Genomic DNA, 144,179 nt, shown 5'->3' on the forward strand with positions numbered 1-144,179 from the left:
GTGTGTGTGTGTGTGTGTGTGTGTGTGTGTGTGTGCCAGTCCAGGGGCTTGAACTCAGGGCCTGGGTGCTGCCCTTGAACTCTTGTGCCCAAGGAGAGCACTCTACCACTTTGAGCCATGCTACATTTCCAGCTTTTTGTGTGTGTGTAGTTAATTGGAGATAGAAGTCTTACAAGCTTTCCTTCCTGAGCTGGTTTCCTTCGAACTGTTGTTCTCAAATCTCAGCCTCTGGAGTAGCTAAGATGACAGGCGTGAACCATTGGCACCCAGTAATTGCTTCTATTTTTAAAAATGAAAGTTTTATTTTTCAGATGAGATTTAGTCTCACAGCAAAAGTCAGCAGAAGGAATTCTAATTTACATTTTTCCCTCTGCCATCAGACATGCTCCTCCCAATGGCTAGCTCCCCCTCCACAAAATAGCACATTTGTTCCAATTGATAAACCTACATTAACTACATTAACCCATCACATTTACCCAGATCTTTAGTTTACATAGGGTGAACTCGATATTACACATTATATAGGTTTGGGCAAATACATAATGACAGGCACTTACCACTGTGCTATCATTTAGAGCAGTTTCTCTGCCCTGTGCTCTGCCTGTTTGCTTTTTTTTTTAATTTATTTTTTACTCCCTTCCCTCAATCTCAGTCTCTGGCAAACCAGATTTATGCAGCTATGTCTAAAGCTTCTGTAATTGCACTTGGGCAGAATGTTGAACTGACAGGTTTACAACCGCTTTGTGTACCAAGGGCCATCTCTGGATTGTATGGTAAAAGCTTTAGTTTCTGAAGAACCATCAAGATGCCTTCCAAAACAATGATTTCAGCTAGCTGTGAGTATATCCTATCATTCTCTATTGACCACCCAGCCCGTCTCACCCCACACACAAATGCAGCAGGAAAGCTCACAGAGGGTTGGCGTTTTTGCAAGAACGACTGTTCTTCTTTTAGAATAGCAGATCTGGACACCAAAGGCCAGTTGGGTTCCAAGTTCCAACTTGCTCTAAGTGACAACGTCCATCCTTAGTCATTGGGACACACAAAATTTCCTCCATGTTTGATGCAAACCTCACCTGGCAGAGGCACACTTCCCTGGTTAGGAGCCAGGAGGATAAAAAAAGCACAGAGTTACTCTCCTACACAGTGGCCTTCTGGAATCCTGTAGGGATGAAGTGGATGAGACAGTTTTGCTGGCCAGAACTCCTGAGATGGGAGATGTGATTTCCCAGACTGTTACCCATAGGAAGATTTGCTGAGCTCTGCACTTCGAGTCTGGGCATTTTCTGATGTTGCTGGCTTGTCTTCCATTCTGAAAATACTCCTTAGATGGTCATCTATGGTATTCTGTAAAAGTGACTCAGAAGATAACTTGCATGTTGAACTATGAGATTATTTCTCTCCATCTCTCAAGTCAAATAACCTTGATTTTTTTTCATAGTTTTCTTTCTTAAGCTTCATTGAAAAAAAATAATGCATTAGGTAGGTTTACAATGTGTAGGTAAATAAAGGGAAAACAAACACACACACACACACACACACAGGCACACACACATATATATCTATATCTCTATACCCATACACTATATATGTGTTTGCATGTGGTTCAATATTAGTCTTTTACTACTTAAATGATTTGTATCAGTCAAAATACTTGGTCCCACATACTTATTAATTAAAGCTGACATTTTTCCAATAAAATCCATTTGATTATCATAGAATCGTGTTTCTTTGAACCACTGTATAAAAATATGCCAGCTCCGTAGGAAAGATGAATGAACACTCGAAGCAATTCTTTTGTCTTGTCACTTCAGTGACAGGAAACAGAGCCTGAATGGATGCATACAATGCGCAGTATTTCCTTTGTTTTCAAGTGAGAAGCCATTAGCAGTTATTTCAGGATTACTGTATTTGTGACACTTGCAAATTGATTTATGGTATTCACCAAGCAGGTGATTGCACAAAAAGCCTTTTAATTTGCTTTGCTTTTATCCTTCCTCGGTTTCATGGTATTGAGTGATCCCAATCTTATTTCAGGCTTATGGAAATTGCTGGACCTTCTCTCCCCCCTACCACCTGATTTCAGATAAGGTGATAATTGAGCCTAGCCTGACAATTGTATAAAAAGGAGCTTCATAAAGTGACACGGGGTCAGAGGGAAGGGAAGGTGACATCTAATTCCCAGGGCTTTGTATGAGAAGTCTTGCTTGATGTAGCTCAGTGGTTCTTAAGCCCATTTAGTGTGCAGCGAGTAGAAATTTAAACAATTCCAATTTATAATGCTGGCTCAGGCAATTACACAAATCCAGTTATTTTTAACACTTATTATTTGGACGCCAGTGTCATAATACATCCTTTCCCACTGGCTATAATAAAACCTGTTGGTGCATTTCAAGCATTCTCGGTAGAGAAATGATGTTTAATGAATTGGCATGCACAAAGTTAGTTCCAGGCTCATGGTGGATGGGGCAGTTTCATTGTGTTTCGTGTTTCATGAGGCCCTATGGTGTTCATTCTCTCTCTGTCTCTCTACCTCCCTCCCTTTTCTCTCTCTCCCTCCCACTTTCCCTTCCTCCCTCTTTTTTCTTCTTCCCCTTTTCTCTCTTACTCTCTTCTTTTCCCTCTCTTCCTGTCTTCCTCCCTTCCTCCCTCTTTTTTCTTCCTCTTTTCTGTTTCTTACTCTCTTCTTTTATTTTCCTTCCTCTCTCCCTCCTTCCTTCCCTTCCTACCTCTTCCTCCTTCCCTTTCCCTCCTTTCCTATCTCTCTCTGTATGAATTCCATGTCATCTATAAAAATGGCATAGGAAATGTCACTGATGTTTCTTGTATATAGGCTTCTATAGGAGTGAATAGCTTTATAAACAGTGATCATAAGAATTTCTCTGTTTTATTTTTGACTCATGGTGCCACATTTTGTCTTTAGCAATCTGACTTGATCATAACCCTAAATAACTATTAAGAGAAAATGACAAGGACTTGGAAAATATCCTTCAGGTTAAATATGCTGACCACTACTCTGCCTTTGCTAGTTGCCTTTGGTCACTTCACCAACATGCTCAGATTTTATTCCCTAAAGGATGAAACAGAAGCTCTTCATTTGATATTCCAAAGTGCAAATTTGAATAACTTTATTTTCAGAAAGATAAACAGAAATATTTAATATTCATTAGGGACATTAGTGAGCCTAAGTGTCAAAGGTTTGAATAATTTTCTTTTCTGAGAGAAAAATAAAAGTGTTTACAACGCATTAGAAACATTAGAGAGACTGAATGCTAAAGGTCCTCAGTAAACATGACACCATTTTATTAGGTGAGAAGAAATAAAAACAAGGACAGTTAAGGAATGGTTATTATTCAAACTCCTTCGCCAATAGCCAGAGTTGACTGAACTAATATTGTTTTGTGATATGATGGTTGAGCGAGGTTCCCAGAGAAAGAGAAAGACTAGAAATGACCAGACATCTTGAGACCTAGACTGAGAACTCACTCTGTTAGTTGAAGTCTTGCCAGATGCTGGAGGTAGGAACCTGAATTCTCATGGGAAGCCCTGACCTCTGACCCAGCAGATGTATGAACATAGAAAGAAAGAACGAAGAAGGCTTTTGCAACCCATATACCCACTCTGCTGTCGTTTTCTGTGTTTTAGAACATTGTCAGTACTTTGTTATTTCACTGATAAGTGCTTTGAGAATATGTTTTTTTTTAATTACTGGGATTTTGTAACTTCATATACAACCCATGCAAGTTAACCATTCTCTTTGAATCGGAATTCTATGATTAGAGACTAAATGCATCATTCCTAGGGATTCAATGATCATCAGGATCTCTAGTATTAGAAATTTCACTGTGCTGCAGGATGCCGGTGGTGGCTCATGACCATAATCCTACCTACACAAGGTGTAGATCTGTGGATCAATGTTTGAAGCCAGCCCCGGCAGGAAAGTCTGTGAGACTCCTAACTTCCAAATAACCACCAAAAAACTGGAAGATGACCTGTGACTCAATTTGTAAGGTGCCAGCCTTAAGCCCAAAAGCTCAGGGACAGCAAGCCCACCCTGAGTTCAATCCCCAGTACCAGCACACACAGGCACACCCAGAAGAAATTCTACCATGCTAATCATCCATGACTTCGCTGAACCCTCATCAATATCCTAGAGTAGTAGCTCAACTACTCCATTCATTGGTGGGAGTGAGGGGGGGAGGGTTGAATTAGGCTGCCCCAGGTTGTATGCCATACATCTCTCTTGCCCTTGCCCTTGATGTTGGAGGCCAGCTGGAATTGACAAGGCTTAGCCAACTCTCTTTTCCCTTTCATCAGGCTCAAGATGCACATAAGCTAAGAGAATGCATTGTCTGTATTTTCCAGTACCAAATACTTTTGAACAAATAAGAGGGAAACAAAGATGTAGCTCAATGGAAAATGGAAGGGTACTTAAACAAGGCCCTGGGTTTTATCTTCAGCAACACATACACCACACACACACATCAGTTACCTTACTGAAGGTCACACTGTAACAAGGACATTGTGGTGTTTTCCAATCTTTTGTCTGGAAAGAATCAGTTTTGTTACCTTCTTGTTGCAGAAGAAGCAGTCCTGTGAAGTTATTGTGCTTGTTTAGGTTAAGCTAACGTCTCAAAACTCCTGTCTTCTAAATTCTTATTTCACTAATTGTACTGAAGAAATCTATTTAAAAAATATCAATTTTCTATTTAGTTATGTTTTATGTTTCCTCCTTCTAAGATGAGATTTAAAATAGTAGGAAAATTTTAGCCAATTTATCCATATTCATGCAAATTCATTGATTTCCTTTGGATCTGAGTTGATGTGATTAAAATAAGCTATGAGACATTGGATTTATGTGACTGCCCAGGTCTCAAATTATTCAGTATATTTTGTCCTTGGCCTATGTGTCAGCTCCATCCTGAGTTCCAATAATTGCTTTTATCTTTGAAGTCTGGCATGAGGCATTAAACACGTATTCTTTCGAGAAAGATAAATTGGAATATAATTTCATTGCTGTCTTACTGTTGCAAAACAGAATTGCTCAACAGTGTGCCCTTTATGCTTCTGACAATGGAATTAAGGCTGATTTTCCTTTCCAATCTGAGCGCTATTTTTGGCTTCTGTCACTACTTAATGGAGTCTTGCTAGTAGGGGCTCTCATTTTTAACTTGGAATAGTTTTAGTGCTACAGTTAATAAGCATACAAATTTCTGATAAATTGAGGCTAATCCAGGCAAGAGATGAGGTCAGATATACAATGCACCATTATCTATATTCTAGAAATGGAGATGTCACTAATGTGTGTTAGGTCTCTGAATATTTAAGATGAGGATTCTGAGTGGCATGCTTACGTGGAATAATTTCTTAGGTTAATGTTATGTGCTTAATACTATTAAAATTCCAAAGTTGGAACACTCAAACCCTGAACAATTAGAGTCCATGAAATGTTGTACTGTAGCAATTAGAGACCATTGAACTTGCTAGCCTAAATCAGGAGAGTAATTAAAATTAAGCTGATTAACTGGCTGTCCATATTTCCGGGAGGGGGTGATGTATTAGATATGAATCCAGGAATATTGTCTCCTAACGATATCCTGGGTTTGAAGCCATATATGTGGAGGATAATGCCTTAGAAATATTCCTTAGGATCATGAGAGAATATTAAATGATAGATACGTTTAAAAGTGGTATGTAACTATAAACAATGAATTTGGTGATTATTTTCAAATTGTTTCAGAAGAAAGAAAACAAAGAAAAGGACTTTTTTTTTTCAGTCCTGGGGCTTGAACTTGGGGCAGAGGCACTGTCTCTGAGTTTTTGGATTTTTTTTTTCTCAAGGCTTTCCCTCTACCACTTGAGACACAGCTCCATTTCCAGCTTTTTTGTGAGTAATTGGAGATAAGAATCTCACAGACTTTTCTGCCCAGGCTGGCTTCAAACCTTGATCCTCAGATCTCAGCCTCCTGAGTAGCTAGGCATGAGCCATTGGTGCCTGGCTAGAAACGGACAATATAAAAGGCATGGCATATATATATTTTGTCAAAATACAACAGGGCTCAGTGTCTCTCAGATTTGTATAAATGCGTAGAACTCAGGTGCTACGGTTTAGGGAGTGTCTCTTTGGTATAATAAAAAAGCAGTGTTTTCTGTATTTCTTATATTGATTAGATTAGATAACTTCATGAGTACAGAAGGGTCATTTAGATAGGACTGCACTAGAAATATTTAAAATTACTGACATAAATTGTGTGTTAGGAAATACTTGGAACAAGTCAAGTAAGTTTTCTTAATTCCCATTTTGCAGGTGGGACAATTGAGATCAAATAAAGTAGATTGTAAATCAATAAATGGGATTGCTGTCACTCAAAATTCCCCAAAGCACTATTATCCTTACTTATACAGACATAGAAAAGAAATGGGTCTATTACTGATTGAATTATATATTTGAGGTGAAATGGAAAAGCTTGAATACCTGGAATTAAATAAAAATGTAGCAACTTCTGTCTTTGTTATTTCTTCTTTTCAAAAGTTTACAGCATATATATATATATATATATATATATATCGATATGTTATATATATATATAGATCGATATATATATATATATATATATATATACTTAAAATGATATTTTGGAACAAATTACTGTATAACCTGCTTTTTTTCTGTGTTGTCCTGGGATGTGGGCTCAGGGCCTTCTGTTCCTGATCTTTTAGTTATGTTTATTATTTTATATAGGATCTTGTTTTCTTGTCTGGGGCCAGCATTAGATGGTGATACTCCCACCTAAATCCTCCTGCAAAGCTGGGCTGGCATGTATACCACATGTAGCTCAGCACCCAGCTTGTTTTGTTGAGATGAGATCTTGTTAACTTTGGACTGAGTTTGGGAGTCAGACCTCTGACTCCCAAGAAGCTAGGATTACAGGTTTGAGTCACTGTACCTGGCTTGGACTATCAATTTTGAGAATATCTAGGAGACTCTTGTGGTGTAACTCAGTGGTATAATGCTTGACTGAAATGCAAGAAGACCTATATTTGATTGTTAGCATCACACACACACACACACACACACACACACACACACACACACACACACACTAAACAGTGGATGGAGCAAGGCACAGGAAGTCCTTGAGACTCTTATCTCCAAACAACCAGAAAACCAGAAGTGGACCTGTGGCTCAAAGTGGTTGAGAGCTAGCCTTGAGCACAAAAGCTCAGGGACAACCCCCAGGTCCTGAGTTCAATCCCTATGACCCACAAATAAACACCAACACCAATACCAAAACCAATATTTAGATGTTTATTATCACAATGTTTCAGAAAAACGATTAGAGCAAGTCAAGGAAAATGGGAATTTCAATCCTGATTGTATTTCTATGAAAGTTGTTATGTATTAACGTTTGCTTAAATAGGAGACAAATGATGTTATGATGTTATTCTTGAAACCAAACTGATATTTGTACATTTCACTTAAAATAACTGTCCTTTGCCTAATTGTTCTTTATTTTTTCTCTTTTTCTCAAAGAAAACATCTTGCTAGAATTATTCAGCTATTCTTGTGAGATCTTTGAACTCTAAAGCTATTATACCAGCCTATTCTAAGATGTTTCTTTATGAGCCTTACTAATGACTCATAATGTAAATGTTAAAAATGGATGGACAAAGCTCCTTAGCTAAATGAAGTCATTTTCCTAGCCATTGACACTCATTATAGTGTGCAGAATGCTTTTAAAATGCAGCTTCCTCTGATCTGCAAACATAATGCACTAGAATGGTTTAAGATTTATCACGAGTCTGTCTCTTACCATTTGGAACTATAAAGATTTAGTGAGCCAAAAACCTTTTAACTTTTTGGAACTATTTGAGAATAGGTTTACTAAAATTAATAAGAGAGACATCAATTTAATTTCTGCAATATGACTATTTTAAAGTTTATAAATGAATAAAGTGTTTTTTCTGTGTTTTTATTTCTCACTTTGCAGGTTATCCACATTTTCTTCTTAGAAGAAGAAAAGCGAGTCATTGAGATCTTAAATCTCTCTGCCTTGTCTCCTTCTTGAAGAACAATGGAGGTGATTTCATGTGGAAGAGGAGTATTCCTTTCTGTAATTTTCTTCCTGTTAAAATTCACCACAGCAGTTGAAATACCACTATCAGGTAAAAGGAGAGCATTCAGTGTCTGTACTGGAATTTTATATTGCCTCTTTAAGTAGAAAGTTTGTGGATTGAGAATGTAACTTTTCTGTAATATTTCCATAGATTATTTTTCCCCAGAAATGTGTCATGAGAATTCTTGTCTGCATTTTAGGGACTGTTTGGTTGCAGTAATTATGTTGCAGCTCATGCTTTTTGCTTCATATGAAAACACTTGGCCTGTAACAAGAAATAGATCTAACAGATCCAGTGATCTTTCTCATTCCATATGTCTAAGATGGTCTGCAGTATTATAAACAGCTTTTTTTTTTATACATGTGGGTTGACTTATAATATGGAGAATTTTGAGTTAGTGTTCTGAAGTAGTCATACAGACTGAATAGGAATCAAACACAATGACCTTGATGGTATGTGTTTATCTTTAATTTTTGTTTTTTAATTGTTATTATAAAGGTATTATTACATAGAGGAGTTATGATTACCTAAGTCAGACAGTGAGGACACTTCTTTTTGGACAATGTCACTCCTTCCCTTGTGCTCTCCCAATATTTTCCTTCTGTCCCCACCCACAAGTTCTATCGTTCATTTTCAACGTAGTATCTAATGAGTTTCACTGCTGCATTTGTTCACCCTCTGTCTCTCCATGTGTTTTGAAACCATTGTTGAGGTTCACTTTCAATTTCTTGTTATGGCGATTTTATATTCCGTAGTATATCTACAAGCTTAGATCCCATAACCCAGGTAAGAAATCTCATTTCTACTTTTCTTAACAGATGGGTAGGCCTTTCTGACAGTATTCTTAGGTCTTAAGGAATCCAATTTCCCTGGCCTATGGATATTTGGATGTAAAGCTCTCTTTACTTACAGCCAGCATAGCATATACTCAAGTTCATTACTCTGCGTTTGAAGTGTAGAAATTTATGCTGAGGCAGAGGAGCCTTCCTTACCTCTAGTGAATTCTCTTGTAGGAATGTTCAGTGTCAGGTGGAGGGCAGCCAAGATGCCTGCACCAGGATCACCGCTGTCACATCACATCCCTAAAAATACATGCATGTTCTCCATCTTTCCTCACTAATTCATCACTGCTGGAAGATGTGAAATTTGCTGTTAATCCATGACACTTATATTTATTCTGGTTGTCTCAGATCCTTATGGACTTTCACGCTGTGATGTCCTCAGACAACAATTCTTATAAAATATTAATGGCATATTTTCTGAATATTACCCATTTATTTGGGTCCTCTAGAGTACTCACTCATGAATGCAGCAAAGGCAAGTATCTGAGCAGAATGTCAATGAGTCTGTTACCTCTGTAATGGGCTTAATTATAGTGGAAGGGATTTATAATATAGGCTATATATTCATACAAACACCCAAAGGTTATTAGCTCCATTCCCTGAGTAATTAGTTATTGTTGAGTCGTTACAACCTTAGCAAATTTAAGGAAGAATAACATTGTAATAAACAAGTTGTTCCCGAGTTATTAGCTGTTATCTAAGGGCCTCTTGTCATTGCGCCTTCTCTCTCACCATTCATAAATGTGATAGAATTTAAATAACACGAGTTTGCCAGCAATTCAAGATCCACCTCCGTTTCAAAACAGGAATCATCAGAAACAACGTAAATGTCAGTGACATGGGTGTACTTGCATATGAGTAAAATGCTTATAAATATCCAATGAAGAAAAATTGAGTCTGATTTAATGTTCTCAAACCAGTAACACTCAGATTATTTACCTCTTTCTCCACCCTTGAGCAAAAGCATTCTAATATTGAGATCAGGTGGAAATAAACCTAAAATAATTCTGCTGTCTCCAAGGAGAATGATAATCTATATTCCATAATTGTATCCTTGCTTCAGCCCAATACTATTTCTTCTTAGAAGTACAACTGACAGACATATTATAGTTGTTCTGATGGGCAAAATACTTCAGATGAGATATTTTCCCCAAAAGGAACCAAGTGAGTTTGTCACTTTAAGATAAACAACTGACAATATTGTTAGTGGTGAAATTTAAGTGTTCAAGCAAAGAGTACAACTATGGAAAAGGAGTATTCTCCACTGTGAGTTTGCCAGCTTTCTAACACTAAGGACTTTTCTGATTCGATCTGTAGTAATACGAAGCAAAATGAAAGTCTGATCTTCTCTTACCAGATAAATTAGTATTTGGACGGGTGCTGGTGGCTCATGCCTATAATCCCAGCTACCCAGAAGGCTGAGAGCTGAAGATGAAGATTCAAAGCCAGCCAGGAGAGAGAAAGTCCATGAGACTCTTATCTCCAATTAACCACCACAAAGCCAGAAGTAGAGTTGTGGCTCAAGTGGTAGAACTCTATTAACCATGAGCAAAAAAGCTCGGGGACAGCACCAAGTTCTGTAGTACTTGAGATGTCTCTGAAACATGTTTATCCTTTTACAGAATCATTTAGATGAGCTCATGAATAAATATGTTTAATTTCTAATATAGTAAATGTTGTTAGTTATTATACATGTGTTATCTTAGAATTCTTAAGAGGCAAACTTTCAAAATGGGGCCAACGTCATGGAGTTCAGGTCCTATTTGTAGCTCTACAATGGACAGTCACTCAATTAAATCAGCCCCTCTGCCTGTTTGCATTGTTCAGAATAGACTTGTCAAAGTCAGTTTCTGCTGCTCCATAGTGTACATTTCCTAAACATTCAACTCTGTGAACGTCTTAGAGGTTCTAAGAACTTTGTCAAATAAGGAATGTCTCAAATTGGAAACTACGGAGCCTACCGCAATATTTATGTCAATTTTTTTCTGCTTCCTGCTTCAAAATGTAATTCAAGTTTGACTCTTAAAATTCAAGCATGCTATTTGTCTGTTTTTAGTCAATTGTAGTCCATTTGCTTTGCAAGCTCATTGGTGAGATGGATAGTCTAGCTGCTTTCAAAACAAAAAGCAAAAACTTTTCCTTAAAATTAGGTTTGCCTTCAGAGTTACTTAACTTGCCAAACACCATTTTTTTTGTAACATGAGGGGGATATTTGAGTGTGAAGAATCACTTATTTAAAAGTAGCTATAATTTACATGACAATGATTATTTTTGTGTTACACCTTATTAAAAATAAGCAACTCTTAATAGATAAATGGTAAAAAGAGATAAAATAATGGGGCATCAATGGGAAATGACAACTATAGTATAACTTTATGGAAAGACTTTCATTAGCAAAAGCAATAAATGGAAATCAAAATAAAAAGAATTATCTCTTGGTAATCTCTTGCCAGACTTGGGGCTTGAACTCAGGGCCTGGGCACTGTCCCTGAGCTTGTTAGCTCAAGGCTGGTGCTGTACCACTTGAGCCACAACTCCACGTATGACTTTTAGAAGTTAATTGGAGGTAAGATTCTCATGGACTTTGATGCTGGGGTTAGTTTCTCACTGGGATCTTTAGATCTCAGCTCTCTCAGGAGTTTGGGTTATATGCCTAAGCCACTGGTGTCTGGCATGAAAAGTGATTTTTAAAACTCATTCTTGCCTGCTAGTGTCTGGTGGTGTCAAGGTTATGGGCAGCCACTGTGTTCATACACTGGTTGTGGTAAATATCCCTTGGTTAAAATATCTTTGCAACTGGGCTGGAAAGGTGACTCAGTGGTAGAGTGCTTACCTTGCATGCATGAGACCTGGGTTTGATTCCTCAGCATCACATAAGCAGAGAAATCCAGTAGTGGAGCTGTGGCTCAAGTGGTAGAATGCTAGCCTTGAGCTAAAGAGCTGAGGGACAGAACCCAGGCCCAGAGTTCAGGCCCCATGACCACCACCAACAAATATATATATATATATATGTATATGTATATATACATATATATATATTTGCAGCTATCCAAAGTCATTGTATTCATGTCCATCAGTGGAAATTTACTGTAAGGTGATAATTCAATAGAAGAGAAACCCATATGTTCAAAGAGATCAGTTGAAATACATGTCACCTGGAAAGACAGATATGGCAAACAAGGTCCAACAACAAGATAATTGTCTAACAAATGACAGCGTACTGATGGGAAGAAACAATGTACAAAGCAGTTCGTTAGTTGTAATGTCTCCATGTAAGCATGCAGAAATATACAATGAACTTTTGAAATGATGCGACTAAGTAAAAAGGTCATCACACCATTAAAGTCTGAATAGACGCAGCATGAACATTTTTCTCCTGCTTTAAAAACTATTTGTAATTATGGAATGAAGTAAAAAATGAATGCCTATGGCAACATGATCTAATGACCATACCTTCATTCAAAGTAAATATATTTTTCAAAGAGGAAGTCAGATATGTTATATAATTTTCACTCTAGTATCACCTTTTTATTACCAACATAGAAAGCACAGTTAACCTGTGCCTCTCATAACCCAAGTAACCTTGTCCACTTTTGGAGAAACTTATTGTTTAAGTATGCATTTTAAAATTTAGTTCAACAGGTTCCAACAATCACAAAACAGTCAAGAGAACAAGTCGCCTTTCCCTTTGACGAGTATTTTCAAATTGAATGTGAAGCTAAAGGAAATCCAGAACCAACGTGAGTGTTCTTCAAACTACTAAATACTCTAACCATATGCTATCATTGATAGTATTTAAAAATCTGAAAAAAAAACTTGTTGGACTCTAAATCTACATTTGATTAAAGCTCCAGGTTACCAAGTGAAAGAGAGCTTTGTGTGTAAAATTAACATTGAGTTATTTAACCTATGTTGCATAAGGTTTTCTGTACCTATAGAATGGATATTTCATACTGGTGTCGGCATTGAACTACATGTTTTTCTGGAATGCAATTCTGTAATATTTACCAACAACCATAAAAATGTATTCCAATATTAGTCTACTGAATTGAAATGGATAAGTTAATAAAATAGCAAACAGAATAGAAAATGATGCAGTCAAAAGGATTTTATTTAGTACCAATTTAAAACTGGAAAAATATTGACAAATTATATATTTGGTACATATTTGGTATATATTTCAAATGCTTGACAAGGTTGTTTAAAAATAGCAGTGCTTTGTGATTTTGATTTGCATGAGTGCATTAGACCACACACACACACACACACACACACACACACACACACAGAGAATATTATATATTTACCTTTATTCCAGCCTCAAGATAAAATCAGAAATAATCCTGCCATGCGTTTCTAAGAAAAAATAAATAATTTTCAAAGTTATTCTAGGCTCACACCTAGAACCCTAGCTACTTAAGAGGCTGAGATCTGAGGCTAGCAGTTAGAAGCCATCCTGGGCAGAAAAGTCTATAATATAAGACTCTTATATCCAAATGTCAACACCAACCTCCCCCTCTACCCCCCAGCCACTGGCAAATAGCAGAAATAGAGCTGTGGCTCAAATGGTAAAGCACTGGCCTTGAGCAAAAAAGTTCAGGGCCCACCCAGGCCAGGCCAGGAAGGACAAAAAAGAGAGAAAGAGAGAATGACAGAACCAGAGAAAGAATGAAAGAAAGAAAAAAAAGAAAGAGAAAGAAAGAAAGAGAGAGAGGTAGGGAGGGAGGGAGAAAGAAAGGGAGGGGAAGGAGGGAGAAAGAAAGAAAGAGAGGAAGGAGGGAGATAAAGAAACAAAGAAAGAAAGAGAGAAAGAAAGAAAGAAAGAGAGAAAGAGAGAAATGGAGGAAGGAAGGAGGGAAGGAAGGAAGGAAGGAAGGGAGGGAGGGAGGGAGGGAGGGAGGGAGGGAGGGAGAGAAGAAAGAGGAAGGAAGGATGGAAGGAAGGAAAGAAACAAAACATACCTTCAAATATATTCTTATTTACAACCTTATTCAAAGTTTTATTCTTACTGATTTTTTTACAGTTTGGAAGATTCTTCAGAGATCTTTTCTAATAATATTAAACATTCTATTGTGTACATTTCTTAAAATAAATTATTTTGGTTTGCCATTTTGTACATTTGTCAGTATTTCTGTGGTTAAAAATAATGTTCTTTTTGTGGGATGAATTTGCTTTTTTTCTTGCAGGTTTAGATGGACTAAAGATGACAAGCCTTTCCATCTTTCTGATCCCCGGATAATTGTGTCTAACGGCTCAGGCACATTCAAGATCCCAAATGAAGGACACGTATCTCACTTTCAAGGCAAATACCGCTGCTTTGCTTCTAACACCCTAGGAGTTGCCATGTCAGAGGAAATCGATTTTATAGTCCCAAGTAAGTATTAGAATGGAGATGTTGTTTTACAATTCTTTTAGAAAATACTAAACTAGTCTCTGAATTTTAAACAAAATGTCTATAAATTAAATCAGCCTTTATATTTATTTTATTTTATTTTTAAGGACAATTCTAGGTCTTGGAACTTAAAATTTGGACATCCTTTGAAAATGGCATGTTTTGGAAGTAGAGATCTGGCATAAGTGATAGAATGCCAGCCTTGAAAGAAAAGGCAAAGCAAAAGCTTAAAGCCCTGAATTCTAGCCCCAGTACTAGCCAAAGAAAGGAAAGAGAGAAAATGAAGAAAGAATGAGGAAGAGGAGGAGGAGGAGGAGGAGGAGAAGGAGGAGGAGGAAGAAGAAGGAAGGAACAGAGGAAAGAAGGAAGGGAGGGAGGAAAGGAGAGAGGTAGGAAGAAAGACAGCATATATCCAGCTTTCTACTTCATATTGTATTTTTAAAAGAATTTTAAATGGGCCCGGCGCCGATGGCTCACGCCTGTAATCCTAGCTACTCAGGAGGCTGAGATCTGAGGATCGCGGTTCAAAGCCAGCCCAGGCAGGAAAGTCCATGAAACTCTTATCTCCAATAAACCACTAGAAAACCAGAAGTGGCACTGTAGCTCAAGTGGTAGAGTGCTTGCCTTGAGCTGAAGAGCTGAGGGACAGTGCTCAGGCCCAGAGTTCAAGCCCCACAACCAAAAAAAAAAAGAATTTTAAATGGATAAAAGACCTCACTCTGAATGAGAAAATACCTTTTATTTTTTAAATTAGAAGATTGAAACATTGATTATGATAATGAGTGCATTTATGACCCCAGGGAAATGTCTAAACTCATACTGAACAGGAACTCATTAGCAATTTATTTGACTATATTTTATTTTTGATTATTTGCCAAAATGTTTTATAAAGAAAATAAAAGGTAAGATACATCTCAGAAATCATCGATAAAGCCAATTATTAAAATCTCACATATTTATCAATATATTTGGAAGTGATAAAAAAGCTTTAAAATGACAAAGTAGCAAAATATATAAACTTTAACCTTAAACTGGAATGGTCAATAAGAATGTACAAATGTGTTTAGCATCATTAGTAATCAGAAATAGACCAATGGTAACCCAAATAAGAAAAGCGTTTGTTCTTATGTAATGGGGAGTTATTGTACCTGAGAATAGCAGATTCAGAGGAAATATGAAGATACCCTAGCTCCGAGCTAGCACTGATGGTTTATTTTACTTATTTTATTTTACTTTATTTTACCTTAACTTCCTTAAAGACAAGCTTAGGTGTGATCCATTTGCTCTGATGTTCTTTAGCCTACACACGTTAAGATTATTTGCTCATGGTAGACAGGCATACATATTTTGGTTTATTCATGAAGAAAATACCATTAGCTTTGAAAAAGATATTGAACCATAAAAAACAAATCTTGGCGAAATACCACACCATGTAATAAAATATTGGTTAGGATTATAATTTTAGATGGTAAATGTTTAGTGAAACAAGCATGCTCAATGGAATATTCAGGAGAATAATTACCTTTAATGCAAGAAGGAGGGACCAAGGTCAGCTCCAGACAGAAGGGTTGTAAGACAGTCACCCTATAACCGGTGGGTGATGTGTTGAAAGGGTTTTAGTTGGAGGATGTCTTTGAATCTTTTAAATTTCTTTTATAAATGGCTTTTGCATAGACTCAAAATTATTAAGAACACTACATAATGATTCATCTAAAGTAGATATTCTGACTTAATGAGATATTGTACCAATGTCAGTGAGAAGTAGCAGGTGCACTTGGAGACTCATACTGGGGTTCTAAACTTGAAATGATATTCAGAACAAACTGTCTGTGGCTTTTAAATCAGACAGTATTGTCCTGACAATTATGGGTGAGTCTGTATAGTTCTGCAGTCAGGTCTCTCTATCCAAGGGTTATGAATAAGGGGATCGCTCCTTAGATGGAAAATGTTTGAAAATAAAGATGGCATGCTGTTGTGAGATGTACACAGTACAACAGCTAGTCACATGGCTTTATTTGAATTGTATTAGCTGCTACAAGCAGTCTTGAGATAACTTAAAGTCTATAGGAGAACATGCCAAGTTATAGGTAAATATTATATCTGTTTTGATAAGGAACTTGAGCATTGCAGTTTTTGCATTCCCTAGGAGGGGTGGGAGTGGTCCTAAACACATTCCTGTGGATACTTGAGGACAATTGTCTGTGTGTATGTATGTATCTATAGAAAGATGATAAATGGGATACATGATAAAGACAGACAGACAGACAAGTAGATAGATAGATAGATAGATAGATAGATAGATAGATAGATAGATAGATAGATAGATAGATAGATAGATAGAGAGAGAGAGAGATAGAGAGAGAGAGAGAGAGAGATAGGTAGTAGAAATAAGTTGAGATTTGAACTATGAAAGAAAGCAATTTTAAGTATCTAGTGTGGTAGAAATATTAGGGTGATCTCTAACATGGATGCTGGTTGTTGCTATTGGGACACAAAGAAAAAGGTAGCTAAATTTATTGCAGAGCCCCCAAAAGTATGTTTTTTAATTAAAAAAACAAATTTTTGAAAAATAATATTTTTTTCTCTTTTCTTTCATTACATATCCAGACTAGATGAAAAGATGAGCAACATAAAGATAATTCTGGGCAGACTATGACAGTACTGAAGTTAAGAGCTGAGCTATGTAGTGGGTGATTGCTTTGTTTAGTTCTGCTGCAGTAGAGAAGAGTGACCTCAGTTAGGTTTCTTATGCATTGTTTTCAGTCTCTCCTGAAATTACTCCATCACCTGAGAGCTTCCCATTACCCCATGTGTGTTGAATAGGATCACCAGCCCAAGCCTCAGGAGTTGGCAAATCTGACTCTTATCTAAAGCTTCCTAAAACCCTTAACAATTGTTTCTTCCCTTCAAAGAATTGATTCTCCTTTCCCACTGTCAGAAATGTATCGTTCTTGTTTTAGACTTTTTGTTACTCAGCCCTGACTGGGTTATTATTTTCTATAAGCTGAAACTTTTACACACCATGTTTAGTTTTCTTTTTCAACAATATTGCCATTGAATTAGCTAGGGGGAAAGCGAGTGTGTATCGGGGGATACCCTCTACCCTAGGCTAGGGTCCATGGACTTTCTGCCTCCTTACATTGTCTTTTGTTGATGTTTGCTATCTAAGGATTCATGTGATGTACAACCCTTTTCATGCCCGAGTTTTACTTAGAGTGTTTTTGAGATCTGTCCACACTCTTACACCTATCAGCCTGCCCTTTCTTTTTGTGCCTTAGTACTTTGCCTTTATGTGGATACACTATTTTTTAAAATTCATCCTTAAGTCAATGACAGTGTGAAATATTTTTTTTTTATTTTGTCAGTTATGGGGCTTGAACTCTGAGCCTGGGTGCTGGTCCTCAGCTCTTCAGTTCAAGGCTAGTGCTCTATCACTTGACCCACAGTGCCACTTCCAGTTTTCTCAGTGGCTTATTGAAGATAAGAGTCTCAAGGCCTTTCCTGCCTGGGCTGGCTTTGAACAATGATCCTCAGAACTCAGCCTCCTGAGTAGCTAGGATTTCAGGCACTAGCCACCAGGCCCGGCTAGTTAGAAACATTTCTACCTTGGGAGTTTATTAAAAATAATACTGTTGTATATTGTTGGTAGTTTATGAAGCATTTAATGGTATGCTGTTGTGATTGTCATAGATATTAATTAAGACCCTTGAAATGAGAAAGATTTTGTGGTGTTATATCTCTCCTCCTCTGCATTGTCTATTGAAGGGTGAGTCCCTATGGGCACACCCATAATCCTCTCTACACAGGACCTAAGGATCCAGATTCCAAGCCTGCCCAGCAAGGCCCTGAAACACTTATCTCCAACTAATCTCAAAACAGCCCGAAGTGAAGCTATGGCTCAAGTGATAGAGTGGTAGCTTTGAGCAAAAAAAGCTTTGGACCACTCAGGCCCTAAGCTCAAGCATAGAACCAGCACACACACACATACACATACATGTGCGTGCACGCGTACACACACACACACACACACCATATGATCAGTAGTTGATTTATTGCACAAAGCTATGACTAAAAGAATAAATGATTTCTAAATAGTACTGAAATAAGTGGTAAGCTTGGGGATGTGTATGTGATATTTTAAGGAAAACCACTTGGGATTATGAATGTGACAAGTCTCTACTTTCTTCTACTTCCAAATTCCTCAGGACACTTTTCTTGAAATAAATCCTAGCTTGTTCCCATTCTGATTTGAGAGGCTAGGGCAGGAAAGGGAACAGGGCTTTATGACTAAGTTCTTCTACTGAAGAAGATCTGTGTCCGGCTCGGCGTACAACTGTGCATTTCAAAGGTTTCATCAAGGCTGAGGATTTTGCACTCAATAGAGTATGGAGATGGCTGAAAGGAAATGGGCTGATTTGTATCTCTTTCCTTAGCACAAATTCATTACAGGCTCAAGGACTGAGAGGCAGTGTTATTTCTCTGTAGTCCTAAGTGGATTAATAGGGAACTCTACAGGAAATGGGAATCAATTAATTCTCTGTACAGTAGGAAGCTGGAGTTATGGGGTAATACAACATGTGAGCATTCTTGATAATGATAGAAGGCTGAAAGCAATTTGCCAAGCACATTCAAGTGAAATGTGAGGCACTCAAAAGCTCACCAGGCCAGCCTTATAAACAGAGCAACAAGTCATAGTAGATAAAGCTCTCTGACACCGGAAGCTTAGTCCAATCATGCAGTGTGTGTGTGTGTGTGTGTGTGTGTGTGTGTGTGTGTGTGTCGGGAGGGAACTTAACTTAATTAACATATACCATTTATACTTGAAGCACAGTGTTTCCTTCCATCTGCCCTCTATCTCGTAAATATATCCCACGTATTTGCATTAAATTCCAAAATAAATTGTTGAGATATAAATTACAGGGAAAATTGGGGGCAGCAGAAGAATGAAATTATCTCATTGTGTGTGTGTGCGTGCATGTGTGTGCGGGTGTACGCACTCATGCGCACGTGCGTGAGCCCATGCACTCACATATGCATGCACACATCTGAAGGCTAGGTCTGAGGCTTGAACTCAGGGCCCCAGCACTATCAGTTCCATTTCTGCCGTCCCCCCACATTTACAAAAGTTCATTGGAGATAAGAGTCTCCTGAACTTTCCTGCTCAGGCTGCCTTTGAACCTCGATCACAGCCTACTGAATGGTTAGGATTACAGGCATGAAGAGCCACCAGTGTCTGGACTTATCTCATTTAGTTTTTTAAACATGTGATGCTTTTATATTAAGCAAACTTGAAGTATTTGAATGGTAGTAGCCAGTACAGATTGAGTACTTTGTAAGTTTCAGCCACCATTTTCATTGGTTCACTGGAAATACTGTATTTAAACTTGGCTACAAACCAATGAGATAGGTAGACATCATTACACTTCCATGGTATGGATGAGTATCCTATCACATTATCTAACAAGTCCAAGTTCAAGTAGTAAGAAACGAAACCAGGATTCAGTCCCCAGTGGCTGAATCTAGATTTCATGTGAATAACACGAAGCTGAATGGTACTGCCTGTAATTGGTTATCCTCTAAATAGGCAGAGAAATGCTTGAAGTTGAGTAGCAGAATCAAAAAGGTATGGGAATATTGATTTTGTTCCGTTAGTGCTAGAGAAAGGTAATCTATGTGCTTCATAACTTCCTAGTGGTTAAAGCACAAGTTATGTTTATACTGGAGTGGTGAATTTCCTGAATGCTATTTAATTATATTAACCTGATGCCATTTCATTACTGATTTTCACAGTTTGAGTTTTATGATTCACTACCATTAGAAAGATTCTGACCCCGGGGAAGCTTTTGAGAATCTTAAGAAATATAGAGGATTCTACAATGTCAATTTATTTATTTATTTTTATCAGTCGTGGGGCCTGAACTCTGGGCCTGGGCACTGTCCCTCAGCTCTTCAGCTCAAGGCTAGCACACTGCTACTTGAGCCACAACGCCATTTTTCTGCTTTAGTTTTTCTGCCTATGTGGCGCTGAGGAATTGAACCCAGGGCCTCATGCATGCGAGGCAAGTGCTCTACCACTGAGCATCCTCCTAGCCCATTTTTTTTTTTTAAAGGAACAGGGAGAGATGAGGAGAGTAATGAAAGGGGTGACATTGATTAAGAGACATTGGACTCACACACTGACATGGTAGATGGCACCCCTTGTATAACTACTTAAAGATAACAAAATATAATAAAAATATTAAAAGGACACATGGAAAGGTAAGGAAATTATTTACAATATACATACCCAGGGGGGTTCAATGTGAGATTGAACTCAGACTACCCCACAGTATAGTTTCTAGGTAGAGTTTTGTTGTTGTTGTTGTTGTTGATAGAAGTCTTCATCATGAAGATGTCAACTTTGCTGAATGTTAGACTGGAAGAAGAGAGGTTTTGAACATTGACCGCCCCTGAGGAGATCCAGGGGACTTTGTATTTGCAGCTTCACTGGGTCTAGCACCCTCTGCTGATAAAACATGTTGTGCAGCTAAGGCCTCCAGGAAAAATTTTTCACACTAGATTCTAACTGGGGGTTGGAGATGGAGTTTTCAAGAAGCGAAGCATAAATACATAGTTTTGGAATGTGAATAGTAGACACGAAGGAGAATAGGAGGACAGGGAAGTTGGTGTTGTGCTTGATTTGCTGGTGCAAATAGAATGGCAATGAGCTCACATAGAAAAAAAAGGAGTGGACTTCAATTAGATTGGGTTGTAATGGAACCACTGAACATTCTTAGAGTTTCGGTGGGTAGAAAGGAATATGTCAGTAAATTCTGATCCTTTTGAAGAGAGTGACCCAGGGTCAAGTTCATTCTTGTTAAAAATATAGTTCAGTGATTGTTTATCCTTGTGCCAGTAGTCAGGCTTGAACTCCAGGCCTCTACTCTAACTTGGCTTTTCCTCTGTAGACTGGAGCTAGTCTAATATTTAGGCCTATGTTGACATTTTGCTGGTTAATTGGAGATAAAGGTCTCAGGGACTTTGGCCTTGAACCTTGTTTTTCAGAGTTCAGCCTCATGAGTAGCTAGGATTATAATTGTGGGCTACTGGTGCCCAAGTAATTGTTTCTTTGTGATGTTTGATTGTCTTTTAGAAATATGTTGGTAAGCCAATGGTATATAGTTGCCTCACATGGACACAAATCATCATTTATTATTAAAAACCACTACATCTGTCCACACTAAATAAGGCTGATGTTTATCATAAAAAAGAGTTAGTAAAATAATCTGGTTAGAATTTTTTTTAGATAACATCTTTTCTTTATTTCAGTTGAAATTGACTGCATACCTGCTATGCTGTTATAGTAATTAAAATTAGCGGTTATCTGGAAATGTTAAAAATTTGTTTCTAGAATAGAAGCAGACTAAGGCATTCCAAAGTCAAGAGAATAAGACCTAAATAATTGTGACAAATTAATTTATTGTATAATATTAATTATAATTATAATGTAAAATTAATATCTTGTATAATATTAATCTTAGATTAATAAATATATAAATGCCCTTACCTATTTCCTGATCTTAATTACATCTTTAGCTAACTATTCCAAAGATTTATAGCATGTGTTACAGACTTATAGAATTCCTTTTCTTTTATTATGCCTCAGAAACCTGTTGAATTACATATTTATATATTCATAGCTAGAATTTTATGATGTACATTTAATTAATGTTGGGGTAATAGTGCTTCACTGGCATTGTTATCTCTGTGAATCATTAGATTATTTTTTTCTTCAAGTTCTGAGAGAACAGTTCTCAAATTAAGTTTTGATATATCTTATTAGTTATGTCTTTTAGCTACAGCAATATATATTGGTTATCTCTTTCATATCTAGCTATAGATATTATCCAGTGAGCTGTGAGTTCACATTAAATACTGTAGAGTTTGCATACTATAGAGTGGAAATGCAGAGCCATTCCATTCTCTTTTCTGTTTCCTTCCTCTGTTTCTTTTATCCTTTGTTTCTTTTATCACCCAGCCACTATGTTGTCTTTACTAGTATGTTCTGGGTTTCATTTACAACAACTTTACATGTGATTTGAATTTGGATGTCTGAGCACATAATATGTGTGATATATGTGTGGGGGGGGGGGGGGATGGCACTAGGGCTTGAACTCAAAACCTTGGAGCTTCCCCTCAGTGCTGACATTCTACTACTTGAGCCACAACTCCACTCCTGGTGTTTTGGTAATTAATTGGAGGTAAAAATCTCATGGACTTTTCTGCCCAAGATGGCTTCAAATCAATCCTAATATCTCCGCCACCCGAGTAGCAGGTGTAGGTCATCCGTATCCAGCTGTATTTCTTTATGAGTTACTACATCTTATTTTATACCACCTCTTTTCTGGAAAATGACTTAGGTAACATTTCTCTCAATCCAAACATGGGTTTTACAAAATAGCTCACATGGTATTTTATCATGGTATTTGTCATGTGGTGAACAAACTAAACGTATGTTTCTGACTTTTCATAGAAACCATATGTTACAGAAAAGGTATGATTCAGGGAAGATTGCCATTTTGAGCATGTTTTCAGATTTCCAGAGGAAATCTGATAGAAACCAGTGGACCAGGAGGGAATCCACAGAGAGCCAGTCATGCGCGGCATGCGTACAGATAAGCCTGCCTTCCCGAACTGCTGAGAGGCTGCAGCCACCACATGGCTTCCTGCGCTTTGGAGCTTTGAAAGGTCCTTGAATTTAGACAAAAAGCAATTTATAGTAACCAGCTGGTGTGTCTGTAGAAGAAATGTCAGCAAATTCCCTCAACTACTGTAAGAATGGGGTGGAGGATGAGGGGCTTAGGAACACATAAGAAATGCACAAAGAGGCTCAGAAGAAATTGTGCTGTAAAGGAGCAGACCTTTAGACTTCCAAGAATAAAATGGTAGTGTATCATGAGCCTCAGGTTCAGAATATAATGGAATACTGAAATGGAATACTGGCTAATAAATCCAATCAGATCAGGATGCTTATAAATATCTTTTTTTATAAGCTCATGACTCTCAGTACTAGCCTACAGAGTTTGAAAATGAAAATAACCCCCTCAACAAAAATGTTAAACAGCCATATACTGTTCAGGCTGAATGAAGTTTTTATATCCTCATAAATATAAATACTTCTGTAAGAATATTAATCACTGGTGTCGGAGTTCTAATTCTGTGTTGCTCTTTTATAGCCTTGGCTCATGTATGAGAAGCAAACAGATTTAAATATTGGAGAATTTTCTTTCATATACCAATTCCATTTCATCTAAAATTATATTTATGCTGCTGGTTCTCTTTGCAATTTACAGTAGTCATGTTTGGCTTTTCACTGGACACGTATCAATTTTCTCAATGTAGGGGTTTGAATTTTTTATTTAGCGTAGTTAATTCTCTGAACAGATATCTGCCAATCACATTTAAGACCTTTGCAGTGAACAGCAGATAGGGCATATAAAACTCAACGGTATTTGGGGAACAGATGATTATTTTTCTCTTTGAAAACTAAAATAAGCAAATCCTGTGACTTACACCTCGGCCTGGAAAAAAAAATATGCACAAGTGTATTTTTGTCTTATTGATGTCACACCGCAACAATCTTTTTTGGTCTACGATTGAAGCATTTTAAAATTATATAAGCATGCACATCCGTTTCTTAAAAGTGTTTTAACCTCTGCGGGGGGAGGGGGGGATGAATGAGCCGAGCCATGGCCCATGGTGTTGAATTTCTTTAAAAATATTCCATTATTTTTAAAAGCATATTCGTGACTGGTAATACCATAGAAGGTGCTGTGGCATTACGTGCTCACTTGAAATGATGTCTTAAAAATTATCTTCGCACCAGGTGTTCCGAAATTCCCCAAAGAAAAAATCGATCCCTTGGAAGTGGAAGAAGGTGACCCCATTGTCCTTCGCTGCAATCCGCCCAAAGGCTTACCCCCGCTGCACGTTTACTGGATGAATATTGGTAAGGAATGCCGCACCCCATTGACAAGAGTGCAGATTAATTGCATGTAGAGTAAAAGAAGGATGCCAAATGTAAATTTTTCTCATAAGCGTATTCCTGCAGACTCAAACAGGTTACTTCAAAACAGACAAATTCAAAAGTCTGCCCTGGGTCCTAAGTATAAACTAAAGTGCAAATGGGGAAACATTTAGACAAACCACTAAAGCTATCTCTTGATCTTATTACATTTGAAAAGGTAAGAATCGGTCTGCGAAGACTGGACTTTCTATATTCCAATTAATTGCCTTTTGGGATATAGGTCATGTTTGAATTGAGACTGGCTTGTGTTTGGGTTGCTAACTTAGTATTTCTGTTGTAAGTATATTCTACCTGCCAAATGAACAGATGCACAAACAAATTAGTGTTAACCTTTGTGCTGGATTTTCCAAGAAGCTTTCCCGACATAAATTCCAGGGTTTCGCCCTCTCCTTCTCCCTTTCCTTCTCCTTCTCCCCTTTCCCCCCTCCTCTCCCTCCTCTTTCCCTCCCTCCCTCCCTCCCTTCCTCCCTTCCTGCCTTCCTGCCTGCCTGCCTGCCTGCCTGCCTGCCTTCCTGCCTTCCTGCCTTCCTTTTTTGGTGCAGGTACTGTACTAGAGATTGAATTCAGTGCTTGGACCTGAGCACTGTCCCTTAGCTTTTTCACTCAAAGCTGCCATCCTAACACTTGAGGTACAATCCACTTCTGGCTTTGGAGATAAGTCTCTCAGACTTTTCTGTCTGGACTGGCTTCCAACTGTGAACCTCATATTTCAGACTGCTAAGTAGTTAGGGTTACAGTGTGAGCCAGTAGTGTCTGGCACAAATCCCAGTTTTCTGTAAAGCCCTCTTCTAGCATTGCTTTAGCTCCCTAGATATTTTCTCACTATGTCCCACATAGGAAAGCTATGTATATATATATATATATATATTTTTTTTTTCAAAATAAAGCAAATGAAGCTGCTTTTGGCTGAAGCCAAAATTGCAAACTCCAATCACTCTAGCATCTCTCGGGTTGCACTGGGACAGCATTGTATATATCCCCTTTCAGTAGCACTGTTTCAAAGAAATAGCATACCCCCATCCCTCCAAAAATAAAAGAATATTCAATCATTATCCGACTTGACTGGTTTTCCTATAGGTCAGTGCAGACTTGGAGCAGAAGTAAAGATCTAAAAAGACACACAATGTCCAAGTGCTCGACCGTCAGTGGCAGCTTTGCTCATGAGTTCCTAGTTCCTTGTCTTTATTTATTTACTTAATTTTTATTGTTTATTATAAAGGTGATGTAGAGAGGGTTTACAATTGCATAGGTCAGGTAGAATACATTTTGTTTGGACAATGTCACCCCTTCCCTTGCTCCTTCTCAGTTTTCCCCTCCTATCCCCACCTAGGAGCTGTGTAGTTCATTTCTTATTTTAAAATACTTGCCTATTCATTACTCTTTTAGCATTACCAAATTTGAGAGGAATAGGAGAAGAGAAGAAAAAAATCAAATAAGGTGAAATAACCTAAAGGGATTAAAAATGAATGAATGGAAAAAAATATCTTGTAGGGGACAAAGGCCCCTCACAATCACTCGATATTTCCTTCCAGAATTAGAACACATTGAGCAAGATGAACGAGTCTACATGAGCCAAGATGGGGATCTGTACTTCGCCAATGTGGAAGAAAAAGACAGTCGGAATGACTATTGTTGCTTTGCTGCATTTCCAAGATTGAGGACGATCGTACAAAAGATGCCAATGAAATTAACAGTGAACAGTTGTAAGTCCAAATCATGTATCAATCTGTCTTGCATGCTGAATGCAAATGTGTGTGTGTGTGTGTGTGTGTGTGTAATTTCATCCTGGCAGGAGCCATTTAGATCAGGGTTGGTATTTTCTGTGATTATTTCATTCAACTCCAGAGACTTCATCCAGATGAACAGAACATCTGCATGTGCAGATCAACCGTAGCTCTTTTTCTGCAGCCGGGGAGGGTGGGGGGGGGGGGGGGAATCTCAATTCACAGTACAAGTGTCTTTCATTTGATATATGCAGGATCTAGTCAGTTTTCCCTGGGTGAAACACACAATGAAATTCCTGGATTTTCTAAAGCAAGATGACAGCATTGATTCACTGCGACCTTGCATAACGTGGCAGGCCGGAGATGGGAGACCAAACAGTAGAGTCGAAAATAAGAGAATCAGGATTAACATTTTTAGCAAGCGTTTTTTTTTTTTTTCTTTGTCCTTCCTAAATTGGCAAAGTTATTCCAACTGATTCTGTTTCCTATTTGTTTCTGGGTTCCCAAATGGGAAAGAGTAATTAGTGGGAGGAGGAACATAAGACTCAAAAGGAAGAGATAATCCACAATCATTTTACAGGCTGAATACTTGGCTTTGGAATTGTGGAGAGCTGGCATGACCATTTTATTGTCTGATGTGGTCTGTATTTCGTGGGTTTTTTTCATTATTGTATGTAGAATCATACTGCCATGCCTTCACCTGAATCCTTTCCACCTGTACTCATCCATGGGAATTCCAGAATTAGCTCTTCATAATTTCTTCTGTGCTAAACCATATTCCCATAACCATGTGAGAGGGGAACCATGTTCTACCCCATTCTGTAATTTCCTGCAAAGACATGACTGTTCATTTTTTATTAATAGCAGCATGTACCATTATGTTTGTGTTGTTTTTCTTCCATTTGTTTTTTATTTCAGTAAAGCATGCTAATGAGTCAAGTTCATCCACAGAAATTAATTCCAAGGGTAAGTTAAGCAGTGCAAAGAATTAGTATTAATTTTTACCTTAATACTTATTCAGAGATCACACCTCAAAATATGAATGTTTCCTTTGTTACCTTTATGAATTTATTACAATGCTAGCATTCCTAATTAAAAAAAGCTGATTACCATGGAGTTTTTTATTGTCGTCTTAAGTGCATGCAAAAAAACCTGAATTTTACATATTCATAACTATAAAAATATAAAATAGTTAAATATTATTATAATATACTAATACATTATGTTAAATATAAAATTATTAAATTATATTTATAACTATATAGATATAATGACATTTAATTAGAATTATGTAGCACATTATTTTGTATCACTATATTATTATAATTCTATAATATCACATAATTTATTAAGATGCATAGATACAGATGTAGGAATTTAAAATAATTTTACTTTCATTTTTGATCATTTCTTTTTTAAAAAATATTATCTTTATGTAATTGTTCCAAGGAGTTTCAATTAAACATTTCCATTCATTAGTACGATACATCTTGATCAATGTCACCTCTTTGCTTGTTCTCTGCCAATCTCTTTCAAACCCTATCCCGTCAATTTACCTGGTCCCATTTTCACACATGTACATTGAATAATATGACCATGTTATCTTGGGTTTTCTAATGCATCTTTTGTACTACATTAGATGGATAGCTTCATATGAAGCAAATAAAAAGAAATACTTAAGGGTCAAGAGAAGTAGGAAAACACTGAATTTAAGAAAATTAAATGAATATCTTTCTCACAAGACTTGTTAGAATAGCTAATAGACCATGATGCATTGCGATTCTCTGGAGAAGACTAGAGTTTTGCGGTGTTTTTTCAGTTTGCTTGTCTGTGAGACCTTTCTTGTTTCATTTATTTTAACCATAGAACACCTGTTAGAGTTAGTGCTTTAGGTAAGAGGTCTATGTAATATGAATTATGTAACAGGCTATTTTCTGTAGTGAGGGCAATCTTGTCATGTGGACCTACAACTTCAATTTTTTGATGCATGGGTGACATCAGGAGAAATAAATCAGAGCTATCCTTTTTGGCTATCCTCAGCCTTAAGTTACCTCATGTTTCCCAGACATCATTTTCTCTGGGGTCAACGCCTCAGGCTTATACACTTTCTTTACAGCATCCAATAAAAACCACTGTGTGTAGTCAATGGCCAACAGTGATTTCTCGCTGTGTCAATACTTGTAAAAAGCACATAGAAAAGCAAACACTGTTTCCAGCCCCTGACAGTTCCTTCTTCTGATAGTACAGAATGACAACTATTTATTTCCATTCCATAGAAAGTCAAATTGCATTGGTATCGGATAAGAACAGAAGCAATGCATGCTTAGCATTTGGAAATAAAATAAAAATTAGCAGTGGATATTGCAGTCTTCTCATCTGTAAAAATTATGTTTTTTTTTAAAAAAAGGAGAAAAAATAGATTAGGTCCATTTGCAGTTAGTAAGAATGTTTACTAGCTATTTCCTAATACGGGTTTTATGTTTGATAGTTCCTGAGGCTGTGAGTCGTTTCCGGAGGACACTGATTTCTTCAGTCAGAGTTTCTCCATTATAAACCCAGGAAACTGTGTTTTTTTTTTTTTACTAGGAACCTTAGCAAACACATAGGCACATTAAATAAAAGGAAGACAAATGGCCACCACACCTGACAAAGCCTGATAAACGTGTAGCATATAAAATTCACAGATTCCTAGCTTAAGTGTTTCATCAAGAAGTTACTTACCTTCAATCTATTCACCATGATAACCTTTATGAAATAATTAGTTAACAAATCTGAGGCACAACTCATGCTTCACGGAAAGACAGAAGAGCAGTCTAAATCGAAATGCATACAGATGTATGTCTATGCCCACATGGACATACATGTTTGGAGACAGATGCAGCATACAGAATTTCCACTACCCCTGTTTGGAAAAGGCCCAACCTTTCCATTCCTCTCCATAGCCAATTCAATCAAGCAGAGGAAGCCCAGACTGCTGCTGCCTCCTCCTGAGAGAGGCGACTCATCTTCTATGACCATCCTCAAAGGAGACACGCTGTTGCTGGAGTGCTTCGCGGAGGGCCTGTGAGTAGCCAGACCCCTGCTTGCTCATGGCTTTGTATCCTGGTTTTCGAATGGGCCACGTTCACATCTTCAAATGTCTTTCTTTTTCTAAGTGACAAGTCCTTCCAGAGGAAGACACTTGTACGGAGACATCAGGACAGGACTAAAATGGACTTCTAATTCACTGCCTCTGTCTCTGGGATAGGGTGGGATCTCCTTAATGGAGTCAGTCGTGGAAGTCAATGCTGGCCTTGGAGTACGAGTGTGTTGATAGACCACCCAGCTTTTCCCTTTTCTCCCCATATCTTGTGCTACTTCTACTTGCTATAGGACCAGCTCTGCTCCTTTCTCATTTACCTCATGTTTCACCCTGTTGTCTTCATACACAAGAGAGTTTCACATCAAAACCTGCTTAACTGAACCGCCCTCACAGTGTACTTTCCCAGTGCCTACATGAAATCACCAACAGCCCTCTCTCAGTCATCTTTCTCCTTCTCTCTTTTCCTTTTCTCTCTCTTTTCTGGCCACTGCTACTCTCCCCAGTGCTGGAGTTTGAACTTAGACCCCAGGCTTGCTAAACAGGCACCCTGCCACTTAAGCTACATGTCAGGCCCCTATCTGCTTGGGTTATTTTCAAAGTTCATCTCACTTTAGGCTCAGCCAGTCTAGACTGTAATCCTCCTACTCATGTTTCCCCAAGTCAGTGGGATAACACGCAGGCACAACCCATCTCCCCAGAAAAGCCATTATTTGAAATGGATTCTGGAGAATTCCCTTTTGCTTATGCTGGCCCTGAATCATGATCTCCCAGTATCCACCTCCTAAGCAGCCAGGATTATAGGCTTGAGTCACCAGGCTTGGTTGTCATTTGGTCATTTCTTGACATTGTTGTATTTATTGGGAGACTACTGTAAGCCTATGTAAACTGATGCTGTCTTATTTCATAATTTGGTCATTTTGTCATCTGCTTTTTACCATTACCCCTCTGAACTAACAATCCTTCCATACCATCCAAGACACCATGGAGACTGACATGAAAAAGAGAATTCCATATCCCTAGCAATCAAGTTTATCCATTTGAGCCATAATCAACTTATAAGCTCATGGGCATTTGGGTGTCTGTTTGTATATTTATTTGTCAGTTGTGGGGCTTGAACTCAGGCTCTGGGCCCTGTCCCTGAGTTCTTTTTTGCTTAACACTAGTGCTCTACCACTTTGAACCACTCTATCACTTGCAGTTTTCTGGTGGTTAATTGGAGATTACAGTCTCATGGACTTTCCTGCCCCAGAGTTGGCTTTGAATTGTGATCCTCAGATTTCAGCCTCCTGCGTAGCCTGGATCACATATGAGCCATCAACATCGAGCTGGGAGTCTCTTTAATAGAAAAGTGTTTAAAAAATAAATGTACAAATTCATTCTGAATGACTAGGTTTGAATGACATGATGAAGGAAAGGGATGAATTTCAGTGGTTTGGAAACTCCTGCACTTGGCCAAATTTCCTTTCCACCCAGCAAAATGTATTCAAGTTGTTTGCTTCCCTTCCATTACCATTGCTTCCCTTCCATTACCAATACATGGTGACGAAATATTTGGATGTGGAGCGGTATGGCCTCTGCTGAGGAAATTGGGTTCCTGTTTTATTGTAGTAGAGCTAAGCCTTCGTGTTCCACCTGACGCGTGATGGAGACCACCTGCTGTCGTGGTTGTGTTCATGTGGATTCACACAGGAACAAACTAACCGCTCAGAGGATTCATCACAATCGTGGGCTGCCTTTCTCTCAGTCTCCTCATTCACGGATTCCTTTTTCCTTCTTTCCCACACATGTCTTGAGTGGGCTGGGCATTGTGTAGGTTGTCTTTAAATAAGAGAAAAGATAGAAAGTTACAAAGAAAGATATCAAAAGAAATGAATGTTCATATCTGTGCATCTTCAACACACAAAAATACCCACATAGTGTCACCAAAACCTGTACCTGATGTGGCTACATTTTCTGCCTAGTGGTTAGGCCATACTCTCTAGTCCTTTTCATTTTTACTTTTTGTCTGTCCTTTCTGGGGCTTGAACTTAGGGCTTGGACACTATCCCTGAGTCCCTTCGTGCTCAAGGTTAGTGCTCAACTACTAGAGCCACAGCACCACTTTCAGCTTTTGCTGAGTAGTTTTTTGGAGATAAGAGTCTCACAGACTTTCCTGCCTGGGCTGGCTTTGAACCACGATCCCCAGATCTCAGTCTCCTGAGTAGCTAAGATTACAGGCATGAACCATCAGCATCTGGCTCATTTCCACCTTTTTGACCAGTTAATGGAGATATAAGTTTCTTGTCTGATAGCATATTGTGGGCTCCAGGCTACCTTGGAATGAATGTCCTTTTCCTTAGCCAGCCAATGGGTTTTGCCTTTTCATCTGAGCCACACAATCCAAGATCACTTTCCTTAGGATGAAAGGCAAATCACTGTTTCCTAATGCTGAGCCTTGGAGCCTATGTCAACATTGTGTTCAAGGTCGGACCGGAAGAGGGGAACCCACAGAAAGATTTTTCTCACAGTTGAAAAAATATATCATAATACCACCACGATAGATTCCAAATATACAGCTTCTTCCGGTCACATTTACTCACAAGTAGTTAAATAGCTTAATAAAGAGATCAGAGAATTATTAGCAGCTTACCAAGTATGATACTTACCCACAGCCCTGCGGTGTGCAGGTCAGTCTCTTTGGTAAGGATAATAAGGTTCAGTGGGTATGTAAATGCAAGTGAAGACTGTCCTCGGGTGTATTTATTTGTTCATTCATTCATTTATCTATCTGTCCATTTATTTATTTCAGACCAACTCCACAGATCGAGTGGAATAAATTGGATGGGGATTTACCAAAGGAAAGAGAAACAAAAGAAAACTATGGCAAGACTTTGAAGATAGAAAATGTGTCCTTCCAAGACAAAGGACTTTATCGCTGCATAGCCAGCAATTTCTTAGGAATGGCAAGTCATATTTTCAATGTCACAGTAGAAGGTATGTCCCCCAAGATGATTTTTTTGTTTCTACTTAAAGATGATGATTATATACATGGCCCTTTGTATATGTATTCAGGTAGGTCAGTGGTTTTGACTTGGTTAACGTACAAGCACCAAATTTTATTACACTTCGATTTCTCGAGCAAACCATATGAAGGGTACAGATGACAAGGAAAGATCACTTGAAGGATTCAACACACACACACACACACACAAACACACACATACACACACACATACAGCTTCCAGGATTTATTCAATTAGTCACCAAACTTACTCTTCCTTACCATTGAAATGAATTAATTTGTATTGAGGTATATCTGTGATATTGCATAATATTAACTGAAAAAGTCAGATTTTGGTGGAATACAGTATTACCAAGAGCTTGGGAAAAAAATTGAGATTTTCTTTCTAATAATGTGACAATCTCTCTTTGGCCTTCATCATGTGATTTCACTTTTCTGTACGTCATTTTTCCCACAAAAAGAAATGAGGGCATACGACAGCTTATCTTAGCTTGATTCTAGCTCCCACATTTTCTAGACTGTATCTTGAGTTTAGATTATATTCAGTATGCAGTTTAGAATGAAAAGGAAAGAATTTCTTGTAAGTCATAAGCATTCATTTCTTTTCCTAAAATACAAAAATACATCTTTTCTCTATAAATCCAAGCTTTTAGGTCAACTGAGGTTTTATGGTATTTTTTAAGCTATCAATAGAAATAGTTAAACAAGGATGACATCACTTAAAATGAAAAACAAAACAAAACCCAAGCAGTCACAAATGTAGATATTGAATCTGTGCCTGCTCTTCAGTGGTAAAGGTTATCTGGCCCTCCTGTGAAATTGATTGATGGAGACTATTTTCTTGAGGTCTGATCACATTGAAGTCTTCTATCTGTGGTTTACTTGACTGTATTGATCAGAATAATGGAATAATTACTGCATTTGTACTTCTTTAGTACTGTGCCCAGGCTTAACTATTGAAAGAAATTGTCTCTCCAGGGTGATCCTTTAGTGAATTAGAGCTCTCAGGCTCTCATTAATATTCCAATAAAGTTCACCACTTAAAGCTTCAGTTTGAACAAGGAAGACCTAAGTAATGACCTGGTGTTTTAATTAATGGGTGGGAAAAAAAGACTTGGACACAAATTCCACTTGCAAGTAAATGTTAGGATAATTGATTAGTCATATCCCTGTTTGGAATAATGCTGTGTTTCCAAAAAAACTCTGAAATAAGCTAAGGTAGGGAAAAAAAATCAAGATGAGAATTTCATTTTCCTTCATTCAACAAAAGGAAAAACCTATCTAGAAGAAAAACTCAATATCGGACATTAACCTGCACATCTGGCAACAAGAAAATATTCCCCTAGCACTGTATTCATCACAAAGAAATTCAGAGAGGAAGAGTTTATTTTTAATGTCTAACTTCAGTCTCCAGTCCATTTGGTTCTACCATACAACATGGTCCCTTGGCCCTTTGTCCAGCAAACACGTATGGACACATGAAGCAGACATGTGGAATTGTGAGCTCTCCCTGCTCCAAGTTTGCTGACTAGTAGAAATCCTTCCAGATGGTTGGGGCATTACTCTGGTAGCTGAATATTTTAACAATCTGCCCACAGTTTTCTTGCCTATTAAGGCTGAAGCTCTCAAAAAGAATTGCAAGGGTTGCAAAAGTAATCAAAGATGTAAAATTAATCATGCAATTTAAAACGTGGGCTATAGGAGTCCAAAAGAATGTACATTCCCTGAACAAATTGTTCCCACTCTTCATAAAACAGCTAATAGCACTGTGGAGATATAAATAATGTTTTTATGAGGAACATTTAATCATTTTCCCTTATTGAGAGACTACTAAATGGACCCTCAGTTGTATGCTTTAGGAGATGCTCTTCCAATGTACCATGAAAAGAAAATTGCGCTCAACATCTCTATTTTCCTGCTAATTTTGAATATAGTAAATATAATTTTTATTCATCATCTAGGTGCATGAGTTCACCCCTGTTCAATTTTCTACTGCTTTATTGAAACTTCTTCCTTTTATGTTTTTATTTTTTAATTATTTTTTTCACTTGCTTAGGGACCCACATCAAGTAATAAAGGTGACCCATGGGAAGGGGTAAAAAGGCGGTATTTACTGTAAACTTTGCAGATATGATCCATTTAGAAAAATACCCTCTATGCTTAAGTAAAAGTATTGCTTGTAAGACATTCTATTTGTGGTATTTCTTTGGTATTGAGAAACTTTGATTCCTGAAGTTTATATTTTAAGCTGCAATATTCTAAATATGAAATAAAACTATAATTCAAATCCTGTTTTCTATAGGGGCAAAGCCAGCCATGATGCCTAAACTGTACATACTGTACTTTCTTGGCATGCGTAGCATGAATGCACACATAGTAAAGAGACAGAAGGGAATGGGATTCAAACCATTCTAAATACATTAGAAATCAACCCATGATAGCAAGCATATTTCAACTGATTATTTAAAAATAACCTCCTACCAATAATTTTTATGCCATCAACTTTTGAATCTTTTAGGACATGAATTTGAGAAATGTAATAGAAATCTAGTGTTGATAATTATATATCCACAATTCCAAATTACTTGAACTGATACCTGATTTGAGATACAACTCCATCATTGAAATTAAGAAAACTCTATTTTCAAATAAGAAAATTCTTTTTCTTCCTTCCTTTCTTTCTTTCTTCCTTCCTTTCTTCCTTCCTTCCTTCTTTCCTTCCTTCCTTCTTCCTTCCTTCCTTTCTTCTTTCTTTCTTTCTTTCTTTTTTTTTTGTCAGTTGTGGGGCTTGAACTCGGCCTGGGTGCTGTCTCTCAGCTCTTCAGCTCAAGGCTAGCACTCTACCAATTGAGCCACAGTGCCACATCTAGTTTTCTGGTGGTTAATTGGAGATAAGAGTCTCATGCTCTTCCTGCCTGGGCTAGCTTTGAACCTGGACCCTCAGAGCTCAGCCTCCTGAGTAGCTAGGATGACAGGTGTGAGCTACCAGTGTCCAGCAGAAATTTATTTCTTAAAATTTGCAAATAGGCCAGGTGCCAATGGCTCACACCTGTCATCCTAGCTACTTGGGAGGCTGAGATTGGGAATAACTGTTCAAAGCCAGCCCAGAAAAGAAAGGCTGTGAGACTCTTATCTTCTTAACCAACTAAATGCCAGAAGTAGAGCTGTTGCTGAAGTGATAGAGCACGAGCCTTGAGCAAAAGAGCTAAGGGTCAGTACCCAGGCCCTAAGTACAAGCCACAGAACAGACACACACACAGTCACTACATACACATACAATTAAATCTACCTTTTGATAAACCCAGTAATTTGGCTATTAGTATATAAATATTTAATAGGAATTTGTGATAAGCAGTTTTCCTAAGAAAATACTGTTTAATAGATGTCAAATTTTGTTGGGTCTTCGTCCCTCCCACAAAAGACGGACGGGGTCCGAGGAAAGGTAAGTGCAGGGCTTGCCCATTGTTCCCCAGCCTCCCTCAGCCCGGGAGCCAAATCCAGCAGGTAGAAAACTCGTTTATTAACTGAGAGCAGCCCCTTTTAAAGACAAAAAGGGTGGGTGGCATGGCAAGGGAGGAAGAGGAACCAATCACTGTCAAGGTCACACCCTATCATGCACCTGAGCCTTTGGGCTGGTTAGGCCCTGATCCGCAGATCAATTGGGCTCTGCCCACTCTACTCTCTCCCAGCGCCATCTTGGCTGCCCATGTGCTCCACAGAATTTCCTGTGCGGGTTTTGTTTTCCTTTCAATGATAAACATCTTCTGTTAGTTTGCATATTATATTGTCAGTGTTTAGACACTGATATTTCTATTTTTATCAGTAAAAGATCAGTTTATGATCTTATTGTCTTGTTAACAATTATAGTGAAGTGGGTAAAGTTTCCACATAAAGCTTCAGCATAGTTATCAGTTACCACATATCTTTGCATAATTCATGAAAGAATGGGATTTTTCTAAATTTCCCTTGCATCTTCAATTTTACCCATCCTTCTGTGTTTTCCATTCTGTCAACTAGATCTTAACATTCATATACTTGCATATGAAGAGCTTTGGAAAATATACCTTTTTTATTTGTCTTTGGCTTACCTCTGGCCCACACCTCAATGTTCCCCAAATCCACCAAGCTAACGTCTTTATGCTAACAGTTATTCATTTATTTAGTTAGTTAGTCATTGAGTGGCAGTCCTGGAACTTGAAATCTGGACATTGTCCCTGAGCTTTCTTTGCTCAAGGCTGGTGCTCTACCCCTTGAGCCACAGCTCAAAGTGTCTGGCTTTTTGGTGATTAAGGGGAGATAAGATTTTCATGGACTTTCTTTCCAAGGCAAGTTTCTAATTCTGATCCTCAGATCTCAGCCTCTCGTGTAGCTAGGATTATAGGTGTGAGCCACTAATGGCCCAATATGGTCCTACTTTTTATTTTTATTTTTACTTTCTCTTTCCTTTGTCTTCTCTCTTTTCTCTCCTCTCCCTTCCCCTCCCTTTCCTCCCCTCCCTTCCCCTCCCTTCCCTCCCCTTCCCCTCCCTTCCCTCCCCTTCCCCCCCCTTCCCTCCCCTTCCCCTCCCTTCCCTCCCCTTCCCCTCCCTTCCCTTCCCTTCCCCTCCCTTCCCTTCCCTTCCCCTCCCTTCCCTTCCCTTCCCCTCCCTTCCCTTCCCTTCCCCTCCCTTCCCTTCCCTTCCCCTCCCTTCCCTTCCCTTCCCCTCCCTTTCCTTCCCTTCCCCTCCCTTCCCTTCCCTTCCCTTCCCTTCCCTCTCTCTCTGTTCCCTCTCCCTCTCTCTCTTTTACTGGGTTTGGAATTTGAATTCAGAACCCTGAGCTTTCTAGGCAACTGCTTTACCACTTGATTCATGCCCTTCATCTCATTAGCTTTGAGTTATTTATCAGTATGGTCTCATTTTTTTTGCCTCTGGCCATCATGGAACCAAAGTCTTCATATTTAATCCTCTGCCTTTTTTTGCGTGGGGGTTGTGGAAATCAGACCTCCCTAACTTTGAGCGAGGGTTAATCAAACTGCAGACCTTCTGATCTCTCCCAGCTGTGTAGCTGGGATTCCAGATGTGAGCCACTGTACTCAGCTTTTACTATACTTTCTTTAGGGAACAAGTAGTTTAATCCCAACAACCATATGCAATTATGAGACCATGAATCACCAGAACACAAGGGTTCCATACTGTCTGAGGTACTCCTTCTTTCTCTGATCTCTTCTTCCCTGGAGTCTCTGGTGGTGGGTTCTTTTGTTTCCTCTATATATACTAGTGTCTGACTTGTGCCAAACAGAAGAGGCACAAGGAAGAGTAGGAACCCTCCCTAGTTCTCATAAGCTCACTAGGCCAAGGACTCTCACTATTTATTTCGATATTGCACTTTTGCATATTGAATCTTTGTGTCAATACTGAGAGTTCCAGCTGGAGAGTAAGTGAAGACTGGGAGATGTCATGCTTCAAGTCTTTCAAACCGCAGGGCAGAAATTTGTCTACCTCTACTCAGGACCAACTTCTGCCAGGGAGCAGGCCTGGGAGGCTGAAAAATGAACATCGAAACCTTCATAAAATGTATGAAAAAACCGCTATGGTGAGGTTTAGTCACAACTCCTAGAGAGTGTGCAATGGATACTGAGGAGTCTCGATTGCAAGCACAAAGCAATCGATAGTTGGTAAACCAAGCTGACATTGTTTCTCATTTTAGTCTAGATTAAAAAGGAGCAATTAATTGGAAGCTAACCACAAAGCTTTGAGTCCAGGCTGATTCTCCCATAGGCCCTGTCCACAGACCCATGAAGTGGCAGACAGAGGAAATGGGGATGTTTGTGCTGACAGCACTGGGAAAATTAGATGATTCTCCAAAGCTCAGTCCAGCGTCTGTGAGGTGAAAGGATTAGAGGTGCTGATACCTCAAGACTGGCTTCCTTCTTAACAGCAGTAGATCTTAATATAGATTCTCAGAGGTATCTATATTAAGAGATTAAGGAAATTTGATAATAGAAATGGAAACCATGATTTTATTACATTGGCAAATTGAAAGGAATATTATCCTCTCATGATCTTTAGTTTTAGATGCTCTGAAAAGCCATAGTCATGGTTTTCTGCTGTAAACAGGATAATGTGTCTGCTCTTAGAGCTTTTTCATGTAAGTCCCACATGTTGATTTTATTGTGGTTACATAGCCAGACCAAAAGTAAAGCCTGCAAACCAAATCCCTTCATCTCCAAAAAATGGTGTTCAGTTAACTCAATATTTCCTGATTTAGCTAGGTGCTGGTAGCTCATGCCTGTTATCCTAGTTACTCAGGAGGCTGAGATCTGAGGATCTCAGTTCCTGGAAAGGAAAAAAGACTCTTCTCTCCAGTTAACTCCCAGAAAACCGGAAGTGGTGCTATGGCTCAAGGGGTAGAGTGCTTGCTTTGAGCTGAAGAACTCAGGGAGAGCTCTCAGACCCAGAGTTCAAGCCCCACATCTGACAAAGAAAAAAAATATGTCCAAATTCACTCGTTAGATAGATATAACAATGGGTTCGAAACCAGCCAAGTCTGCACCTTTGCAGAAGAATAATGCAAAGGCTGATATTGATCGAGATGCATTATTATGCTCATGAACTGGTTTGTTAAATTCAAACCCTTACACCTGTAAGACTACTTAAGAATAATAAAGAAAAGCAAGCCCCCCCAAAGCGAATGTCATTAGATAAGAAACAAAATATTGACAGTTCCAATTACTTTCATTAAAACAAGTTCTCAAATTACATTTCTCAGTGTCATTTCTCAGATCTTTTGCTTGTACCCCTGCTGCAGCCTGCAAAGCTGAAGCCAGCACTCTGTGCTTTTTCCTCTTTCATTTTCAGCTAGGGAGATTTACTCTTGTAGCTAAATAAAGTGGCTATATATGACTATTTTTAGTGTGTTGAGTTATTATACATGGAGTCCAAATTAAACACACACACACACACACACACACACACACACACACACACACACACACACACACACACAAAGATGCCCAGTTTCATTTGCAGAGCAAGTGTACAGAAAGCTACTCCTGTGAAAGAGTTGTGGTGCCTGCCCTCTGCTGGTGCGCAGGAGAAATGCAGGCCTTAACTTTTTTCTAACCTTTCTGTATAGATGGAGCCCTGATCAGCCCTTCTCTTTGTTTCCAGAGCCTCCCTACTGGACCAAGAAGCCTGAGAGCTGTGTGTTCAGCACAGGCAGCAGTGGGATCTTGTTATGTGAGGCTGGAGGGTATCCTCAACCCACCATCACGTGGAGAGTCAATGGTGCCCCGGCTGAGCGTGAGTTAGCTTACCAGGGGTGCTGAAACGGGCACCTCCATGCTTGGATGGGATGGTGAACAGGCAGACACACTGGGCGTGTGAAAACTGGAACTGGGAAGTGGCTGGAACGGCAGAGCAGGAAGTCAGAAAGTGCCTGTTTCTGGGCAACTTGACTGCTTATGGGAATGTGTCATGTATAGGGGACCCAGAAATAAAGTATGATTAGATTAACTTAAGAAGCATCTATAAAACCGAAGTTTTTTTTTAAATGCAGCTAAATGAGGAACCAGATGCACCAAAGAAGGAAAGACACTTATTGACTCCTTTCCCTGAAAAGAAATAAAGTTTCTGAGTGTCTGGGAACACAGCTGGGAAGTCAGGACCTCTCTGACATCCAGTGGCAGTAACCTTTGTCTCTTCACTGGTCATCAGACATCCTACTTGTCTCCATGATTTTCAGGGACCAAAAGTCATGTCAGGTTCAAATGAATGCACATGTCCCAGGATCCAGGAATCTTAACCATTCTTCAATATCCCAGACCAAATGTCCTTGTCAGTTCTGAGACCTGCATGGATAAGCGTAGCACAGAAAGGCTAAAATGGACCAGAACAGAAGACCTGTCTTCTCCCCATACCATGCTCTGACATAGACCTCGAAGTCCACAACTTCAACCCAAACCCAGAGCTCAAGTTGCTTTGAATATAGTTTGTGCAAACAAGAGGAGAGAGAATATATGTTATGCTTCAGCTCAATCAAGAGCAAGTTCAAATATTAGATATACTTCACGCTTTCCATTTATTCTTGTGCCTTAGACTTGCACATATCTGGGAGACCTCCCCCTGGACCACAGACTGGGGTTCCTTCTAGGCTGTGTGAACTTCCTAGCTGTGTGGCCTTGAGCTGTTTATTGGATAATCCCTCCTCCCCAAGCTTACACTTTCTAAGCTACAAAATGAAGAAAGTAGTCGTTTGTTTGGGCTGAATGAGATAAATACAGCCAGCCATGCGGGGTGGTGGCTGGACTGTAGAACTTTCCGTCTGGTTATCGTCTCTGGAGCCAGACTGCAATGTGCGTATGCACAGGCCCTGCGACATTCGAGCTATGTGGTTGTGGTTGTTGCTGACCTTCCACAGACTGGTAAGAGGAGCACAGCAGGGATTCCTGGCCGCTCCAGAGGCTGTGTTCATTCAGAGCTGTCCAGAAGGCCTAGAGAATGTGAGGAAGGATCAGGGTAGCTCGGTAAAGCATAGACATGTGTGTGTGTGTGTGTGTGTGTGTGTGTGTGTGTGTGTGTGTGTGGCGTAAAGCATCAACTCAGACACACAGACCTCGCAGCGCTCTTCGAGCATTCTGCCTGCAAGAACTCAAAAGAGCTAGCCATCTAATTCTCCAAGGATACTTGATCAATTTTCCTCAAGAACTATATTCACTATCTAATTGACTCTAACGAATTGCCCCCAAACTCAGTGGTTTCAAATGAGGTACATTTATGATTATATATTTCTGTGAGTTAGAAGTCTAACGGAGTCTCACTGAGCTAAAATCAAGATGTCAGGACAGCTGAGCATTCTTGGCTTTTCCCATCCCATAGCCTGCTCCAATTACCCATCTCATGACGCCCTCCTCATCCACCCCCCCCCCCCACACACACACTCCAAGCCCTTGGTTAAACCAGCATCCTTACATCTCTCTGACCATTTTGTTCTATAGTTTTGTACCTCCCTCTGGCTACATGGCTCTTCTGTTATTTTAAAAATACAATTTATCGGGCCTGGGAAGGTGGCTAAGTGGTAGAGTGCTTGCCTTGCATGCATGAGGCCCTGGGTTTGATTCCTCAGCACCACATAAGCAGAAAAACCTGGAAGTGGTGCTGTGGCTCAAGTGGTAGAGCGCTAGCCTTGAGCTGAAGAGCTGAGGGACAGCACCCAGGCCCAGAGTTCAGGCCCTGTGACCACCAAAAAAATACAATTTATTATTTGTTTTGTTTAAGGGGTACTGAGGAGTCAAACCAGGGCCTCATGCATACTAGGCAAGCAATCTGCCACTACGCCATATTTCCAGCTCCAACGCTTCTGATTTTTAAGAAGCAATATAACTACATGGGGTCTACCTGATTCATCTGGGATAGTTTCTCTGTCTGAAAGTCTTTAACCTTAATAACATCTGCAACCTTCCTTTTCCAATCTAAGATAAAATCCTCATAAATTCTGAGGCTGAGAGCACTGATCTGTTTCAGGGACTATTTTTTCAGCCTCTGTAATGAGTCTCTCATGAATAAAATGCCACCCATTCTCATTTTTTTTGCAGCCCTTTCCACAAATGTATACTGTGTGTTCTGTGAGAGATAATATTCCAGAGCTATGGACTCACTGTGTAATCATGTGGATATGCTTAAAGATACTTCTTCCTGCAGCTTACAGTCTAGAGAGGAAAAAAAGTGTATTCATTTATGACTCCCAGGAAGAAAAGATATATAAGAAAAATCCTTTTCTTATTGGAGACCTGGAAGAAAAGATGTATAAGGAAATCTTTTTCTTTTACTATTGGAGATTTAAGGTTTTCTATGAGTCCCCAAAATAACACAATCATTATTACTGCAGAAAAGTAGGGAACAATTTCTTTGTAAAACAGGAACTTGGTGTCAAAAGAGAAAGCAAGGACCACTACATGGATGAATGGACCCACGATGCATTGACCTCATGATTTTTGCTGGTACTAAACTAGACTTACTTCAGACAAGTAAGAGAGTTTCAGTCCATCCGCAGGAGGACTTACACAGCAGTAATCGCCTGCCATCTTATTGGGTGCCAAGACCTAGCCAGGCAATGGTCTATAACCCAATAGCTATTCCACAATGAATATCTAGGCAAAGGAAGACGGAAAGTACAAAAGGGTCTGAAAAGAAATCTCCATGATTCATTTAGGAAAGCCTAATGTGTTTGGCCCTGTTCAACTATCCTTCAACCTGGTCTTAAAATATAAATTCTGTGTGACACGTTGGACAAATGGTGTCTAAATAGTTCATGTCCTGCTCTTCATCATTCTCCGGATCATTCTTTCATCTTTTGCAGACCATCCATTTGCTGGTGATGTTGTCCTCCCCAACGAAGTCAGTTTTACCAACCTCCACCCAAATCACACTGCCGTGTACCAGTGTGAGGCCTCCAACGTGCACGGAACCATCCTCACCAACGTCAACATTGATGTTGTGGGTGAGTGTGCTGGAGAGCACACCTGAGCGGCTCTCCCTTTTCCTCCTTTAATTCATCAAGGATTATTATTTATCCCTAAGTGGTTGTACACCGGGGCATCAATGCAGCAGGTCCACTTATGAGTACCCTTCCATCAGCACCACCCCCACCCCCTCCCACCCCCCCATCTACCTCAACCCCACCAGGCCCTCACATTTACTTTACTCTTTTCTGAGGGAAAATGGGTCAAGGTTATCATTACCCACGTATCCGTTTAATTATTTTGTATGATTTCTTTTTTTACTTCTAGTGTAAGGGGGTAGGTCCACAGGGTGACAGTTACCTAAGTCAGGTAATGAATACCTTTCTTTTTGAACAGTGTCACCCCTTCCCTCATTTTCTCCCTCCCGACCCCGCTTCCCCCCAAGTTGCAGAGTTCATTTCCAGTCTAGTGTCCGGTGAGCATCACTGCTGAATTAGTTCACCCTTTGTCCCATTGTTTCTGTGCCTACCCTTCCCCACACCATTCTTGTGACACAAAACATGCGTGGAAAATCAAATCCTCTTTTGTCCTACCTGTGGGCATTGGATTCCATACTAAAATGACACTTGCAAGACCTATGGAGTTGGAATCATTTTCAGACTCAGGGCTCTGTCCTGTAACCATCCGTCTTCCCTTCTCATTAACGTGGTTTGGAGATCATAAAGCCTGATCTGCCCAGAGGTCTTCTATGTAAACTATAGCCTCGTCCTTTTCCAATAGATGTCCTCCCACTGATCAAAACGAAAGATGAAGAGAACTACGCCACCGTGGCTGGGTACAGTGCCTTCTTACATTGCGAGTTCTTCGCTTCACCCGAAGCAGTTGTGACCTGGTAAGCCAGCGTGACCTGTTCTTCTGATGAGGGATTGGGGGAGTTTTTTTGGTCCTATTTCCTTATGTGTCTTGTGATGGGCTGAGCTGTGTCCACACTGCTGTGTGGGGCCAGTGTTTCTGGGTGCTAAGAGAGTACAGGTGATTAGTTAAAGCTAAGAAACCATCCATCATGGCCATCCCATGTGGGCAGAGACAGGGGAGACGTCTGTGTTCAAGAAGAAAAGCAAAGAAGCAAAGGAATTCCTAAGATCATGGTAAATCTGGGTTTGTTTATTCACTAGGAGCAGATCTAAGGCCAGCTGTTAGTGGGGTCATTCCAGGATCACCTTAACAAATAATCTTCAGTTAATTCAATTCACGTATACTTCCGGGCACCAGTGGATTATGCTACTCATGAGGCTGAGATGTGAGGATCATGGTTCGAAGCCAGCCCTGGGCAGGAAAGTCTTGAGACTCTTGTCTTCAATAAACCACTCAAGGCCAGAAGTGGTACTGTGGCTCAAGTGGTAGAGCACTAGCCTTGAGTACAAAGAGGCTCAAAAATAACACCCAAGAGCTGAGTTCAAGCCCCAGAACTGGCAAAAAAAATAAACAACCAAAAACCCCTATATACTTATATTACTAATATGTAGTTATAAATTAATACTTAATATGCTTATCTAAGTATATTTATATATTTATATTAATAAAATATAACGATATAATTAACATATGGTTATCTACATATAATTATCTAACCACTAGCTATATAATTATAGAAATGATTTTAGAAGTAATCACACAATTAATTGTGTAATTAATCACATAATTAAGTTAGGAACAATTCAGTCAGTATAGGAACATTACCAGCATTCATATAATAAATATCATAGCATGTGTTGCCATGTGGATCTACCACGTTTTTACTGAAACCATCTGCTCAATCTACTGTTAAAGAGTTGACCATTATTCTGCTGGCCTCAGACAGAGTAAAAGCTGTGAGCTTGCCATTCAAGTATATTCACACGTTGTCTCTAATTACAATCGCGTTATTTTTGGGTTTGTGATGTGGGGCATTGTTGTCTTTATTTTGGGCGTAATCCACAGAGATATTTTCCCTTGTCTCAATGGAATCTTTGACTCCCTCTTAAATAATGCACCCAAGGCAGGACCTGCCTTCACCTCCACTTCATCCCTGCCTTGGTTCGCCCCCTTCCCTCCCTCCCGCCCCCCCCCCCCTCGTGAGCAGCCGACATGCTGGCAATTTTTGAGTCTGAGCTGTCACCTATTACAAAAATACAAAGGGTCCATCAAGCTGTGGCAGGGAGAGGTTGGAAAATGGATAGAGGTAGGAGAAAAGGAGTCCGAGGTGGATGAGGTGTATTCGTGTGCCCACACCATGGAAGGGCTTTCCTGGCTTCTAATATTTCTGAATGACCAATATTCTCCCAGGACAGCAGGAGGTGTGGAAGGGTTCGTTATGTCTCTCAGGTACTAACTTTCCCATGTAGTGCATGGGAACGATCATTAACTATAGAGTTCACCATCAATAAGCCAGAATATATTTATGAATCTCTGAGGATTGATGCAAAGCGGTGTTGGTAACTGAGGAAGACGGCAGAAGCTCCAACCTGGGCTTGGCTGCCTAGACTATCCACAGATCAGGAGCAAACTTAAGAACAACTGTAAATTTCAATGGACTAAGCACCAGAGGAAGAGACAATAACATCAATGAGCAGAGAATAGGAGCGTAGCATGCCATCCCATCCGAGTTAATTGATGCTATGTGTTTTTCAATAGGCAGACCGTGGACGCAGCTAAACCTCTGGAAGGCCGCCGGTACCATGTGTATGAAAATGGCACCTTGCAGATACGGAAGGCTACGGAAGAAGATGCAGGGTCTTACTCTTGTTGGGTCGAAAACGCGATTGGAAAAACTGCAGTCACAGCCAATCTGGATATTAGAAGTATTTTTACTTCTTTTTTTGTTTTTAAACTTTGCATGATTTTTCAAATGGTTTTTCTGTAGGTTTTCATATCCTCAAGTGAAACAATTTGATTTCAATCTGATTTATATAGTTCTGTTGGCCCCTTTTAATCGATCCTTTATTGAAGATCATCTAAAAGATGATTGCAAGCATGATGTATGCACCAGGGCTTTGTACGACACGGAGTTTGGTGTTATTAGTGATCAATGACCAATGATATTTAGCAGTCCTGTTTAGGTCAGACAACTAGTGAGTTACACCTGTAATGATAGCTTCTTAACAATCTGAGATCTGAGGATCATGGAACGAAGTTTTTCCCCAGACAGGAAAGTCTGTGAGATGTTCATCTCCAATTACCAGTGAAAACCTGGAAGTAGAGCTGTGGCTCAATTAGTAGAGTTCTAGCCTTGATTGAAAAAGGTAAAGGCATTGAGTTCACGTCCCAGTACTGGCACAAATACAAACAAAATAAAAGGGAGTGGGTAACAGAAAATCAACTAACTTTCCCCTGCTTTTAAAATAAGGTTCCAATTACATATTAAAAAGCAACAGAGGAAGTGGAGCTGTAGCTCAAGTGGTAGAGCGCTCGACTTGAGCTGAAGAGCTGAGGGACAGTGCTCAGGCACAGAGTTCAAGCCCCATGACCAACAAAAAATTTAATAAAATAAAACTAACTAAATAAATAAATAAGCAACAGAAGCTGGGCGCCCGTGGCTCACGCCTGTAATCCTAACTACTAGGAGGCTGAGATCTCAGGATCATGGTTGAAAGCCAGCGCAAGCAGAAAAATCTGTGAGACTCTTATCTCCAATAAACCACCAGAAAACCAGAAGTGGCACTGTGGCTCAAGTGGTAGAGCACTTACCTTGAGATGAAGAGCTGAGGGATTGTGTCCAACCCCAGATTTCAAGCCCCATAACCAACAACAACAACAAAAAGCAACAGATGGAGAAATGGAATCATTTTCAGCTTCTAAAAGCATTCATTTGCTTATAGTTTGCTTATTCCTTATACCTAAGCATAATAAGAAAAATTGCTGAGCTGTATTTTGGCACTTTACTCATATTTTGCCAGATGACCAAGCCTGCCAAGAAAGACAGTAATAATGAGAGATGGCATTAGAACATTACATTTGGGGTGAGCATTACCTGCTGATTTGCCTAGGAAAGCTAACAATTTTGGTTGATTCAGTTGCAGGCACTTGATTACAAAGTAAGCTGTGCCCTGTGATAGTAACTCCTATCTATATTTTATGTAAAAACAGATGCTACAAAACTCACCGTTTCCCCTAAGAATCCTCGAGTCCACAAATCCCACATGCTTGAGTTGCATTGCGAGAGCAACTGTGACTCACATTTGAAGCGCAGTTTGAAGCTGTCCTGGAGCAAAGATGGAGAAGGCTTTGAAATCAATGGCACCGAAGATGGCAGGTAAGAAAGACAGTCATGATGGGTCAGATTCTGTGCTTGGTTTAAGATTTTACAAACTGGTCACACACATTCGCCTGGCCCCTGCACAAGAATGACATGCAAACCCACAAAACACTCCCTACTTTTGATCCGGTACATGTAGTATCTATACAATGACATCTCATTCATCCATAGGAAAAACTGCTATGTCACTTGCAAGGAAATGGATGATCATGGGTCGTGGGGCCTGAACTCTGGGCCTGGGCGCTGTCCCTCAGCTCTTCAGCTCAAGGCTAGCATTCTACCACTTGAGCCACAGCGCCACTTCCGGTTTTCTGGTGGTTCATTGGAGATAAGAGTCTCATGAACTTTCCTGACTGGACTGGCTTTGAATCTTGATCCTCTGATCTCAGCCCCCTGAGTAGCTAGGATGATAGGCATGAGCCACCAGCGCCTGGCTTCTTTTGGGTTCTAGATCGCACAGCGGCACTGCGGCTGTGAGCCAGGTTTGTGGCCATGGCTGATATCACCACACCCACCTCACCCCATGGATACCACTGAGGGCAGAGTCACTGCCGGTCCAATGTGTGCTCTGATGGCTCAGAGAGGGGCAGAGGCCACTTCACCTGAGCCTGCGAACCTGACTCCTGTCCTCACTGGGAGAGCCTCAGCCACATCTGAAATTCCTCCTGCTGCAAAGAACCGGCCACAACACTCGTCACTTGGAAACTGGAGGGAATAGAAAGGGGATGCAAAGATTACAAGGTGGTCTCTGTAAGGGGTGTCCTCATAAGAGGCCATGAACTTGAGGGAAAACAAACCAACAATCCCACTCAGAGATAGCGTGCTGAGCTGTTGGAAAGAAGGGAGGCTTTAGGGATAGGGAATAGGAATGTTGAACTATCTACCATGACGAATGTGATTATTGATAAGCCAGAAACAAATCAATTTCGTTATGAGTCAGAATACCCTGTATACTTCATCACAGCATGCAATTTTCCTCATTTATTTCTCCTCAAGGAACACACTCTTCAGATGTTGCAGCAAATGGATACAGGATAAATATGAACTGAGACATTTATTTATATCCAATGTAGAATATAGTGTCATTATTGACCATCCGTATCCAGTGGTATTCATTGACCCCTGGTTCAGTTATTAGTGTAGACATGAGACTGTCTACCATCAAGAGGTAGAGCAGTTCAGTTTCACTGCAGTTTCTGGTAAGTTTGAGCTTTCCACACCTCTGACAGTTTGAGCTGCCTATCAAAATGTTTCATTTATGTGTCTTCCTCTCTGCAAAGGTAGCACTACTTATATTATTTTAATGAGAGTGTCACTAGGTGAATTTATTTTACTGGCACTTTGTTTTTTTAAGTACATGAACATTGATGTTGATGATTCATAGGTGCAGAGTGAAAGGTACATTTATAAAGGAGCAATTTGCTGGTAGTAAATCGTTACAAACCAACAAATGATGTAAACCAAATGATAGAAAGCTGGTTGAAAAGATTTGCAGAAAGTAGTACTAGACTGCCACCGTGTGGCCAAATTGTAGAACTGTTACTGGTTCTTCAAAACTGTCAAAAGATTGAGACTCAACCACAGGTGTTCTGGTTCATGGGACTCAGGAATTTACCTTTGGAAGGAACATCCCAGGTGACCTCTTCAGGTCTTCCTGATAATTCCTTATAGCAGTTTTCCAATGTATGCTAGTAATTGTAAGTTCGGCATACTGCTAAACCATGGCCAGAAGTAATTCCATCTTGACCTGCTGTACATCGCAGATGACTTTATAATTTTTAAAAATGTGATCCCATCTCTGACTATGGGCACATGTATGTTATGCGAAATGTTATTTGCTTTTCCACAAATCACTTTCCATAGGGAACATGCATTTCTTAGTTGTTCAAGTAGATGTATTTACCTCTTTATAACACAGAATCAGATACAGCACAGTAGAATTACCCAAGACCACCATGTGTCTTACTAAGAGACCCTACTTGTGTCTATGTTTCTAATGGTCTAAACATTGCCTCATCTTACCTGGGAAAGAATATCAGGGACCCAAATATATATTCCATAGGCTTTTTTCCCCCCCAATCTTGGGACTTGAACTCAGGGTCTGGACACTGTCCCTGAGCTTCTTTGGCTCAAGGCTAGCACTCCACCACTTGAGCCACAGCACCATTTCCGGCATTTTCTGTGTATGTGCTACTGAGGAATCAAACCCAGGGCTTCATGCATGCTAGGCAAGCACTCTACCCCTAAGCCACCTTCCCAGCTCCCGTAGCCTTTTTTGAATGCTACGAAATGATAGGGTTCATTCTGACATTTCCAAACATAAACGCAATAGATGTTGATCTGGGGATCGACAGCTTGGAAAGCGCTGTTTCTGGTATTCGGTTGTTCTTGTTCTCATCATGTGCTTTTCTTCCTCCTTCCCCCCTAATAGGATAGTGATTGATGGTGCTAACTTGACCATATCTAATGTGACTTTGGACGACCAAGGCCTTTACTCTTGTACTGCGCAGACTGCTCTGGATAGTGCCATTGAGGTAACTCAAGTCACCGTCCTTGGTGAGTACACGCATCTCTGTGCACGTCTCCCCCTGTGGCTGGGGAAGGACATGGATCCCAGATGAAAGAGCTCATGCTAGTCTCACCCCTTCAGCATCCATTTTGGTGTCACTAATGATCCCACGTCTTCTTATATATCTTCATTAAGGCTTAATTTCTTTTGCCCTCCCCGGGGGAAGTTCATCAATAGCAGCGGGAGAGAAGAGATTCCATCAGCAGACAGAAACACCAAGCCTGCTTCAGCCCTTTCAAGGCGTGCAGAGAAATGGGGCTGAGCATTGGGGGAGGGGGCTGAGAGTGGAAGGACACGCATGGGGGAGGGGTCCCATCAGGCACGCGCGCCCTGTTCCACACCAGAATCCCTGCCTGAGTCCTCCGGGGTACAGGCCGGCTGCGGAGGGACTGTATGCATTCTGTAAGGGATTCCTGTAACTTCTAAGTGATGATGCTAATTAGAAAATCGCGCACTCCAGGAGGGTAATCAGTGCAAGCAGCCCCGAGATCGCCAAGGCTCAAAGCTCTGACCCCAGCTTCAGGGTGTTGCCCAGTGGCCAGGGCCGGTCCTGACCCGCTCTGACCCAGCCTTTTCATCGGGCCCTGCCTGCTCTTTAGCATTCATTTGTTCAGTCCACGGGAGCCCTGGGCGCCAGGGGAATCCATTCTCCTCACTCCTCCCTGCAGGCCGGATGCCTTCCACTGCCCGCCGCCCTGCTCTCCTAGGAGCCTCCCTCAGGCCAGTCCTTCAGAGGCCACGCTGGCCACGCCTTCCCACCAGCCGGCTGCCGGCGCGCTCTACTACCCCATAAAGCATCCATGAATTGGAATCCCTTCACACTCATCAGCTATTTTCTTCTGGGATTCGGACGGCTGCAGACATTTTCACAGTTTCCATTTATGCTTTCTTTTCAGTTGGGGGAGGCACCCTTGAGTCTTTCAGCATTTGTTGTTGTTTTTGTTTGTCTTTTGTGCTGGGATTTGAACTCAGGGCTTTGTAGTCTCATGTGGCATTTCTTAATTAAGGCTGATGCTCCAGTGCTTGACCTACACTGCCACTTCCAGTTTATTTTGTTTTATTTTTGTCCCGGTCAATTTAAGAGTCTCTTGCACTTTTCTCCCTGGCCTGGGTTCAAACCCAGATCTCAGCCTCTTGAGCAGCCCGGGTTACAGCCATGAACCACGGGCACTGCACCTTTAGAATTTCTTAGCAGCATTTTATTTGCTGATGTTTCTCTATCTTATGACAGGATTAATCACTGTTAGGAATAGGCCTTTGTGTCATTAGTGCCTCAGTTTCCTTGATCTACAAGTAGGTTACTAACTAAGGGAGATACAGACAGAAAGGCAAACCATCAAGTCTCTTCTAAATGTAGACTGGTGAAGACAGCGCGGACAGGTTGCATCCCTTCTGGTGAAGCCGATGACCACGGGCTAGGTTTTCTCAGAAAAATAGGAATAATATCCCAAGTTGTAGAAGCTACAGACTTGGCACAGTTGGCAAGATGAACTTTTAGGTGAAATGTTTGATAGGTATGTGAACTGCTTTAAGAGTCTACACGTAGGGGCTGGGAAGGTGGCTCAGTGGTAGAGTGCTTGCCTCACATGTATGAGGCCCTGGGTTCGATTCCTCAGCACCACATAGCTCAAGTAATAGAGTGCTAGCTAGCCTTGAGCTGAAGAGCTGAAGGACAATGCCCAGGCCCAGAGTTCAAGCCCCCTCTCCCCACCAACAACAAAAGATTCTACAAGCAAAAGGTGCCATCTTCGGCTAATTTTCCCAACAGGAATTTTCTAGAGAAAATAGTTGAGCATCAGGTAGACTAGAATTTCTCTCAAGTACCACAAGGAGGAGGAAATTATGAATCATGAGTTTGTGTGGAAGTATCTTGAATAGTTGTATCTACAAGGGGATTAGCACTATGCTAATTGGTAGTTTCCTTATCAATTTCCTTGTGCAATTTACAATTTGGTTCCTGTGTTTACCTGACTAGTTATCTAGCACTAGTTCATTTTGTGTATTACTACATGTATTACCTAGTCACTTAGAGTAAAAATAAAACTACTATTTGAAATATATTCTGTGAGAGAATTCATTAAAGGAAATGATTTTCTTAGGTTTCTATGCTAATATATCTATTCCAATCACTGGTTTACAAACGTTTATTTCAATAACAAATGACAATAAGTGACGATCGATGTAGCTTCAGATTATAAGATGCCTTTATTCTTGACAAGCAATTTTAGAAGCCCAGGACAAGTGAACTTGTACCAGAAGTCATTTCCAAAAGACTCGATATTAAAATGCTGTGAAAATAACATTTTATAAAGTCTGAGTTGAACGTTAATTAAAGATAAGTTTGCATGAATCTCAGAGACATGTGATATAATAGTCTGCTTTCCTTGTTCCAGGAAACCTCAAGACATAGTGAGTCCTTATTACGTGCTAAAGAGAAATATACATTCTCTGAACTCAGAGATGCAGAAAAACTCTTGAGGAAATACTTGCTAGTCTAGATATAGCATTGGACACAGTCATATTCCACACTTTACAAATGTGCATGTTCTATTCTAAGTTGGAAGCAATGCTGTTAGTCAATAAATAGTTCCAAAAATTGAAATACTCAGTATGGGCAAACAGGCTTTAGAAACTCCTCTGAACAAACATGAATAGACTTGAGAACATTAGAACAAATTCTGGCAGTAAGTTTCACCTGAGATGCTATTTCATTACTCTTTTTATTTGGAAACTTCCAGAAATTTCCATGTGTTTAGCAACAGCACTCCAACACTCAACTGTTTGTCCTCACCTACTCAGTGAGTACTTCTCTCACATTTGGTCACATCTGCTTCTTCCCACATAAACTTGCTTCTTACTCTTTTCTGGATTGACACGTTGCTCTTATATTCTGAAAATTTTGTTTTTATATATTACCATAAAAATTCAAAGTAGAGTTCATGTTATGCAAACAAACATTTAAATGCCAAACACCTTGGACAATGCAAAGGCTAATAAGATAATGATCCTTACTTATTCCTTTACTATTCTGCCTGCTCTATTCTCCTATAGGAGAAGGCAGCAAATAAATTAGCTGCAGCAAAGTAAATGACCCATTTCCGACACACTTCTTGTATGTAATCTTCAGCCAGGAAAAAAATGTGTCTGCAAATGCAGATTCCTGGGCTCAGCTCCTTCTTGTAAACCAGGAAACTTGATTGCTAAACATTACTCTGAAGGCAACATTTAGTGCCCTCAGTTCATATTTGAACTGGGCTCATTCCTAGGAGGCTGAGATGTGAGGTTCTCCATTCAAAGCCAGCCTTGGCAGGAAAGTCTGTGAAACTCTTATCTCCAATTAACCATCCAAAAGGAAAAAGGTAGAAGTGGAGGTGTGGCTCAAGGGGTATAGCACCAGCCAGCCTTGAGGGGGAAAAAAAACTGCTAAGGGATAGCTCCCAGCCCCTGAGCTCAAGCCCTAATATACAAAAATAAATAAACAACTAAAATGGAATGAGTCTTGGGAACTGCAATCAGAAAAAAAAAAGGAAGGGGGCAAAATGATTGAAGCAAGATGTGAAGAGACAGAAAGATGCTGCATTTGGGGCAGACACTGGAGGCTGGCACTGTTGAAATATGAGCAGGTCAGATGGAGACCTGGGCCCACAGAGGCCAGCATTGTGTCAGAGAGAATCAGGAAACAAGGCGTTGATCTGCAGCTCCTTACTTTTGTGTATTTTATTCTTCATTAGATGTTCCGGATCCCCCAACGAATCTCCACTTGTCAGAGAGACAGAACAGGAGCGTCCGGCTCTCATGGGAAGCTGGAGATGACCGCAATAGCAATATTAGTGGTAGGAAGAACTGAAATAATGATTTTTTTTCTACAACCAATAGAGTCAAATCAATATGATGGCCATTTTCCCCCCTGTTCCTGGGCGTGTTATCACTCTTAGACCACTCTTGTAAGCTTGTAAGAGTGTGTATAAGTCTCAGTTGAATGTCAGCCTCTGCAGTAGGTTCTAATGGTGTGTCGTGTTCTTCCTGCCAGAGTATATTGTAGAATTCGAAGGAAACAGAGAGGAACCCGGAAGATGGGAGGAACTGACAAGGGTCGGAGCAGAGGAAACCACGGTTGTGTTACCATTGGCTCCTTATGTGAGGTATCAGTTCAGGGTCCTGGCTGTGAACGAAGTAGGGAGGAGTCAGCCCAGCCAGCCTTCAGAACAGCATGAAACCCCACCAGCAGGTAAGAGGACTCTGTCCTCCAGTACTAATTCTACTTTGGCTACATCTTGCGATCTAAGAAAGTAAAGAAAGTACAAAAGAGAGAGAGACACAGATAGCAGACAGACTGACAGACAGATGAACAAAAGAAGAGAAAAAATAGGAGGAGAAAAAGGGAGGGAGGTTGAATAAGTACTATAGGATGTTAGAATTGTTGTTTGCTCAATTATATAAACTAAAGTCACACACAATATTCGAAGTGCACCAGTTTCAGAAGTGTTACCAAGAGTTTTGATAGCAAGACGTTTAGGGAAGTGTGGCATAGAAAGACAGTGATATGAATTCTTGTCAACAATTAAGAGCGTGTTTAAGTGGTGTGTCATAAAGCAAGTGCTAAGTTAAAGTTCAATGTATAAGGTCAAGCATTCCGTTTTCTGAAATAAAACTTTGGGTTTCATTGTGACACCTTGCTACATGTTCAACATGACTAATATTAATATTCACATTTGTAGTGCTGGATCTATATAAATTGCCTAGGATGTGTTGTCTTCCTCAAATAATTGGTGCTATTGAATTGGCTTCAGTTCTCATTGTGGCCATCTATTGGTTTTCCTGAGTGATAGATACATATCCTGCTGTGTTATAATTTCCTTCTGGGCCTGAGAAAGAGCAAAGTAAGATAATATAGAGCAGGGTGCCCCATCTGTAATCCTAGCTACTCAGGAGGCTGAGATCTAAGGATCATGATTCGAAGCCAGCCCAAGTAGAAAAGTCTTCATGAGAGCAAGAATCCGGAAGTGATGCTTTGGCTCAAGTGGTAGAGCACTAGCTTTGAGCACAAAGAGGCTCATGGACAGGACCCAGGCCCTGAGTTCAAACCCCGCAATAGACAAAAATAAAGATAATAAATGCTTGTGAAATGTACATTTTAGTGTGTGTAGATTTGATTGAGTGCTACACAAAACTCTCTTAGTTCTTTCTACTGAAATCATCCATACTATTTCCTTTTTTTGGGGGGGTGGGGGTCCGATGGTGGGGCCTGAACTCTGGGCCTGGGTGCTGTCCCTCAGCTCTTCAGCTCAAGGCTAGCACTCTACCACTTGAGCCACAGCACCACTTCCAGGTTTTTTCTTTTTGCTTATGTGGTGCTGAGGAATCAAACCCAGGGCCTCAGGCATGCAAGGCAAGCACTCTACCACTGAGCCACCTTCCCAGCCCCATACTATTTCCTTTTGGCTGCCACTAAAAGTTGCCTATTGATTTTAATACAGGCATTTAATTTTGGTTTCCTAGGGGCAGATCTCAGCATCTATGTCTATCCACAATTCTTAATTAAAAAGTAGAGCCAGTTTAGAATGAAAACACATTCAAACAGTAGGTGTGCTATTTTAACCTGCAGGTTTGAATCTCAGATACGCAAAGCAAACCCTGTATGTTTCACTGGATGTTAGCTATATTACACCCGGGACCAATATTTTGTTGTTTTAAATATAACATGTGTCATAAAGTTGCCTTAAGTCTTTTTTAAAAACAGTCGACTATATTAAGATCAATAAATAGAACCAGGGTTATTTAAGTGTCTGTTGAGGAACAGATAAAATATTTTCCTTTTTACTCAATGTGCAGTGAGAAAAATAAACCTAATGTGTGTCATTTGTTTTTTTCAGCTCCAGATAAGAATCCCCAAAACATAAGAGTTCAAGCTTCCCAACCCAAGGAGATGATTATAAAATGGCAGGTGTGTATTCCTGAAAGTGTTATGTATCTCTTTTGTCTTTCCCTGCCTCCCTCCCCCGCACCCTGCACCTTTTAGGTCTATTCCTTTCAGAGATGAAAGGAATGTATGAGTTCTTATCTGTGTATAATTTGCACATGATCAGAACAACTTGTGAACTAGACTTCACAGTGGTATATAATTTAAGGAGGGTGGTACAATTGGGCTGAACTGGAATCTTGTCCCCAAAAGTTTCATCTTCCTGGCATTTTTATTTCTAGTGTTCTATTAAACTCATTCCAGAGTACCTTTCCGTAGGTGGCTTTTTCAATAGAATATAAAAGGATGCTGTCAGAATTCAAATCACTAGTTGTTAACTCCCACAGGCATTTTATACATTTATTTCTAATTCTAAGAAGGGTCCAAAGTGTTGCCCAACACAACATTCCCAAACAACCAGAACTGAACAAAACCAGATGACAACACACTCTGCCCTTCCTCCTTCACCTGTGTCCATTAAGTGTTACTGAAGGCTTTACTCTTTGAATGTCACAAAACAATTTGTATCCCTGAATTAACTTCCATTTTTCTAATGTCATTTCCAAGTCTCTCTCTGTAACTGTGAAGAATGGAAAACTTACTTTTTTCTTGTTTTTTTTTTTCTCTTTCTTTCTTTTTCTTTCTTTCTTTCTTTTTTTTTTTTTTGGTCGGTCTCGGGGCTTGAACTCTGGGCCTGAACGCTGTCCCTCAGCAATTCAGCTCAAAGCTAGCACTCTACCACTTGAGCTACAGTGCCACTTCCAGTTGTCCGGTGGTTTATGGGAGATAAGAGTTTCACAGACTTTCCTGCCAGGCTGGCTTTGAACCACAATCCTTAGATCTCAGCCTCTTGAGTAGCTAGGATTACAGGTGTGAGCCACCGGTGCCCAGCTAAACTTACTTTTTTCTTAAAAATATTATTTTATTTTACAGTATTGGGGTTTGAACTCAAGGCCTTGTACTTGCTTGGCTTGCTTGCTTGCTTGGCTAGCAATGTGCTATTTCAGTCATACTTTCATTCTGTTTTTTTTTTTTCTTCCTGGTTATTTTGGAGATGGAACTTTGCAGATTGTTTTGCCTGGTCTGGCTTTGATCTTTGATCTCCCAGGATTACATTACAGGCATAAGCCACCAGTGCATGACTTACTTTCAACAAAATACCTGATCAATTTTATATATTGACATATATATTATAGATTACCATACTTATTAGCAATATTCTTCCAACATCAAGTTTATTGAATTTTGCCTATAAATAGGACATCTAAAAACATGTGCTAGAATACCATAATAAATTTCTATACCTAATTCCAAGTACAGTTTTTAAAGAATCCTAAAATAAAATGACTTGCTTTTTCCTCTTCTACATTGGTGTTCAAACTCATTATACACACATATGATCCATACTTACAAATTACCTAGTGAATATTGCATTACAGAACTTTTATTTCCACTGAAACCAAATGAGATGACAAATTTAAGATGAAATGTGAAAAAAAGAGCATAGCAATAAAAAGAAACTAAATAGACATAAGAACTTGATTTTTTTTTTCTTGAAATTGCAGTCGTAAGCAGTTACTGCCATATTGTCGTGATGATTGCTTAGAAGGTGAAATAGTGTCAATCCTTTGTAGAGTGCATGTGCTTTTTGCTTAAGGTCCATGGGACTTTCTATAAGGTAGATGTAGTGAGATTTTAATAATAGTATGTAATAGTACAGGTCAGTTCCTTACTTGGTCACACTAGGTTCCTCTAGCATGAGAATCTCATTCCTCTGGGCACACTACAGGAGCCCTGGTGTCCACTCCCATGCTGTGCCCCGCTCCAGAGTCAGGTATGGCAGGACAGGAAGTGATCTTCAATCTCCCTACTGATCTGTTACTCAGACATCATTCTTTTTCCACCAAAGCCTGATAACCGATGTTCTCTTCTTGTGAAGACAATGTTTGTCATCTGTCTAGGAAATCGACATGCCATTTAATTTGGCACTTAATTGAGTCCATCAAGGAAGTAGTCACAGAGCTTTGGAACTAGATGGGCAGTAACAATTGTGATACATGCCATTGCATTCATGGGAGTTTGACGTGTCAGAGAATAACAGTTCTTGACACAAGAGTGATGTTTAGGAGAAAATATGCACTGAGCATTGTTATTCACAAGTTATTCTGTAAGAAGGAGTTAAGTGATAGACAGCTCCTAAGGGAATAAACAAATATCACTGAAATATCACCAGATTCTATCCAGGGGCTGACTCACAATTCTTTCTGTTGACTCAATGGTGATTGACAGGCAGATGAATTTTAAAACTTCTTTCAATGAAATAATGACTATTTAAAGGCTCCACCGAAACACCAACCAACGGAAAAAAAAAATCACTCCAATAGCACACTAATATTGTCCAGTAGCAATTTCTTTTTAAAAAAAAATAAGTTTTTTTATTGTGCAAATACTGTACATAGGGGTTACAATGACATGAGCAAGGTAATGAGTACCTTTCTTATCAAGCATTGAGCAATTTCATTAATTACTATGTGAGCACAGCCAAGTTAGGGAAGTCCTGAAAGAGCTGAGTTTTATTATTTGTATTGGAAATATTGCTTCAGGAGGGAATTAGGCGGCATTAACTGAATTCATGAAACAAAGTTGACTTGCATTGGTGAAAACTGTTTTGAGTATAGTATTTTTTGAGTATATAATTATTTTGATCTAATTAAATAGTGGACAGAAAAGGACACATCTTAGGCCATATACATGCCAGCACCATTGAGCTTTTCCACAATGTATACATATTTTGACTAATGAATACATTTTTATTTGTCCATTGAAACATAAGAGTATTCAAACATTTCAAAATAAGGTAATGATCTATAGCATCTATAGTGATTTTAGCTCCAGATCTCTTAATTTGTAATACTCTTTTAAAGTGTTGGAAGTACTAACTCTTTTCCTACAATATTAAACATAAACAATCTTGCTAATAATACTATGGGCTGCTCCGACGTTTACAGAAGTGTTTACAGAAGTGTAAGTAGTTCTTTCTTTTGGAGAATGAATTTGACCATTTTTGACATTTTGTTTCCCATTGTCTCAAAGCCAAATAACAAGTATGCCTGTTGCTTTAACCCCATTCCATACAATGTCTCAAATAAATACTTTAGTACATTACTCTGAGTAAAGAAGCATTAAAAATCCACTAAATATTTTATCTAACATTATTTCATCACCCATACACACTGCAAAAATTTTAAAATGTAAGTGCATTTCATATTCCAAGAATAAGTTACTTTAAATGCATGTTATATCAGTGAATCATTTAAATAAAATTCTTTTCTGTAAAATAAATAAGTTTTAATAATTTTTTAAATATTAAAGTATTGCTTAATTAAAAATTAGGGTGGAAACAACCATGTTTCTCTAGTTGAAATAATTCCAACACATATCCCTATGTAGCAAAATACAGTGGGTGAGGAAGGCATTTTCTCATAAAGAATTAGAAAACAATAATAAAGAAGTTGGGAACTTATTATAAAAAGGATAGCTCTACTGATTGAACTCAGGTGTAAATATGTGTATTCTCTCAAATTAAAAACTGACATAGATGAAGAAGAATGAAGTCAGATGAGGGTACAAATCCCAAGAAAAGCCAAAGAATTCATGGCTGTTTCTTTCATTCCTACCAATTCTTTTGAGAGTGAGAAGGTAGCTCTGATTAGAACGCTTCAGCAAAAGCTAAGTCTCTTTCTTAAATTTATTTATAAACCCTTTAGTGTATGAAAAAAAAAAGATTTAATCATAAGGTAGATTCCAGTATGGACTCCTCAGCCCTTGTGAAGGGGGGCAGATTTAAATTTAACCATATGACACAAATGTTTGCAACTCTTTCGGAAACAAGGATAGTTCAGCTTTCCAGTGAAAGCTCCACTCTGCCCAGTTTCGTTCCACGCTCCATGGAAGGTGTTCTGCCATTGTTTCTGAGTCTTCATGGAATGATTTTTGACCTTTGTTTCAGCCTTTGAAATCCATGGAGCAGAATGGGCCAGGACTGGAGTACAAAGTGAGCTGGAAACCCCAAGGAGCCCCCGAAGAGTGGGAAGAAGAGACGGTTACAAACCACACGCTGCGGGTGATGACACCAACCGTGTACGCTCCCTATGATGTCCAAGTCCAAGCCATCAATCAGCTGGGGTCTGGGCCAGAGCCTCAGACAGTGACTCTCTATTCTGGAGAAGACTGTAAGTGATGAATTAGAATCCTCAAGTACATTGCATTGGTGTCCCTAAACATTTTTTAAGGAAAGAAATGTTGAGCACAAAGACCAAAGAAGAGGATACTAGCTGTAAGGCAATGGAAATAGACAAGGCTTTTGCACCTGCAGGCTGAGTGATTGCAAGCCAGTTATTCATGAGAGGGCTAAAAAAGGACTTGGAAAGTTCTCGTCTGATTCAATACCCCAGGAAAGGTGTTTCTGCTTTGAAAATCACCTATGTGGCCTCATCAGTACATGCAGTTAAGCAACAGAACTGTCTTGAGATTTTTTCAAGGTTTCCTACAAGATGTTCTAACAGCCACCTGCATCTGTGCCTTGGGCTCTCTGTGGGTCTGTAGTCTTACCTGCACCAATGAGATACAAACCCAGATTTCTATAGAGAATGGCACATAGGTACGCACACACTGCTCTGAAGTGCTGATAACAAGACTATGATATTAAATATGCAGAGCAAAGGAAGTGCTGCAGTTTCTTTGTTGGTTAATGTAGACACTCTAATTTGTATCTCTCAACATTGGAAGGTTTTTTCCTCATTCTTCCAGTAGCCACATGAATATTTTGATCTAAAAATACAATAGGTAAAGAATGAGAAAGAATGCCTTTTTCCCTCTGCTGTCCAAATTCATCTATTCAAGTATGAACACACAGAAATCTCCCTTGTGACCATTTGTTTGGATGACCGTGGGTTTGGCTAATTCCTCTGTAGTCATCTGTAAAATGTGACAATAATCACCATGTCATACAGTTCTTTTAAAGATTAGGTAAACCAAACCAGGTGTAGTGGAATGGCATGTATGCTTGATTAATGACAACTTTTTTTATTAGTAGTAAACAATATTCCCCACTAACATTCACACTGTGAGGCAGATCATTTGCTTCCAAATGACAAGATGTTCACCAAAGAATATTGCACTTGCCATTTTTATTTTTTAATATTGTGTGTGTGTGTGTGTGTGTGTGTGTGTGTGTGTGTGTGTGTGTGTGTGTGTGTGCACATGTGCTAGACCTGGGACTTAAACTCAGAGTCTGGGTGCTGTCCCTGGGTTTTTGTGCTCAAGACTAGTGCTCTACAACTTTTAGTTAGAGTATCATTTCTGGATTTCTTTTTTTAAAATTTTATTTATTTTTTATTGTGAAAATACTGTAGAGGGGTTACAATTACCTGGACAAGATAATGAGTACATTTCTTATCAAGCATTGTAGCCTCCTCCTTTGTTTCCCCTTCCCATCCCTTCCCATCCTCCCCCCCGCCCTCCCACCCAATATGTGTCAAAGACCTTTCTACCTGGTCTGGCTTTGAATTGCAAACCTCAGATCTCAGCTTCCTGAATAGCAAGGATTACAGACATGAGCCACTGACGCCTGGATTAATTATACACTTTTTTCTCTTTAAGTAAATTTTACAAAGGCGTATACCAGCCATCAAATCAGTTTCTAACCTAACAATGCGTCTTGATCAATATCGCTCTTTCTTCACTGGACAGTGTTCTAGTTTTTTCTCCTGGTAGCCCCACTGTCCTCTTCTCCTAGCAATCCATGTGACTGAGAAAGTTTCTTCCAGGAAACATTTTCTGGTTCACCAGCGTGAAACCGATTCAACATTATAAAAGTCATCTCTGGAAGAGGACTATGCCAATCAGGTTTGGTGGTTGATGGAAGCTCATCAGTGTTTAATGTCTTATCAGATCCTGACACAGCTCCAGTGATCCATAGTGTGGACATCATAAATAGCACCTTAGTCAAAGTGGAGTGGTCAACAATTCCAAAGGACAGAGTGCATGGACATCTGAAAGGATACCAGGTTTTTATCTGTTTTCTTATTTTATTTTGACTTGGTGCTATTGAATTTGTATCTTTTCTCTGATTTTGGGAACTGATTTCAGAAACTAAGAGAGGGCATCCACCCACCACACCCTGGTCACCAGATTCAAGGGTTCATATTTTCATTGCAGGTCAATTGGTGGAAAACCAGAAATCTATTGGATGGAAGGACACATCCCAAAGAAGTGAACATTCTGAGATTTTCAGGACAAAGGAACTATGGAATGGTTCCGTCCCTTGATGCTTTTAGTGAATTTCACTTGACAGTCTTAGCCTTTAACTCCAAAGGACCTGGTCCAGAAAGTGAGCCTTACACATTCCAAACACCAGAAGGAGGTGAGAGGAAAAAACAAAAGAAGACTAACGCCTAGCATGCCTATATTTCTGTCCTCATTTGAATTATATGAACTTTGTAGTAGTTAACTTCTTCATTTCTATAAAATTTGAATTTGATGGCACATTGTGGTATGGATTTTAGGAATAGACCAATTCACTTGAATATTCATTCATGGTCTTGTGTTTTCTAGTACCTGAACAGCCATCTTTTCTCAAGGTCATTAAAGTTGATAAAGACACTGTCACCTTATTCTGGGGATTACCTAAGAAGCTAAATGGAAATCTAACCGGCTACCTATTACAGTATCAGATTAGTAAGTAGACTTGAATTGGGATCAATGCACTAATAACTCAGTTTTTGATGGAATATTTGGCTTGCTATTTTCTTGATACAATGATGACCTAAGTCATAGTTGTATGCTGCCATACCTCTCTACAGCAAAGGAGATCTGTCAATGAGCTTGCAGGAAATGATCACTTACAGAATTGTTTTGCTCAGTGATATTCTATTGAAACACCACCACATTCACTATTTATCTATTATCCAGAACTGTTTGATCTAGAGTGGCAAACTTGAGTTTTATCAGAGAAGGTACAGGGTCCTCAGAGTTGACAGCCTGATCTTGGTAGAAAGGTTTGTTGACTGATACTCCAGAAGTAAAACCAGGATTCCAACAGATTTCAGGAAATATGTGTTTGCTACTACCTATAAGCCTTGAGAAACACAGAGCAGAGCAGAATTAACAACATAATTGAGAGTCAAAGTAGTGTGGCTTCCTCTCTAAGATCCTCTTCTACATCACATATGGAGTTCAGCCTCAACACTAAATATACTCATGTAGAATCCTCTATTAGTAGCCTGCTGGTTCTAGCAGATAATATTAAGAAGACAACAGAGTTGTCTTTGCACCATTACTCAGGATAATCTGTCCACATGTTTCAGTTTAAACACATTCAGATCATACTTAAAATCACTAACTCTAACCTCCAAGTCTTCAAAATTACTTATCATCTCAAAATGGAAATTAGTGAGCCTAAACCATAGAACACGGTATTAACCAAAGAAACATAAAAATGTTAGATGTTGAAGACATACAGCCAAGACTGCTAGAAAGAATCAGACTACCTCACTTGCCAAAGCCAACCCTGTTCAGACCCTCTGGCATCATGGAAGAGCTTCTGCAATTAACTCATGCCCTAGCTCTGACTAATTCCCATGGCTTCTGCTCTGAGAGCAAAGTCTGTTTATCTAGATATGGGCAAAACTCCCAAGGAGATAGCATTTGAGGGTTTCAATCCTGGCTGTGTGGCAGGCTCTTCCTATGTTACTTCATGAAAAGAAGCAAACTGCAAGATAACACTAATGAAGACCCATTGAGTCCCTGCTTCATATGGATGGAGGAATGAAAGCAATAGATGCCACACATTAGAGCCCCATAATGAAACAGGATCATGTATGGATGCAAATCCATCTGCATTTACTGAGCTGTCCCACCACATTCTACCATGCATCGGTTTAAAAAAATAATATTGCCAGAAACGAAGAAAAATCGGAAGAGTTTTGAACTGTTTGATAAAAATGTGTCTTATTCTTAATAATAAGAAACAACATCATTTCAATCCCAATCCTTGTAATAATCTGTAAGTAAGATTTAAACTTAAAAAAGAACAAAGTTCTTAAAAATAGGGGAGAAATGGAATATTAAGAATTAATAGTAATTGTTAGTTTATTCCTTCATAGGTTCATTTTAAAATAAAATATATACTTTTGTCTATTAAGTGCTTGAGATGTTTTAGGTAGTTTGTCTTTTATTGCTATTTGTACTACATTGCTCTCTATGTTAAGTATATATCTATGCATCATAGATATCCTATCTATAATATGTATCTATGTATATATTTTATCTATCTATCTGTCTGTCTGTCTGTCTGTCTATCTATCTATCTATCTATCTATCTATCTATCTATCTATCTATCTATCTATCTATCTATCCACCTTTCCCAGAAAATGCAAAGCCTGGAGTTGAATCCCCAATCCCACAAAAAAGGAGGAAAAAATTCTTATATACCATAAGTAAAAATTAAAACAAAACACACTGTAACTTTAATGGTTAAGTAACATGAAATTTGAGACATTGTCCATGCTTCTTTCTTTAGTAAATGACACCTATGACATTGGAGAGTTGAATGAGATCAACATTACCGGCCCATCAAAAGCCAGCTGGCATCTGTCAAACCTTAGTGCAGCCACCAAGTACAAGTTCTACCTGAGAGCTTGCACTTCTAAGGGCTGTGGAAAGCCAGTCACAGAGGAGAGCGCGACCTTAGGAGAAGGGAGTAAGTACCAGGGGCCTTTGTGTGTCATGGCTTCTTAAAGCACCATCCTGACCAAGAGACACCTTGCTCTTCATTGTAAACTACAAGGGACTGTGATCCTAATCTGTCTGATCACCACAGACATAGAATCAAAACCTATTGCAAGTCCTTTTAAAGCTCATACTGCCTCATGTGATGGATTTCCAAATAATAGCCATCCAACAAACCACAGTTTGTTGTAGACAGGGCCAGGACCCATAATCCCTCTTTAATTAAAATATGGGGACCCAAGGTGATCAAATTGTTCATGAGGTGTTAGTAGAGAGAGATTTCTCTTTGGGAAATGTGTCCATAAAGAAAAGCATCTGCCTTTTTTCCTTGGAAGGTATGCTTCCATGCAGAATCTGACATACTACGTCCTACTTTCGTGCCTTAATACAGAGGTACAGGGACTCATATGTTAATTGTATTGTATTGTCTGGTGATGTGTTTCAAACCACTAAGTTTAAAAATGACCGAGTGATCTATAGTTTCATTGTAATGCTTCCCCTAATCCAATCATACTTTCTATTTGTTCCTACCCTATCACATTTCTCTTCAGAAATTATTTCTCCAATTATGATTTAAGCTTTCTGTTATAGCCATAGGACATCATTGGAAATAAGAAAGTAGAGTAATATTGTAAAATAGATTGGAAAAACTGACTTACACTGTATTCAGAAGGTGCTTTACGGCATGACAGCTCCTTTGTCCAAGTACTTAAAAGAGAAAAGAAAGTGGGATTGTGAATGATTCCGGCTGGTCAGACATGAGAGGATTTGAGAGAGAAGCAATATCTAGAAAGTAGTGAATGAAATTAAATTGTCATTTATTAAAGCTGTTTCTTATAATAGGCTCAATTTGTGAACCACTAAGTCAGTGTGCTTGGGTGTTAAATAGTTTCCCTTCCCCTTTATAGTCAATTCTTCCTCCTCTGTCTAGATTAAAAAAAAGCATTCTTGTTCTTTCCAAGCTTCTTTAATATTTAAATTCCCTTATATGTAAAGAGTATATATTTTCAAATGATACCCCTAAACTCCTATGGCTTATTACCAAGGATGGATCAAGTAATAAATGTAACTGAAAAATTCACTCTTCACAAATGATAGGCATATCCTAGTTTGTTTAAGAGTATTGAAGGAAAATATTCATGAGATTACTTACAGAGGTTACATGTTCTACCCTGTATGTTGAAAATTTTCATCTTGGTGGCATTCACATTTGACAAAATGATTTTATGGAGGATGGCAATAATGTGTGTTTTTGATGTGTAATGTGTGTGTGTACACACATGTGTGTATATGTGTGTGTGTGTGTGTGTGTGTACATGCAAGCATGTGAGCTGTGACCAGAGCTTGAACTCAGGGCCTGGGCCTGGTCCTGTCTCTTGAGCTTTTGTGCTTGTGGCTAGTACTCTATACTCTTCCACTTTGAGCTGCAGCCACAGTGCCATGAACAGCATTTTAATGGCTGATTGGAGATAAGAATCTCATAGACTTGTTGGGCCAGGGCTGACTTGGAACAGCTATCCTTAGATCTCAGCCTTCTAAGTAGCTGGGATTACAGGAGTGAGCCGGCTTTTGGTTTTTCTATAACCCCGGTCACATTTCTGTCAGCTAAAGCTATCACTGGTGAGTTTGTATGTCTCCAAGCAGATTTCTTCTTTCTCCTATGTGTCCCTCATTAACATACTCCCTAATCGTGCTCATGTTCTTTTTCAGATCTGTGTTTTCACTCTTCCAGTGGCTTTCCCTCCTTTCCCAGTTGACAATGATGTTTCCTCTGTCAGCATGCTTTGCCATGTTTATGAGATAAACATTGTCATATCTCGTCCCCCTGGATTCCAACACGGTCTTTGAAAATTAGATATATTTCCACAAAGGAGATTCATTTTGAGTTAGCTAAACATTCTAAAAGTGATAACTTTGGTTAAATGGCAGACTACATCTCCATATTTTCCCTCTTCTTCCTCTGGCTGGAGCGTATATTTTAAGCACAGTTGCACAGCATGAGATTTAACAGGCATGCGCTTTTGTTGGTGTGTGTGTGTGTGTGTGTGTGTGTGTGCGTCTGTGCGTCTGTGTGTCTGTGTGTATCTGTGTGAAGGTTTTCTGGTTGTCACTTCAGGTTTCTGGCCACACAATCTAACAGGGAAAGGAAGGAGTCAAAGAGAAGTGTGTTCGTGTATTGTCTATGATTGAATAAGTCACTCACTTTTCTCTATTTTCCCCAAACTTGCACTGCCTAACATACTAATATTTCTGGTGTTTCAAGGCCAAAATCAATTGCATTCTATATTCAGTGAATCTTTAAAGCATTACTCAGCTCTTAAACTGGCCTTCTTTCCTTTCATGGTGTCGTTCTAATAACACCATCTTGTTATTCAGTTTTTACTCTGTGGTAAAAAATTAAAACCAAATATTGATATGTAACCTGCCCACTTAAAAGTATACAAGCCCTTCCATTCTCATTATGGACTGTATTTTATTTCATGTATAGGTTGTGATCATTTTCTGATTCACTATTACTATATTGAATTTATTTCTAGCAAAACCAGGGACTAAGTGCAGAAAGATACTTGGTTACAAGATTTTAAAAAATGCATCTTTAATTATGCTTAACCCTTTCATCTGTTTCTGTAAGATTTTTACTATTAATACATTGGCATTTTGGAAAAGTATTCATTTCTCACACTAATTTCCACATGTCTGTGAAACCATTCCATTTCAGTGTGCCTATAAACCTGCATCTTAGGTAGCTTAAGTTTGTATAATTTCAAATATTTAATATATGACCAAATTATGATCCTTTTCCATCAATACATTTGGAGAAAAGGCAAAAATATATGTAAATGTATTTATTTAATATGGAATTATGCCAAATACATCGTTGATTAATATCATAATATCATGAACACAAAGCCAAAACACAGTTTACTCCACTAGGCCCATGGAAATCCAAATTACATGAAATTATATTGTATAGATTTCTCAAGGCTATGTCTGGTTTTTGAACCACTTAGAGAAGTAGGCAGATTTATAGTTCCATCCCATTGACAAACACATCATCTTAAACAACCATGAATTTTACATCACCTCATTTTCTCATTTTAAGTTTAGTTTTTTTAAAAAAATAAAGTCTTAAAATGTTAATTTTCTTGAAAGTCCAAGAAATATTTAAGGAAAAAACAATGCTAATGTGGAATTTCATTTTTACCATCTCGAATAACAATAATATATATTTACCTTTCATATCCTGCCTGTCCATGATTACGATTCACTTGATTTAACTGTGTACCTTTCTTAGGTAAAGGTATCAGGAAGATATCAGAAGGAGTAAATCCTACTCAAAAGATTCACCCAATAGAGGTACTTGAGCCTGGAGCAGAACATATAGTTCGCCTAATGACTAAGAATTGGGGTGATAACGATAGCATTTTCCAAGATGTAATTGAGACAAGAGGGAGAGGTGAGAAATGAGATTCTCTTTGGGGTAGTCTTAGCTGATACACCTGTGTCCTGTGGATTAACTGTACTATACATTCCGTGTTCCAGTCAAAACACAGAGGGCGTCAATAAGCAAGTCACAATTTCCATTTACATGGGAATAGCATTTCAAAATTCTCAACATGTAAATCTTTGACAATAGGCCAAGTTCTCTCTTACTGTTTTTTTTTTAACCAGAGTAATCACTAAAACAACATCATCCGTTAATTGGCATCTGTTAATAACACACACTAAACAGAGAAGAAGAATAAATCAAAAAGCCACAGAATGGCTATGGCGATCTGCTTGTAACTCAGGCAGCCTATGCTTTTCCTTGCTTCCTGTTGCTTTAGCATTTAACATCTGCCTCGCTGCCTTCCTCATGTCTGTCCTCAGAAGCAAAGGCAAGTAGGGTCCTTCCTTACAAAGGAGGGAGTCGCTCACTAGTGGTTCCCCAATGGAATGGCCTTAATGACTTTTATTTTTCTGAGATCATTCAAAAACCAAACCCAAACCATGGAATTGGGTATTTTGTTGATTTTTAAATATCTGACTTTTCCTAGAAGTGACATAGAAACTCTAAATAGTTTTTAGAGTCCAAGGGTGTGACATCTCTTTATTCCACAGAATATGCCGGGTTGTACGAAGACATCTCTACTCAAGGCTGGTTTATTGGACTGATGTGTGCGATTGCTCTTCTCACACTAATATTGTTAACCGTTTGTTTTGTCAAGAGGAACCGAGGTGGAAAATACTCAGGTAAATTCTTCCCACTGTGATTTTTGGCTTATTAAATTGTGTTTTCTGGGAGCAACCTTCAGAGACTTTTTAATTTTTTAAATTATAAATGTAAGTCAGGTTTATATATCCATGTATAGTTACATAAATTAAATTAACTAATCTAAAAGTAGAGGGAGGACCTATGTTACTTCTAAGTAATGATTTGCTTTCTAGTTTCTGATGATTAAGACAGGTTTGTCAGAACTCATGATACTATTCAAGATTCTATGTTCCATCAATAAAATAGAAGAGATACTGAAAAGTCATCTTACTTACCAAATTATACATGTTTTTATATCCTCAGAAGAAAGGTGCTATCCATAGCACATCTCTGTATATACATGATCTAGATTTTTATTTGTCAGTTGTGGGGCTTGAACTCAGTACTTGGCCACTGTCCCTGAGCTCTTTTGCTCAAGGCTAGCTCTCTTACCAACTTGAGCCACAGCTCCATTTCCAGTTTTTGACTGGTTAATTGGAGATAAGAATCTGATGGGGACTTTTCTGTCCTGGATGGCTTTGAACCGTGATCTTCAGATCTCAGCCTCCTGAGTAGCAAGGATCCTGTGCCTGGCATGATCTGGCTATTTTGTACTAGAACATTCTAACGCTACTGGCTCCACTTGTCAGCTTTGTTCCTGACACTGTATTTCTTATTAGCGTGACTTGAAATGTGTATTCTACCATCTTAAATTGACGATACACTAAATATGAATAAAGGCCATGACAGGCAAACATGTAATATTTGCCTTTACATGAAATTCATGCAAATATATTATTGTCTTTCCCACATTTATAGTTTTGAATGTTGTTAAGATTATTGGCTTCATATCTATATGTTTTTGTATAAGATGATATTCAGATTACTGCTCAGGAATTCATCCACAAAGTACTTATCAAGAGTCTATCATGTGTATATAGAACCATCAAGACATGATTTGCAAGTTCTTATAAAATTGCATGGGTGGGCCTGGTGGCATGAGCCTATGATTCTAGCATGGGTTCAAATACAACCTTAGCTGCATAGTGAGTTCAGGGACAGCCTGGATTATGTAGAACCAAATGATGGTTTTATTTTTCTTTGTTTGCTTACGTTGGTTGGATGCCAGAGGCCTACAAGGGGCCTTCAAAAGATTTGGATATTGAAATTAATTAGTAGCATTTTGTCTTCACAGAGAAACCAAAGCCGGCATCTTCCTGTGAGGCTCAATGCCCTTGCAATGTTGAGGACACGTTCCTTGGGTTGGGTTTCAACAGACACGTAACTGATGTGTTGTAGATATAGCCACAGAGAGACTAAGACCACTGGTCTCAAATCATTTGTAGCAATGCTGTTTTCCTCACAATGGCTTCAAACCGTCTTTGTCTTACTATCTTTCTGCTTTCTTTGGTTCGTGCTTAGTGAAAGAAAAGGAGGATTTGCACCCAGATCCAGAAATTCAGTCAGCAAAAGATGAAACTTTTGGTGAATACAGGTAAACCCATGTCTCATTTTAAAATACATTGAAACACATTGAGCAAGTTTTTGAAATAGACAAAAATACTTACTTTATAATGATAGCTACAAAAAATACATTTTAATGTCTTTGTCATGAGTATTTTGTTGTCGGGAAAGGTTGAGCACGCCTGTAATCCCAGCAGGAGGATCTTGAGCTCAAAAGGAGCCTGAATCACAGAGCCAGGCTTTGTTTCAGAAAAACACCACCACCATCACCACCACCACCAACAACAACATTACACATGAGCAAAAACTAGCTTTCATTCTAAACAAATTTACTTATAAGTGACTTCATACGTCTCTACTAACGTGGCTTTAAATTCCTCCCAAACTAAAGGGAAAGAAGTTAAAAACAACCTACACGTATTATTTGTACTTTTTCAAATTTGATTCTTTTTTAAAAAATTTATAAATCATTTTAGTTATAAAAAAATAACTCTGGCCAGTAATTATTTTAAAAATGCATCCCTCATAGAGCTTTGGCGTTGGGTGAGTAATGAACAAAACCATGAATGAATTGTAGACCTTTGTAAATTATGCTCATTCATAGCCAATCATCAGTTGTCTCAGATACCTAATAGCTTCACACAGAAAGCATTTTCTCCAGCCTGTTTTCGCTGTGTGCCCTTGGGCTCAGAGTTTCTCAACACATTGAAGCTAGGCTACAAAACACCCACACACAACTCCTAATCTCAACCGGAAGATGACATGCATGAATAACAGGAAATCATTTCTCCCTTATTCATAGTGACATGTGTCCTTTAGGGCTTCTTCAACATGTAATGGTGGATGTATCACTCTGGCTTTCTATCTCTTCTTCTGGGCCAGTGTGGATGCCTGAAAAGTAGTAGAATCTGTTCGCGCATAGGAGTGACTCTGGTGGAATTTCAGATAGTTGGAATTGGGGTATTTTTAAGGCTTATTTTTGTTTTTGTTGTCTAGTGACAGTGACGAGAAGCCTTTGAAAGGAAGCCTCCGGTCCCTCACTAGAGACATGCAGGCCACAGGAAGTGCTGACAGTTTGGTGGAGTATGGAGAGGGCGATCACGGTCTGTTCAATGAAGATGGATCCTTCATTGGTGCTTATGCTACATCGAAGGAGAAAGGATCTGTCGAAAGCAATGGAAGTTCTACCGCTACGTTTCCACTCCGGGCATAAACACAACACACACACACACACACACACACACACACACACACACACACACACACACACACACACACACACACACGCACTCCATTCTGGCTCACCCCAAACCTTCCATGTTTATCTGGTCAAGGAAGCAAGAACTTTTATGTAGGAGTAGAAAGATGTGGGTAGATTGCATCTTGAATGCAAAACCTGCAACTGTGTTAAGAAATATAGCACTGCCCTCAAACAAACAAAAATCAAATGTAAACACTCTGGGCCTAGGTTTTCTTTTTATCTCCATTTTCAGGTGCTCAAAATGCAGAACACAAAATAAACCCTGTACTTAGATTCACCTCGACTGAACCCAAAGTGACCATTCTCCCTATCTGCCTGAATGTCCCTTTCAGTGTGCTTGCCTAGATGTTGATATTTTGTGAGTTTATCTGTGTGCACATTTGAATTCAGTCTCCATGAACTGTCTCAGTGGATTTGCTTCACCACAGGTTAAAGGATCAAAAAAATACACTGGTTATTTAAAATGTAAAAAGGAATATGAATATGTTATTAAAACCACTCGTTGAGTATATAGAGTCTAAATTTATTATGTAAAATTTTGAAAGTAAAAGTCTTAGGTGAAGAGTTGACTAGTATTTATTGAGCTCCTATTTCTCCAGAGATGGTCATATTTCCAATGAGTTACCAATTTCAACCTGAGATCATTTTCATTCATTGTATTTGATCAGTTCTGACATTCACAGGCATCTATGTATTGTGTTTCGTATCTGGACTAACCTAAGCTACAAAGGGAGCAGTGGTGAAAAATTTATTTTATGAACAAGCATGACATATCTATTCTCTGGATTTCTGTTTGATATCTGTATTTCTAAGTTGATTGTTTCTTTTCTATCTTCTATTCATATGAGGGTATGTCCTCATGCAATTTGCAAATGCATTGTATATATTATGTTAATATTTACATAATTAAAATATAGTGTTTTATTTTGAAGGGAGAACAAAACATGAGTAGGCAAGGCTGTACAGGTAGAATATAATATGTTGTCATTTTCATCATTCCAAGGCTACAGCCAATAACAGGAGATTCTGAAAGTGAAGGCTTTGTATAAAGCATTTAGATTCTGTTCTTATGAAACTTTCTTTCAAGCAATTTCAAAATAATATATATATAAATACTGAGGGAAATGTTTCCATATTTTTCAAACTAAGTTTTTGTTGTTGTGTATACATTTACCCTAGACATCAATAAAAAAAAAAACCTATTGACAGTAGAATTTCCTATACATGTTTGTCTATATCAGATTTTAAATGTATTTATGGTGAGATTATTATTTTTTTCTTTCTGTCAAAATTAGTATAAATTCAGAGAATTTATTTCCTGGCATGCAGGCTACTGGTCTTTGGAAATGGTAGAGAAAAATGTTTTAGCAATGGACTATGCATACATATCAGTAAAATGTAGGGTTTAATTTCCTCTTTTATAGAAATACATTGTTCCCTCGCCCTGAAATTATTAACTATGTTTAAATGAAGTTGAACCACAGAGTTTTCCTTTATTTTCTAAGCTGTCATTATTGATGTATGCTGTTAAATCTTCAGTGTTGATTTATGTTACCCATAATATTTCTTATGGACCAAAATTAGGGCCATTTATGATGACTGAGCAGTGCACTAAATCACACATAGTATCGAATTGTCCTTTATAAGCTCATGTGTCCTTCAAAACATGTAGTCATGATGTAGTCAGTATGTATTATTTAAGTTCGCTTTTTTTTCATTAGCTCAGATTTTGGCCATACTCCTGAAAGGAAATCATCAATGGAGGGAAGTATCCTTGATCCTCCATCCTGTGTAAAACAAGGTCCACACATCTACTGGTGGAACTTGAGCTCTATCACCATCTGATTTCTAAGGGTACGACTTTTCTGGATAAGAGTCATTATGTATTGACTTATCCTGGAGGAACTCCTGGTGTTCAGGTACTGAGCAGATGAAGGTTGGGACTTTCAGGTTTTAATTGTGCTATTTATTTCTTCATCATTAGCAAAAAAAAAAAATGTAGTTTTCCGTGGGTCACACAAATTAGAAATCAGTCAGAAGTTAGCACAAATACAGGAATGTTTACTCTTAGGATTCTTTGCCTACATTTCACTTTTTGATAAATAAGGACTTTCCTAATCTTGTTTTCAGAATTGGTCCACATTTACAGACTTGCAAAATGAGATGGGATTATGGTTACCAATTGCTTTTATTCTTTGGTTTCCTTTCCTCCATACCTCTAGCTTCTGCTGGAAATCTTCAGCACAGAGGGATAAAAGGACCATGATTTTCTGATGATAGTTAGAAAATAACATGATTCATATGTTTCAGGTACTACAGTATGTCTTAAAATTTTTTTAAAATCCATGTAGGTAAATAAAACTCCATGCTATTAGTTTCTCTCAGAAGGTGAGAGGCAGAGTTTGTGATGTGTAATGTAGGTCATCAATGGGTGATAATTGCTTGTGAAAAATCTCCACTGAGGAATAAGGCAGTAGACATGCAGAACTCTGCTTAATTGGCTTACAAGTATTCTGTTAGTCTACTGCAATATATATCAATGTAATGGATTGTATAGAGTCTCAAGGATTGCCAAAGGGGAACTATCCAAGCATCAGGAAAATCCATGTTCTCTTCCTTCTTCCAGCACCTGATTCTGCACATGAACTTTTAAGCAAGTTGTTTAACTCCTTTGCTTCAAACTCTTTCCACTCGTAAGTGCTAATGATAATTTTCACAGGGTCTTCTTTTGTATGAAGTAAAGTTTGCAAATGATAAAAGCTAAGATGCCTTTTAACTTCATAAACCAACCAATGATAACCCAGTGATGTATGGAAAAGTCACACTGTACACACACCAACCCAACTTTTTCCTGTGAGTGCATAAATATATTTTTATAGAAAAATCTACAGAAAATAAATTAAAGCTGCCATTGTTCACTGAACGGTATGATTTGCACATGCCATTGAAAATAACTAATCCGAAGAAAATTAAGCAGGGTCTTTGGTAAACAAAAGGGTTTCCCACTAATCTCGCATGCCTATTTGTAAGAAAAATGTGAATTTGGTGGGTTTATTCTATTGGTATAAAGGCATCTGATATTTTCGATGTACCCGTGTTTATAAAAACAAATGTAGAGCACAATGAAAGTATGCTGGGAATCTCAAATAATATTTTTCGTCCTATTTTATACTCATGGAAGAGATAAGCTAAAGAGAGGACAATAATAAGAAACATTGGTGTGTTTTTCTAAGCATTGAAAACATAATTGCCAATTGAAACCCCAGATGTTTACATTCCATTAAGATATAATCCTTGTAACACTTTTCAATTGGTTGTAATGGAATTGGTTTGTAATCTGTGCTAGTATCTATTCTAGTGTTCCTGTAGTAAAATAGGAAGGGTTGAGCCAAAGCTTACATTGATTTGTATCTAAAATGGTTTGATCATCATTAAAAGAGATGATAGGGCAGGTTCACCTGATTATCTTTTGAAAACTTAGATTAATATTCCTGGTAGAACTTTAATTACAATGTGTTTGTGTTGTAGGTGGTGTTTGTATTGTTTATCAATATGTATGGTTCAAAGATATTTTCATTACACATGAAATTCAGCTTTCCAAATAAAAGTTCAACTTCACATACTCTGAAAGAACGTTTGTATTCTTCTCCCTGAATGCCCCATTCTCCTCCACACCTCTTCCTCCATAACATTGGACTCCCTCCTGTGTTACATCCCTTCTATCCATGACCACAGGCTCTGCTGTGAAGAAATCCAGTTAAAATATCTTTTATCAACTTCAGATACTTAGCAAATTCCTATCTCAATATTTATTTTTTCTTTTTTGCCAATCCCTGGCCTTAAACTCTGGGTAGGCCTGGGTGCGGCCCTTGAATTCCTTTTGTTCAAGGTTGGCACTCCACACTTTGAGCTAAAGCACCACTTTCAGCTATTTCTGTGATTAATTAGAGCTAAGAATCTCACAGACTTTCCTGCTTGGGCTGACTTCGAACCAAGATCCTCAGATCTCAGCCTTCTGTGTAGCTAGGATTACAGGCATGAGCCATTGGCACTTAGCTTCAAGGCTTTTAAATATCTTACTTTCCTTTTTTCACTGGTGCAGTTTGACTTACGTTGTGTGGATCTGTGATACAGCCTTGATGTATCGTATTAACCTAAACATTCCATAAGGGCGGGGGAAGGATTTTCGTTCTTGCAAGAGATACCAAAGCACCTCGCTGAAGGCTTGGTATATGATAGGCAGCGGCTAAAGGTTTGCAAAATAAAAGAAGGAATCACAAGGCAGAGATGTCACAAAATAATGAATGTATCCAGAAAATACACAAGAACCGCTTATGTTTGTACCCACCCCAAGTGCTTTTAGCGCAGCGTCCTGGATCTTTATGCTGCACTAACAGTCAAACTCCAGCCCTGACACATGTACCACTGAACCAAGTTCCCCATTCTTGGGAACTTTGAGACAAAATCTTCCAATGTAGCCTTGCTTGTGCTCAATCTCAGTAACCACTTGCCTGTGGCACCTGGGTACTGGGATTACTGGCTTGTGCAAAGATGCCAGGCCCTAAATTCTAGTACTTGGTTTCTCTCATCTATGCAAGTAAGGCAAGCCAATAACATGTGAAACATTCTTGAACCCAGTTTTTCCCTCATGTCCAAAGTCCAATCCCAAACCTTGCACAGGCTACAAAACATTCCAAATCCGTTTTCTCTATGGTCATTGCTACCCCTTACACTAAGCCAACATCACCCTCTCTCTCCAGTCACTGGTCATTATATTTCATTCTTATCCCCTTCTCCAATCTATAAAGCAAGCCCAGTGTTGTCAAACTGTAGAAATGATATAGAAATCATTTTTTCCTCCAAGTCGCAAGCTCTAACCACAGGACCATATCAGAGCTGCCTCTGCCTATGTATCTATGTCCTTCTTGCCAAAGCAAAGCTTGCACCCATTCTGGCCTATTTCTGGCATTCATTTATACATAAGAACATCTGTAATTACTATAATTTTATCTGGAATGTTGTTCTAAATCTTGTGTCAGCTGGTTTGAAGTTATTTATACTGTAAAGTCACTGTGTCAAAAGCGAGTTCCAGTTATCAGCTTGAATAGGGTCAGGTCCTATGACTGTATTTCATTTGATTTCTTCATAGCCATCATCAATATATGAATTCATACACTCATGTGTATAAGTATATAAATTATTTTTTCTTCTTGGTCCTCGCTATAGTCCAAGTTCCATGAGAACAAGAATTTTGTCTGTTGTTTACTGTTATGCTGACAATTTTGTTCAGTAAATCTACAATCTGAAGCACAAATGGGAACAATGCAATAATTCAAAATAAGTGAAAATCTAATTAGTCTATGTATGAAGACCTAGTGACCTGGATTTGACTTGAACTAATCGACTAGTACATGAACAAAACTGAATACGGAAAGCTTCACTGAAATATAAAGAATGACTTAAAAATAAGGACTGAGGCCTAAGCCCTCTCTAACTTTTCAGAAAGAGAATTGTCAAGAGTTTTGCCAAGTAGATATGTAAGATTACAGTATAGGAATCAATAAACAAGCAAACAAAAGAAACAACCGGGTGGTGGTGGGTCACACCTGTAATCCTAGCTACTCAGGATGCTGAGATCTGAGGATCGCAGTTCAAAGCCAGCCCCAGCAGGAAAATCCATGAGACTCTTACTTCCAATTAACCATTAGAAAACTGGAAGTGGAGCTATGGCTCACAGTGGTAGAATGCTAGCCTTGAACAAAAAAGCTCAGAGACAGCACGTAGGCCCTGAGTTGAATCCCCATGACTGACAAAAAAAAAGTTTTTGCTAAATACCAGTAAGATTCACACACAATGATATTGACTGCATTAGACTATGTTAGAATAATTATCTTGGATTAAATGTTTATAATGTACAGTTGTAATTGATTCCATAAGAAAAATGTTCATATTGAAAAGTAAATTCCTACATAAAGTATGAGGATCAGTTATGTTTTATAGAGTTTTGGAATTTCCACTATATGATTTTTTAAATTATCACAAGTTTCAAAGTATCATATAATTCAGCTTACTTTTCCTAACACATGTAGGTAAAGATTCTGCCACTAGATGGTAGCATTTCAAAGTAATACATGCAGTTCCATAGGGAAAGCATCCCCCAGGAAGGGTGTACTTATTTTTTTCTTTGTTTTGTGTTTCCCTGGAAGGTACTAGCATGGACTTAAGCTCCAACATATCTGTATCTGGGGCTTGTTTACACTTCTTTTTTTTCACTTACAAGTTGTAGTCTCAAAACTACTACTGACTCAATTCTGAGAAGTTTTCTGATTTTGAAATCTTTTCAAAGCGTGATGGAATTATTTGCTCATCTTGATACATGTGGCTTCATTTTTAACCCTTTACATTCCAGGTAGAAACAAATGAAAGGGACCTGCAAATAATTTACATTATTATCTTTTTCCAATAAATTCGTATTTCTTACTTTTTTAACTTTAGCATATATAAACAACCCATGTCCTGTGGTAAAATTATTTTCAGTGGATAAGTGGACATACTAAAAATAATAGAAATACCCTTTTTATGTTTTGGATCTTAAATGCCCCCCCAAAGCTCACATGCTAAAAGCTTGGCTGCCAAGCAGCTGAGGTACTTTGAGGAAAATTCATTAAGAGAAGGGGCCTAGTGTGAGGAAGTTACATCATTGGGGGCGTGGCCTTAGAAGTTGCTAGAACCCAGTCTACTCGCCTCCCTTCTTCTCTCTCTTCTCCCGTGGCCGCCTAGTGAGCAGCTGATTGGCCATACACTCAAAAGCAATGCGACCAGGGGCAGACATCTCTGAATCTGTGAGTCAAAATAAATCTTTTCCTACTTTAAAAAATAAACCTCAGGTAGTTACTCCAGCTTTGAGAAAGGTGTTTCAGACATAATCATGTTGTAGGGTTGATGTAATGGTGAAAATGAGTTCAAATATATAAAGATCTAGAAAAGTTCCTGCCTGCTTGCCTGCCTGTCTGCCTTATGAAAAGTGTTAATCAGAGATTGTGACATTTTAAATTAAACTGCCACCTGAGAATATGTGGTTATGGTCAGTTTGATAAACCTACTGCCAAGCAGGAGACACTAAAATAAGTTATTGTCAAGAAAGTGTGTCACTTGGTGACAAGCAGTAAGTTCAAAATCAAGCTGAACAGAAAGTTCGGTACCTAAGAGTTAAATACTTTTACATTGTTAGTAGTTTCCAACGACCTAGCATCTGTATCACCTGACCGGCTGGTTTTCAATGATCCTGGCTTAGGCCCTCAGTGTTTCCATTTCTGTACAACTGTGGCAGGGCCCAACAATTTGCATGGTTAATTAGTTTTCAGGTGCTGCTACTGATGATCCAGCAATCCTACCTTGACAGCCATGTTGCACCTATCAGAAAACAATCAATTAAACCTGAGGAAATTTCAGAGCAAGTGAAATTGTCATAAATGTAAGGATATTTCATCGGTTCCATGAATATTCTTTATTTTAAAAACAGAATGTTGGGCTTGGGGTATTGCTCAAGTGTATTCTAAACTCCTCTAGCTCCTAAAACAAACAAACAAAAAAAGTAGCAACTTTTTCAGAACGAGACAAAAAAGTTATGGCATATTTCTTTCTTCATATCTAGACCAAAAGCCTTAGCATATTCATATTCCACATACACAGTATGTATATATATATATATTTTAAACTTGAGGAGTTTCTTTTTTTTTTTTAATGTTTTTTTTTTTTTTTTTCTCTTTTTTTTCTTTTTTTTTTTTTTTATTGTAAAGCTACTATACAGAGGGTTACAGTTACATGAGTGAGGTTATGAGTACACTTCCTCTTGAACATTGTTTCCCCCTCCATTGTTTTCCCCCTACCATCCCCTCCCTCCCTCCCTTCCCCGAGGTTCCTTTTTTTTTTTTTTTTGATTGTGATTAAATGATTACATAATTTCAAAGTCACAAGTTCATTCTAACTTCCCTGGAGCAAATTGTCTACCACAGTCTGTAATATATAACAGTGTTCACATGTTATATACCATATTTGTGATCAGCAGCATGAGGATATTTAGTAGTGGTTCAACCAGATGAGCGGGAGTTCTTTGTTTCTTAAGTCCTGTTAGTTTTGTCGTATCACCTAACCTTTTGGATTTAGCATCCACTTATGAGGGAGACCATGTACCGTTTGTCTCTTCGTTCTTGGCTTACCTCGCTCAACATGATTCCTTCTAGCTCCATCCATTTCCCTGCAAATGCCATTATTTTGTCATTTCTAATGGCTGCATAATATTCCATTGTGTATAGGTACCACAATTTTTGGATCCATTCATCTGTGGTGGGGCACCTAGGTTGTTTCCATATCCTAGCTATTGCGAACAGTGCTGCAATAAACATGGAGGTGCACGTGTCCTTGTATATTGGTTCCTGTTGTTCAGGGTAGATGCCTAGAAGTGGTATGACTGGGTCGTAAGGGAGGTCAATCTTTAGCTTTCTAAGGACCCTCCAGACTGCTTTCCAAAGTGGTTGTATAAGTGTACATTCCCACCAGCAGTGTAATAGGGTTCCTCTTTCTCCACATCCCCTCCAGCATTTGTCGTTGGCTGATTTGTGGATGTGGGACATTCTGACTGGGGTAAGGTGGTATCTCAGGGTTGTCTTTATTTGCATTTCCTTCACCACCAGGGATGATGAACATTTCCTCATGTGTTTCTTTGCCATTTTTATTTCTTCATTTGAGAAGTCCCTCTTTAGTTCCCTTGCCCATTTAGTAATTGGTTTGTTAGGTTTGGGAGGGATTAGTTTCTTGAGTTCCCTGTATATACAGGATGTTAACCCCTTGTCTGATATATTGCTGGTAAATATTTTTTCCCAATTAGTTGGTTGTCTTTCTAGCTTAGTTGCGATAGATTTAGCTGTGCAGAAGCTTTTTATTTTAAGGTAGTCCCATTTGTCGAGTCTCTCTCCAACTTGTTGTGACCCTGGGACTCTGTTCAGGAAGTTCCTTCCTGTGCCTATTAGTTCAAGTGTCTCTCCTACTCTGTCCTGCAGTAGTTTCAGAGATTCAGGTTTAATGTTGAGGTCTTTAATCCATTTTGAGTTGATGTTGGTGCATGGTGATAGGCTGGGGTCCACTTTTAGTTTTCTGCATGTGGCTGCCCAGTTTTCCCAGCACCAGCGGTTGAAGAGGCTGTGTTTCTTCCATTGTATGTCTTTGGCTCCTTTGTCGAATATCAGCTGGCTGTAGGCCTGTGGATTTATTTCTGGATCTTCTATTCTGTTCCATTGGTCTTTGGGTCTGTTTTTGTGCCAGTACCATGCTGTCTTTGTGATTATAGCTCTGTAGTAGAGTTTGAAGTTCGGCATGGATAGCCCTCCCATATTGTCTTTATCCCCTAGAATTGTTTTGTCTATTCTAGGTCTTTTGTTGTTCCATATAAATTTTTGGACTGTTTTCTGTATTTCAGTGATGTACGTCATTGGGATTTTAATAGGAATTGCATTGAATTTGTATATTAGTTTTGGAAGTATCACCATCTTTACTATATTAAGTCGGCCTATCCAGGAGCATGGGAGGTCTTTCCATTTCCTAGTGTCTTCTGCAATTTCTTTCTTTAACTTTTTATAGTTCTCATTAAATAGTTCTTTTACATCTTTGGTTAGGTTAATTCCTAAATATTTTATTTTTTGGGAGGTTATTGTGAATGGGGTTGCTCCCTTTATTTCCCTCTCTTCCTGTGCGTTATCAGTGTATAGGAAGGCAACTGATTTTTGTGGGTTTATTTTGTATCCTGCTATTTTGCCGAAGTGACTTATGATTTCTAAAAGTTTGGGGATGGAGTTTTTGGGATCGTGGAGGTATAGTATCATGTCGTCTGCAAAAAGGGATAGTTTCACTTCTTCTTTCCCTATGCGGATCCCTTTAATGTCTTTTTCTTGCCTTATTGCCCTGGCTAAGGGTTCTAGGACTATGTTGAAGAGGAGTGGAGACAGTGGACATCCTTGCCTTGTTCCTGTTTTTAGGAGGATTGGTTGTAGCTTTTCTCCATTAAGTATAATATTGGCTATTGGTCTGTCATAAATGGCTTTTATTGTTTTTAGAAATGTTCCTTCTATTCCTATTTTCTCCAGAGCTTTTAGCATGAATGAATGTTGAATTTTATCAAAGGCCTTTTCTGCATCTGTGGCGATAATCATGTGATTCTTGACCTTGGCTCTGTTGATATGCTGGATTACATTTATTGACTTACGTATGTTAAACCATCCCTGTGTCTCTGGGATGAAGCCTACCTGATCATAGTGTATTATTTTTTTTATGTGTTTCTGGATTCTGTTAGCTAGAATCTTGTTAAGGATCTTTGCATCTGTGTTCATCAAGGAGATTGGCCTGTAATTCTCCTTTTTGGTTGGGTCTTTGCCTGGTTTGGGGATGAGTGTGATATTGGCTTCGTAGAATGAGTTTGGGATAGCTCCCTCCTTCTCTGTTTCTCTGAAGAGCTTGAGGAGTATGGGTATTAGTTCTTCTTTAAAGGTCTTATAGAATTCTGCTGTGAATCCATCTGGTCCTGGGCTTTTTTTTGTTGGAAGACTTTTGATAGCTTCCTGTATCTCATTATAGGATATTGGCTTATTTAATTGGTTAACTTCTTCTTTGCTCAGTTTGGGTAACTTGTATTTCTCTAAAAATGCATCCATTTCCGCCAGATTTTCTTCCTTTAGAGAGTATAGCTTTTGAAAGTAGTCTGTTAGAATTGTTTGGATATCTTGGGTACGTGTTGTGATGTTTCCCGTGGCATCCCTAATCCTATTAATATGGGTTTCCTCTCTTCTTTTTTTAATTAATCTTGCCAACGGGCCATCAATTTTGTTTATTTTTTCAAAGAACCAGCTTTTTGTTTGGTTTATTTTGGTTATGGTTTTCTGATTTTCTAATTGGTTAATCTCTGCTCTCAATTTGGTTATCTGGCTTCGTCTAGTAGCTTTAGGTCCCATTTTTTCTTGTTTTTCTAGCTGTTTTAGTTGCAACATGAGATTATTTACTTGGTCTGTCTCCATTCTCTTGATGTGGGCACTGAGGGCAATAAATTTGCCCCTCAGGACTGCTTTTGCTGTGTCCCACAAGTTTCTTTGTGAGGTGTTTTCATTTTCATTGAGTTCTAAGAAATGCTTTATTTCTTCTCTGATCTCTTCTGTTACCCAGGCCTTGTTAAGGAGTGTGCTGTTCAATTTCCATGTATTAGAGAAATTTCTGCGGTATGCTTTGTTATTGAGAGCTAGCTTGATTCCACTGTGGTCAGATAGGATACAGGGGATTATGTCGATCCCTTTGTATTTGCTTAAGTTCCTTGAATGAACTATGATATGGTCTATTTTGGAGAAAGTTCCATGAGCTGCTGAGAAGAATGTGTACTGTGTTGTTTTAGGGTGAAATACTCGGTAGATGTCAGTTAATTCCGCTTGAAGTATGGCCTCACTTAATTCGGTAGCTTCTTTGCCAATCCTCTGGTTGGTAGACCTGTCCTTTGGTGAGAGTGGCGTGTTAAAGTCTCCTAGTATTATCGTATTGGGATCTATTTTATTCTGTAAGTTTGAGAGCATTTGTTTAACATATCTGGGTGCACCGATATTTGGGGCATATAAGTTGATGATGGTTATATCCTCCTCTTGGATTGTTCCCTTTATTAATATGTAGTGTCCGTCCTTGTCTTTCTGTACTGATTTTAATGAAAAGTTTATTTTGTCAGATATCAGGATAGCTACACCTGCTTTCTTATTGGGGGAATTTGATTGGTAGATCCTTTTCCACCCCTTCACTCTGAGTTTGTTTGTATGTTTGGCTGAGAGGTGGGTCTCCTGAAGGCAACAGATGGATGGGTCTTGTTTTCTGATCCAGTCCTCAGTTCGTTTTCTTTTAATTGGCGAATTCAGCCCATTTATATTAAGAGAAAGTATAGAGAGATGCATTGTTGTCCCTGCCATTCCGTTTTCCTAAGTTTTTCTTCTTTCCTTTCCTCCTGTGCTTGCTCAGTTAGACTTTGAGTAATGCCTGTTTGGGGCAGGTCCCAGTTCCTGGTTGCTTTCTTCAGGTTGTGTCCCCCCTCTTAGAATTCTTTGTAATGCTGGCTTAATGTTTATGTATTCATTTAGTTTTTCTTTGCTATTAAAAGTTTTCAGTTCTCCATCGAATGTGAATGCTAGCTTTGCCGGGTATATCAGTCTGGGTTGGCAGTTATTGGCTCTCAGGGCTCGTATGGTGCTTTCCCAGGCTTTTCTTGCATTCATTGTTTGTGTGGAGAGATCTGCAGTGATTCTAATTTTTTTCCCGTTGTAGTATAGCTCCTTCTTCATTTTTGCTGCATGCAGGATTGTTTCCTTATTATTCAGATCCATCATTGTTACTATTATGTGCCTAGAAGTGTTTCTCCTGGGATCTTGCTTGTTGGGTGTTCGATAAGCTTTTGTGATGTAGTTAAGATGGTCGTTTTTGAGGTGGGGAAAATTTTCATTGACTATCTTGTTAAATAGGTGTTGCATTCCCTTGCTCTGGAATTCCTCACCTTCGTCCACTCCGATTATGCGAAGGTTAAATTTTTTAGCATTATCTGCTTGCTCTTGAATTTCCCTTTGGTTTAATTTGAGTGATTTTTCCATATCTGTCACTTTTTGGTCCAGTTGGTGTATTCTGTCTTCTGTATCTGACACTCTACCTTCCATTTCATTCACTCTGTTGACCGTGGCTTCTATTGTGGTTTGCATGGTGGAAATGGATCCCTTTATGGATTCAATGTTGGTTCTCAGGGTACTGATCTCACCTCTCAATGAGGTGAGATCAGTATGCATTACCTCTAATTTGGCGTTTATCTCACTTCTTACTGAGGTTTGTGCAGCTTCTATTTTTGCATCCAATTTTTGTTTGATATCCTGTATATCTTTTGATAGTTCATCCTTGTGCTCTTTCAATTTCTGATCCATTTCTCGCTTTATTTCTTGAGTCATTGCCTCCAGCAACCCTTGGATGTAGTTTTTGTCTTCCATTCCTGCTTTGCTCCCACTGGGGCTCTCCCCTGCGTGGCTGCTGGCTTTTGAGGTGAGCTTGCTGTCCTGGGTAGTGGTAAACCTTGTGATTTTTCTCTGTGATTTTCGCATGGGGGTTCAGGAGACTGCTCTTCAATCTTGTTTTGGTGTGTCTGTCTTTGCTTGGTTGCTGATTCTGTATTGGTAGAGAGAGTCTGTGCCTGATCTGGATTCTGTTGGGAGCCTATTTCCAGCTGCTATTCACTTAGGATTCTCAGCTCTCTGCTGTAGCAATTCCCGCCTTTGGAAGGGTTGAGCAGCCTAGACTGCTTGTGTTTGCGCCTGCGGGTGCTCTTGGGAAGATCAGATGCTCTGGATGCACTCTCCCAAATACTGGAGTCTGCTATGGGCTCCTGATGTGTTTTTGTTTGTTTGTTTTGGGCTGGTTGTGGGCTTGAACTCTAGGTTTGGGTGCTGTCCCTCAGCTCTTCAGCTCAGGGCTGGCACCCTACCATTTGAGCCACAGCCCCACTTCTGACCCTTTTTGCTTTGTTCAGGCGCCGGTCCCCTGGCCTGGTTCCGGCCCCAGCCTGGAGCGCGCTCGTTAGGCCTGTGCTAATGTGTATACCACCTTGGTTATGCAGCCTGGAGGACACAGTTCAAATTTCTTCTACTGTTGGTAGTCTTGACCCAGGGGCACTGTTCCTGGCTTGAGCATTTAAGCTCCCTTCCAGGGGCGCTCTTGCTCTGGCCTGGCCAGCAGAGTGTGCTCCACCGGCTGGTGGAGCTCTCGAACAGTTCCCAGTTTTAGTGGGTCCTGTGGTCCGGGTGTTGGGGTAGGGAGTCTAGGTCAGGGTCTGGGGATTCCCTCCAGCTCTGGTCTCCCTTGATGGATTCCCTGTCCCCTGATGGGTACTCACCCTGTAGGTCGTCAGTTGTTGTTGCAGTCCGTCAGTTGTTGTTGCAGTCCGAGTTCAGTTGGGGTGGTTGCAGGCTGGGTTGGGCGGCCCCCCGCCGGGTCGTTGCGATCGCGATTGGGCGGGTGGTCTGCGGACAGGTTGCGCTGCTGGTGCGCTGCGGGCTTTGGCGGGATGGAGCCTCTCCGCTCCGGTGGAGAGTGATGGGTGGGGTGGGATCCTCCTGGAGACTCCCGGCTGGTAGGTTTCTCTGTTCCTGGCGATCCGCTGTTCTGCAATCCGGTACCTGGTGATCTGCAAGCAGCCCCCTGTGTCTCTGTGGCTCCGGCAGCCCCCGCCGGGCCGGCTGGCCGGCGGCTTGGCGCACTGCCGCGCGGCCAGTAAAGGTTGGGGGAGGGGTCTTCGCTCTTCTCTGTTCTGAAATTCTTCTTTTCCTCTCTTTCTTTTTTTTGTTATTTTCCACCTCTGGTTTTTCTCTGAGTGTTCGTCTTTTTGTTGTTGTCGGTCTCTTGGGGAGATTAAAGGTTGGAACTCGAACTCTCTTTTTGGTTGGAGAGAGCTGTGGCGTTTCCCTACTGCCCCGTCGCCATCTTGGTCCCCGAGGAGTTTCTTTTTGAGATGTTATCTTTCTAGATAGCCACAAAGGTCTAGGGCTCACGATCTTTCAGTCTGAGTACTTACATTTCTGATGTGTGCTGACACACCTGGAAATAATAACAATATTCAATAGACGATGATATTTGGTGGATAATTTCTATCTTTTACCCCCAAACAATGCTAGCCAAAGAAACTTTGTCCATCTCTCTTTTGTACTTAACTGATTTTTTTAAATTAAGCCAGAGATCAACAATCTTGAGGTACTCTGAGAGGCTACAACGTAGTTCGTTAGAAAGTTGTTAAGCCATTTATTTTGGTTTTGTGGCTGAGCACTCTCATAGTTGCTTATTGTTTTCTTCTAATCCAGACCACAAAGTCCCTTTGCACTAGAAGAAAGAAGAACTTTCTTTTTTTTTTTTTTTTGTCGGTCGTGGGGCTTGAACTCTGGGCCTGGGCGCTGTCCCTCAGCTCTTCAGCTCAAGGCGAGCGCTCTACCACTAGAGCTACAGCGCCACTTCCGGTTTTCTGGTGATTTATTGGAGATAGGAGTCTCATGGTCTCTCCTGCCCGGGCTGGCTTTGAACCGCGATCCTCAGATCTCAGCCTCCTGAGTAGCTAGGATTACAGGCGTGAGCCACCAGCGCCTGGCAAGAAGAACTTTCTTAAATCCTTCTATATACAGACTTGAATGGACTCCCTCTTCTGTCTGCTACTTTTTATCTTCCAACCACCCCTTCAAATGCAAGCCTACAGAGATTATTGCCAATACTTTATCTGAATTCCCCTCTCAGCATTCAGGTCTATTTCTGCTTCAGATTTAGGATGATTTTTGGGTTGTGGGGACACCTAGTGGACATGGTCAGATGAACACCCAGGCTGCCACAGTTTCCACATAGAATTTTATAAGCAGAAGTAAACTCCTGTTCCTCTTCTTGAACAAAACTTCTATGTAGTTGGAGAGGGAAAAAAAAAGAGCCTACTTTAGCTTCATCCCTCATAGATGACTATGTTTCCTGTATTCTGAAGCTTGCCAGTCACAACATAGGTTTTCAAGGTAACACAATCAAATCTGTGGTGTTTAAACACAGTGGTAATCATAGAGCAGTGAAATTAAAAGAAAAAAAAAGATCACTATCACACCCAAAGAATTGACAAAAGTGATGCTAATAGCTAGGGCAAGGGTACCTTGTTCTTTTATGATTCCTACCAAAGGAAGTAACCACAAAAATCAGCTCTGGCAATCATGAAGTATAGGAGGAACTCCAAAACACACACCAGGACACATGTGAAAAATCTATTATTTCCTATGTTCTTATATTAAACTGTAAGGAAGTAAAGTCAATATGATCAAAGTGTCTACATAGTCATTTTTAAATGAAGCCTATTACGAAGACAGAATTTTATGGTAATTTACTGAACTCATGGAGTTCATCTGCTTCAGGAATCCACAGGACGTGATGAATAATGCTTGCATTTATGTCCAAGAGTATTTTCTGGCAAAATCCCTGATAGTTTTCCTCAATTTCTCAAAGTAGCCCCTTAGAATTTTTTTTTTTTGTATTTCATATAGTAGTTTTAGCAATTCTCTAAAGCCCAAATTATCCACCATCCTCAGAAACTCCTTAATTCCTCATTTAATGGAAGAAGAAACTTAGGTCTAAATTACATCATTTTCCAGCCAGTTACCAGTGGCTCATGCCTGTAATCCCAGTTACTCAGGAGGCTGAAATCTAAGGATGACAGCTCAAAGCTAGCCTGGGCAGGAAAGTCCATGCAACTCCTTTTATCTCCAATCAGCCAAAAAAAAGCCACAAGTGGATATGTGGCTCAAATGGTAAAGTGCTAGCCTCACGTATAGTGCATAGACCTTCTCCAGTTAACTAGTTAGTTTCCCAGAATGTACTGTGCCATAACTGCAATATAAGCTACATAACCCATTCCTGATCAATTTCAATTCCAATCCTTTTTTTTTTTTGGGTCCGGTCGTGGGGCCTGAACTCTGGGCCTGGGCACTGTCCCTCAGCTCTTCAGCTCAAGGCTAGCGCTCTACCACTTGCGCCACAGCGTCACTTCCGGCTTTTTCTGCTTATGTGGTGCTGAGGAATCGAACCCAGGGCCTCATGCATGCAAGGCAAGCACTCTACCACTGAGCCACCTTCCCAGCCCATCAATTCCAATCCTTGTCTATAGCTTTTCCCTCTGTATTTCTTTGTGGTTTCAATACAATGTTTCCATAATGGGTTTTTAAGTTTATTCAATGTATTCAAGAATAGAAGTCATTAATAGGAAAAAAACAGGATAATATTTTTCAATTGAATGGACTAGAGGAAGGCTCCAGAAGAAGGCCATGTTGCTCTTTTGTAGTGAAGAAAGTGAGGCATAAGGGCTCTAGTTTTTAGGTGGATGTTTCACACCCCGTATATCAGAAATCACAGTTTGATCCACTCTCTTATTTGCTTTCTGACCTCGAATACACTTTGAACTTTAATGCCATTATCTACTAGTATCTAGTTTTTGGTTTGCAGAAACAGATGAATGAAAAAGTTTAAAACTAAAATAGTAAGACATACAATAGGCTCTTACCCAAAGATAGTTGTGTAGCTATGATTATTGTTGTATTCCTTTGAATTCTCCAAGAGAAATACAACCAATCAAATGTGTGTCTGTTTGTCTATCACTTATCTATATACTCCGAACCTGGGCCAAGTTCCAAGGTGGTTGGGTCAGGGAGCAACAGAGAATTCTTTCTTACTCAGCTATTCATTCCGTTCAAGCCTTCAACACATTTGGTCAGGCCCATCCACATCTGCTCTACTCACATTATCCCTGTCCAGAATCAAATACCATCACTGAGCCTAAGAAAGAATGGTTAACCAATATTTGAGCAGTTGGCGGTCTAGTCAAGTTGATCCATCCAGTGCACCCAGATCACAATCGAGAGTAAAAAAGAAATAAGATGACTTTCTATGATTAGAAAAAAAATGAAAGCCTCTAAAATTGGTTAGGGGGAAAAAAGAGAAAATTTTCCGTATCGTTTAAGGAGTTTGATAAAACATACCTACCTCTGACCTGATGATGTTTCATAGGGAAACCATTTTGGGGCAGAACTTTTGTGTTTTAGTGCCATCAGAGGGCTCATATCTTTTTTACTCCACTGCTAGAAGTAAAACTTCATGAATAGTAATGGTACTTCCTAAATACTCCCTTTGAAATCATCCTGTCATAAGTGCTAATTGTCTGGTAATCATAATTAAACGTGCAGCAGTGATTCTGTGTACTTGACTTGTAGATGTGATCTCCTCCTGGGTCTCCTGGGAATGGGTGGTTATATGTCTTTGTATTCAAGGATCTTCAAGAACCTAAACAGTGTGAGAGAGCTCAGCCTCCAGCAAGGATTCCTTTCTGGCTGTTTGTATCTCCTTTGAGAATCTGGACAGATGACTATTGAACTCAGGATCCCCTCTGTTAAGAATAGATGTCTGTATTCTCCCTTTGCAAAATCTTTCTTTTTCTGCCAGCCTTGGTGAAATCCCAGGACACACACAAAGCACCTCGTTGCTAGTGTAACTCTCCATTGTCAAGTTAAGTTAATCAGAACACAGGTTCCCCTGGGATCCTGCAGGTGGCTGGGAATGGGGTATTTATATTATTCATACATTGGAACTTAATTGAATGAGTATGCTTGCCTATATAATTTAATTAAAAATGTGCATTCCATATCAAACAAACTCGCAGTGCCAAATTAAGTATTATTTCATTTTACTTCCTACTTGTCAACAAGGAAATGTTACAATGTTACAACACTATAAATCTTACAAAGTGTTATTAATAGTGGCAGGGTGATAATCAATGATAAAATGTGTTAGCACTTTTTCTTCAGAGTTACCTCTTGGTGGTTTGAAGAATGAGTTTTGTTTTTGTTTTGTTTTATTTTTTGTTTTTATGCTAGTCCTGGGGCTTGAACTCAGGGCCTAGACACTGTCTCTGAGCTTGCTTGCTTAAGGCTAGAGCTCTATCACTTGAACCACAGCTCCACTTCTGGCTATTTTTTTCTTTGGTGCTTAATTGAAGTTAAGAGTCTCATGGACTTACCTGTCCAGACTGGCTTTGAACTGTGATTCTCAGATCTCAGCCTCCTGAGTAGCTGGAACTATAGGCATGAGCTACTGGTACCAAGGGAAGAAGGATTTTTAAAGTTAGTACCATCAATATTGCCCCAAGAATAACAAGTCCATTTGCAGCCATCTCCCATCCCCTAGAAGTGACTGTGGAAAAATGTCTTCAGAAAATGGTTCATTAAAGAAACACCCACAAAGACAGCCGAAGGGTTTGGTAATAACTGATGGGTACACTGGAATTCCCAGTGACAGTACACAGCTGTGTTCTTTACCAACTGGATTTGTAGCTGTGAATTTGAAGACTTTTTAATATATTTTTTTTGTAAAGGTACTGTACAGAGGGATTACAGTTACATGAGTAAGGTAATGAGTCCATTTCCTATCGAGCATTGTTACCCCCTCCTTTGTTTTTCCTCTACCATCTCTTCCTTCCCCATCTCCCCAACTCCTCCTCCCCCCACCCCCCGCAAAGTTGTATAGTTTATTTTCAACATAGTACATCTCATTACAATGGATCAACCTGAATCTTTATTTCAGCATTTTGTTATTTCCCTTCCCCTCCCCAAATTAAAAAAAAAAAAGAATATACAAGATGCAGGGTACTGGAATCAAATACAGTGACAACAGAACCTGAAGATTTTTAAGAGTTCTGTCTGTAATCCTTGATATCACCACTTACTAAGCTACAAAAAGTAAATGACTCCAAATGAATGGTGTTGAGACAGAGTCCTTACTGAAGCACAGAAAGTTACTCCTCGTAGTTCTGGAGTCAAGGAAATTCCACATCAAAAGATCATTTGATGTCTGGAGAGGGCCTGATTTCTGCCTCTGAGATAGATCCTTATTCCTGTGTTCTCCATGGGAGACAGAGAATAATAGATGGAAGGGGGCGAATTTGCTCAATTAAGCTACTTTCTGAGGCAACAACCTATTCATGAAAATGGAACCCTTTTGTCCTAATCATCTCTTCATGGTTCCAGTCTTATTACGGCCGCATTGAGGATAAAATTCCAATGCCAATTTTTGTGGTAACAATTCAGACCCTAGCATGGAGATGCTTCTGCTTCTGCTTTCTCCTACATCTCAGAGCCTGGGGTTCATTCTACTTCATCCACTGAAAATTGACAAAATGAATCCCCTCTTCCCATATAAAAGATTATGTCCAGTAAATGTAGGCAAATCGGTACCTAGCACATAGCCATGTTTCTAATATTTTAGGTAGTGTTTGTACTTTGCATCCCTGGAGAAACAGGCAATGAAAACACAAAGCAATGCCAGTGGCTCATCCCTATACTCCTAGCTACTCAGGAGGCTGAGATCTGAGGATCACAGTTCAAAGCCAGCCCTGGGCAGAAAAGTCCAGGAGACTCTTTTCACCAATTAACTACCCGAAAACTGGAAGAGTGTTGTGGCTTAAAAGTGGTAGAGTGCGAGCCTTGAGTGAAAGACCTCATGGACAGTGCCCAGGCCCAAGGACAGTGTCAAAAAACAAACAAAAAAACCAATGCCTTATCCACCCTGCTAATGCCCCAAAGTCATCCCTTTGCTAGATCTGAAAATAAATGCCTAAAAAGAAGATGAACATTGCAGGAGCTGTCCACAGCCCAGAGAGCCTCACCAAGGTGAGGAGAAGGTCATTGCAGGTCACTCTCTTGGGTCATCAGGCTCACACCTCCCTAATTGGTTATAGCTCTTAACTATAGCGTTGCCAACAGAGGCACTTTTGGAATTAAAAAGTGCTATCTGCACACATCCTAAAACAACAGACATTCCAATGTCATTTAGAAGATGTTCAGAAAGCTCGAAGCAAATTCTTGCTATGTGTCTCGCATCTGGAATTAGCAATATTTCTATATTATCATCTCTGTTTCAGATTACATGTTTTTACATAAAGCTCTGTGTCTGTGTGTGTGTGTGTGTGTGTGTGTGTGTCTGTCTGTCTGTCTACCTGTCTGTATGTCTGTGTATCTCTGTGTCTGTGTGTAGCAGTACTGGGTCTTGAACTCAGGGCCTGGGCATGGTCCTTTAGCTGTTTCATTCAAGGCTGGTGTTCTACCACTTGGACCACAACTCCATTTCTTACAGAGAATCTCTTGAAGATATTTTGTTGTTTCTTAGATTCAGAGGCTAGGAATTCATGCTGGGAAGAAATTCCAGGAAATATTTTCATCTGGAATTAAGAATAGATTTATAAACACACAATACTGGGCTGACGTAGGTCTACATGCAATAAATCTTGGAAGAAAGAGATGGTTCAGGCCTATATTTAGACTTTTTAGTGGGTTGATAAATACACCTCATTTAATGAAGCACATATAACTAAAGTAATAGAATCAGGCAGGGTATGTGTAAGAAAAGAGCAAAATGGATCCATTTGATTTATAAACATAAATCTTAATTTAAAAAATACTGTCAAGGGCTGGGAAGGTGGCTCAGTGGTAGAGTGCTTACCTTGCATGCATGAGGCTCTAGGTTCAATTCCTCAGCACCACATAAACAGGAAAAAAAACAAAACAGAAGTGGCACTGTGGCTCAATGATAGAGTGCTCACCTTGAGCTGGAGAGCTCAGGGACAGCATCAGGCCCAGAGTTCAGGCTTCACAACAAACAAAATAAAAAATAATACTGTCAGATCAAATCCAAAATTATATCAAAATGGATATATATATATTGATTACTGTATATAGGAAGAACAGAAGGGTGGTTTAACATTAGATAAAAAGTAACACAATTCAAAGCATTTAAAAATTAAAAAGAGAAATTTAATGGATGCAAAATTTACATATAATTTGTCCTTTCATAGTTTTCAAATGAAACACTTCTTTGAAAATGGAACGGGAGGGATGGGGGGCAGGGGAAGAAACAGATTCAAACACTGCTTATCACAAAGTGCTGGTGGCTCATGCCTGTAATCCTAGTTACTCAGGAGGCTGAGATTTGAGGATCATGGTTGAAGCAATACCAGGCAGGAAAGTCCGTGAGACTCTTACCTCCAATTAACCACCAGAAAACTGGAAGTGCAGCTGTGGCTTACAGTGGTCTAGCACTAGCCTTGAGCAAAAGAGCTGAGGGACAGTACCCAGTCCCTAAGTTCAAACCCCACATTGACCCTGATAGATGGCCAGGGTGAAATGGTGAGGCCATCCACAAAGATTTCCAGAATAGCTTATCAGGCTGACCACAGAGGTCATTCTCTTAGCTGTCAATATGAACCATAGATCCTCTTTTTTTAACAGATTTTTTAAAAATAGTCAGCCACACAAAAAGAGATTCCGAGAGTCTTGAAATCCAGTGACATGTTAGCTTCTCTGAAAAAAAAAACAATAACTTAATTGCATTTCCCAAGTAGCAGGAGTACCTTGCTTCATCCAGTGGAGTGTTTATTTCTCATTCCTCTAGTGCAAAGTGAAGTTAAGTGTACTCCTCTCCCATGGTGACATGTGAAGAAGTAAATTAGGAAGAACTGGAGCAGTCCCCTTGCCAGCAGCCGTCCTTCACTGGTCTTCACTCAGAGATGCCAGCCTCGCAGGCCCTACCTCCCTGCTGGGTGCGCCGCTTTCGCAGATGGCAGAAGGAAGTTGTCTGTAGTCTACAGTCTGTGCATATCATTATGAAGAGTTATTTCAGCTGGGAAATCACGATAGAAAGAAGACTGTGATTTGTGGTGCTCCCAAATAAGCATTTATCACTTAAAAATGTTCAAACCAGAAGCCAAAATCTTGTCAGGGGTCTCTGGATATGCACATCAGAGTGCGAGGTGGAATGGGCAAGCTCATTATGGAGTGTTCCTGCTGATCAAACATCTGACTTGGGCACTTTCCCAGGACTTTTCTGTAGCTAAAAAGACCCCTGTCATTCAGATTCTCTATCGCTTCCAAGAAACACATTTAAAATAGATTTATGAGAGCAGCTTTTGCCCTGTGACCATGCAAATAGCCATTTCTCAAAGAAACCTCTGCAGACGCTGGCGCTTTGTTTCCTAGAGAACAGAACATGTGACTGGATGGAAGAACAAAAGAATCCAGCACTATAAGTTGGATGCTGGTAGCTCATGATTATCCTCCTAGCTACACAGGAGGCTGAGATCTGAGGCTTGGAGTTCAAAGCCAGCCCAGGAAGAAATATCAGAGAGATTCTTATCTCCCATTAATCACTAAAAAGCTGGGGCTCAAGTGATAGAACACCAGCAGGGAGCAAAAATGCTGAGCAAGAGTGCAAGGTTCTGCGTTCACGACCCTGTACTAGCACCAAAGAAAGAAATATTTTAGAGTTAAAATGCATGTTAAATATTTCAAAGATACTGGGTGAAAATCTGTTTAGTGTTTTCATGAGCTTGTTTTTTAGTACTTTTAATATTTATATTATTATTATTAGCATTATTATTTGCTATCAGAGCACCTGTTAACAGCTTAGAAGAGAACATGGAAAGGATTTCTTCTCTTACTTTTTTTTCTGCACTATTGGTCCCTAGCCCTCCTGTACAACTCTTAGGTGAGTTTCTTGCTCTCTTTCTCTGTCAATCAATCATATCATTTGGGTACTTAACAACCATTCATGTCCTTATCTCTGAACCCTCTACTTAACATGGGCTCCCTACTTCTGCTCAAAAAGCAGAAGGAAATGTTGGTCTGTTGTTTATATTGCTGAGACACATTTCTGAATCCATTGTCAAATTATTGAGTTGTTCATTGTTTTTTTGGTTCATCATGTGGAAAATGACAAAAGTAGCTTTATTCCCAAGCTGATTAGAGTATGAATATTTCGCCAGCCAAAATGATGAAAAATTACCTCAGATTTTCTTAGAACACTTTTTTCATACCTGTTGATTGTTTATTCCCAATGTATGGGTGAAATACCGACTTTTCCACGTTTTCAGCACACGGGAAGGGCCTGGAATAACATTGTGTTAGGCAGTGTTAGAGTTGGGAATGTAATTCAGTGGTAGCACATTTGCATGAACAAAGCCCTGGATCCAATTCCTAGCACTAGAAAAGAAAAAAGAGGAAAAAAGAAGTTTAAGAGGAAAAAAAGAAAGAGGAAAACTTGCTTAAGTAAGGTTTCAGACATTCTTGGTATTAATTTTATATCTTTATATTTATCATTCATGTGATCTTGGACAAGTTACCAAATCCTTTGAGATTCTGCATGATGTGACATTTAACTGAGATCATAAACAGGAAAGTAATTAGCAGAATGCCTTCTAACCTAGTGCATTTCAATGTTATTTTTACTCAGTTAGTGAGGGTATGAATTGAGACAGAAAGCTCTAAGGCTCACTAATATGAATATTATCATCACTTCCCCTTTGTCCAGAAGAAGGGAGTCTGAGATCTGTATAGAGAATGAAAACATGGCCTTTGTTTTGTTTATTTAACAATTTTTTTTGTTGTAGCCCTTTTGGGACTTTAATCAAAGAATCCTACAGGATGATAAGTTAATGCCAATGGTGAAAGTAACTGTGAACTAATATTAAGCTTTATTTCATTGAGCTAAAGAGCTCAATGGATCAATAATAATCGGTATTCAAATAGGCCCAAACTCCTTGTCAGATAATTACATTTCCAAGCATGGTGTAGAAATGCTTGCTCAATAGAATTTGCAAGCTCTAGGTAGCAGAGAACCAGTTAGGAGTTGTCTGAAAGAGTTCCTGTGCCATTTTGGGTGAACTTGAAGGAAGGATGGTTGAATAAACAGCTCATACCCTATGGTATGAGATAATTCTACCCAAGGAGGAAGAGCCACATGGGGCTTTCCCTGTGCTTCTGTAGATAAATTCAGCATCATTTTTGAGAGCTCCATGAGCCACTGGTGTACTTACTGGGCCATAGAAAAGTGCTTGTCTGGCATATTGGAAGCTTTAGGTTCAATCGTGAGCATGGCAAAAGCAAAACAGAACAAAACGAAGTCAAAGAGCTGTTGAAATGGGTTCCTTCAGGTGATCAGAACACAAGCAATTTATGTCTGTCTCTTAAGTATAAAGAAAAAAAATCAAAATGTTTCTTAAGAGAGTTGGGCGTGCTGGTACTCACCTACAATCTCACCACTTGCTAGTTTGCAGCAGGAAGATCAAGAGTTCAAGGCCAGCCCTAACTGCATAGCAAGAACTTTGCTCACAGACGTATTGTTTTCCAAGGGCGCTCTTGTTAGATTATTGTAGACTTTGCCAGAAAACCACCTAGGCATTCAGTTACAGAGAACAAACAAAGGTTTATTGGTAGGAAAGGGGCCAGCAAGACCCTGTCTCACAAGGGAGAAGTGAGAAGAAGCGCCAGTTATTGTCTGAGGTGACCTATATAACCTAGGAGATCTAGGAAGGGCTACAGAGAGCTAGGAGATGGTGTGGAAGTGTGGGGCAGGGGCTTCATCATGGCGGACTAGGATTTATGGCTGCTGTCCAAATAGTAGACAAGGGCCCTGCAGCTGCCCAGACCTGAAGGTCACTCTAAGGAGCTTCTGTTGCCTTATATGGTGGTAGCTGCCCAGAGAAGTGCCATTCCAAGGTAGAAGGGGTTGGTGGCTGATTATTTACTGGTTGATTATTTACTGCCTTTTCTACATGGGCCTAGCATTTGCCTAAGACAAGAGCATGCTAAGCTGTGCAAAGGGGAAGGAGTGTACTAAGCTATGGGAAGGGAGCTCTTTGGACTGACAGATCACATATTAAAGGTTTTCTAATCACATCCAAGTACAATACAATGAAAGAAATCAATGTAAAGACACAAAGGAAAATTTGAAAGCAAAGAATGTATTATTGGTTGAGGAGATCATACCAAAAGATACAAATGCATGTGCAGACCCATTGAATTGTATGCATCGTTCACTTAGGTGCAATTTGTATATATCAAATATAGACCCATAAAACCTAGAGAAAGCTAACAGGGGTTAGAAATTCTTAAAACTGACCAGTGAAACACATACCTCCCTAAATTACTGTCCTGAGACAGGGAGAGACCTCCTTTCATTGTTGAGAGAGTTAGAGGAAGACTAAGGAAAACTACTTTGTTAGTAATAATGTCTTACCTGTCCCAGAAAACTACCGTGTCACTGCTCATCTTCAATTCAGTTCTCCCAAGCATGTGAAATAAAGTGCTATCCTCATGTTCAGGTGAAGCAATTGGAACTCTAGGCCACTCACAATGGATGTAAAATAACAAGCTGAAATTGGAGGCTAATCTGTGACTATAAACGATAGCTATTTCCAGGATATCACAAACCTGAACTCTACTTATTTTTCAGAAGAATATTACTCTAGCAAGAGCCCCAATCATTTTAATATGCAAACATTTTGGTCAGAATATTACACGACTACGAAATCATATTCATTTCTCTCTAGAGTAAAGATAATCTAACTTTTCTAATGTATCTCATAAAAATCACCCTAAAACGGATGTGGTAAAACTGCAGTTTTCAACTCTACAAAAAAAAAAATGCTAGATAATAAAGAAACTTTATTAGAATACTTAGAATTGAATTACAAAGAAAATACCCCTGAGTCAATTTCCTAAATGTAGATAACATTTCCCTAGTTTGTTTATGAATTCTTTTATTTTACCCATCAATTGTCAGTTCTAGAAACAAAACAGTGGCAGTCATAGGGAAAAAAAAAAAAAGGTGAACAATTTGAAGACCCAATTAACATAAGACTCCCAGAGGCTTTGGACAATTTATACTTCCTTCTGTTCCCTTTTTGTAATAAAAAAAATGAATCTGGGTTTTGGTAGGAGCAGACCATCAAAAGGCTTATTATGACAGTGTGAGTCAGATGAGCACCAGGACTGTAATTGGGAACTAAAATGTCCCACAGGCAGTGTTAGTCTGCAGGTTAATGCTATTTTATTGGGTCATGGTAAATGAAACCTTTTTTTTTTATTTTTTTGTTAGTGGTGGAACTTGAACTTAGAGCCTGGGCGCTGTCCCAGAGCCTGTTTGTGCTCAAGGCTAATACTCTGTCGCAGCACCACTTGTGAATATTTGAATGGTTAATTGGAGATAAGAGTCTCACGGGGACTTTTCTGCGGGGACTGGCTTTCAACTGCAAGCCTCAGATCTCAGCCTCCTGAGTAGCGAGGATGACAGGTGTGAGCCAGGGGGCTGAACGAAACCTTTGAGACACAAGGCCAGGTAGTAGGTCATTGGGTTTGTGGGGGTGTCCTGGGACAGGATGGCAGGAATGCCTCCTTTTCGTTTCCAGCCATGGAGTTGGAGACTTCACCTTGCCAAGGCTCTGCCACAAAGACCCCAGCCATCACCAATGGGCTTCAACAAGGTGAGCCAGAATAAACCTCTTCTCTTCTCATGTTGATTTTCTCAAGGGTTTGTGATATGGATAGAAAGATAGCGGACACAGAAAGGGAAAGGCTGGACAAAGAGGAGGAAAGTCCAGCAGGTATTTGGAGGGTGATGATTGAGGAGGCGGGAGGGAGGGAGAGATGGATGGAGGGTGGGAGAGAGGGAGAGAGGGGGGGAAGGGAGGGTCAGTGTGCTTTCCTCTATGGATACAACTCCCAGGAGGACCACGAGGGGGCGCTGTGAGCTGGTTCAGGCTGAGAGGGAAGGGGAAGGGATGGTCCCAAGTTGGATTTTACCCTTGTATTTATCACAATTGCCCCCCAAAAGTTGTTAATTGTTCATAAAAAAGGAGGGTCTATGGCCAGATATTAAAAAAATACCACATCTAGGGTTACTGTGGGTTTTCTTCATGCCCAGGGTGCACATGTGATTCTTTGGAGTAGGCTGGCCTGACTCCCTTATAAACATAAAAGGGTAGAAGAATGCTCAGTTCTCCGCTTTTACAGGAGCATAAAGTTAAGGGGAAATTCAACATTGCCACTTTGGTGGTCTTTTGACAATTTTTTTTTTTTTTTTGCCTGTCGTGGGGTCTGAACTCTAGGCCTGGGCGCTGTCCCTGGGCTCTTTAGCTCAAGCCTAGCACTCTACCGTTTAAGCCACAGCACCACTTCGGCTTTTTCTGCTTATGTGGTGCTGAGGAATCAAACCCAGGGCCTCATGCATGCAAGGCAAGCTACACTTCTACTTCTGGCCTTTTTCTGGTTAACTGGAGATATTGAGTCTCACAGACTTTTCTGCCTGGTTTGGCTTTGATCTGGGATCCTCAGATTTCAGCCTCTTAAGTATCTAGGATTACAGGCCAGGAGCCAGGAGCACTGAGATCAATGTATCTAGTTAATTCTCTAATTGATAAGTCGATAATATGAAGCCTCACTCATACCCATTGGTTTATTCAATCCTCTCAATGCTGACAGGTACAGTACATACAAGAGCTTTGTTGATTGACTTATTTATGCTAGAGCTTCACTGATTGTTTTTCTTCCTTCTTCACTGTCTCTGTAAACTTCAGTAGGACCCACATGGTTTTCTTATATTGAAAAGTTAAGACTTAGGGAGATTCCAATTCTCACAGCAAGTCACTAGTATCTCAAACCTAGCCTTGCATTGCCAGGTTTGACTTCTTTCCATAACCCATGGCAAGAATGGGAAACTTTTGTCTCCTGTGTCCCTTACACAATAGAGCCAATGCCATTGATTGGAGGCTAGTGCAATCGGTGAGTCTTTGTCGACTTGAACTTCTAGAACAGAATGCCACAGACTAGTGGCTTCAACAAGAAGAATTTTTCTCCCCATTTGCTTCTATAAAGTCCAAGATCAAAGTGCTGATGGATGGGATTCTGTTTAGGATGTTTCTTGTGTTTCAGATGACTTCATGTTCTCTCTTCAGAGGCTAGGATGGAGGGCAGGGAAGAAGGAGAAGAAGAGGGGAAGAGAGAGAGAGAGGGAGAGGGAAAAGAGAGAGGAGGAGAGGGGGAGAGAGAAGGAGAGAGAGCGAGAGAGGAGGAGAGAGAGAAGAGAAGAGAAGGGAAGGGAAGGGAAGGGAAGGGAAGGGAAGGGAAGGGAAGGGAAGGGAAGGGAAGGGAAGGGAAGGGAAGAGAGAAGGGAAGGGAAGGGAAGGGAAGAGAGAAGGGAAGGGAAGGGAAGGGAAGGGAAGGGAAGGGAAGGGAAGGAAGGGAAGGGAAGGGAAGGGAAGGGAAGGGAAGGGAAGGGAAGGGAAGGGAAGGGAAGGGAAGGGAAGGGAAGGGTCAGTGTGCCAGAGAATGTGGAAGGAGGGCCTATCAACAGGCCTTCTGTAGCCGCTGGGAATGCTGGGAAGGACACTGACTCCACCCTGCCAGAGCCCCACCCCTCTCTCTATCAGCTCCTTTGTGACCTCACAGGCTCTGACTCCAAATGTTTGTCTTATCAAGGCTTGGGATTGCAAAATAGTGGTTTTTATTAAAGCTACAAGGTTTTGAACTCATGGCTTTACACTTGCTGAGCAAGCAGTTAGCCTATTTTTTTTTTTTTTTTTGGTTGGTGGTGGGGCTTGAACTCTGGGCCTGAGCACTGTCCCTCAGCTCTTCAGCTCAAGGCGAGTGTTCTACCACTTGAGCCACAGCGCCACTTCTGGCTTTTTTCTGCTCATGTCACGCTGAGGAATCAAACCTAAGGCCTCATGCATGCGAGGCAAGCACTCTACCACTGAGCCACCTTCCCAGCCCTGAACTCAGCCCCTTGAATCCTCCTACACCTCACCATTCTAGTCTTTTGGGGTTTATTTTTTAGATAGGATCTTACCTTGACTCAAGGCTGACCTTAGACCCCGATCCTCCTCTCTGGGCCTCCTGTAGCTGAATTACAGGTATGAACCCCCACCAGCTTGCTTCAAGAGATACGATCTTGTTAACTTTTGCCTGGGCTTTTCTTGAACCATGATCCTTCTGATCTCTGTTTCTGGAGTAGTTAGGACTAAGGGTGTGTAGTGGGATAGAAGCCCTGAAAATACTAGCTTTGAGGAGATGCAAATATTCAGTCCATCATGGTAAATTGTAGATATTAAGGGAGCAATAACTGTTAGTTAACGTTTTCTGAGAATTATTGAAAAGAACACATTATAACTTTAGTATAAAAACTTTAATCATTCTACTTAGTGAGTTTTTAAATGATACCAACAGACAGAACACGTGACCTAAAGAAAAAAAAATGTCCATTTTACCACCCAAAGCTATCTGCTCCAATTACTCACAGGTGGCAGCCTGACACCGACCACAGAGTCCTTCTCATTATGAATTTCACCAATAATTTTACTTTGCACGTCTTCCTGGAACAACACGGCTTGCACACCTATGATGAGAATTTTCTGTGAGATCAGTATTAGCTGCCCTCTGAAACAACCATTTTGACTTTCTGATTTAAATGTGCCTAATTTCTCTTTATCGTCAAGAGACTCTGTTTAGACACAGGTCTAAACACGCCCCCAAAGCAAAATAATGAGTTTCCAAGTGCTAAAGCAACTCATTGTAAGAAGAAAAGTACTTCGCCAATCACTCTACATGATCTAGCTAAGGAAAAAGTATCTGCCTGCAGAAGGAAACAGAAAAATAAGTAATTGCTCAAGGAATCCCAAATTATCGGAGTAGAGAAGGTATTTGAAAAAAGAAGCAACTTCTGAACAACTAGGCTGAGTGAGAGCGTGTGACCGAACTGAGATTCATTCTGAATAAACCACACAGGATGTAAATTGCAGCCGACTTCTCTGTCTTGGATCAGACAAGGGTCAGCTGATACTTTTCACATTTTCCCCCACCCACAGTCTCTACTCCCATATTTTGAACAATTCCACCAGACTATAGTTATTTCTTTTGTTCTTATAATCAAGATAATAACCAGTGAAATTACTTGATACATTTCTCAGAGATAAAAAATACAGAATTTTTTTTGCCATAATCATTCAATCTTTCCAGCCTGTAATCACCCACAATTATCTTCTCTTTCTTGTCAAGTGTAGTTTAGTGAGTTCAAACGCCCTCTATGCCCTCACACAAATGTTGGTTATTGGTTCAATTAGTAAGAAAGCATAGTGTCTTTGCTTCCGTGATAGTTTCCTTTTTCCAGGTAGTGGAAAGACTAGTTATATATATTCCGTGAAGAGACAATGAGATGCTCATTGCTATAAAGGTTGTGTGCATCCTTTCCTGAGTCCCTTTGGGCTAAGAAGGATTTTTATAGCTAATAGTTTGAACTGTTTCACTTGTCTTTATTTACAAGCAGAAATTATTCCATACACTCCAGTTTTCCAGACTCTTCATGTTATGTCAGGGGTAGGTTCTACAAAGGTGTTATCTAGTAATTCAAAACTCCCCAGAGTTCAAACCTCATCCAGATAATCGAGGTTTTTTCACTGAGCAGCTAAAGAGAGCAATGACACTTGCTCTAGTTTAAAAAGTACATACCTGACTCTCCAGTGAAGTCAATATTTGAATTTAATTATGGCAAGCGAAGAATAGCATGCAGATGAGGAATTTCAGTGCTTTGTAGTACACTACTTCAAATGTATATAGGCCACATTCAGAAAAAAATGATAGGACATTAATTATATGATTGTATTATATAACAGCTTTGTAGTAAGTTGTAAATCATAAACACAGAAATAGGCTTAAGGAGATTTAGAATACAGTATGCAAGCATTTGAACACTAATGATTGAAGAGAGAAGACCCCTCACGTATCAAAGTAAAATTTACAAACGCCACTTATTCCAAAAGAGGAGGGGAGTCTAAAAAGCCTGATTAGGAATTCCAGAAAACTCCTCTCTGTTTCAACCATCCTCTGCATGCTTCTACTCGGGTCATGAACTGTGATCGGATCTTTTTTCTTCCTCCTCTTTCCTTCATTTTATGTTGCTTATTTTTTCCTCTTCCCTTTTCTCTGCTGCAATGCAGTGCTAAAGACACTGGCAACTCCTTAAAAGTCCATCATTGATTGCAGGGCCAAGGGGCTGCTGCTGTACACAGTCACATTCACTGATGACCTAAATGCCCAACTTGAAATAGGACTGGCCAATTAAGTTTGGGACCAAAGTTGATGCGTCAGGAAGTGTGGAATGAATGTCTACCTTGGTGCTAAAATAACACTAATAATATTCCTATCTAGGTCCAAGAAGGCAGATAGATCTCAAACATTGTGCAAATTCAGATTGAGCAGTGCAATCTACAGGGAGTATTTTTCTTTTTCTTTTTCTTTTGGTCAGTTGTGAGGCTTGAACTCTGGGCGTGGGAGCTGTCCCTGAGCTCTGTTGTTCAGGGCTAGTGTTCTGTCACTTTGAGCTTCAGCTCCACTTTCTGTTTTCTGGTGGCAAATTGGAGATAAGAATCTCATGCTCTTTCCTCTCCTGGCTGGCTTTGAACTTCGATCCTGAGATCTCAGCCTCCTGAATTCTAGAATTATAGGCATGAGCCACTGATGCCCGGTGGCCGGAGTATTTTATTGAAGATGGAAGGTAACACTGCTGTTAAGAGTACTTTCACTGGTAAGTGTTGTCACCGTGTGAGTAGATAGGGAATCCAGATACAGTCAACATCCACCCAAAATGGTAAGCAATGGTTCATGCCACATTCTGAGTAACAAGAGAGGCAGAACAGTTGAGGAGAAGCCACAGTGAGCAGTGGAGACTTGGAGTTCAGGCCCATTGTGATGCTTTCGTAAAGGCACAGGAATCTGGGGCAACCTGGCCCAGCTTGGTGGGTGTTCGCATTCCACGTAGGAAACTCTGGAGACAATAGCACTCTGATTTATGACATTGTGTTAGCAGCCAACATCCACACAGGTGCTGCATCTGGTTTCCATGAAGAAAAGGGACCAATGAGGAGAGGTTGCACCAAAATATCTGATTCATACAGCACAGCTATCGGAATTAGACATGGCCCTATTATTTCTTGGTATTTTATACACAATTTCTCCTCTACTTAATTCATTAGTGTTCTCATTAGTGAGTGACCAATTCCCTCACCATAAATGATCATTTAATTTAAATTTCTAGAAAGGATACCTAGAGGCCATAAGGTGAGGATTCCATCTCAAATATTACTGTAAATGTGTTATTCTTTTAAAACCTACTAGCATAGCCAGCATAGACATGAATTATTTTAACTCACCCAGCGATTTAAGAGCTATAGTTCTTACATGAATAGTTAACTCATCCAGAAACGGAAGAGCTATCGTTCAAGGGAATGAAAACTACAGATCCTGGTCCCTTTTTGCTTTCGTAAAGTTTTATGGAACATCACTACACCTTTCTTACGTATTTGTTTTGGCTGTGTTTATAGTACAGGAGCAGAGCTGAGCTGTTGGAAGAGAAAGTAGAGCTCACAGAACCTTGGTAACACCAACCCCTTTCCAGGAAAAAGGTCTCATCTCAGCTCTATAATATCAACCTCCATAAAAGAGTATCTGCTTTTTTTCCCCTCTATAATATCAACCTCCATAAAAGAGTATCTGCTTTTTTCCCCCATAGTTCTGAACTAGTAAATGACTCCCACGAGGAAATAAAAATTGGTCTACAATGAAAGAAAAGTTCTCACAGTATTAAACTACCATAATCAACACACTGATGATAATTAAAGCTATTGATTGCTGAGCAAAATATGCAAGAAGTTTATTTAGAAACAACAGCCACTAAACAACTGCGGCTGTCTATAAATACGGAGGGTGTCATTTATTAAACATGCATGAAAAAATTTGCTGCAATGAGACATTCAAAAGTGCATGAGGCTATGAACTGTGGCTAGAATGAGTTTGTGTGGGTATATAATGAAAGGAATTAAAAATGAACGCCTAACTAAACTACCTAAACTCATATTGTTATTTAAGTGATCCTTACAAAATGGAAACATACTGAGTGATATTGAAATGTGAAAGACTAGTTATATATTTTCTTTATTTGGGTTTAGAAAGGTGTCATTTAATGTCTTTTGGTTTTTAAGAAAAAAATTCATGCTTTCTTGTTTATGATGTGGGACAGAAGGTTGGAGATGGTCTTTCAAAGGATAAGATGTCTTCAAGACCTAATTGAGGGATAATGGTTCCCCGTGTTCATTTCAGTCAAGGTTGAGGTTGCTATGAAGCTGGTGAGGGGATTTGACTGCCTTCTATTCAGCTCCTACAGTAGGCAAGCTCCTACAGCTTTCTCTGTGTTCTTTCACTGGGATGACTTTCTCTAAAGTTAGTTTTTGTGGCTCTGGTTACAACTTAAGGAAAATGCAGCTACCCTTGCGAAAGTCCCTGAGTCCCCAAATTCATGATCCCCAAATTAGACCTGCCGTGCACTACTCATGAGCCTCTTTATTTCCTTCTCAGATTGTTTCTCTCTCTCTCTCTTTTCGTTCACCTGTTATGACATTTTAAATTTCATATGTGAGAGCTAGCTTGAACAAAAGTAACCTGGCTTAAATATTCATATTTATATTTCTTTATTTTAACTTTATTTTATGCTTGGGTGATGCCTTTCTGAGTGGTGTCTGAAAAGATTTATATAATTGTCTCCTAATTTTAAACAACAGGTTGAACAAGAGTTTGGGGAGAGAGAAATTCCCTTAATTTTTTGGTCCTCCTTCACTTCTATCTTGAACAGTTTAGAACAATGGTTAAGAACACTAATGAAAGATGTATGTACAAGGGAAATAAGGTAAAAATAAATTGTTTTTCAGTTTTCCAGCTTTCTTGAAGGAACAGGTGTAAATTATACCACACAAAGAGTGTGATGATGAAATACAGTTTTGCGCATTCACACCTGGAGGCCCCGATGAAGGCCTAGATAAAAGTCAGATAAATTTTGCCAGCTGTTCCATAAGATTTAAGAGTCTCTCCCTCCATCTCTTTCTCTCGCCTGTCTGTCTACCTATCTATCATTTCTCTGTATATACAGTACATCTTTGAGAAGATTTGTATTTAGGAGCCATGGGCTTACATGAATTTAATTAGCCTTTTAATAATTATACATATACTACATTACTATTGCCTTATTATAAACGTTACAAAAATATAGCACTTAGGCAAAGTTCTTCTCATTGATCTCCACTCCCAGTTCTATGCTAGTCTCTAAAAAATATGTTTGTTGTTTTAATAAGCTACAATCCAAATTCTTCTTTCCCTGATAGAACCTGTCTTTTTATTTATTTATTTATTTATTTTTATTTTATTTGTGAACATACTGTACAGAGGGGTTACAATTACATGGGCAGGATAATGCGTACATTTCTTACCAAGCATTACAGCCTCCTCCTTTGTTTATCCTTCACATCCCTTTCCAGCCTCCCCCTGCCCCCCCCAGTCCCAATCCTTCCCCCCGCCCCCCACCAACATTGTAAAGCGCGTTTTGGACATGACAACTTGTACTTCTCATTGTTGCAACAGGTCCACCTGTATCCTTAAATGACTTGTTTTTCCCCATCTCCTCCACAAGTTATACTGACATCAAATATAGTGAAAGCGGGGGTTACACTGTGGGGGAGGGACATACAAAGCAACAAAGAAATAATCTTATAAATGCGTTAGAAACACATGCATGAAAGAAACAAAAACATTAAAATACATATTTGAGGGTTCGTTTTCCTAACATCACATTCTCTGACTTTTTCCGCTTGACTCATACCTATACTAGATATTGCAAATAAGGGAAACCATGGGACCTATGTTTCTTTGGGCCTGGCTTACTTCACTTAATATAATTTTTTCCAAGCCTTTCCATTTCCTAACAAATGGGGCAATGTCATTCTTTCTGATGGAGGCATAGAATTCCATTGTGTATATATACCACATTTTCTTGATCCATTCATCTACTGAGGGGCATCTGGGTTGGTTCCAGATCTTAGCTATAGTAAATAATACTGCTAGTTGTGCTGGTAGCTTTAGTGTGGTCTTGTTTGTAAACATTTGGGTAAATGCCAAAAGTGGGATTGCTGGGTCATAGGGGAGTTCTATGTGGAGTCTTTTGAGGAACCTCCATACTGCTTTCCAAAGTGGTTGAACAAGTTTACATTCCCACCAACAATGAAGTAAGGTTCCCTTCTGTCCACATCCCCTCCAGCATCTGTTGTTGTTAGAGTTCTTGATTTTTGCCATTCTAACTGGAGTGAGGTGGTATCTCAATGTTGTTTTGATTTGCATTTCTTTTATGGCTAGGGAGGTTGAGCATTCCTTCATGTGTCTATTGGCCATCCTTCTTTCTTCTTCAGAGAAGTTTCTCTTTAAGTCTTTCGCCCACTTGTTTATTGGGCAGTTGTTTCTTTGAGGATTTGTTGTTGGGGGATTTAATTTTTTGAGTTCCAAGTATATTTTAGATATGAGACCCTTGTCCGTTGTATGGCTAGTAAAGATCTTCTCCCAATCCGTGGGCTTTCTATTGATGTTGCTAGCTATGTCCTTTGCCATGTAGAAGCTCTGCAACTTTATGCAATCCCATTTGTCCAACCTTTCTTTGATTTGTTGTGTTTCCAGGTCTCTATTCAGAAAATTTCGGCCTGAGCCAAGGAGACCTAGGGTTTCTCCTATTCCATCCTGTAATGTTTTCAGAGTGTCTGCTTTGAGTTCAAGGTCTTTGATCCATTTGGAGTTGATTCTGGTGCAGGGTGATATATAAGGATCTAGCTTTAGTTTTCTACAAGTAGTTAACCAATTTTGCCAGCACCATTTACTGAAGAGGCTGTCTTTCTTCCATTCTATTGTTTTAGCTCCCTTATCGAAGATTAGATGGCTATAGGTCTGTAGGTTCATTTCTGGGTTTTCAATTCTATTCCATTGGTCCTGAGGTCTGTTCTTATGCCAATACCAAGCTGTTTTGATTACTATGGCTTTATAGTACCGTTTGAAATTTGGTATTGATATTCCTCCAGCAGTGTTCTTTCCATTCAGGACGTTTTTGCTATTCGGGGTCTTTTATTGTTCCATATGAATTTTTGGATTGCCTCTTCTATTTCCTTGAAGAATGAGGTTGGAATTTTGATAGGTATCGCGTTGAGTTTGTAGATAGCCTTGGGAAGTATTGCCATTTTCACGATGTGAATCTTTCCAATCCAAGAGCATGGGAGGTTTTGCCATTTTTTAAGTTCTGTGTTGATTTCCTTTTTCAAGATTTTAAAATTTTCATCATAGAGGTCCTTCACTTCTTTGGTTAAGTTAATTCCTAGGTATTTTATTTTTTGTGGGGCTATTACAAATGGAGTTGCTTTCCTAATTTCAGCCACACTTTTGTCATTGTTGGCATACAGAAAAGCCACTGATTTTTGGATGTTAATTTTATACCCTGCTACTTTGCCAAAGTTTTGAATCAGCTTGAGTAATTTGGGAGTGGAGTCTATGGGATTCTTTAAATACAAGATCATGTCGTCTGCAAAGAGGGAGAGTTTTATTTCTTCTTTCCCTATTTGGATCCCCAGAACCTGTCTTTTTATGTATACAATGCAACTTTATCTATTCCATTACCCCCTTCTCCTCCACTTCACCCCACCATCCCTTATAGAATGACTCCTAGTTACATTTTTATGAATGAATATTGCATATATTACGGGGGGGGGTGGAGAGAGAGAGAGAGAGAAAGAGAGAGAGAGAGAGAGAGAACGAACATGCACAATATTTGAGGTGAATTCACCTACCATACCTCTCTCCATTCATCTGCCTCCTTTTACTAGTCCTCAACCTGCTCAGCCAAGAGACAATTCAGCTTCCTGGTATTCATTTTGTTAAATGCCTGTTAACTGTTCAAAGGAAGCCCCTTTAATTTAAACAGTTTGTTTATATGCTCTGTGGAGGAATGGGGACTTGAACTCAAGGCTTGGGCTATACCACTTCTGTCTTTTTTGGGGGAGTTGATTGGGTCTCACAGACTTTCCTGCCCAGGCTGGCTTTGAACTACGATCCTCAGATCTCAAACTCCAGAATAGCTAGGCTTATAGGCATGAGCCACTGTAACTTGGGTTTAATAGTTTATTAATAAAAACAGTTACTTTATTAGCATTAGTACAAGAGGGTTTTGTTTGAACAGTTTTGATGCTATCTTCTAAGTATCATGTTCATCAGTATGTATTCATAAGCTTCCATCATGATAATGCAGTCATTATATTCAATGTATAATATGTAAAAATTTAACTATGTAACTTGTGGGTAGAGATGGGAGAAAATGGAGGAGAAAATTGGGGAGAACAATGGAAGGGGTGATATTGATCAAATGCACTGTACTCATAATCTGACATGGAATTGTAACCTCTTTGTACAGCTAGTTAATAATAAACTTTTTTAAATAAAAAGATGAGCAATGCTGTAATATGCTGTTTTTTATTTCAATATCCTCTCAAATATTGCTCTCTCTCCAAACATTCTGCATTACCTCCTGTTATAGCACTTGTATTAGACTGAAATTATCTGTGCATATTCAATTAAGCAGATCATTTCAATTTGAATTTGGCTATCTTGCTTCTTTTTTGCCTTTTATTTTCTCTATTTATGTCACTTAGTTCTTTTGGGGTAGAAGGTGTGAACAGTGGTTTTTAAATACCCACTATGTGTTGTTAGACAGAAGTAACCTATGCAAACATTTTTCATTTAGATGGAATGGTTGGTAGCCTCCTGCCATTTTCCTGTCATAATATAATCATTCCCCTTGAGCAAGGACTGGAATTGGTGACCTTCTATGAAAAGGAATTTAGTGGGAAGTGAGAGGTTGTCACTCCTGGGAGGAGGTTACAGAAGTCTTTGCCTTACATTTGAATATAATATGTATATAATATAATATATAGTTAATATTCACAATGCTATTATTACTATTTCAATAGCTATTATTGAAAGCATCTCCTTGCACAAGAGTTCAGAGTAGCCATATCCTCAGGGAAGTGTCAGCCTAGGCAAATGTGGTCTCCGGGTGGAGTTTATATATACATATATATAAACAAATATATATATGTATATATATATATATATATATATATATATATAAAGTCTGGTTCATTTTAAGTGTGGTTTCCATTTCCTCTCATGTAACCCTTTAGGGTTCAATATGGATCATGAGCCACTATTATATCCCTATTCTGATCATTGTAATAGTGACCAGTTGCCATGGTTTATCCTGAAGTGAGGCATTTCCTTGAACCCTGGAATTTTAATGTGGAAAACACAGTGTCATTCACACTTGGAAGAACTGATTATCTCAGCTCAGGCTTCATTTCTCTGGAATGATCGTTGCCTGTCCATTCCCGACACTTAGGATGATAGAGAGATGTGAGAAACAGGATTGCCTAGGTGGCAGTGATATTCTCAGAACGTTTGGGCCAGACTGAAAATCTACCTGTGGAAAGCACCTTCATGCATATAGAAACAGATGACCACTAGTAGCCTCCTGTGTTCATGGGTGGGAGGAGCTAAGAGGAAATAGGGCCATAGCAGAAATGTACTGCCCCATTGGGCATGGTGATTGTCAGTCAACTACATCCCCTTGCGACCATGAATGTTGAAGCACATTTTCATCATGGTATCTTGTGTGATGTGGTGGTGTTTGGACCCTCTGTATCCCCCAGGGTGCTTTCAAACACATCTGCCATTTTGATAGCCATGATGAGATCATCCCATTGAGTATTCACATAACGATCCTTCCTGAAGGCAGACTTCCAGGTAGTCTGACTTCTTACAGACTCCTGAGGGAGTGTGTTCCATGAACTCAAGAAGCTCTGTGGGTGTGAGTGAGCTAGCACTGAAGATTTCCAAGTCTCTATAGATTTAAGCAGTTCCGAGGCTGCGTTAGTTGGAGGATAGAGGGCATGATACCATTTCACATGAAAGGAACATCAAAGGATTTGAAATAGTGTTTTAAGAGTCACAGTGGTCCATGTTTCTTTTTCTTTTTTTAATCATTTCGGGAGCACTCCATTTCTACTCCATTTCTAGTCTCTCAAAGAGGTCATATGATTTAATGACAGGAAGCCATTCTTTAAAAACAGACAGACGTGGAATGGAACCAAGGTTCTATGACCTTCACCTTGCTTCTCCTCATTTTGTCACCAATTCCCAGATGAAATGGAAATATTTAACTCACAAGTTGTTGGAAAGACTAAGTGCAAAACCCATAGTAAAATCTTAATAAATGTTGGCTCTCACTGGTGTGTTTTCTTATTATTTAGCATGAGCAGGGCTCATTGTTTTAGGAAGAATACATTTGAATTGCTCCACTTACGAAAGAATGTCTTTAGAGGAAGAATGCATTTACTGCCTTATAGTGTCATAAGTGTAAATCTGCAAGATTCAGCTGAAATGGATATTCACCATTTATTGAGCAGCTATGCTGGATTTGGTTACTGGTTGAATTAAGGATCCATTTGGAAGAGGAAAATAACTTACAAGATCTGCACTTTGTTCTTCTCTGTAATGGCGTAAAAAGGCTGAAAGGTGTTGATAATGAAAGCCCCATCCTCCCTCTCTTCCCGTATCCCAGGCCCATCAGCAGCAGTAGGCCTCTGTAGCACCATCCATGCCCATGTGTGCCAGGTGTTTGACAGTGGCTTCTTCTCTGATGTCCCTCGCTCAGATTCCCTGTGGGTGTAAGACAGGAGCAAAGAGCCCAGTGGTAATGGCAGCTAAGCCCCTCAGATGTGGAGTTGTGCCAGTCTGCACAGAGAATGTCCTGGCGAGGCCCTATAACCAGATGGCTGGCTGCTCTCCCAGCTACATTTTTTTCAACATCCAATTTCTGGTCTGAATGCTACTATTCCCAGTGGTGACCTGGGGAAGAAAAAAATTTAAGCTTGTTTATGAGTTCCAAAAAGTGCCTTATAAATGCATCTTATAAAACATATTAAGCTCTTGAATCCCAAGCAGTCTGGTGTTCTAGAGCATTATCTTATTTACTTCTTACACTCCATTTCTGTGAGGAATATTATTGTTAAATTTACAACGAGGAAACTGAGGCTCAGGAACATAAAAGGAAGCATTTTAAAATATTTTAAATGAACCTCTTGCAGCATTGAATATTGTTAAATAAAATAATTTAGTAAGAGGCTATTTGATTGAACTTTAGAATTTAACTGGTAAAGTATTAGAAACCAAATTTGACACAAGTGACATTGCTATTTGATCAGTCATATCCAGTAGCATGTGATCTGTGGCATGATGCAGATAGACACAAAACATTTAAAATGTAAGAACATATGTGTTAGGCTGGGCACTGGTAGCTCACTCCTATAATCCTAGATGCTTAGAAAACCTGAGATCTGAAGATTGCAGTTGAAAGCCAGTCCAAAGGAGACAAATCTGAGGGACACTTACCTCCAATCAATCAGCAAAAAGCTGGAAGTAGAACTGTGGCTTCAGTGGTAGAGCATCTGCTTTGAACAAGAAAGCTAAAGAAAGTTCCCAGGCCCAGAGTTCAAGTCACAGCACTAATGAACACACACACCACACACACATACACACACACACACACACACACACACAAGCACAGGTATTCTTTTATTCATTAATCAGTCAACTCAAAGCCACTACTTTTTGTTCTGACTATCTGGGCCTACATTTATTTAATAATGTCTGTCTAGCACAACAAAGGTTGGGATGGAGGGCAGAGGTCAGAACACTTGTATAAAGATACAAGCATAACTAAATGTGAGCTGGTTACACATCATTGATGATTTCAGGTTTAATTTTCTTAAAAGAGCACAATTTTATTATGAATTTTTTCTCTTTTTGCAAAACTGGGGATTGAATGCAGGGATTCATGTTTACAGGCATTCTACCATGTGAGTCATGCCTCCAGCCATGACAATTTTCTACATTATTTCATCTATCCCTTGCTCTTCATGTATTGTAACTATTGGTTAGATGTTTCTCATAACTTTTTGCCATAGAACAAATATATTGCTATAGCTTGTGAAAGTTTAAACAAAACTAAGCTTAATATTCACCTGAAATAATGGATGATTTCCAAACAAAAGGGGACTACAAAATCTTACCCAGTGAAGAGTAGAGAGGGACTAATCTTCAGTGCCACTTAAAAGGTGGATCTGTGCCTCTGATCATAGAAATTATTGTTTATCAAAATGAATCCCAAGAATTGGAAACAAGAGTTGTTTTTCCCTTTGTGGTTGTGGTTTCTGTTTTCTTTCCTTTTTGTCTTATTTGTTCATTTATCTGTTTTTGGGAGGATAGGGGAGCAACACAGAGGAATGACAAAGGTAAACAAAGGCAGGAGCAGGTACTCACTGGATACAATGTTGAAAATGAACTATGCAATTTGTGGATGGAGAAGGAAGGGAAAAACTGGAGAGAGAGTGGGAAGAATATCCAAAAAGAAATGTACCCATTTCCTGACTTATGTAACTGTAACCCCTCTGTTCATCACCTTTATAATTACAATAAAAAATAAAAGTAAACATAAATGTTTGAACCTAATACCCGAGTCCTTATTTATCTTTAAATCACTTTTTCTTCTAGTTCCATTGCCACCACTTTGTTCTATATTTTCAAGTTTTCTTCAGCACTGTTTTGGGCTCTTCTTTGCTGATAATTCCTACATCCTACTTACCTGCAGAAATGAACAGAGCTATAATTGAGAAGCAAACACAACCTGGATATGTCAGAAAGAAAACATCTGAACACTCTTGTGCGTTTAGCTTTAACAATAACAGCAATAATAAAAACATAGTGTACTTTTTCTACAGTAGAGCCATTTAAGAGAATGTTTGATAATGTTATTGGCCATTGTATTTCCATGTGAAGTTGTTGACTATTACTGATTTTGTGACTCTCTATGCATTTGGTAAGTATACTAGGTAATAGATATTCGTTACCTGCATGTTGCTTTTGAACTCTTTAACTGTGACTCTTTAACTGAACTCTTTAACTGAGGAACTACGTTTTCCTTAGTCTTTTAATTGATTTTAAATTAAATAACCACATGTGGACTTTGGCTATCATATATATTAAAATTATTACTTTGGTCTTCAATGTAAGTTTTCTGAAATATGGGGCTTATTTACATGAGTTGTATGTAAGATATAAGAAAGATAATTAATCTTGGGAAAGTTTCTTTTAGTTTGAGTAGGAGAGTATATGTTATGTGCATGTCTGTGTACAAATATATTCTCTACATCTCTCTATATTATTTTCTTCTTTGAGCTTAGATTATTTTTATGTGAGTAAAGTCAAGGGGCAAATGTCTTGACTTCAGGAATATTTTCTGTTATGATATAACATTTATGTAAATATCCAAACTCACACTGATGTTGATAAAATGAGCTTAGGAAAACAAGAGAGAAATATGCAAAATGCAAATGGGAAATCAGATGGCTCTCCAATCTGGCCAATGAAAATGTGTTTATTTCTGTAAAGTTTACTGGACTTAAGGAAATTATAAAAATCATACTTTGCAATAATTTGTTAATGTTCATGATCAGCTTCCCACCCGTGCTCAGAGTTTAGAACCTTTACCCATGAATTCTATCACTCTGTCTTACAAACCATTTACTTGGTAGACAATGACCTCACTTTAAATAGAACAGAATCTGCTCATTGGCAAAGATCTAATGAACTGAAGGTTTTGAGATAGAAACAACCTGTTGATATTTGTGACATTGTAAAATTACAAACAAAATAAATCAGAATGTAATGAAAATAATCTAAACCGTCTTACTACTATTTTGGTAGTTTAGTGTTTGGAGAATACTTAAAATGGTCACCCTTCACAGCGATATTTTCTTTACGTGCATTAGCAGTAGAATGTATTTCTCAACATGAATCGGCTGTGTTTCCTTAATATTTATTTATGGTAATTTTAAGTTGCTTTAAGTCGGTGTACGAAGAGTTTCAGTTCAACATATCAATGTATGAGTACAGTGCATCTTGATCAAGCCACCTCTCCCATTATTATCCTCATCTCCTCCCTCTCTCCAGCTCATCCTCTCAAGTAACCTGGTTCCATTTTCAACATGCATATTGAAAATTATGACTGTAGTATCATATCCCTTCTTTCTCCATTTATCTGCCTCTCACCCCATCCTTTGTTCTTTGAATTTAAACTTATATGTTTCTGCCTCAATCTCTTTTAATTATAGTAAGAGACAACCTCGGGTTCTATTTAAACATGCAGAACAGTGGGAGTTAGGAAAAATCTTGTCTTTATAATCATAACATTATATGTTAATGCTGGCCATTTGCAGAGAGGTAGGTAAGAATGGATCTGATTAGTACAAGGATTAAGTATTTGTGTGGAGATATTTAATACTTTGTAGTGGTGGGTAGCCCTGCGTCTTGTGAACAGTCTTTAATGGAAGGAGAATTACAGGTTGGAATTAAAAATAATCTGTCCCTCTGTTGACTGGCTTCTCAGTTTGATGGATTTTGTTCAGCTGTGTTCAGCCAATTAATATCACACCAGAGAATCACCTGCTTAAACCCAGCATCTTCTATCTTACGGGACCTTCACACAATAAATGTTCTCTGCCAATAAACTGGCAGTAGAGTTTCTGCATGGAAGCAGAGGTGAACTTTGCTCTGAGGGGGAATGAAATAAAATGCTATGATGGGAGATGCTGAACACTGCGGTCTAGGAGACAGATGAGTGTGCTAGAATTGGAATCGTGATTTTTGACTTAGGAATCAAAGGTTCTCAGAGGAAGTTCCTTGAAAAAAGCTACTTCCCTCCAGAGAGATCAGCATTCATTTATCTTGATATCCCCTTGTTGCTAACAACTCTTCCTGGAAGTAGGTGAGGGCTTACCTTGGTCAAGCATGTGACCCTCTCCAGTCCCCCAGCCCATTTTTAATGTAGAATAAAGTGCAATGCTGCTTCAATGTTATCATGATTAGTTGCCACCAAGTATTGAGGAGGAAAGAATAAACTATTGTAATTGACTTCATATTTTAAAGAGAGCTCTCTCTCTCTCTCTCTCTCTCTCTCTCTCTCTGACGGTTGTGGGACTTGAACTCAGAGCCTGGGTGTTGTGCTTTAAGCTTCTGCATTGAAGTCTAGCACTCTACCACTTTGGGCCACAGCACCACTTCTGGTTTTTCTGTTGGTTAATTGGAAACAAGAGTATCATGGACTTTCCTGTCCCAGCTTGCTTCGAACCAAAGTAGCTAGGATTATAAGCATGGGCCATTAACACCTGGCTTAAAAACAGCTTTTTTCAGGTGCTTGAAGTCTCCATTCAGAATTCATGCATAGTAATAATTACAATGGGCTTCATTGTGATCATTCCATAGGCATGAAGATTCATGTGAAGGGTGTTTTCATTTTTTTTTGTTTTAATAGATCTTATTAGAAAGCCTATTCAGAAATACCTTTAAGAATGAGAGTATTATAGATACTTATATATGAACTAATAATTTTAGCCACTTTTTATCAAGGTTTTGCTAAAGTATAATCAATATATGGCACAGATCTACAATAATATTCAATCTCCAGGAATTTCAAAGAAACCTCTATTGTTAAATGGAAGTCCTTGTTCATACTAAATTAGTCTCTTATTTACAATACTCAGGATTTCCTTAAAACTTCTCTCTCAAAGCCCTGTGTAAGGTTTGTGTACAGGTCAGGAATAGAGCACTTGTAGAGCCTTCCTGAGGGCCTGGCTTGAATCACTAGCAATAAAAAAAGAAGAAAAAGAAAAAGAAAAAAGCCAAATACTGGTAGCTCACGCCTGTAATCATGGCAACCCAGGAGGCTGAGATCTGAGGATCATCATTCAAAGCCAGACTGAGCAGGGAAGTCCATTAGACTCTTATCTCCAGTGAACAATCTGAAAACCTAAAGTGGAGCTGCGGTCAAAGTGATAGAGGGCTAACCTGTAGCAAGAAAGCTCAGGAACAGTGCCTAGGCCTTGAGTTCAAGTCCCATGGTTGAGAAAAGAAAAAAGAAAATTAGATAAAACTAATTTTATCTGTGGAATATGGGAGACTCTCATCCTGGCTATTCTTTACAACACTTAATGTTGTGAGGTGATCTAATATCCTAATGCTCTTCTTGAATGCTTCAGAATACCTTTTAATTCAAATGAGACAGAACATCTATCAATATGCTTCCTGGAGACTTTTCAGTTCCTATCATTATGTGGTTTTTGAACTTATTTTTTGAATCAGAATTTACTGGGTTAATTGTAACCTGATTCAGTCTCGTCCATTTTGTAGGACCACAGGAGGGCCATCAGCCGCCATTTATTTAAATACTTCCAATTAAATATTTGTTCCTAACATCCTGTGCATGTCTTTTCATACTGAAGTCTAAGCTCTAACAAATAGCCCTGTAAATTGTTTCTCTCTATTTAGTAATCCATAAGGTTTAAAACCTCTATATTCATTTTCATAATTGCATGCTGGTAAGCTTTTTCAAGCAATTTGTTTTCTTCTTAAAAATATTTGTTCACTGTGCTTTCAATTTGTACGTTTAACATTTTTTTTTTTTGTGCTAAATTTGAAGCCATTAATGACTCATGGTTAGGATGTCTGTATTTGTTCCAAAGCAAGATTGCTCCAGAGATGGACCTCTTTCCCCTTTCCTTCTATTTTAGTTGATTGTGTTATAACTTGAAAGTTGCATATTAAGGAAAGAAATCAGTTTGATGGCTAATTGCAACAAGATCACACATTTGTACGATTTGGTATCCCCATTGGCATACTCTGATAAGAAAGGCCACATGAACTACTTTCAAGTCAATAGGGGGCTGAGATGTGGCATATTATATGTATTATGTACCGTAAGTAGAAAACAGAAATGCGTATGAAGAGAAATGAACTGGAATAAAAAGGTCAAATGTTAAAGGACGTTCACTTCTTCTTTCCTATCTACTCCTTTTCTTCTGGTGATGCATGGGCATTCTCTATTGTCTAGGACACATGCTTCAAATCGAACTGCTGGAACATTCTGAGTTTTCTTGTGACTACTCCACTTACCTGGAGAGAAACTGAACTGCCATGTTCACCTTCCAGCTCCCAGGGAAGAGATTCCATGATCTCATTTCACGTCGCCTGTCCTTCCAAGTCACTACGTTCCATCTGGTATGGGACAGCTGTCAGAGGTAGAAATGAATGCTTTTGCTGTGCCAAAGTAGTACAGAAGAAGTAGGTCACAGGCCACATTAGGAGCTGTGCCCATACAACAGGGCCTGGTAACTATAAAGAAGATTTCTACTATAGCTTAGCATTTTATCAAATACTTGTCATTCAGCAATGGGCTTTGTCTTTGAACTGATGTGTGAGGCTGTGGCTACTTCCAGCAGGTGAAATGAATGTGCTTTCTATTAAGTGTTGGCCAATATGGGTTCATATGATCCTCCTTTCATAAAATACAAGAGTGGCATGGTTGTACTCTGAGGGAACCATGGATGAGCACTGCTCAGATGTCCTTCAAGAGAGTTAGCTGGAAGGAGCATTGTTGATTGACACTACCTAGCTGAAAATCGTTGGAATTAGCTTGAGAGTTCACAGGCATTCCTCTATGGACTTGAGCTTCCAGTCAGAACATAAGCGGGCCATCAGCCTCACGGAGACCGTCGTCAGGTTCTTCAAATGGATTTGGTTATTCTCTAGCATCTCTCTGACAGTTTCATCCTGTGATCGTAAAACCCTCCTCTTCCTCTTCCTCTTCCCCTTCCTTTCACTGTCCACAGTTACCGGGTCTCCCCTCCAGCCTGATGGCTAACTGTTTCTGTACCTTCACCTCCTGATTCTCCATGTGTCCTCTCCAATAGATTCACTGAACATTTCAACCCCATATTAGAATCTGCTTCTTAAATGATCTAAACAGACATATCCCCGTTTTCCAGATTGGAAACTCAATTCATGCAGTAATTAAATAGCTGTTTACTTTCCGTAGATCTCATGCATATTGCTATACACAATTGCCAGAATCAACCACAAATCTTTTCCACATAAAACCCCATACATTGTCCATTATGGCATCAAAGAATGATTTCTAGTATGGAGTTGAAGATTCTCCTAAGAGCTCCGTGATTAATGTGTGACACATTGTGAATAACAGATGGCATGTAGACCAACCTGTAGCACTTGTTTTCTCCTGATTTTTTTCCTTTTTTTTCTTATGCATTGTAAGAGATTTGGAAATGATCTCAGCACAGAAGCTTCTAGTACAGTGTGACAGTGGTTGGGAACTCTGCCTGTCCAGCCCAGCCCTGCGTGTGTCTTCAGGAAGCAGTGAAGTCTGGATTTCACCCTACGAATGGGGATTCTCTGTATGATTTACTTTGGCCAGTGAGATTGTAAAAAACAGCAGGCAGTCTTACATAGCACTTGTGCACTGGGGTTTGCCTTGTATAGCTCTGGAAACCTTTGTGTCACCTTGACAACAAATCAAAGTCAAACACCTGGACATGCAAGCCCCTGTGGAAAAGAACAAAGCTATCAATGTTGTTCAGGACATCCTGTAGCATGGCACCTCCTAGTGTCCTTAGTACCACTAGATCACTACTGCTGTGAGAATAGTTATGTAGGCCCAGAATGACCCACAAGGACCAAGCCCAAATGGTTAACTCACACAATTAGTTGCTAAATAATTGATGTCATTTTAAACTCACTCAATATTGGACATATTTTGATGTAGCAAAAGTAAACTACTAAGTAACTGAAGTTGTAGAAAGGAAAATATTTCTATTTCTCATTGAGTTTTCTAGATGCAATGCCTATTCCATCTTTCTATTTTGTTTATCATTATAATAAGGATCTTTGGGTGAGTTCCTTATAGCTTCAAATATGAAATTCTCCTTAGTGATATCTGGGGGAATGCTGATTTTTTTTTTATACCAGGAATGTGATTTGCTTTACTCATGACTAAGTAACAGGTAATCATGCAGACAAATGAATCCCCTGGGAGAAGTCTCTTGGAGGGACTTTTGGGGAAAGTTGCCTTCATTCTTAAATAGGCTCACAAGTAAACCAGGACATCTTACCTTCAGTTATGTGATGGAGTTATGCATTATGTAATGGGTGGAACTTTTGAATCCACTTTGAGGGCATTAGTTGAAAATTGAATGAATTACAGAGGAGTGGACATGTTTAACTCATCACTAAACCACCAAATTAACTAAACCTTTACCTACCTGCTCAACACTTTCTGTTATGTGACTATGAATTTCTAACTATATAACACATGAGTTAAGTTTATCTCTGTGACAGCAGATAATGATGTTCTTTTTGATGGTTTTTGGAGGGGTTAAATTTAAGTTTCTTAGAAGTTGCAAACAAACTTTTGAAAGTGGCACATGAATATTCATGCTAGGAGATAACATGCAACCACTAATAAACTTCACCTTTAAAATCTTCTATTTTCTTCTCTCCTCTTTCCCTAAACCTAGAGATTTATAAAAATACCAAGCAAGAAACACAGCACTCTGGTTTCACACCAAGATAATGTTCTCCAATTTTCCCAAGTATTGCTGTGTATTTCTATTTAAAAAAGAAACACAGCCGATTTCTTCAAAATGAATTTATTTAAGTGGAGGTTTATATGCCACAAAATCAAGTTACTAGCAGAGAACCTCAGATGATATGTTTGATCTTTGAAAAACTTGAAGATAAGAAACTACGAAATAAAAAAAGACCATTTTTCAAAATTGTTCACGAAGCTAGTCATCTAGGTAAGGATATAAAATAAATGTGTACGTGTGCATTAAAAATATCCCTAGAGCACAGCTCTATCCACTAGGATGCACTGTCGCCTTCTCTGTCTGCAATAAAAATCCTTGGCTTGTTTTTTTTTCTTCAAGTGTGTTCATAAATTGTCCCTGCCAGATCAAGAATGTCTTGTCACACTGTCCAAGCAAGCATACATGTCACTGTTTATTTCTCTGCAACCCAGAGTCTGGCTGGAAGATAGAAAAGAAGGATGGAGGAAAGTAGCTGACATGCAATAAGTTTGATTACTGGCAACACTAGAACATTTGATGGGAGCGCTGCAGTGGAGGCCTGCCAACATTTACAACCCTGAAGGATAAATGATTTTCATCTGCCCAGGCACCCACAGTGGCTCAGAAACGTTTCTCTGTTGTGGATTTGAAAAGGGACTGTCTGCAAGCCATTCTAATGGTGTCTGTGCTGTGTCACACACGCACCGGAGACATTTAGACACCTCCAGCCCCCCTCGTGAGGAGTGATTTAGGTCAATTATGGACTTCCTGGATAACCTCATTTGGCAGCAGAGACATGGTCCCGGGAGAAGATCCTGATTAAGAAGAGAAACAGCTCATCAGTCCATCACCAAGTAATCATTCTGTGCTCACTGGATGACCCCAAGTTTGGATGGGAAACTTTATCATTCCTGCCGATAACAAACAGGCACAGGTTGTGATGAGGATGGATGAAGGTCTTCTCCACATACCTACTGGGACCTGGGTGACACTGCTACTTCTCATAACAGGGATTGGAGTCTGGATAGACTGCTTCTTTTAATTTATTAAATTCAACCTAGGTGGTAAAGATTCAGCTATGTTAACCATGATTGTGTCTTACACACACACACATCACTCAGCCAAGCTTCCGCCTAAACCCTATGACTTGACCTTTTCCTGCTATTCTCTTAGTTTGGAATTAATGTCCCTCCTCTCTCCTATTTACTTACATCCTACACCTGTTAATTCCCACAATATACATGACTTCACTGACAAAATCAATATTTATATCTGTGAATTTTAAAAAATTTCCTACGATTTAGTAAGACATTTCAATTTCAATGGATGCCTTATGTAGGAACAAAATACTTAATAATGCTATCATAGGTTTTATGCATTTTTAGAGATAAGAGTTTCACCTGATGCTCTGGTAGATGGCTTACTACTACTAACAGCTACTGATGTTTCTTCTCATTGTTGAATGTCAGATACTCTTATCACTGAGTTATACAGTCTCCTTTTCTTTCCCTTAATCAGTGTGGTCCATAGGGTTCATTTAGGTAATTTGGCATTGATATAGTACTGCTAGGAGATGTCCAAGCCAAAGTCATAGAGTCTTGAACCTTTGATTTCTTGGGATTGTTACAGACATGAAAAGCAGAGGCAAGGGGAGGGGGAGAAATACAGGCCAGCCAGTATGAGCCATGCTGCTACTTCATCTGGCAGCTAGGTGTAGGTGTGTGTTAAGTGTTTTGGTCCCAGCCAAGCTTTTAGGTAAATGAGAAGTCATTCAAGGCTACTCCAGGTGGAATAGAGCTAATCCATTCTAGCAAGCATGACCAATGTTGTGTACCTGTGAACTAACAGATGATAATTGCTTTAAAATCACCAAGTCCTGGCAAGGCTAGGTTTACAGCAATAAATATTGAAACATTCACAATAGACACTATGCAGACTCTTTGTAAAGGGTCTGCCCATTGGTCAACCCTAAGTTTAGTCCTGTGTCAGGCTAATTTTGTTTAATGTCACCAGTATCATAAAATAAACATGTGAAAAAAAGAAACCAAACATAGTCCAAATAAACCACTTGGTTGATTTGGTCCTATTTCTTAGGTTCTATTTCTCTTACATTCTTTTGGTCATTTCTTGAAACTTGAATGACAATGAACAATTTTGCTTAGCTGGCATTATGACATTACATACTACATTACTCCATAATAGGCATTTTTTTCCAATCTGATTTCAAGCACAGTAGAAATCATTCTGTCTGATGGTCAAATAGGTGGCCTAATCTGCTGCAGTATTTTAAATTTTAAAGGAAATAGGATATTATCTGTTATCTAAGCACAAATATCCTTTCAGCAGACAGAACAAAAGGGAAAGAGGATGATTACTTTGCCAGCATATCCAAGGAAAGTAAAATCCTAGCCAAGGGGATACGAGCTATTTTTCGTGAGCGATGATCTTCCTCAGAGGATCTAGGATCTCTTGAAATCTTCCTTTGGAATCAAAGTGATCTTTCTCAAGACTATGTATCTTCCTATCAGGATGATTCCATCAGGGGTTCCCGATGGCTCCTGATGGGGCACCATCTTGCTATGGTTTGGAAATGTCTTCCAAACGTTCATGTTAAAAGGTTTGGTTGCCAGCCTGGGCAATATTGGGAGATGAATGGAACCTTTTACAGGTGGAGCCGTGACTCTACAGGGGCTCTTGGGGCCCAGGCTGCCAAACAAGGGATATTCACTTCATGTTAAACACGACATCCTCATAATCTGCCCCAACATAGAGCCCCAAAGCCTGTCATCTACGGCCTGAGACCTTTGTAACTGTGAGTCAGAGTGAACCGTATCTCCTTTTAAATTGCTTTTGTCTGGTATTTTGTTACAGGAATGGAAAGTGGGCACACCCATCTCCAGTCTGGTCTCAGTGTCTTGCTATTCACCATCTCTTGGGCTGTAACCTCTCACATTCTTTTTCCTGAATTTCTGTTGCCAGCCACCGTATAATGGAACATGACAATATCTGAGGGAATTTCAACCTTCTTCAAATGCCACTTCTTTTTCTTTTTCTTTTTTTCTTGTACCCTACCCTGCCCAAAGAGACAGGGTCTTGCTCTGTAGTCCTGGATAGCCTCAGACTTATAATTCTCTTCCCTCAGCCTTCCTAGGTGCTGGGATTATAGGTGTACCACCATATCAGCCTATTGTTTTTCCCTTAACAGTTGCCGCTGCCTTAATGCCCCAAAGACACAGGAAAATGGCAGCAATGCCACATTTGCCTAGTGAGGGTTTCACATACACCTTCCCCTCCCACTTAGATGCACACAAAGAATTCAATCATTTCCCCAATTGTGCTGCTCTTACTGTGCAATTTTTACTGAGTTTTATTTGAAATTAATGTCATTTTCTCATTTTTCCCTGAAAGGAGAAAGAAATACCTCTTCAGATTTTCTCATTGTGAAAACTTCTGAATCAAACTACATACATACTCATGCCCCCATGATTGTAAGCATCTCTAAGAGAACTAAGAAGGCATGAAAGGTTGTTCTGGGTACCCAAACAAGAAGGTTATATGACTTCAGTTGCAAACTAGGAGCAATTGGAACGCTTGCTTGTTCAGTAGGCAAATGAAAGATTGTATTCCTGTCCTTGTTGATCCATTAAGTTTGTAAATAGATAATGGCTAACTCTACAATCCCTATGTATGGTTTCATATATGGATAGCCTTTCAACAACTCTCATTTTCTCTTAGATTCCATATGTGCGCATGTGTGTGCATGTGCACTACTACTGGGGCTTGAACTCAGGGCTTCAGCACTATGCCTTGGTTTTTTGCTCAGGGTAATGCTCTGCTACTTGAGACACACCTCCATTTCCACCTTTTTTGATTGTTAATCGACAACAAGAGTCTGATGGATTTTCTTTTGTTTTTTTTTTTTGTCGGTCGTGGGTCTTGAACTCTGGGCCTGGGCATTGTCCCTCAGCTCTTCAACTCAAGGCGAGTGCTCTACCACTTGAGCTACAGCGCCACTTCCGATGGATTTTCTTTTTTTGCACTTTTTTAATTATAAAAATGCTGTACAGAGGGGTAACAGTTACATGAGCAAAATAATGAGTATATTTCCTATTGAACATTGTTGCCTCCTCCTCTGTTTTCCCCCACCATCCCTCCCACCTCCACAACTACCCCCTCCCCTGGCCAAAATTGTAAAGTTTGTTTTCAACATAGTGTTTTGTACATCTCATTGTTACAATGGGTCAACCTTTATCCTTATTCAAGCATTTTGTTTTTTCCATTCCCCTCCCCAGTTTAGAGAAGTGTATGTACAAGATGCAGGGCACCTACATGAATAGACTTTCTTGCCCTGGCTGGCTTTGAACTGGGATCCTCAGATCTCAGCTTCCTGATTCGCTAGGATTATAGGCCTGAGTCATTGGCTTCAAGTGCATTTGTTCCTTGAGCAAATCTTTATTCTCTGAAGTTGGTATTATCAGATAAGCATTGTGTGTGTGTGTGTGTGTGTGTGTGTGTGTATGAAAAATAAAATTAGAAAAATGCAAGAGAAAATGCATGAAACTGAAAAGAGATGTGACTCAGACAAAAGATAAAAGTATATATCGGTAAGTAGCAAACGAGTATGAAGTTAGGAGAACTTTATTTGGAGGCTGAAATCATCCATATGGATTCAAAACAAAACATGGACGTAGTTTAAGGGGAAGGAGAAAGGCTAATGGATGGGTCAAGACAATTTAGGACGGAGAGAAAGTATCATAACAGAAGAGCCAAGGAAGGTTAAGTTTTTATATATCTTTTCTCTGACAGATTCTTCAATTCTAGCATTTTTCTACCTCCTTCCTTCTTTGAAAGTAATTGAAAAAAATTGCTTCTCTTTCTCCACCCTTTTGTAACATACTTTGTATTAACCTTTCCTAATTAAAATGTGAACTTTTGTTTTATTTATAAGAGATACTTAAAATGTTATTGCTACAGCATACACTATTTCCCCTCTTTAATAATTTGCAAGTAACATAATTCCTCTACAATATTTTTATGGAAAGGTCAGTAAGGCCACAAAACACATTTAGCTGACAACAGTTGGAGTTTCTGCCTTTGAAAACATGTTCAGCAGTTTGTAAGTCCATCTATTTCTTGTCTGTTTGAAACTTTCTCTGTGAACTAGAAATGATGCTTGCATTATTTTTGTCCTAAGTTTCTCATAGTTGATAATGAGAATTCACTGAAGCCTGAACTGGCTTTGATTATAATTTCCATCAGAAACTATCTAAAAGGTTTGAATATGGAAAAAGAACCTCCATTTTGATATTTAATTTTTTTTTGGGTCCTGTTGTGGGGCCTGAACTCTGGGCCTGGGCGCTGTCCCTCAGCTCTTCAGCTCAAGGCTAGCGCTCTACCACTTGAGCCACAGCACCACTTCTGGCTTTTTTCTTTTTGCTTATGTGGTGCTGAGGAATCGAACCCAGGGCCTCATGCATGCAAGGCAAGCATTTACCACTGAGCTACCTTCTCAGCCCACGATATTTAATTTTTTTTTAATAAAATGAATGTATTGTGCCATGGTAGAGTCCTTGCCTAGCACTAGTACTAGATCCTGTGTTCAACCTCCAGCAAAATACATAAATAAAAAGTAAATAAATAGCCTGGTGCCAGTAATTCACACCTGGAATCCTAGCTACTCAGGAGGCTAAAGTCTGAAGATTGCAGTTTGAAGCCAAATCAGGCAGAAAAGTCACCATGAGATTTTTATCTCCAATAAACTATTCAAAAAAGCTGGAAGTGGCACTGTGGCTCAAATAGTAGAGCACTAGTCTTGAGCACAAAGAAGCTCAGGGACAGTGCCCAGGCTATGAGTTCAAGCCCCAGGACTGGCAAAAAAAAAGTAAATTAGGTAGAGAAATTGAAATTGAGAGCTTTCTTTTAAACTTCAGATTTATTATCTCAATATTGTTTATTAGGTACATTATGATAAATGTATTACATGTATGCAATGTGTAATAAGCAAACTAGTATTTGCTCCAAACATTAATCTCTTCCAACACTCACCACTTTTATAGGATAGGATTTCATAGTCTTCTAGTAATTCTGAAGTTTATAATCAGATACTTAATCAAGAGTTACGCCGCTGTTCTGTATAAAATCCAGAACTAATTCTTCCTCTGTAACTATAGTTCAATGCTTTCTCAGTGAACTTGAGTGTGTAAGTATCTTTTGGCTCTAATGATTTAATCTCTTTAAGAGATGCATCTGGTAATGGAAGAGCTAGATCTTCATATAAATCTGCTTTGTAGTGTGTTTTGAGTAATCTTCAAAATGTTTTCCATACATGGATGAGTCATCATTCTTCACATTGTCTCCAGAATTTATTAAATTATCACTATATATTATTGTGTGATTATATTGATAGTGAAGAGACCGAAATATAATTACCATTATATTTTGTCTTTCTGATGGTTGCTATTTGAGCTGGGATGTAATGGTATCTCATTGTAGTTTGTCTTTGCATTTGCCTGATGATTAATAAGATTAGGCACCTAGAACCATTGCTGGATGAGTTGTTGAAAATGTCTTGATGCATTATTTTGCCGATTCTTGAGGTTTCAATAGGCTTGTCTCCAGCCTTGTTTTGGAGCAGAATTGTTATCCTTTGACCAACAAAGTCCTCAAACTCTATGTAAAACCTGGGAGGACCATGCAAGTTGGAGGCATCGAAAGCTGCTGGCTTGCTGCTCAGATGGGTGGGGGAGGGGGTACCTCACTATGTTCCTTGCCCCAGATATAGAAAGTTGCCACATGACTGAGGAATGGAGACAGAATGTGAGTTCCTCTGTCTTCTTTCCTGAAGGTATCCTTTCTGACTCTCTGTGCATAGTATAAACCTGGCATGGTAGTGTATACCTGTAGTCCTTGCATGTGCTAGGAAGATAGGTTGGGTTTTATTTAGAAACATTAGTGGATGGGAACACGGGAAGTGTGAATGGTTAGCTAATTTGCCCAGGCTAACCAACAAGTAAGGGAAAAAGCTGAGACTCAGATGCAGGCATGCTGACCTGATCTTGGACAACTCCACTGAGCTGCCTTTGATTCACAGGAAGCAGACTCTGAGAAAGGGATGGTGCCATGCTAGTTCTTAGTTCTACTTCCTCTGTGATGCCACCTTCATTTCTGCTCTTGAATTACTTGCTGTTTCTCTGGATCTTTGCAGAAGGACCCATCGCCAACTTGTGCTAGCGATATGTTTCTGTTGACCTTCAAAACACCTTCAATTTTAATAATCTAGTTTAAGTTTGAGTTTCCCCTTAGACTACAATGACAACACACATCTCTTCCACTTTGACAATTGTATTGGATTTTTGATCATCAATTGTTTAATTTAATCAACAATTGTTACACTGATTACATTCACTGATTACAATTTTACTCATAGGTTATTTTATAATTAGTTTTTTTTGAAATAAAATTCTATATATGGACACGTGTATGCTTTGTCTCTGATGTATTTAATTTGTCCTAGCTTTCTGATCCTAGACAATGGGCAGCTGTGTTATATGGCTATTTACTACACAATAAATATTTCAGAATGAATAAAGTCCATGGAATAATCATTTTAGTTTGAGTGTATGAGGATTTGAACTCAGAGACTCATGTTTGCCAGGTAGATACTCTACCATTAAGCCATGCTTTCAGGGCTTCCTTCTACTGGTTATTGTGATATAGGGACACTCTTTTTGCTAAGGCCCGTGTCTACACTACAATTTTTGCATTTTACTGTTGTAGTGGGGATAACAGGTATGTGCCACTAAACCCAGGTTTTGGTTGAGGTTGGGGTCTTGCAAGTTTGCATAGCCTAGCCTTGTGCGATGATCCTTCAAATCTTAGTCTTCCAAGACTAATATTACAGGTATGAGCCATTGCACTCACTCCATTTTTATTTTTCACTTAGATGCTAGAACAGAAATAATTTCTATCATGTTCAATAAGCAATCATTTATCTTAAGCATGCAGAAAGGTGTTCACTTTCTGTCTGAATTATGAGAGGCTGTAATTCCACAAAGAGCCACCGGTGACCAAAAAAGAAAAAAAAATCACAAATGCGAAAGTGGAATGGTATGCGCGGTGTTCACCAACAAAGAAAAACAAAACAACGAAAAATACAACTCGGTTTATGATTATGGCTCAATAATTCAGATGGTTTTCCTTAAGAGATTGTCTATTTAAAAATATTTTTATTATCTCTTAAGTAGTTTCACAAAGGAGTTTCCACTCAGTAAAGCAGTTCATGAACTCAATGTGTCTTGAAAATGTGACCCCTTTCAACAATCTCATTATCCCTCTCAACCCACCCTTTCCCTCACTTTTCTTAATTTTGTAGGATATTCACTGATTTTTCCCATTTAACAAAGCAGTTTTTTCATACAGTGCATCTTGATCTGTGTCATCCTTCGAAACTGTCATCCCCCTTCAACCCACCCTTTCCCTCACTTTTTAAATTTTGTGGTATATATATTCATAGTTAATTCTTGAGAGAGAGAGAGAGAGAGAGAGAGAGAGAGAGAGAGAGAGAGAGAGAGAGAGAGAGAGAGATTGCTTCATTGTTAATTTTATGACCTACCCAAAATAGAGTACCAAGCATGCAATATAATCCGGATGAAATCAAGCAGGCCTTGGAAGAATAATTAGCAAATTGAAGTTCATGGTAACTGTAGCGTCTCAGGGCTTATTTTTATCACCTGTGTAAGCTATCTCTGGTTTTTGATGGCACTGGGCTGTACTTGTGCTTTGGACAATGTAACCAACCTAGACTAGAAATAGCAATGTGTGTCTCCAAGACCACTTACCTACTGAAGCTTATCCATGTCTGACATTAACAACTTGAAGACCAGATCAGGGAAAGAAAAAAAAAAACTACAGACTTAGAAATGAATATGTGTAATTCAAAGGCAGGTGTTAACCAACTGGAGACAGTTGGATAGTCATAGTAGAAATACTTGAAATAACAGAACTGAGGTTATTTGCTCCCATACGTAGAACTTATGAATAATTTTCTTCTAGCTCTATTTATTATTCCTGGAAGTTATGTTGAGAGAAAGTTTAGATTTCTTTCTCTGATATCACCCTTTCTTATGGCTTGAGTGTTGAATGTCCCATCGGTTCCCCCTCCCACTTCCCAAATTCAGGGCTCATATGCGGAAGATGAGGATACTATTGGGAAGAATGGAGCCTAGGATATAGAGGGCCCAAGGGAAGGAAGTTAGGGGTGGGGAACAGGGGGAGAAAGGATGGGTGGGGGTGTGAGGCGGGGTCGGGGGAGGAAGTGCCCTTTTCACATTCTTTCACCATGATGTGCTATCTCATGACAGGCCCAAGAGAAACAGTGCCAACCAACCCTGGGTGAAAGAACAAACAGATGTCTTGAATCCGTGAGTGAAAATGCATCTTTTCTCTTGTTGTTTTCTTTCATGCACTTCATTATAATGATGGGAAGCTGACTTACATAGTAAGAAGCTCAGAAATTTAATCCTTATAAAGTTCACTGTCATTGGATTGGATTTCTTGACTTCGTTTTCTCAATTGTAAGTTGTCAATGATAGTATCTATCTCAAAAATAAAAAGACTGCGAGGATTTAATGAATGTGTTGCATAGTGTGTACTGGCTGTGTTATAAATATACGACATCATTCCTTTTGGTATTTCTTACTAAGTTACATTTCTATTTAGTTGCTATTAACTAAAACAGCTTTGAAACTGTTATAAAACTATAATTTGCTTTTTTCCACATCTTTGTTTTTTTTTGTTTGTTTGTTTTTGGCTTGAACTCAGGGCCTGGGCTCTGTCCCTGAGCCTCTCTGTGCTCAAGGCTAGTGCTCTACCACTTGATCCATAGCGCCACTTCTGGCATTTTCTGTTTTTATGTGGTACTGAGGAATCGAAGCCAGGGTTTCATGCATGCTAGGCAAGCATTCTACCAATAAGCCACATTCCCAGTCCTTTTTTCCACATCTTTGGAGTTAACGAAAACATTCTTGTCTTTATTACTTGTACAAGTAAAGATTTGGTTCGAAAGGTAGCTATTTGTAAGTGCCAACATTTTACTTTGTGGATATCAAGGTCTTGCTTAATATGAACATTGCTTCACTATGTAAGAGGGAATTTTCTGGGCTGTGGTACAATTTTGTGTCCTCTTGTCTCTGGAAATACTTTTGCTTGGATCAGATTCTTATAGTCCCCATTTTTGACACTTTCCTTTCCTTTCAAACTTAAATTCAAATATGTTGGAAAGACATTTCGGTACCTCTGACCATCTGATGAAGGATGCCTTTGTCTTCTTTTCCTTTTGCATTTATCTGATCTTCTGGCTAGATAATAACCTTGATCATCTCCAATTTCATTCACTTTTATTTGGTTCTGAATCCTACAATGCTGCCAACTCTTTGAGCAAATGAATTTAAAGATGCAAAAGGGCATTTTTAATTTTAACAAAAGGCATTGTTTTCATGTTTTTTTCCCTTTGACACAGACAATTTTGGAAGGTTTTCTTCAGCAGATAGTTATCAGTTAGTGGCTCTATTCACCAAATGGAATTCTTGCCTAAAGAAATGAATATAAAACCCAAGGGTGCAGATGGAAATTTCCTAGGCACTAAAGAAGCCAAACTGAAAAGTTAATAACAGCAACTATGAGAGTGAGCAATGAAAAATCATTTTGAATCGTCAGTTATTTAATACTGTAAAATTAAATAGTTGAGAAAATTCTCCTAGACATTTATTGATTCCATTGGTATTAAAGGATTTGAATATGTTTCAGCTGGATATCATCAGCAGTTTAGTATATTGGCTAAATGCTATAAGAACAATAGCATGAGGATGGGTTTGACACACATGCTTATTTCATGCAGCATGTGTTCAGTTTACATGAAATTGTAGAAAATTTTCACCCACATTAGCGCTTTATCAAAGCAAAGTAAAAGATATTAAATCTCAGAGCTTGTGAAATGCAAATATCTTTCTAGAATCTGTAACCGACTTTTCTTAGACATAGATTATGTTTCCTAGAATACATGCAAAAAGCAAAAAGATATATCGTTGAAAATGTTTACTGTATGCATGATCAAAGTATGTTAGATATTAATAGCCCTTTATGTATAATAAGATACTATGTTTAGTAGTAACACACATTACATGTAACATACATGATATATTTATGTACACAATGCATACGTTTCTAACATACAGAATATAATGTTAGATATTAACAGCCTTATATTTATTCTAAGCTAATTTGTTACATTTACATATACCATATATATTTATATTAGTATATTTGCATGTAACCTTAGGAAAAATTGCATTATTAAATTGCTAACATTGCCTTGGATATATTTAATATATGTCAGTGTTGCTCAAAATCTTTTATTTGCGTGCGTGTGCTGAGGATTGAACCCTAGGCCTTTGTATGCTAGGCAAGCACTCTACCACTAAGCTACATCCCCAGGCCTGGATCCAGACTTCTGGATCAAAGGTAAGATTTTTATCCAAACGTGAAAAGCCAATGATGCCATCTTCTTGCTGTATCCTGATATCAATTACCTGAGACATCATGAAGCAACTTGTAGTAAATTAGTATGAAAAAATCATTATGAATTCTACAAGATTAAAAACAAAACTATCTTAGTTATTGAGGAAATTGCGTTACAGTTTACTTTATGCCTATGTGTAATTGTGGTCATTAACTACTCATTTTATCAAATATTCTACCCATTACTGACAATCAGAAATCATCTGACCATCTTTTGAGTGTGTGTCCATTTATATATATATGTGTGTGTGTGTATGTATGTATTTATATACCTAACATAAAATGTGCATATAATTTTTATAAAATTTTGTATAAAAATATATTTTTATATATTACATATAAATATATAATATATAACTATTTATAAATATATAATATAACACATATAATAAAGATATAACTATATACTTGTATATATATATATATATATATACACATATATATATATAATTGTGGTACTAAAGATTGATCGCTTAGCATGAGACCCATGCAAAGTGAACTAACCACATGAACTGTGTTTCTAGATAACCAACATATTAATGTCTTAGATATCCAACATTTGTAGGCCATTCGATGATATGTAAAGATTAATTCTGTATATTCTTATTATCTTCTCACTGAGGACAAACTACAGGATTTTGCTGTGAGTGTTTTTAGAATCCAGAACTGTATTTCCATATTCTGTCCAGCACTGTGGTAGACCAGCTCCATGTTTCTCTAGAGATTATGTAGATGCTCCTTAAGAGCATTTTGGAAAGAATGGGGACCAGGAGCTCCCATGTATTTTTCATTACTTTCGAGCTGCAATTTCTTCCATTGTCAGAACTGGATAATAACCTGCCCACTATCACTTTGTGCTGTACTGAAAGGAAAGATTGGGTTCCTACCAAATCCCTAATTGAGACCGAATTAGAACAAACGGCTGTTAAGCTCTTCAGCCTAATTGTGAATGGTGTGTGTTTGACATTTTCTGAGATATAAATTAAAATAAAAAGAACATTTGCCGAGGCGTGGGGTAGTTTTGCATTAATGATGGCCTCCCTTGCACCACTGGTGTTTTGCATTATTCATAATGTCATTATCAGGACTATTCAGTGCTGAATGATTTGTTCGCCCAGAAATTGTACGGTCTAAGCAGATAAGTTGTATCTGTAGTTTGTATTTATTCTCCTAAATGCTTACCCGGGTATGGCTTCTTTTATCTCTGTTGTGAGCTTACTTACTGCTGCTCAGTGGGAAGGTCTATCAATGACATAAGCTTTATTCGTTTGTAGATCCAGTGCTCTGCATCAAAGTATTAAATCCTACAAATTGGGGGGTTGGGGGGGGCAACTCAAAGGCTTTAATCCTCAGACTGGCAATCATTATTGTACTGACGCCGCATGTCAGTACTGGAGGTAAGTTTCATGTCTGTGCTTTGTAAGGAAGGCGTGTGGCCATGTGCTGCCTGCCTGCCGGTTTGAGATAGAGTGTTCCCACCATTGCAATAACTTTGCTACCCGAACTCCTTTCATCTGCACAGAAGGAAGTAACCAGAGTGGTACAATGAAATACCAATGTGTCCTTTTGGAACTGATTGGTCTATTTCATAACTTCTATCTTATGCTAATTAAACCAACTCAGGGGAAACTATGTTTTAGCCTTTTGGTCTTCTGCATAATGACAAGGAAGGTAGAGGAGAAGGAGAGCATTCATAATTGTCTACTGTAAAAGCAAGCTTTTAAGGTATAGAGGATTGGCTCTCCCTCCCGCCTCCTGGGAAGAGATCATCTTTTGAAATTTTTTCTATCCACCCCTCTACACAAACCAATTTGAGTTTTAGAACACCCCTTGCTGTGCAACTCTTGGCAGGAAACTTGCCCATCTTACAGAGTCTTGCATGAATAATTCATTTAAGTGTCATGCTGACTCTCAAACCTTGGATTACTATTTTGGAGGAAATGTTTAATAGGATTCTTCCAAACAATCCAAAATAGAACTCCAAGGTCTATGAGTTGCAAGTCTTGGAAGACTCAAGTGCAATAAAAGAATGAATGAGCTAGAAGCGCAAACACTCTTGAGGCCACTCAACTTGCGTGGAGCTCAACTGCTATCTAATAACGAAGGTTAGTATTTTAAATGAGTATCCCTTTTTCTCAGAGGCATGATTCTTCACAGTTTTCTTTTTTGTTAGATCTTGGGGTGTTAGCCTTTCTTTGATAGTGTTCGTCAAAGGCTCTTGAAGACCCAGGCAGGTAAGCAGGCAAGAAAAGTATGGAGTTTGATGCATGCAAACAAATCTATATGGAGAAGGAAGCCAGGTTCCCTACTGTTACTCAGTGATGTTGCTCTTCAAACAGCAATCCCCCTGTCAGCCAGAATGTGAGATTCAAAGGTCTTCCGTACACCCAGAAGCTTACTCCTTTAGCCTCTGTTTCCATGATGTTATTGTATCCTGTTTCCTATACCTCCTCTTCCATTATCCACAGAGTACTTTTTACACTTCCATCGAAGCCTGTCTCCAACAAAATCTTTAAAAATTTATTTCTAGCCAGGTGTCAGTGACTTATGCTTGTAATCCTAGCTACTCAGGAGGCTGAGGTTTGAGGATTATGGTTCAAAGCCAGCCCAGGCAGGAAAGTCTGTGAGACTCTTATCTCCATTAAACCACCAGAAAACTGGAAATGGGGCTGTGTCTCAAGTGGTAGAGTATTAGCCTTTAGCTGAAGAGCTGAGGGACAGTGCCCAGGCCCAGAGTTCAAGCCCCACAACTGCCAAAATAAAAAAGCATTTCTATTACCTAATAAAGCAAGCCAATGGCCTAAATTTTAACATACTCTTCCAAGAAATTCACACTTTAAGTCAAGAAGTAGGATGCAAACTCATAAGATTTGATTGACTCTATTGACTCTACCTCTTTTGTTGTTGTTGTTGGTGGTGGTCATGGGGCTTGAACTCTGGGCCTGAGCACAATCCCTCAGCAGTTTAGCTCAAACCTAGTGCTCTACCATTTGAGCTACAGCACACTTCTGGTTTTTCTGGTGGTTTATTGGAGATAAGAGTTTCAGGGTCTTTCCTGTCCAGGCTGGCTTTGAACCGCAATCCTCAGTTCTCAGCCTCCTAAGTAGCTATGATTACAGGCGTGAGCCACCGGTGCCCGGCTCTACCTCATTTTTTGTTTGATTAAGTTTGAAAATTCCCAAAGAAATACTTGCATATTGCAGAAAACAAAATGGAAGAAATAAAAGAAAGACAACATTCCGTTAGGTGATAATAATTAGCAATAACAGTTCGAGTATGTTACATCGACCTATACTATACATTGTTCCATTTATAGATTAGTTAGTCCCTTTATGTGTGTATGTGATTTCCAGAGAAAATCTGAAGCAGAATTTTAAACAGCAGTTTAATTCAAACATACTGTTTTTTCCGTGGGCACATTTTCCCTATGACATCTGGTCTTACATTCTGTTAAAGAGTCAAGTGGATTGATTGAAGGGGTTTAAATTAAATACCTTCTTTGCCCTTTTCTACGTTGTACTGTACCTCATGGGGCTAACTTAGCTGGAGTCTATCAATGGCTGCCACCCTTACCCATGGCATTCCATTGGGTTCAGCCAGTGGAAGAATCAGCAGCATATCTAGGAGAAGAATTGTGAGATTTAGGTACACACACACACACACACACACACACACACTCGCCGTTCTCTTCTTTGGGGAAAGAACATTAATAACACACAACTCTTTCTGCTTCTGGGGTTTAGTAGCAAGTGCCTCTCTTATTTCCTTCAGGTCTAAAGATTATGAATTCTCAACTTGAGTTATTATTACCACAAAGCAAAACATCCCAAAACATAATCATTTAAACATATAATCATTTCTCTTTTACAAGAATTGGCAGAACTTAGTAGACCACTGCTGAGGTGGTTAACCTTGGGTCTAATGGGTCTGCTTCCTGAACAGTTTCCTCCCATTATCAGGAAGAAGGTGTGTTGACTGTATCTGGAGTTCAGCTGGGACCAAGGGTCCTTGTATAGGATGCTCCTCATTGTATAGGCTTCTTTACAGCATAAGCTTCTCTGCTCTTACACTTCCTCTCAGCACAGTATCAGGATTCCAGAATTGCGTCCCAAAGAATGCCTGCCATTATATATATATATATATATATATATATATATATATATATATATATACATACATACATACATATATGTATACATTGTATATTTGTAACATAATTACATATAATTTTATATATATATATATATATATATATATATATTCTCATGGAGCCAGGCAAATCACATAGCATCACTTTCAGCCATAATCCACAGGATATAGATTCAAAGGGAAGGAGCACAGATAATGCTTTTCCTTGGAAAGAATACCAAATGACCCTGTCAGATGAACATATAGAAAGAAGAGTATTTTTTTAAACCATCTGTCTCTCTATTTCTGACTTTCATGTACTTTAGAGTACAATGCTGCCTTCCAAATTTCCTTATAGCCCAGCTACCCTTCTGTAAATTATCCTTGCATTAGGCTCAGTTTGCTAAATTTGTGTATGACATATTTTCCTGCTTGTATGCTGTTTGCTAAAGATTAAGGGTGGAAAAAGCAAGGATGGTTTGCATATAGCAAAATGCCAGAACCAACCTCAGTTTCTGCAACTCCGGCAGCACTATCATTGCTGGTTTTACTTTTTGTTTTGTTTGTTTGTTTGTTTGTTCTTGGTGCCGGTCCTGGGGATTGAACTCAGGATCCAGGCTCTGTTCCTGAGCTCTTTTGGTCAAGAGTAGTGCTCTACCACTTGAGGCACAGATCTACTTCCAGCTTTTTTGGTGTTTTATTAGAGATAGGAATCTCACAGACTCTCATACCCAGGCTGGCTTCAAACTATGATCCGCAGATCTCAGCCTCCTGAGAGTCATGAGTCATGAGTCACGATCACCCAGTTCTCATCATTGCTTTTTAATTCATGTATCTCTGTGTGTGTGTGTGTGTGTGTCTGTGACTGTGAGTGTGTGTGTGAGTGTGTGTGTGTGTGTGTGTGTGTGTGTGTGTGTGTGTCTGTGACTATGTGTGGGGGGGGCACTAAGGCTTGAAGTCAGTCTTTTACTTTCACTCAACATTTTTGCTCAAAGCTATCACTGTATTACTTGAGTCATATTCCCAGTTCTAGTTGCTTTTTGTTGTTTTGTTTTTTTCTGGTTTATCAAAGAGAAGAATCTTCTGGGTTTGTCTACTTAGGCTGGCTGTAAAGGAAATTTCCAGATCTCAAACTCCTGAGTAGCTAGAATTAGAGGTGAGAGCTACCAGCCCTTGGCTCACTACATCTTGATACCCTGTAAGAAATGCCCTTCAAATACAAGATTACATTTTAACAAAGCAGCATTAAGTTACCTCTTCTAAAAGTTGTTTCCTTCAGACTGTGACAGCTCCTCATCAGACTCAGGTAAGTCTGTTCTTATTGCTAGGGAAAATAAGTATTTTCCTCTTTGGTCCATTACTAGATATGTCAATGTGCAATGCCCAATGCCCTCCTGGATGCTTTAACTAAATGTTAGCATTCCTGCGCTCCTTTCTTCTCCACACTGACAACTAAAGTCATTACCATTAACCCCAAATGGTTTATTCAACCACCAATATCACTCTGAATATTTTTTTTGTTAAAGAAATACTTCAATAAACCATTTCCCCGATCCCAGAACAATTCTTTTCTGAGACTTTTAGATGCCCACTGAACATGCACCAGGAAAGAAGATGTGAAAAGATAGAAGATATCTTATTCTAACAACAAATGAAATAGAATGGTCCCTGTTCAGATGCTATCGTTGAGTTCCCTGGGAAAATAAATACAGAGAAATTCAGGGTTTCCATAAGGGGAGTGTGATTGGAAAGTCATGCCTCTTTTTCCAGTTTTCTTCTCACCTTGAGAAGATTTTCCCTGTGTGAAATTGAAGGCCAGGCAAGGGAGCACAGGAGAAAGAAATTAAGAAAGGCTTGAATACACCATAGGAAAATTCAAACCTCAAATAATTGTGCTTGCATTTGTCTGTTACTTGTTTCTTTGCTTTTTGTTTTTGTTGGTCATGGAGCTAGAACTCAGAGCCTTGTCACTGTCCATGTGTTTTTCTTTTCACTCAAAGCTAGCACTCTACCACTTGGGGCCACAGCATCACATCCCATTGGTGTATTTTAAATGGGGAGGTCAGTAATAGTCACAAGATATTTTTCTAATTAAGCAATAAAGACTTTTAACTCAAATATATATATTCAGGGTCAGACATAACCAGGTTTTTTTTTACTCCATTGTTCTTTGCAATAGTAAAGTACTGCAGCATCATACTCCATTGTATTAGGCAATGACCAGGCAAATGACAGAGCTCTCAAATCATTACTTTTACTGAGAGAATGTGATATAAGAAATTGGGAACTGAAAATAATAAGGAATCACAGAGAGGACAAATTTAAGAAGCAACAAACAACCTCAAAGCCCGGTCTTACAGATTTTATTATAATAGATTCATCAATTGTTGCATTCAGTAAAACCCTAAACAATAGACTTGAGACTAATTTTATTCTTATTTTTACCATTTCATTCTGAGATTAATTTCTGTTACTAGCTATAAATTATGAAAATGTTATATTCTTCCATACTGAGTATCTTAATATTAGTATTTAATATTGGTACAGAAAACTTTAATTAAGACTATATTTCTTGGTAAACTATATACATTGTTTTCCTTATCGATTTTTGAAGAGGAAATTCCATAATTAGATTATGTGGAGAGCAGTTTTCTATGCTGTCATTTATTGGAAACTTATTACAATTATCATCACAGGTTACAGTAATGTAACTTAGTACTATATATATGTATATATATTCTCTAAATGTATATTCCATATATGTTTTGCCTTCATATCGTCTACATTTGTGTGTAAATCTACATATACACATTCATGTTTATCATCTGTATTTCTGGGTCTGTCTGTCATTAACTATCATCTATCCTATTTCAGTGTAGCTCACAGATAAATAGTTAAACTCTCTGATGAGAGAGCCCTTTTAGGCTTCTTGTCTAATGATTACCATAACAAGAAACATTCAAAGTTTTGACTCACATGGCCAGCTTTCCATTTCTTCCTCCACCAGCAGCCTTTTTATTCTGCTTAAGCTCAAACAGATGCAAAAGGATTGGAATGCTCCGTGCATTGATCCTGTATCCTGTACTAACCCCCTGAGCTTGGTGTTTTTCAAAAATTCTCTCATATGATTCTAGCAAAATACAATAGCATATATATGTGTGTGTGTGTATGTATACATATATATATATATAAACATCTGTATCTCATTTTCCTAGTGAAAACTCTGGAGTTATATAGCATAACCCGAAGATGCACATAAAATAAATAACTTAGCAGGATTTGAAACTAGAACCTCCTTTATAAAGGTATAAATTCCCTGAAACCAAGCACCTTGGAACCACTGCTGGCCCATATGGTATGTTTGTGCTTGTTAAGAAGAAAAATACCTCCTGGGTTGTGGTGGGGGAGGGAAGGGGAACTGAGCCCCCTGGGCACATCTCTTGGCAAGAGGATTAAGCATACTTTGTGAGATCGAAGCAGGCACCACTATTTCTGTGTAAAAGAATCTCTGAGCCAAGTCCTGCAGTTTGGAAAACAGTGTGGGGCCAGGCTGTCTGAGCATCCTTGTGTGCAGCAGCGTTGACACAGGCGAATGTGATGCTGTTTCTTCACCACCACATCTGCCACGGAAGAGGAGGCTGAGATCTCTTCTTTATTTAGCTTTGAGGAGTGATACTGAGCAGTGATACTCACCCTTCTGCCACCAAACGCCTTTTCTCCTCATTTCTCTCTCATATAATAGTTACAGCTATTCAGGGAATTGGTGATGTATTGCTGCATAACAAATTACACCCAAAGATAGCAGCCTGAAACAATACGTGTTTAAACTAGGGAGATGGCTACCTGAAAGTCCACCTGTTGGGAAAATCAGGTTGGCTGGTTAAGTTTGAGACCAGCAAATTCTCAGCTGTCCTAGGCTACATAGAAGGGAGACTATGGTCTGTATAATTTAACAACAAAAACTAATGTATTTATTATCTCACTCAGATGGTAGATGTTAGGTGCTGCTTAGTTGTTCAGGTTCTCTCTGTCTCTTTTTGTCTCTCTTTGCCCTCTTCCCCCTCTCTCTCCCTCCCACCCTCCATATTCCCTTTCCACCCTCCATCTCTGTCACTGTCTGTAGATCTCTCTCTCTCTCTCTCTCTCTCTCTCTCTCTCTCTCTCTCTCTCTCTCTCTTCTTTCTTTGGTAGTACTGGCACTTGAACACAGAGCCTTTCAGATAGAGTCTTATTAAGGTATTAGTAAAACTTTGCAAATACTCATAATGGGGTTTCTAGATCTAGCTCCTCCTCCAATTTATTATGAAAACTGAGCTTGAACCTTGCTGCTTCTAGTCAGCATAGAAAGGTCTCCTTTCACAGATTCACTTTTGATTTATATCCTCTCTCTGGGAATAACCAGGCTTCACACTAATAGTAAACAAGTTTCCACATGGATAAGGTTCAGCAAAACTCTTAACTTTTTTTTTTTAAGATGTAAAGCTAGCTAGTTGTTAAAAGTCCAAGGAGGAGATACTTTATTCGGAAGGCCAGTAGCTTGTGTTAAACAAAGTCAACCTTGTGTTAAACAAGGGAGCCTGTGTTTGAGATAAAGAGCTTGTCACCATCTCAGAAAAATACTTTGTCCTACTGTTTTCCTTCTGTCTTGTGTGACCCTTGGATGTAAGTTCTATTAGGATGGCACTCTTTTCCAAATATTGGCTGAAGTGACCATTCCCTAGGGGAGCATTTCAGGAGATGGGGTAGGAAGTTCATTGCCTATGAAACAGGCCCTGTGGTTTGTCCCCTCCAAAATTCAATCTGGGTCTGCAACTCAGCACAACAGCCCGCCCCTGGGAGGTATTTGGATCACAGGGGTGTGTGTGTGTGTGTGTGTGTGTGTGTATGTGTGTGTGTGTGTGTGTGTGTGTGTGTGTGTGTGTGTGTGTCCTTAAAGGACTGGATAGAAGGTTCCTGAGAGAGTTGCTATAAAGTCAGACTCTTGCTGGGTGCTGGTGGCTCACGCCTGTAATCCTCGCTACTCAGGAGACTGAGATCTGAGGATCGCAGTTCAAAGCCAGCCTGGGCAGGAAAGTCCAGTCCGTGAGACTCTCATCTTCAGTAAACCACTCCTAAAACCAGAAGTGGTTCTATGGTTCAAGTGGTAGAGTACTTGCTTTGAGATGAAGAACTCAGGGACAGCAGGCAGGCCCAGAGTTCAAGCCCCACAACTGACAAAAAATAAATAAAAATAGTAGTCAGCCTCTCTCTACTTTCCTCTGTCCCCAGGAGATCCTGCACACACAGGTCCCTTGCTTTGCCAGTGCCACACCACAGCAGCCTGAGGCCCTGGATGGAAGTCCAGCAGATTTTGTTGCTTGATCTGGACTTCTAGCTACCCCAACAGTAAGCTGAATATCTTCTTATAGTAGCAGGAAAGAGACTAAGATACCCTCTCAACACATGTCCATTTTATTTTTATCTTTCATTTGTACTATGAATTGAACTCACAAGCTTACCACCGGAGCCACACCTCCAGCCACTTCTTCTATAGCTTTCTTTCTTTTATTTCCTTTTTCTTTTGCTTTTAGGTTGGTGCCTATCCTGGGGCTTGAACACAGGGTCTGAGCTCTGTCCCTCTAGTACCTCCATTTCTGACTTAAGCATCTTAAAGATGGTCCAGCCTGGATACTCAGATCTCAGCCTCCTGAGTAGCTAGGATTAACAGTCATGAGTCACCTGTGCCCGGCTTCTCTTGCTCATCGTTGAGACAGTCTTGCTTTATTCCTGGGCTATAGTCCTTAAAGTTGTGTTTCCTTGTGTCACTGGCATTGACAGGCATACTCTACTGTACATGACCATGGGGTATCTCCTGAAGCTGGGACAACAGGACTCACTATTATTGGAGATGGAGTCTCTGGAACTTTTATGCCCAGACTGTCATGAAACCACCCAATCTTTGTCTCCCAAGTAGCTAGGATTACAGGCTTGACCACCACGCTCAACTAAATTTTGCAAACTGTCATTTTAAATCGGCTGACACAGTAATAATGACAACTTGGACAGCATTTTATTTTCAGATAGATGCTGAGCCTTTTATACAAAAGCACTCTAAAGATTAGGTTTGAGTTTATTATAAAAACTGGCGAAAGAAGAAGGGGTCAGAGGTTAGGCACAGTGTCTCATGCCTGTAATACTAGCTACTAAGGAGGCAGAGATGGGAAAAATTGTTGTTTTAGGTCTTTTGGAGCAAAACGTTAGCAAGAGTTCATCTCAACCAGTAAGCTGGCCATGTGTTTGTAACCACCAGAGATCTAGACAGGAGGACCATGTTCTGACACAGCTGTGGACAAAAAGTGTAAGACTCTGTACAAAAAATAAGTAAGGCAATAAGGTGTGGCTTAATGGATGGAACATCTGCCTTGTTAGTAGATAGCTAGCTAGCTAGCTAGTGTATATATTTGTGTGTGCGTGTATATGTGTCTGTGTGTGTACACAGATATGTAATAATTAGTGGATAATAGATGTGATTATTTTGCAAAACATGAATGTATAGGTAAGGAAAAAATTCAAGTTATTAATAGCAAGCAATTTACCCCTTCCATAGGTCCCATTTTATGCAACATTTATCAAAGCTAAGTGAAATTGAACCTAATGCATTTACTTGGTTACAAGATCCAAATCCTGACTACTTGCTCATGTGGCTGGAACTAACAATGTCCAGATCTCTAATCCCACAGGGGCTCGTTGGCTCTAGATTAATATAAACCAAGCTCAAACCTTTTGGGTCTGTACAGCTAGTAAACTAACCTCATGGTCTCTGCAAAGTTTTGGAAGTCACATCATGTCCTGGGCCAAGTCTGACTAAGGAAAATAGGTCATCACATAATTCTAATAAGCCTACAAGTTTCAAGATCACTTCAAATCCACTTGTGTCTTTTTCCTATTACCGCCCAATCACTACTCCAGCATGGGAAACAGGGGAGTTGATACATCATCGTTTTTTATTTCTTTTGTGTAGAAAAATCTTGTCTTGTTAAATTAGGCCATAATGAGCTTGTGTGAGCATAGAGGTGCTGGAAATGTAAGATATAGGACACTAAAAATATTACACTTGCCTGAATAATATATCGGAGGCCTGAAATTATGCTGACAGTGTCTATTTTATTAAGAGCTACACAAGATGTAGTTTCCATTGAAATCACCCAGAAATAATTTCAGTTAATATAGATAATGAATTCTTCTCCCCCACCCCACAAACACACCCTAGGGGTAGGTGGGAGATAGGACCCATAAGATTAATTTCTTTTTCTTTCCCCTTTTCTCCTCTCCCTCGTCTCTCTCCTCCGCTCCCCTCCCTTCATTGACCCTGAGCTTTGTCTTCAAGGCTAGCGACACACCACTTGAACCATAGCTACACTTCTAGCTTTTGTGGTGCTTAATTGGAGATAAGAGCCTCATGGTCTTTCCCGCCCCATTTAACTTCAAGCCTTGGTCCTCAGATCTCAGCCTGGAAAGTAGTTAGCATTACAGAGATAAGCCATCAACGCCCAGCTAAAATTGCTTGCCTCTTAAAAAAAATGACAATTTGAGCCAGGGTGCCAGTGGCTCATGTCTGTAGATACTCACAAAGCTGAGATCTTAGGATTATGGTTCAAAGCCAGCCTGGGAAGGAAAGTCCCCGAGAAGTTTATTTCTAAAACTCAGAAAAGGCCAGATGTGGTGCCCTCCCCCTCCCCCTTGCTGGAAGTAGACACCAGACCAGGACTGAGTGTGTAGCTGTCAGGGACTCCGGTGGAGACAATCTCCCCGTACGATCATGTGGGAGCCAGCCCATTCCAAGGTTCATGCAATCCCAATTAAGGACATAGGTGGAAACAACCTTCCTTAAAGCATAATTGGAACTCTCCTCCTCACCACGCCCAGGGCTTAAATGAACTCTGGGAGCTGGAATGCTGCTGTTAGCACCTCTGGAAATAGAACCTAGTCCAGGACTTGGGCCAGAATGAGCTCCCCACTAGGACCAGCAGGACCTGGCCTACCCTAGACGTAGATCTGGGCCAGGAAAGTAGGCTTCTCTGTGCCACCCAATGGGAACCTACCACTGGGCCTAAACCTAGGCCAGGATACCAGACTGCCCCACACATGACAGAGTCCTAACACATTTCAGTGTTTGCACCAAAACAGCTGCCAAACAAAATCTGACAAGAGATCCAGCCAGAGAATCAAACTCCACCACCAACCACACTCCGCTGCAACCTGAACAACACCGACAACCCCTGAACGGAAATGTGCAAATCACAATGAAGGATCACGGAATTCATGAACAATCAAGACAACAGAACGAATCCAAAAGCCAGCAAAAATCCAGGGAAGGATTCTAGTGAGAA

The 144,179-nt window shown here is 39.3% G+C and overlaps 1 protein-coding gene across 1 annotated transcript; it reads left to right on the top strand.

The window, feature by feature from the left end:
* Window positions 1–8,075: 8,075 nt before the first annotated feature.
* Window positions 8,076–71,190, top strand: Chl1 (cell adhesion molecule L1 like). The gene is made up of 25 exons (XM_042680059.1): window positions 8,076–8,166; window positions 12,595–12,700; window positions 14,147–14,334; window positions 24,218–24,340; window positions 25,951–26,121; window positions 27,061–27,108; window positions 29,085–29,205; window positions 32,013–32,197; window positions 39,376–39,507; window positions 42,563–42,703; window positions 43,446–43,557; window positions 45,339–45,505; window positions 46,791–46,956; window positions 49,391–49,515; window positions 53,260–53,361; window positions 53,559–53,756; window positions 55,402–55,472; window positions 59,497–59,719; window positions 61,440–61,555; window positions 61,707–61,911; window positions 62,103–62,225; window positions 64,070–64,249; window positions 68,380–68,511; window positions 69,935–70,007; window positions 70,973–71,190. Exons 1-25 carry the CDS (start codon window positions 8,076–8,078, stop codon window positions 71,187–71,189), a joined length of 3,516 nt encoding a protein of 1,171 aa, XP_042535993.1. The 3' UTR covers window position 71,190.
* Window positions 71,191–144,179: the final 72,989 nt, after the last annotated feature.

Source organism: Dipodomys spectabilis, unplaced genomic scaffold, assembly GCF_019054845.1.
Source record: "Dipodomys spectabilis isolate Male_0828 unplaced genomic scaffold, ASM1905484v1 ptg000054l, whole genome shotgun sequence".
NCBI lineage: Eukaryota > Metazoa > Chordata > Mammalia > Rodentia > Heteromyidae > Dipodomys > Dipodomys spectabilis.

Bases quoted from the DNA above. Each gene is read 5' to 3' on its own strand.
- Chl1 (XM_042680059.1), top strand. From the start codon at position 8,076: ATGGAGGTGATTTCATGTGGAAGAGGAGTATTCCTTTCTGTAATTTTC. The intron at 61,912-62,102 runs GTGAGAGGAAAA...TGTGTTTTCTAG, and splicing joins ATTCCAAACACCAGAAGGAG to TACCTGAACAGCCATCTTTT. The intron at 70,008-70,972 runs GTAAACCCATGT...TTTGTTGTCTAG, and splicing joins GAAACTTTTGGTGAATACAG to TGACAGTGACGAGAAGCCTT.